This window comes from Hyperolius riggenbachi, chromosome 5 (assembly GCF_040937935.1).
Source record: "Hyperolius riggenbachi isolate aHypRig1 chromosome 5, aHypRig1.pri, whole genome shotgun sequence".
NCBI classification, from domain to species: Eukaryota; Metazoa; Chordata; class Amphibia; order Anura; family Hyperoliidae; genus Hyperolius; species Hyperolius riggenbachi.
In genome coordinates this window covers 269,557,692-269,695,765 of record NC_090650.1, presented here as the reverse complement: position 1 = coordinate 269,695,765, position 138,074 = coordinate 269,557,692, and the positions used below count along the sequence as shown (strand labels likewise).

The 138,074-nt window shown below is 43.8% G+C and overlaps 1 protein-coding gene across 1 annotated transcript; it reads left to right on the top strand.

Moving 5' to 3' along the window:
• Window positions 1-34,248: 34,248 nt before the first annotated feature.
• On the top strand, window positions 34,249-136,930 carry GFOD1 (Gfo/Idh/MocA-like oxidoreductase domain containing 1). Its single transcript, XM_068236916.1, has 2 exons — window positions 34,249-34,936; window positions 135,604-136,930. Exons 1-2 carry the CDS (start codon window positions 34,684-34,686, stop codon window positions 136,521-136,523), a joined length of 1,173 nt encoding a protein of 390 aa, XP_068093017.1. The 5' UTR covers window positions 34,249-34,683; the 3' UTR covers window positions 136,524-136,930.
• Window positions 136,931-138,074: the final 1,144 nt, after the last annotated feature.

The following is a 138,074-nucleotide window of genomic DNA, read 5'->3' as shown; positions in this document are numbered from 1 at the left end:
GGGCAGTGGGGAAGGGAGAATAGGTAGACCAGGGAGGGAAGGGAAAAGTAAGGTGGGAGGGGGAGGCGGCAGGATAAGATTGGGTAGGGAGGAGCAGAGAAAAACAAGAGGAAGACCTCACAAAAATATGTAATTTGAAAGTACAATATAGTGTCTTAATATACAGATGTAACTCTTACAATAAACAAGATTTTTATATGTACCAAGATTTCAGCAAGGCTTGGTGTACAGAGGCGCCAGAGTAGAATAAAAACGTTTAAAAACCGTCTAAAAGAGGGGGATGTTCAGGTGGACTTACCTCCCTCGAAAATATAAAACTTAATTGAGTCATGATATATCAATACAATTTTTTTTTACATTTAACTCCACGTAGTGCAACACGTTTCGCAGGTGTGGTCGTGCTTCATCAGGCAAACAGGAGTATAACTCAATAGGTCTAAATGCAGAAGTGAGCGCCTAAATGCGAGAGTGCAGGCGATAGCGGTTTTCAAGCCCATATGGTCGCCAGGCTAAGGTAGCTCAATGACAGAACAACAGTGATTGTCCAGCTGATCGAATTTGGTCTGTCCACAATGAAGCAACGACCTTATTATCTTTGGTGTGCCACCCCCCGAGACACTCATATAGCCGGCGGTCATTGCTTCATTGTGATACGCAAGCCCCTTCACCGCGGCAAGGTAACGATCACGAACCGGAATTGACACATGTACATGCCTTTTATTTTGTTGTTGCAGCCACAGTGCAGCCAGAAAAATTAGGCAAGCATGTACACGCACCAGAAAAATTATTATAGCGGCCGCTGCTAGCAGCCTTAAAAATTCAGGAGTCCTGGACCCTCTTGGTGGTGGCAGAGAAGGCAGTCAAGCGGCCTGCAGACAGAGATGCTGTGTGGGGAGCGACTTAGTCTTGGGGTAGGCAGTTACACGGCGTGCAGGCAAAGATGCTGTGTGTGAGGACTGACTTAGTCTTCGGGCAGGCTTGAAAAAATTTCCACACCGCTGAGCCCTGGGGTGATGGCACTTTGGTGGTCACTAAATAACTCTTTGGTGGTGGCGGCCGACTGAGAAAAGAAGCTGAGAAAGATGAGGTGTTCTGTGTTAAATAGTCAACTACGTCCTGACAATATTGGGGTTGATGGCACGTGCCTTCTCCTGAACACTGTACTTTGGTCGAGGGCCACACGAAATCACGACAGCGTGACCTTGAACAGACCTGCCAGGTGGCCTGCCTCTGGCTCTGCCTTATGCTTTGTCCACATTGGGGGGGGGGGGGGGGGGATGAAGTGAAAGATATGCACTGACTTGACTAATACATTGTATGGTTACACAGGTGCAGTGTACATGTATGCAGTGACTGCTGGTACAACAATGTGCGGTTACACAGGTGCAGTGAACAGGTTGCAGTGACTGGTATTACAAATGTGCAGCTGCCTGTCTCACACACACACACACACACACACACACACACACACACACACACACACACACACACACAGGTACCCTGAACAGGTGCAATGACTGGTGGTACTAACAATGCGTGCGCTCACGTAGGTATAGGTAGGTAGGTGCACTGAACAGTGAACAGATGCAGTGATTGGGATTACAAATGTGCAGCTGCCTGTCTCTCACACACACACACACACACACACACACACACACACACACACACACATGTACCCTGAACAGGTGCAATGACTGGTGGTACTAACAATGCGTGCGGTCACGTAGGTATAGGTAGGTAGGTGCACTGAACAGTGAACAGATGCAGTGATTGGGATTACAAATGTGCAGCTGCCTGTCACACACACACACAGGGATTGCAATGACAGGTGCAATGACTGGTGATATTAACAATGCGTGCGTTCACTTAGGTATAGGTAGGTAGGTGCACTGAACAGTGAACAGATGCAGTGATTGGGATTACAAATGTGCAGCTGGCTGTCACACACACACATGGACTGCAATGACAGGTGCAATGACTGGTGGTATTAACAATGTGTGTGCTCAAATGCCTTCCAAACGGAAATGCCTTCCAAACGGTTGAGTCGGAGTCGGAGTCGTGGAGTCGGAGTCGTGGAGTCGGGCAATTTTGGGTGCCTGGAGTCGGAGTCGGAGTCGGGAAAAAATGCACCGACTCCGACTCCGACTCCTAATGAATTTGTAACTGTAATTAAAATAGAAAATATGATAAAATGTTCTATTTCTCAGATAATAGTCATTAAAAATAATGTATATATACAGTATATATACAGTAATAGCTGTGCTTAGTCCACAAAAATGAAATAAACCAATCAAAATTAGTTACTTGTGCTGCTTCAATAAAGCAGTCCCCGTATTTTTAAGGTCAGATATACATATCTGATTGTGACTGTATATATGTGTACACAGGAATCTCTTATATATACTAAATAACATCTATGCTGTAAGAATAAAGCCTGATGTGTAGCCGGGTCACTAATAGAGATGGTCAACGAGATGGAAATAATTCTGCATTGATGCTGATTTATGCAAATGTATGCACTCCCTTTGCTGATGAAATCAAATAATTTGATATGTTGTTAAAATTTGGTTTGGTGACTACAAATTAAAGGGTACCTGAGACGGATGAAAAGTAAAGTTTTATACATACCTGGGGCTTCCTCCAGCCCCCTTCAGGCTAATCAGTCCCTCGCTGTCCTTCACCACCCGGATCTTCTGCTATGAGTCCTGGTAATTCAGCCAGTCAGCGCTGTCCGGCCGCATGCCGCTCCCACAGCCAGGAACATTCTGCACCTGCGCAATAGTGCTGCACAGGTGTAGTATGCTCCTGGCGGCGGAGTGTGTGCATGCGCACTACGCCTGACTGGCTCAAGTACCTGGACTCATAGCAGAAGATCCAGGTGGCGGAGGAGGACAACGAGGGACTGATTATCCTGAAGGCGGCTGGAGGAAGCCCCAGGTATGTATAAAACTTTAATTTCATCTGTCTCAGGTTTACTTTGTTACACAGTAGTACTATACTCTACATATGCACTCCCCACAGAGCTGCAGGGAATCCACTGAGAATGCTGTGCACATTGAACACAGAGGTGTTGTCTGTTTACAATCTCCTCATTCCCCTGCAGAGTACCTGCACATCATTCTTACATGTACCCACACTTACATTGCCTAGGGCCTGATAGATGTTCTTTGTTCCGGTTTGTACCTTTTACAAGTACTCTTACCAAGGACTAGTTTTAGTCTAAAGGGAATAAATATAGTAGTCTACATATCCTTCTCACTTCAGTTGTCTTGTACAATTCCTAAGCGTTGGCAGTTAAGAGACGAATTTCATGTTACATACTTTTAATCAACAAAATTGTAAAATGCAAATTAGAGGAGTCGGAGTCGTGGAGTCGGAGTCGGAGTCGGTGGAATCCTAAACTGAGGAGTCGGAGTCGGAGTCGGTGGATTTTTGGACCGACTCCACAGCCCAGATCGTGCAAGCTGTGGTCGCAGTCAATGCGCAGAAACCATTGGGAATTGGCCGCAGACAAACCAGAAGGGAGCCTGTGGGTTACGGAAATACACTTTACACACTATTTCAGGGTATATCTGCCACCACCACAGGTATGCGCCAGTGGTCCCTACCGACTGACTGACTGATCCTGCAAATAAAACGGTTAAAACACGCTGTATTCTGTCTAGATATAAATAATAGTAGCGACTCCTCAGAGACCTGAGTTCAGTTTCTGTGTATGGCTGTATAGCAGGTGTAGCGGAACAGTAAACAACTTTGATAAAGTCTTTATTTACGTGCAATATAAATAATTAATGTATACAGAAAATCGTTAAAATCAAAAATTATAGAGACAAATGATAACACAGTATAAAAGAAACTAAAAGGCATAAAAAATACTTAAGCCTCATCTACACGTGTAGATGAGGCTGCGATCCGGCAGCTCGATTAGCCGCCGGATCGCCTCTTCCGCATCCCCGCGCGTGCCCGCCGCGTCCCCGCTTGACGCACGTGCGATGCATTCGATTCCTCGCTCGTCCCTGCCGGCGCCGCTTATCTTCCGCTCAATTCCCTGCCATTGTCCCGGCGCGGGGAGCGAGCAGGGAATCGGCGGAAGCAAGATCCGTCCTGTCGGATCTTATCAATCGAGCCGCATTGTTCAAACAAGATGGTGTTTCAAGGTGGAGGACACTTGCGTTTCAGCCTGTCAATAGTTTTATCACCCATCGCTGCAGGGAGTGGCTATGACAGGCACAAGTCCAGCCTCGGGAGGATGGAGCAGGGGCTGTCCCATCCTTACAGACCCTCAGACTGGCAGAATACTAGTTCGGCCCGTCTTGGGGTGCACGTGGGGGCAGTTAAAACCTATACTGCATATTCACACTCAGCATAATTTTACGAATCCTAGGACATGAAATATGACAGGTCTATCATGAGAATTTACCCCCCGTCTCTTCAAACCCATATTGCTATGAGAGCTTAGGGGACAGAGTTCTGGGAACTTCACAGAACCAGCACCGGGACTCATGCTACACTTTCCCCACATTTGGCGAAGCTGCCATCTCAGGAACCCCAGAAATATGACAGATCTGGGAAGTTATGGATTATGCTATGAGCCTCAGGTCATTCAGGGTGTGTGCTGGCAGCTGGCTTCCCTTGGATCCTTACCAGGGAGCAAGGTGTCAAGACCTCCCAGGGATTCGTAGCCTGCCTGGCTGAATCTAGGCCTCCTTATCAGAGTGAAACAGCTGGCATATCCTCTGAGAGGGGCCATTAGCTCTCCAGCTTGTTACAGCTGTGTGCTAAACGCAATTAACTACCTTTCCCAGAACTGCCTATCTTAAAACCAAAGTATGTCATTCTGAGCCCTGCAATAGATGTGCAATCGATTGCGGTGTCAGAAACAACTGCTGGATCTGCGATTTCTATGCGTTTTGGACGACTGGGCGTCACCTGGCATCACACCTCCGCCTTCCTGAGCTCTGCTCAGGGAGGTGTCACCAGGACGCCTTCCGTAGCAGCCATTGGCGCTGTTGGGTCTAGTTCCCCCTGACACCAGGACAGCCCATCGGCGTTTGGTGTCGGCTGCCTGGCTGGCGGGTCTCGAGCTGCCGGTACAGTGGGAAAACCCATTGGAGCCTGCGGCTCAGTTCACCTGGACAGTTTGCTGTCCGCTACCCTCAGGTTTGACCTGACATGGACCGTTCTGGACAGGGCGTTTGCGCCACTGCGGTCGGATGTGGTGTCTGCCAGGACTGCTGACAACGCCAGTAGGTTGGTTAGGTCAACAGCCAGCCCACGCAGGGTTTCCCTGCTAAGTAGCTGTGGTCCTAAGGGAACCCCGCGGTAATCCCTGGACCTTCCCAGCTCCTGAAAGACGGCACATGCTTTGCAGTAGTTTGCTACATCCCTGTTCATCCTGGGCCAATAAAACTGTTTCCGAATACAGGCAAGTGCTGGTATCCACTTCAGCAGACACATCCAGCTCCCACAGTTGCTGGCTATCCCATCTGTACAAGTCCGTTACCAGGTCCTGTTGTTTCTTGTGGCCGACGTCAATGCCTCTCGCTTGGAAAAGATTTTGCAGGTCCGCCAGGCACATGTTCTTGTAGTTCCCAGACATTTCCATGCCAAATAAAATAAAACTTTTGGAGAGGGGTACTGGCTACACAGTCTCTCTGTATATATAAAAAATATATTGCATTCCAGCTACACCAACGCCTGCGCAGTAAAGCTACACAGTCTCTCTGTATATATAAAAAATATATTGCATTCCAGCTACACCAACGCCTGCCCAGTAAAGCCCGGAGGACGTCCGATGACGTCAGCGCGCCCGCGTGGGACGCAGAAGAGCCCGTCCTTGGAGCGCAGAAGAGCCCGACCTGGCAGCCGGCCTGGCCAGGTCGGGTCGGCCACCGAAGACGACCGGAAGCCTCTGGAGCGGCGGCGAGGGCACCTCCTACCTGCCACGGGCTGGAGGAAGCCCCAGGTAAGTGGATATGGATTTTTATTTTTTTAAAGGTTTCCCTGAACCTTCCCTTTAATGACAGTGACAGGTACCGACACATTTTCATTACAGACAGTTTGTACAGTAAACTCAGGTACAGTTACATCATCATCACAACAGACAGTTTGTACATCAACCTCAGGTGCCTTTGAAGCAGGCACTATTGAACCTGGTACCCTTGAACTGGGCACATTCAACCCACCTCCCCCTGGTGCCCCCCCCCAAGTGTGTAAAGTACCTGGTGGTGGGCGGAGAGTCCGTCTGCTTCCGTGAGCGACAAGGCGGTTGTGGCAGGTTCGTAGTAGGACACAAGCTTGCCCAGATCAGTCCCCAGCAACACAGGGACTGGGAGATCCTTCACAACCCCAACAACCCTTTCTTGGACCCCTACCCCCCAGTCGAGCTTCACTCTCGCATGGGCTATGTGTAAAAGGGTGCCCTCTACTCCAGTAAGGGCAAGGGATCGGCTGGAGCTAATGCTCTCCTCTGGCACAAGGTGTGAGTGAACTAACGTGATGTCAGCTCCGGTGTCTCGATATCCGGTGACAACCTTGTTGTTCACTTTAACAGGCTGCTGCTGGTCGGGTCGATTGCGGATTTCCTTTCCTGTCGGGCAAACAGAACAAAATCTGATGATCCAGGCTGTGGTTCGCTGGCTGGTTGCCTCTGCTGTGGGTGAGGTACAGGTGATACAGATAATCCAGGTGCTGGTGGTGTCTGCCTTCGCTCCAGACAGTCGAATTTCATGTGTCCGGGCTGGCGGCAGTAGTGACAGGTAACCTCCTCAGGGGCTGCAGGCCTGGGCGCAGCAGCTGCGCTGGGTGGCCTCTGTGGCTGACGGCTCACAGGGGCAGGAGAGTCTACCAGAGTATTGGGCTGACCTCCCCTCCAGCTGGATGGTGCAGTTCTGCGTGTGTCCGGCACCCGGGTAGTTGCAAAAGTTTCAGCAAGGTCTGCAGCGACAGTTGCTGACGCAGGCTTGCGCTCCAGCACAAACTGTCGTACATCAGCAGGGCAAATGTTCAGAAATTGTTCTAGGACTATCAAGTCCTCCAGGACATCATAAGACCCTTTGGTGAGGCCTAGAGTCCACTGGTGGAGTGTGGTGAGCAAGCTGTTGACCATATCTCGGTAAGAATCAGAAGACTTTTTCTGCCAGGACCTGAACTTTTTGCGATAGGCTTCTGGCGTCAGCTGGTATTTGGTAATGATAGCGTCTTTTATAGCGGCATAATCATTATCTTTCTCCGCAGGTAACTCTGCGAAAGCATCAAGCGCTTTGTAGCGCAGCAAAGGTGTCAGATGTCTGGCCCACTGGTCTTGGGACAGACGATACTGACGGCATGCTTTTTCAAAAGACCGCAAAAACAAGTCAATGTCAGTGTCTTTTTCAATATTAGCAAATTAAAATTTTGCACTTACGGGTGATGCTCCTTCAGCAGGGAGGCTGGACGGTGAACTCCGGCTGGCCTGTTGCACTTTTGCCATGTTTAGCTCATGCTGTCGTTGGAGCTCCCGTTCTGCAGCCTGGCACTCCTCTCGCTTTTGCTCCACCATGTACTGCATGTACTTTTCCAGGTCAGTGTCCATCAGCTTTCGTAATGCCAGCTGCATTACCGGGTCAGCACAAACGGACAGTCCAGTACTGGCCGGTTTCGGGCGAGTACTTTCAGAAACTCTGAGATCGGGGTTCACTCTGACAGTCTCCTGCGTAACTGTTGCCGTATTGCCCGCAGGTTGCTCAACCTCTGTACGCTCAGGATCTTCAGTCTCTGGTCCCCCTCGACGTGAGTCAGATGTGCTGGTATCCACTTCAGCAGACACATCCAGCTCCCACAGTTGCTGGCTATCCCATCTGTACAAGTCCGTTACCAGGTCCTGTTGTTTCTTGCGGCCGACGTCAATGCCTCTCGCTTGGAAAAGATTTTGCAGGTCCGCCAGGCACATGTTCTTGTAGTTCCCGGACATTTCCATGCCAAATAAAATAAAACTTTTGGGGAGGGGTACTGGCTACACAGTCTCTCTGTATATATAAAAAATATATTGCATTCCAGCTACACCAACACTTAAATACTTTCAGCACAACACAGATCCCAACCACTGCCAAACACTGTCACAGGAGCCCTGGTGGCTAGAACGCGAAATGCCTTCCAAACGGTTCCAGCGCACAGATCGTGCAAACTGTGGTCGCAGTCAATGCACAGAAACCGTGAGGAATTGGCTGCAGACAAATCAGAAGGGAGCCTGTGGGTTACGGAAATACACTTTACACACTATTTCAGGGTATATCTGCCACCACCACTGGTATGGGCCAGTGGTCCCTACCGACTGACTGACTGATCCTGCAAATAAAACGGTTAAAACACGCTGTATTCTGTCTAGATATCAATAATAGTAGCGACTCCTCAGAGACCTGAGTTCAGTTTCTGTGTATGGCTGTATAGCAGGTGTAGCGAAACAGTAAACGACTTTGATAAAGTCTTTATTTACGTGCAATATAAATAATTAATATATACAGAAAATCATTAAAATCAATTATAGAGACAAATAATAACACAGTATACAAGAAACTAAAAGGAATAAAAAATACTTAGATTTGTAGAAAGATGTCCTTTTGTGGGAAAAACTTGTAGAGTTCCTTTTGTTTCAGTTCAAAGTTCAGAGTTCAGACCAGGTGGATGCCAGCATATCCTCAAGCTGGCACAGATGTGATCAAGATGGTGTTTCAAGGTGGAGGACACTTGCGTTTCAACCTGTCAATAGTTTTATCACCCATTTTAGATAATGTTGACTTCGGCCCTGGGATTAGAGATGGCGGGGAGTGGCTATGACAGGCACAAGTCCAGCCTCGGGAGGATGGAGCAGGGGCTGTTCCATCCTTACAGACCCTTAGACTGGCAGAATTCTAGTTCGGCCCATCTTGGGGTGCACGTGGGGGCAGTAAAAAACCTATACTGCATATTCACACTCAGCATAATTTTACGAATCCTAGGACATGAAATATGACAGGTCTATCATGAGAATTTACCCCCCCGTCTCTTCAAACCCATATTGCTATGAGAGTTTAGGGGACAGAGTTCTGGGAACTTCACAGAACCAGCACCGGGACTCATGCTACACTTTCCCCACATTTGGCGAAGCTGCCATCTCAGGAACCCCAGAAATATGACAGATCTGGGAAGTTATGGATTATGCTGTGAGCCTCAGGTCATTCAGGGTGTGTGCTGGCAGCTGACTTCCCTTTGATCCTTACCAGGGAGCAAGGTGTCAAGACCTCCCAGGGATTCGTAGCCTGCCTGGCTGAATCTAGGCCTCCTTATCAGAGTGAAACAGCTGGCATATCCTCTGAGAGGGGCCATTAGCTCTCCAGGGGGCCGGGGAACCAGCTTGTTACAGCTGTGTGCTAAACGCAATTAACTACCTTTCCCAGAACTGTCTATCTTAAAACCAAAGTTTGTCATTCTGAGCCCTGCAATAGATGTGCGATCGATTGCGGTGATCAGAAACGACTGCTGGATCTGCGATTTCTATGCGTTTTGGACGACTGGGCGTCGCCTGGCGTCACAGGTGCACTGAACAGTGAACAGGTGCAGTGATTGGGTTTACAAATGTGCAGCTACCTGTCACACATACACACAGACTGTAATGACAGGTGCAATGACTGGTGGTATTAACAATGCGTGCGCTCATGTAGGTATAGGTAGGTAGGTGCACTGAACAGTGAACAGGTGCAGTGATTGGGATTACAAATGTGCAGCTGCCTGTCACACACACACACATACGGACTACAATGACAGGTGCAAAGACTGGTGGTATTAACAATGCGTGCGCTCACGTAGGTATAGGTAGGTAGGTGCACTGAACAGTGAACAGGTGCAGTGATTGGGATTGCAAATGTGCAGCTGCCTGTCACACACACAGGTAGTCACTGAATGTGCTGGGCCTGGCAGTGGCACAGTAGGAATTAAGGTGCCAAAGGCCAGCTGCGACTGACTGACAGGGCTGTATATAATGCAAGTGGGCCACACAGAAAAAAAAAATAGATCACAAGAACAACATTAGCTCTCAAAAGAGCTGTTGAGGGGTACTTTTTTAGCAATAAGAATCAGCAAGGAGCAAGCTAACAAGCCTAAAAGAGCCTAACTAAGCTTTCCCTATGTAAGTCTGCAGCAGCTCTCCCTTCTCTAATTACTGCAGCCACATGAGTGAGTGAAAAGGCTGACGCTGCCTGCCTTTTGTAAGGGGGGCTCCATGAGGGAGTGTAGCCTGATTGGCTACAATGTGCTTGCTGACTGTGATGTAGACGGTCAAAGTTGACCCTAATGATGCACTATGGGGGCGTACCGAACTTCCGCAAAAGTTTGCGGTTCTCCGCGATCGCGAACCTCGGAAGTTCGCCGGTTCCCGTTCGCCGGCGAACAGTTCAGGCCATCTCTAATCCCAGGGCCGAAGTCAACATTATCTAAAATGGGTGTGAGTGGGACAGGGATTGTAGAGAGTTTGTATCTGGTTATCAGTTTCTCCCACCTCTTCAGAACCTCAGCTGTCCAGAATTCTAGGGTGTCTAGTGGTGATTCATATGTTTAGAGGTTCACAGTAGTGCTCTCTAGTCCAAGGGTTTAGCGTTAGCCTTCAGGGAAACCCGTTGTATCTGGGCCCCCCTAGCACCAGAACCAACTGAGCAGCATCATAATATTTCTGCATTTGGGAGTCCTAGTCAACCGTCCTCTTTAGTCCTATGCAGGAGATTAATGTTTCAGCAACTGAATTCTGTCTTTTCTTTACTTTAAAGCTTTTCTCACTTATACTCTGATCTCATATATGAATACACCTATGATTGCTTTCTCTGTTTCTCCATTGACCTGCTTATGACTTAATTTATAGGGGTGTATGCACAAAACTGCTCTAAGCAAAATAATATGCGAAAAGTCTTATCGCATGATGAGCAGAACAGAATGCAATACATTACATGCTATGCATTATGCTCCACTCAAAATTATGCTTACCACAATTTAGTGCATACACCCCATAGACCCTAAAGTTGCCCATTTACGGTACAATTTTGCAGCCGATCCTTCTTTAAACCTACTCATTTTCAAATACCTACGACTTTATGCAATTGACTCTTAGGGTTCAATTTCCAGATGGACTACCTTTTAAAATCAGATACTTACCTAAAGAGAGGGAAGCCTCACAATAGTATTAAGGCTTTCCTCGGTTCCCCCTCCCCCCCTCCCCCAAAGATTAGGCATTGTTACTAATCCTATCGAGTCCGCGTGGCTCCTCTTCCACATTTATTTTCACGCAGCAGGCGCTCAAGCCCGCCCACACATGTGAGGTAGCATGAAGTCGCGGGCTCCTTGCTACTGCCCTTGCGCGGGCGGGCTCGGCCTTCTAATGTACGGTCATGAATGCGGAAGGGGAGCTGCGTGGCTCTGATGAAGAGGGAGGCTGTGCTCAGCAACGGGGGGGGGGGGGGGGGGGCTTCTGACAACTGAGGAAAGCCTCAATAGGATCCTGAGTCTTCCCTTTCTTCATGGTAAGCATCTGTTTTTTAACCCAAGCTTCGGCTCATGTTCACTTTAATGAAAAAGTTTACTTACAGCGGTATTGTCACCATAAAAATCAAATTTCAACAGCAACTGGTCTGAGTGTATTAAGTGATAAAGATGCTAATCCTGCATTCAAAACTTTTTTCTGCTGTTATGGTTTGGAGTTATTACATACTATAGGGGCACTGGCCCTAGTGCCAAACAGTGCCAAAAAGTTGAATGCTGGGAGTTCTTTTAAATGGTGGGAGTTCCTTTGAATGCTGGGAGTTCTTTTTATCTATAATATATTCCTCCTCTTCCATTTATTTCCCTGCCTAGCTGATCACTTGTGTTTACAAGCAAGGCTGAGGTGACTCAGTGATTGGATGTGTAAATAAAAAAAAGACTCTGGGAGGAGGGCAGCTAATGAATACACAATGAGCAAGAGAAGGGAGGGGGGAAACAAGAGTCAGGGAGGATATGATGTCAGCATTAGCTTGGCAGGATGGCCACTGTCTAGACTAGGATTTTCTGCTTTTCCTTTGTAAAATTCACAGGAATCATTACGTGGATAGCACAATATATCTGTTATGTAAGTAGAGGTAGTATTTATCTACTTATATATGTGGTTTTTATTTCTAGGTTAGCATGGGTGTCTCTTGTTCTTTAAAGAGAAAAAAAAGAAAGAGAACAGTGTGTATTCCTGAGAGAAAGCAAAGCATGCAGTCTGTGTGCAGTTTATCCTCCATCAGGAATCTGCTGTAACTCACAAGATAAGATTAGAAAGCAGCATCAGGCCAGCTATACTACATCTTAAAACAAAATGGCAACAGATTCCATTAATCTGATTGGATTAGTTAATGGTTATTCGGCAGTTAATGGGCACAACCGATCATGCCCGATTGATTACTGCAATCACAAACGATTGTTCCACTGTCAAATTATACTGTTAATGGGCACCTTTATACAATTCACTTTTTCTCCTAAGTTTTCTCCTAAGTGGTATTTTCACACCTTTTCAATAAAATGTCTTTTAAACCACCAGCAAGCAAGAAAATGTTCAGAATAATTTTGACACTACTTCACCTACTTTTTGGTACTTTTTCAGTTGCAGAGTACTGAAACGTTATTTTTAACACAAGTTAAAAATATATCTCCAAGTGAATTTTCCATGCATGCCTCCCGAGGTTGGATCATACACAAGGCAACCAAAGTACTTGTCTCAGGCCTTATGGGCCAACAGGTGATCAGGGTCTGGGTCTTGATGCAGAGCTGAGAGCAGAGCTTGTTGGAAGCAACTAACCTGTTCCACTCTCAAAAAACTAGCTGTTACTTTCTCTGGATTTTCCTCTCTTGTTCTCATAGACTTGCTTCTAACACAACCTCTTCCCTTTTCTAAGCCTTTATTACTAAATAACCACAGTCCCATTTATGCAACCTACGAAATCCTGTGTTACTGCATCTCTTAAGACTAGAGACTGTAACTGTAAGACTGAGACTGTAAGCTCAATTTGGTGGAATGGCATCTCCTGCTTCAGATTTTTTGGGGGGCACAAAGGGCACACAGTGGTGGTGCCCACTGGAGCAAAAGAAATGAAAAACTGTATACTAAGTAATCATCTCTATGAAAAGTGTATTCAGCAGATATTAAATGTAATGCACAGCATGGGCTTGAACGTGTGTGTGTGTGTGTGTGTGTGTGTGTGTGTGTGTGTGTGTGTGTGTGTGTGTGTGTGTGTGTGTGTGTGTGTGTGTGTGTGTGTTATTTCTGATGTAGGTGTAGTAACAGCTGCCCAGAATATTTAGGTGCTAAATGTGACTTGAAGATATAATGTTTATGCAGGATTTCTGTAAGGTTCACAGATTTCCAGCAGGAGGGTGCCTTCGGGCAAACAAGACATAGAAGGACCAGTATATAGTTACATAGTTGTCTGAGTTAAAAAAAGACGTGTCCATCAAGTTCAACCTTTTGAGCCTCAGTGCACTTCAATTCAGAAGAAAGAAAAGCCACACGGCATTAACTATCTCCCTGACTGGATCAAGGTATCACCTTTCTATAACTAGCAATCATAGCTGTGGATGCCTTTCAAAGTAAGGAAAGCATCCAAGCCATTTTAAATAGAGATGTCTCGAACCTCCGATTTTAGGTTCTCGAACCTCGAATGCGAACATGCGAAAAAGTTTGCAAACCTGCAAACTTTTCAAACCACCATAGACTTCAATGGGCAGGCGAACTTTCAAAACTACAAACACTAATTGTGGCCACAAAAGTGATGGAAAAGATATTTCCCGCGGAAAAAATCCAGATTTGACACACAGCAGGGTTTAAGGGCAGAAATCACATTTTATTGCTAAACTAGTAGACCCAAGCCTATTTAAAAACGGGCCTCCGCGGCTGCCAGTGCGCATCCGCCTCGTGCATGCCCTCCTCACGCGCAACCGGCGCGCAACCGACGCACGGTGAGTGCGCGCCCGCACCCGCCCACCTCGCTCGCCCGCCCGCACCCGCCCACCTCGCTCCCTGGTCCCAGTTGTCCGTTACTGCGCACATGCGCAGTAACAAAAAACCTGGGACACAGGGACAGCTGCTGGACGCAGTGGCACTTAGGTTTAATTAAATAGGATTGGAGGCCTAAAGTGCTTTAAAACATCTTGCATGTGTATACATCAATCAGGTAGTGTAACTAGTGTACTGCTTCACACTGATAGAATAAACTCACTGTGTAATGCACCGCAAACAGATGTTTGTGTAGTGATGGCCGTGCTGGACTGGTGGGCACCATGGCAAGAGTGCAGGCGATGGCGGTTTTCAAGCCCATATGGTCAGGCTGAGGTAGCTCAATGACAGAACAACAGTGACTGAGTGTCCAGCTGATCGAATTTGGTCTGTCCACAATGAAGCAATGACCTTATTATCTTCTTGGGTCAGGTGTGCCCTCCAACCCCAACACACTCATTTAGCCGGTCATTGCTTCATTGTGATACACAAGCCCCTTCACCGCGACAAGGTAACAATCATGAAAGGGAATTGACACATGTACATGCCTTTTGTTTTGTTGTTGCAGCCACAGTGCAGGCAGAAAAATTAGGCAGGCATGTACACGCACCAGAAAAATTATTATAGCGGCCGCTGCTAGCAGCGGCCTTAAAAATTCAGGAATTTACCTGGAGTCCAGGACCCTGTTGGTGGTGGCGGAGAAGGCAGTCAAGCAGCCTGCAGGCAGAGATGCTGTGTGGGAACTGACTTAGTCTTGGGGCAAGCAGTCACACGGCGTGCAGGCAGAGATGCTGTTTGTGGGGACTGTCTTCGGGCAGGCCTGACCATGTTTTGCAGACCAGGCATCCGTGGTCAGATGGACCCTTGACCCAACGCTGTGTGCCAGAGGTGACACCATTTGCCTTTCAACATCACGGTACAGTTTGGGTATTGCCTTTTTTGAGAAATAATTGCGGCCTGGTTTCTTACACTGCGGTGTGTGGCTTTGCTTTTGTGTGCTGCTTTTCCTCAGGTGGTCATCCCATTGCAGTTTGTGCTTTGTAATCATGTGCCTTCGTAAGGTAGTTGTCCCTACGCGGGTCTTGGTCTTTCCACGGCTCAATTTTCGGTGGCAGAGAGTACAGATGGCATTGCTCTCATCTAAGTCAGACACACAAAAAATGTCCACACCGCTGAGCCCTGGGATGATGGCACTTTGGTGATGGCTGCCAACGGAGTGTTAAGTGGGATGCCAGAATCAGAGCAGGAGGAGGAAGATATGTCACGCTTCCGTGCGGAAGCTGAGGAAGATGATGTGTTCTGTGTTAAATAGTCAACTACGTCCTGACAATATTGGGGGTTGATGGCACGTGCCTTCTTCTGAACACTGTCCTTTGGTCGAGGGCCGCACGAAATCACGACAGCATGACCTTGAACAGACCTGCCGGGTGGCCTGCCTGTTGTTTTGTCCATATTGGGGGAATGAAGTGAAAGGTATGCACTGACTTGACTAATACGATGTGCGGTTACACAGGTGCAGTGAAAAGGTTGCAGTGACTGCTGGTACAACAATGTGCAGTTACACAGATGCAGTGAAAAGGTGACTGCTGGTACAACAATGTGCGGTTACACAGGTGCAGTGAAAAGGTGACTGCTGGTACAACAATGTGCGGTTACACAGGTGCAGTGAAAAGGTGACTGCTGGTACAACAATGTGCGGTTACACAGGTGCTGTGAAACGGTAGCAGTGACTGTTGGTACAACAATGAGCCGTTACACAGGTGCAGTGAACTGGTATGCAGTCACTGGTATATAAAATTGCGTGCTGTTACACAGGTGCAGTGAAAGGTATGCACGGACTGATATTACAAATGTGCAGCCGTCACAAACACAGGTACAGTGAACAGGTATGCAGTGACAGGTATATAAAACTGCGTGCTGTTACACAGTCGCAATGAAAGGTATGCATGGTCTGGTATTGCAAATGTGCAGCTGTCACACACACAGGTACAGTGAACAGGTATGCAGTGACTGGTATATAAAACTGTGTGCTGTTACACAGGTGCAGTGAAAGGTATGCACGGAGTGCTATTACAAATGTGCAGCTGTCACAGACAGATGCAGTGAAAGGTACTGACTGCTTGTATACAGTGGCGTAGCTAAGGATCTGTGGGCCCTGATGCAAGTTTTACAATGGGGCCCCCCAAGCACTCTATACATTAAAAATTGGCACGGTGCACCAAAACCTGCCAATGGCAACTACAGTGTCAGAGGTGCAAGAAGGGGATGGGGAACAGTTTGTTAATGATAGTCACTATTCAAAGTATCTATAGAAGTGATTATTATGAGCACAGGACCAATAGAGAGCTAATACTGTAGTTGAGGAAGGGCCCTTCAAGGCCCCTCTGACCCAAGGGCCCCGATGCGGTCGCTACCTCTGCAACCCCTATTGCTCCGCCCCTGCTTGTATAATATGTGCAGTTACACACACAGGTGCAGTGAAAAGTTAGGCACTGAATGTGCTGGGCCTGGCACAGTATAGCAATTAGCAAGGGCCAGCTGCGACACACAGGGCTGTATAATGCAGTGTCAGTGGCACACACACACACACAAAACCACTTCACAAGAACATTAGCTCTGAAAAGAGCTCTTTTTTGTTTTCCTTTAAACAACAAATATCAGCTAGGAGCAAGCTACAAGAGCCTAACTAAGCTTTCCCTATCTCTGCAGCAGGTTCCTCTCCCTTCTCTCACTACTGCAGCGACACCGAGTGAAATCTGCTGCCTAATATAAAGTGGGGCTCCAGGAGGGAGTGCATCCTGATTGGCTGCCATGTGTCTGCTGACTGTGATGTAGAGGGTCAAAGTTTAGCTCAATGATGTAGGATAGGGGCAGGTCGAACTCGCCATAAAGTTCGCTTTTCAACGCGAACGCGAACCACCGATGTTCGCGCGAATACGTTTGGGGCCGAACCGTTCGAGACAACTCTAATTTTAAATGGATGTATAGAATTTACCATAACTACTTCCTATGTTAATATAATTTAAATTTTAGCCACTGTTACTGTGAAGAACCTCTTTCTACAGTTAGTAAAATCTCCTTTGCGCCATGTGTAAATAATGTCCTTTTGTCTTTTGTATAGACCTAGGGATAAAAGCTAATTTTCAAGACTTTAAAGCACACCTGAACTGGGTCAAAAAATGTGGACGTATACTTACCTGGGACTTCTTCCAGCCGCAGTCTTTGAGGCCCCTCAGTGTCTTTAGGGTTCCCTCTGGTGTGCAGCTGTCACCCTAAGCATTATCTTCGAACTGGTCATGGGCTAATGCGCATGTGCAGTCCCATGTGTGTGCCTCCATCAATGGGCAGAACGCTCCAGGCGATAGGAGCACGATTAATGGAGGTGCGTGGATGGGACTGCACATGCACAGTAGCCTGCAACCAAGTGGAATTAAAGATTTTTCTGAGGGGGACATTGGCACTACAGGAAGGGGGGGGGGGGCAAGCAGACATTGAGGGGCCTCAGAGACTATGGGTGCCTGGAAGAAACTCCAGGTAAGTAGAAGTCCACTTCAAGCATGCTTTAAAGTCCACCTTGGATATAGTTATATGTTAGTTAGGTCACTTCTGTGACATCTCTTTATGAAGTTAAATTAGCCCAGTTTGTCTACCCTTTTTTAGGGAGACCTTCTGACCTCTTTATTAAAACAAACCTGAACTAAAGATAAAGTTATGAGTTACTTAATTGTATTTACAGTATAATACTAATGGTAAATAAACTGCAGATCTAACATGATACTCCAGACTTTCAGGCCTTGCTCACCCTATAGGCATTTTTGTAAAATTTTAAGCGCGGGTGATTTTCAAAATCGGAAGCAGGAAATTTGGGCGCAAGAGGCAGGTGGACAAAAAGGGCGCCGCCATTCACTCCCATAATAAATATCGTTTAATGGGTGCCCAACAGGAAAAAAGTAAACATACATATATCCAGGCACATCGCCTCTAGTTAGGACATTAAATAAATTATTAGGGTAAGGGAGGTGCTGAAGGGGGTGTGGCTAGAAACAGCAAAAATCAATTAACCCTTCGCACACTCACATGCAAATGTTCAAACAAATGCATTCACAGATTTACTCATCCAGGCACAACTGTTATCCCTACAGCTAAATTAAAAGCCAGGGTTTTAGTTCACAGAAGAATGAATTCTTATGCTTAGTCACCTATACTGCGTAGAAGTACCCAGGTAAACATAGGTGTCCTAACTCTGGCCCTGTAACATGCATAGTGCAGACATGCAAACACATTCATTGCATCAAACCTATCAATGGATTAGGAGCACACATCCTAACTTCCTGTCCTGGGAAAGACAGTGTATCTTACCAATCGCACAAGGGAGCTAACGTTATGTGTCCATGTGCACCATGCGCATACACCAGCATAAGCTGTCTGCATGCTGACAAACATACAGGGGAAGGGGGGAGTGCACCGAATTGGACCCTAGCCACAGGGGTCAATGATAAGAATAAACATACATATATCCAGGCACATCGCCTCTAGTTAGGACATTAAATAAATTATTAGGGAAAGGGAGGTGCTGAAGGGGGTGTGGCTAGAAACAGCAAAAATCAATTAACCCTTCGCACACTCACATGCAAATGTTCAAACAAATGCATTCACAGATTTACTCATCCAGGCACAACTGTTATCCCTACAGCTAAATTAAAAGCCAGGGTTTTAGTTCACAGAAGAATGCATTCTTATGCTTAGTCACCTATACTGCGTAGAAGTACCCAGGTAAACATAGGTGTCCTAACTCTGGCCCTGTAACATGCATAGTGCAGACATGCAAACACATTCATTGCATCAAACCTATCAATGGATTAGGAGCACACATCCTAACTTCCTCTCCTGGGAAAGACAGTGCATCTTACCAATCGCACAAGGGAGCTAACGTTATGTGTCCATGTGCACCATGCGCATACACCAGCATAAGCTGTCTGCATGCTGACAAACATACAGGGGAAGGGGAGAGTGCACCGAATTGGACCCTAGCCACAGGGGTCAATGATAAGAATAAACATACAGTTAGGATGTGTGCTCCTAATCCATTGATAGGTTTGATGCAATGAATTGCATGTCTGCACTATGCATGTTACAGGGCCAGAGTTAGGACACCTATGTTTACCTGGGTACTTCTACGCAGTATAGGTGACTAAGCATAAGAATGCATTCTTCTGTGAACTAAAAGCCTGGCTTTTAATTTAGCTGTAGGGATAACAGTTGTGCCTGGATGAGTAAATCTGTGAATGCATTTGTTTGAACATTTGCATGTGAGTGTGCGAAGGGTTAATTGATTTTTGCTGTTTCTAGCCACACCCCCTTCAGCACCTCCCTTTCCCTAATAATTTATTTAATGTCCTAACTAGAGGCGATGTGCCTGGATATATGTATGTTTATTCTTATCATTGACCCCTGTGGCTAGCGTCCAATTCGGTGCACTCCCCCCTTCCCCTGTATGTTTCTCAGCATGCAGACAGCTTATGCTGGTGTATGCGCATGGTGCACATGGACACATAACGTTAGCTCCCTTGTGCGATTGGTAAGATGCACTGTCTTTCCCAGGAGAGGAAGTTAGGATGTGTGCTCCTAATCCATTGATAGGTTTGATGCAATGAATGTGTTTGCATGTCTGCACTATGCATGTTACAGGGCCAGAGTTAGGACACCTATGTTTACCTGGGTACTTCTACGCAGTATAGGTGACTAAGCATAAGAATGCATTCTTCTGTGAACTAAAACCTTGGCTTTTAATTTAGCTGTAGGGATAACAGTTGTGCCTGGATGAGTAAATCTGTGAATGCATTTGTTTGAACATTTGCATGTGAGTGTGCGAAGGGTTAATTGATTTCAACAGGAAAAAAGGGCGCCGGAGAAAAATAACGTTTTAAAAGCGGCGCCCGGAGACTTTTAATGTTTTATAACTGCTTCTCATGATTACCCATTATTTAATGATTTATAATTTTTTAAACATTATTTTTAAACGAAAACAGTACAATATTTTTTTAAAACATTACTTTTAAACGAAAAACCGTACAATTTTTTTTAAAAAAAACATTTTTAAACGAAGAACCGCACCATATTTTTTTTAAAACGTTATTAATGCTTATCACAGGGGGGTCTTAAGTTTAGGCATCACAAGGAGGGTCTTAGGTTTAGGCACCACCAGGGGGGTCTTAGGTTTAGGCACCACCAGGGGGGTCTTAGGTTTAGGCACCAACAGGGGGGTCTTAGGTTTAGGAACCAACAGGGGGGTCTTAGGTTTAGGCACCACCAGGGGGGTCTTAGGTTTAGGCACCAACAGGGGGGTCTTAGGTTTAGGAACCAACAGGGGGGTCTTAGGTTTAGGCACCAACAGGGGGGTCTTAGGTTTAGGAACCAACAGGGGGGTCTTAGGTTTAGGCACCAACAGGGGGGTCTTAGGTTTAGGCACCACCAGGGGGGTCTAGGGGTTAGGGATAGGTACAGGGAGGGTTCTGTGTGAGAGTAAGGTTAGGTATAGCTTTAGTAAAATTCTTATTAATGTTTTATAAAACGTTATTATAAATTTCACTTTTTAAACAGGGAAGATTAACGTATTTAAAATTGCCGATTTCATACACATTATTTAATGATTTATAACTTTATAAAACATTATTTTTAAACGAAATATAGCACAAATTTTTTTTAAACGTTATTCATGATTATCGTTTAAAACCCTGCACCCTTTTTTCCCGGCGCCCTTTTTTAACGTACGCTTCAAAATCGCCCTGAAAGCGCTTGTGCAATGATTCTCTATGAGAGAGTTCATATCAGAGCGGTTTGCTTGCGATCCGCTTTGAAAAGCGGTGCTTGGGCCATTTTTGAGGCGATTTGCCTAAATGGTAGGTAAGCGATTGCGTGAGTGCACGCTGCTTCCTTCTCGTGTTCTCGTGACGTCATTTGCGCACACCTCCGACATAGGGCGGAATCAGAGGTGTGCGTGCTGACGTCACGAGAACACGAGAAGGAAGCAGGAGAGACAGTGCGATGGCCCGCAGCTCTATTGTATCCGCGGTAGGAGCGTATGTACCCTCTGTTATCCTGCACAACTGTTTTATTAGTCTTGGATGCTGGTTTTTACACATTGAGATCCTCCTTGGCTGACTACATTAAGTGTGATTTGCTAACATTCAAGACGCGCTTCTGGTGAGTGCATTCACAAAGGGAGAGCAAAGTATCTTATCCCGAATATGGTGGAGGCACTACCCCCTGGAGTGCAGCACGCGGTGCTAATTGTAGTTTTTTTAAAAGCAATACTGTGCACTATGTGCATATTTTAATTGTTTTTATAGTGTCTGAGAAAGCGCAGTGAATCTTTTGTGACCATATTCAAGCACTGAATAAGTGCCCCCCCCCCCCCCAAACAAAAACTACATCCTATGAATTATTAATAGAAATTTCAGTAGACAAGTGCCACAAATACACTTTCTATTGGTAAGACACAGAACAAGGCAGCTCCTGAGTGGCACTGGCAAGTGATGGCACACAGAGTAGTCACTATGTAAGGATCATTTTTTTAAAGTGGGAAAATCTGTAATTAAACTATTACTATTACTGAGTATGTGAAGACTGTTATAAAAGCGCAGCTATAAACAAGGGAGAAGAAGTTCCGGCAGTGGAAACACTACCTCCTTAGCTCCAGTGTGATTGGGCAGAAGATTAGATAAATAATATAATTAAATACCGGGAAAAGAAGTTTCAGACTGCCAAAACTTTACTGTCAGATGAAGTTTGGGGAAATTTAGATATTACAAATCCATTGCTATGGTGGCTCATTGTTACTTCAATTACTCATTTACTTGTAATGTTTTTGTCTTAGTCGCCAACCTCTTCCTGAACCTATCCATTGCATGCTACCTGCCATGTCCGCTGCTTGAACCTGACCACTGATTGCCTGTCGCCTGCCTCAATCTGCCCCATCCCTACAACCAATTTCTGCTATTTGCCTCTACCTCTCCTTGAAGCTCACTACAGATTGCCTGCCAGCCAATGAGTTGTGCTTGATCCTGATTTCTGTTTGACTGTCATTTTTGCCTCTGCTTCAACCTGACTATTAATTGCCTACCACCTGCATTGGCCTGTTCTTAACCTCTTGAGGACTGCATGGCTAAACCCCCCTAGTGACCAGACCATTTTTAGTAAAAAAGGCCACTGCAGCTTTAAGGCCAAGCTGCAGGGCCGCACACCATAGCACACAAGTGATCCCCCCCCCCTTTTCTCCCCACCAACAGAGCTCTCTGTTGGTGGGGTCTGATCGCTCCCCCATGTTTATTTTTTTTTTAATAAATATTTTTGTTTGTGTTTAAAAAGAAAAAAAAAAAGACCTGTTCCTTTAAAACCCTTCCCTCCCTCCCTCCCCCCAGCCAGCCAATCATGGCGATCAGCTCTCATAGGCTTCACCCTATGAGAGCCGATCACTCTCTTGTCCCCAGTGCAGCGCTGCTGCTGATTGCAGCGCTGCACCATATAAATAGACGGCGTGATCGCCGTCTAACAGTCTCCCGAGCGGCAATAGCCGCTCGGAGACTGAAGGCGGGACGGAGCTCCGCCCCATCTTGGTTACCTTTGACCTCCTTGCTAATTGTGTATTCATTACCCGCCCTCCTCCCAGAGTCTTCAGACGCTCTCACTGAGGTCTATACTAGGAAGTGCACTGTTTTATGTCATTAGAAGGAGGGAGAACTAAAGGGAAGAGGAGTAATATATTATAGATAAAAAGACCCCCCAGCATGCAACTGTTCGGCAATGGCAATTAACCTTCCTGGCGGTAAGCCCGAACTGAGTTCGGGCTATGCCGCCGGAAGGCACCGCTCAGGCCCCGCTGGGCCGATTTGCATAATTTTTTTGCTGCACGCAGCTAGCACTTTGCTAGCTGCGTGCAGTGCCCGATCGCCGCCGCTACCCGCCGATCCGCCGCAATTCCTCTCGCCGCGGCCGCCCCCCCCCCCAGACCCCGTGCGCTGCCTGGCCAATCAGTGCCAGGCAGCGCTATGGGGCAGATCGGAGTCCCCTCTGACGTCACTCCAGGATCGGGAACGGGATCTCCGGATCTCCGATCGCCGGCGGCGATCGGAGGGGCTGGGGGGATGCCGCTGAGCAGCGGCTATCATGTAGCGAGACTTTGTCTCGCTACATGAAAAAAAAAAAAAAAATTTAAAAAAAAAGATTTGCTGCCCCCTGGCGATTTTTTTGCAAACCGCCAGGAGGGTTAAAGGACCAGGGCTCCTAAGGTATGTGATAACTCCAAACCATAACAGCAGAAAAAGTTTTGAACGTTTTGAATGCAGGATTAGCATCTTTATCACTTAATACAATCAGACCAGTTGCTGTTGAAATTTGATTTTTATGTTGGCAATCCCACTTTAAACCTCACTACTGCTTGCCACCCATCTGCCTTAACTTCTGCATGAATCTGACTACTGAATGCCTAACGCTTGCCTAAGAATCTACTTGAACATGACTACTAATTGCCTGCTGCCTGCCTTGACCTGTGCTCAGGGCCAGACTGGGCCACCGGAGGGACAGAAAATCCTCCGTGGGGCACCACCGATGCTGCACTGAAGATGCCTGAAACTGGGTACTGTCAATCAACTGTTCACAGGAGGGGTGCATGGCTTCTCTTCTCCCTGCCTCTCTTGGATCCCCCCTCCTGTGCTGTCTGCCCTCTGCAGAGCAGCATCGCAGCCGAAGCAAGAAGACTCTCTCACCTGATCCAGCCAGCTCGGGTCTCCCATCTGATCTGACCTCAGAAGCCGCCGCTCATCCTCTACTTCCTGCAGGAGAAGCAGGAAGTAGAGGATGGGCTGCAGTTATGGAGGGCAGATTGGGTGGGAGACCCATGCCAGCTGGATGAGGTGAGAGAGTCTTCTTGCTTCCACTGCCATGCTACTCTGCATGGGTGGGTCACTGCTGATCTGCAGGTCTGATATTGAGTAAAGAGACTCTGGGAAATGGGGGACACTTATGGGCAAGACTACCAATACTGAAGGACACCTTTAGCTGCCTTTGGGGTGGAGGCACTATTTAAAGCAGAACCCCTTTGGCTGCCTATGGGGATGGGGTCAATACCTATCTTGGGAAACACCTTTGGCTACCTGAGGGAGGCACTACCTATACTGAGAGACACCTTTGGCTGCCTATGGGGGGACTGCCTATACTGGGGAACACCTTTGTTCTACCTATGGGGGGCACTACCTATACTGGGTACTACCTATGGGTGTGGGAGTACCAATACTGGGGGACACAGCTTAGGCTACCTATGGGTGGGGGGCTACCTATACTGAGGTAAGACACCTTTGGCTACCTTCTACTGGGGGACACCTTTGGCTACCGAGACTTGGGGAACTACCTATACTCAGGGAACCATCTTTGGCTACCTACACTGCTGGGGCTACCTATACTGGAGGGGACATCTTTGGCTACCAATACTGGGGGGCTACCTATAATTGGGGGACATGTTTGGTTACCTATAACCTATGTAAGGTAATGTTTGCTGTATTTCATATGTAGGGTAATGTTTGCTGCATTTCATACGTAGGGTAATGTTTGCTGCATTTCATATGTAGGGTAATGCTTGCTGCATTTCACATTTAGGGTAATATTTGCCACATTTCCAATGGGGTGTAATGTTTGCTGCATTTCATATATGGGATAATGTTTGCCACATTTTATATGTGAGGAAACATCTGCCACATTTCACATGGGGTGTAATGTTTGCTGCATTTTATATATGGGGTAATGTTTGCCACATTTCTTATATGGGGTAATGTTTGCTGCATTTCATATTTGGTGTCATATTTGTTGTATTTCATATGGAGCGTAAAGTTTACTGTTTTTCATATAGGGTGTAAAGTTAACTGCATTTCATATAGGGCCTTTGTCATGATCGCTGCTGCAGCAGGTATTGCTGGAAGTAGTAGTGCTGCAGCTCAGGCAGTTCTGATCTCTTTCCATGCAAGCTGCATAGCTTTGTCTGCCTTTCCCTGCTGTCAGCTTGTGACTGATTATCATTCACCTGTGTGGGAATCTGCATGTCTGCTCCCATTGGATGACCTCAGTATAAAGATCTGCTTCCTGCAGGACTCCTCGGGTTTTCATAGCTTCAGTTTAAGCCTGTCTTGCTGTCGCTTCAGCCCCCGATCGTGTTTCTTGTTCTAAAGATACTTTGCTGGTTTTGCATCATATATTGGTTCATTGCCCATATATATGCATACCAGCACGTTTATTATTTTCCTTGTATTCGTGTTACGTTGATACATCAGTGACGCAGATATATACGTACACGAACTGTTTATATCCTGTGTTCAGTTAGTCAGTTCCAGCACGTTTTGGTGGTTGCGCGTATCGTGATCACCCGTGCTGAGCTAGTTATCCTGTTCCTGGTTCTGTTTGTGGATTGCGTTCATCTCTGCGAGGAGATAACGAATCCTTCTGAATCCTGTCCTGTTACCGTTTGTGGATTGCGTTCATCTCTGCGAAGAGATAACGAATCCTTCTGAATCCTGTTCTGTTACTGTTTGTGGATTGCGTTCATCTCTGCGAAGAGATAGCGAATCCTTCTGAGTCCTGTTCCCTGTATCGTTCCAGTCCTAAGTCAGTGTTCCTGCTTATGTCATATATCGGTTCATTGCCGATATATACATATGTTAGTCAGACGTTACAAATAGTTTCATTGATAGCTGTAATTGTAATACGCTAGGAAAACATACTTATTGTATATTTATCTGTGTTACGTTCATCTATCTTGATCCTGCTAATTCCTGACTATCCTGTCCTGTCTTTGTGAGGCACGCCATCGCCGCTACGCTTTGGCTGCCTCATTCCAGTCTGTCTTGTTGTGGACGCTTGCTGTCACTGAGTAGCGGCTAGCTAGCAAGCGTTCATTCTGTCTACCTGTCCTGATCTCCTCAGTTCTGGTTTATGCGCTCAGCGCTACTTTGCGCTGAGACGTTATAGCGAAAGCATTGTTTGTGGCTGTCGGATCTGCACCGGCTCTGTGCGCCACAATCTCCTTTTGGAGTCAGTCCTCCCCTCCACTATACTAGGGATAGCCTGTTTCCTTGTGCTAGTGTGTGTACCTCCTCCACGTCAGCTCATGCGTTGCATGCTGACTGTGGAGAATACACCACCAAGCCTTACAGCCTTATGTTTGATGTATTTCTCATGGAGCATAATGCTTGCTGCATTTCGTATGGGGTGCAATTTTGCTGCATTTCTTGGTCATAATAGCTGCATATGATATTTTGAGGCTATTGTTGCAGCGTTTGCCATTTGGGGGCTCAGGATTACTAAATTGTATGCTAATACATAAACCAACAGAAACACAATGACCAGAAAACTGAATTATTTTGCTAGCCACTGTATAAGGTAATTCTTGCTAGAACTGAGTTGCCATCAGAACGGCCTTAATTCTTCATGGCCTCAGAGATTTTAGGTCCATATTGACATGATAGCATCATGCAGTTTCTGCAAAATTATTGGTTGCACATCCATGATGGGAAGAACCCATTCCACCACATCTTATGTGTCTGTGTGTTTTTTGTGTGTTTTTTTTTTGGGGGGGGGGGCTGGGGTGTGTGGAGAGGGAACACTCGTGTGTGTGTGTTTTTTTGGGGGGGGCTTTGTCTACTTATGTTTACGGTTACTTTGCCTGTGTTTCATGAGGAAACTCGAGCCAACCGCTTTCTGATACATTACAATTTTTGTCTCCGCTTATACCATGTTTCTCCAGATGCCCTGCCATATTATTATGTGTTTAAGTAGCACTTTTGCTACTTTTGCAGTACTTTACGGAGTATATAGGTATGTGAGCTCCAAAACATTGGCTCGTGGACCCCAGGCTGAAATTTCTTTGGTGAGCCCTCAGTTCCCCAATCTGACCCTGCCTGTGAGAAACTGACTACTAATTGCCCTCTACCTGCCTTGACTTCTGCTTTGGCTTCCGTTTGCCTACCACCTGATACAACATCTTATTGAACTTGAATATCAATTGCCTGCAGTGCTGTCTGCCTCAATCTCTGACTGAAACCAACTACAAACAGCCTGTCACCTGTTTTTACCTTAGCTTGAACCCAACAACCAATTTCCTACTGTTGTCCATTACCTCAGCCTGCACTGTAGCACTGACTTTGTCACTATCTGCTGTCTCCACATTAAAGATTCTAGTATCCTGCTACCTCTGGTGGGGTAAACCTGAGAATTGTGCCCTGTTTTCCCGCAGAAAAGTAGTCTGGTGGTCACTAGGGTTACTTGCAGGGTCGGACTGGGACACTAAGGGCCCACCGAGGAAGTTTCAGCCTGGGGCCCACGCCGCAGCAAAAATAAATGGGTGTCACCACGCACTGGAACATCGGTGTGGTCATGATGAGTCATGGGCAGACTTAAAAAAATAAAAAAAAAACACAAAATAAGTAGCGGTGTTATTCACAGAGATTAGGTCTGACCAGATACATTTCAGATAAAATAATCAAGTAGTTGCATGCCTCATGATAACTCATCAAGTAGTCAAATGGCAGCAGATTTTCCAACAAAATGCAATCAGATTGGTGGCAGATTCCCCACAAAATTCAATCAAATTGGTAGCAGATAGCCCCACAAAATGCAAATAGATTGGCGGCAGATATCCCCACAAAATGCAATCAAATTGGCGGCAGATTTCCCAACAAAATACAATCAGATTGGTGGCAGATATCCCCACAAAATGCAATTAGATTGGCGCAGATATCCCCACAAAATGCAATTAGATTGGCGGCAGATATCCCCACAAAATGCAATCAAATTGGCAGCAGATATCCCCATGAAATGCAAATAGATTGGCGGCAGATATCCTCACAAAATACAATCAAATTGGCTGCAGATTTCCCAACAAAATACAATCAGATTAGTGGCAGATATCCCCACAAAATGCAATTAGATTGGCGGCAGATATCCCCACAAAATGCGATTAGATTGGCGGCAGATACCCCCACAAAATGCAAATAGATTGGCGGCAGATATCCCCACAAAATGCAAATAGATTGGCGGCAGATATCCCCACAAAATGCAATCAAATTGGCGGCAGATTTCCAAACAAAATACAATCAGATTGGTGGCAGATATCCCCACAAAATGCAATTAGATTGGTGGCAGATATCCACACAAAATGCAATTCGATTGGCAGCAGATATCCCCACAAAATACAATCCGTTTGGCAGCAGATATGCCCACAAAATACAATTAGATTGGCGGCAGATATCCCCACAAAGGCAGGTCCCCAGTTAGGGGGGCCCCCCTGCTGGAAGGGGGTGCAGTGGGCACAGAGGGACCCCTGTCCCTCACCTAGATAGACAGGTCACAGGTGTCCCCAGTTAGGTAGGCAGCCAGGTCTAAGTCCCCCCCAGCTTGGAAGGGGGGGGGGGGGGGGCAGTGGGCACACAGAGCGGCGGGGAGGGGGGGAAGCTTCCCCCCACCTCCCTCACCTAGGGGCCCCTCCTTCCAGCGCTCCCCCTTCCGCACTCTCCCTCCCTGCAAAATTGCAGCCAGTGGCAGCCAGCGGGGAATAGCTTACTGGCATGATGAGATGCGATCCATCACTCTGCGTGCCGCTGGCTGGTCTGGTCTGGTCTCCTGCAATGCACTGTGTCCAATCACGCTCTCACAGGAAGTACTGTGAGAGCGTGATTGGACGCAGTGCATTGCAGGAGACCAGACCAGCCAGCGGCACGCAGAGCGATGGATCTCATCTCATCATGCCGGTAAAGCTATTCCCCCCTCGCCCCTAGGTGAGGGAGGGGATGAAGCTTCCCCCCCTCCCCGCCGCTCTGTGCCCAATTTCCCCCCTTCCTGCGCTGTGCCTGCTCTGGGGCCCCCAGGAGGTGGGGCCCACCGATGGAAATGTCGGCAGTTTGGTGGGTCAGTACGAGCCTGGTTACTAGCCCATCATCCCTTGGGCACTTTATTAAAGGTCAAGGTTCCACTTAGATTCTTTACATCAAGCTAGCCCAGTGATCTGCAAACTTGGATCTCCAGCTGTTAAGGAACTGCAAATCCCACAATGCATTGCAGGAGTCTGACAGCCACAGTCATGATTCATAAAGGCAAATGCATTGTGGGACTTGTGGTTCCTTAACAGCTGGAGAGCCAAGTTTGCAGATCACTGAGCTAGCCCATGTCATCACCTTAGGTGAGTCCCTTGGCATCTTTTTGCATTGCAAATTATATGTTCTTAACATTATGCATAAGGTTACTTCCACACTATGCGTGTTGTGCATCTGCACAGCCTGAAAAATAGAATCGCAATGGTCTTCAAAAGTCGTGTCGTGCACCCATAGGTGTAGCTGTGTTAGATGGGTTCTGCTCTTGTCTAACTCCGGTGACACCCACAACCTCCATCAATACACATGAACCAGCAGTATAATGCTAAGCAATTTTATTGGATCCGGGGACCCAGTAATAAAGATGAAATTAACAATTTACATCCTAGCAATATGGTCTAACAGATAGGTCATAGCATCTGAACTCACAGTTATGGAAATAAAGGAATACCAACAGTTGCTTGCAGAGGAATGCAATACAAAATGACACCTTCAACGACTCTGGAAAGGGTATGGCCCAAAGAAGCACCAGAAAATCTAGAGATATCATATACCACAATCACAGTAAATTATTAAAGGAGAACTGTAGCGAAAGGTATATGGAGGCTGCCATATTGATTTCCTTTTAAGCAATACCAGTTGCCTGGCAACCCTGCTGAGCTATCTGCCTGCAGTATTGACCGAATCACACCAGAAACAAGCATGCAGCTAATCTTGTCAGATCTGACAAAAATGTCAGAAACACCTGATCTGCTGCATGCTTGTTCAGGGTCTATGGCTAAAGGTATTAGAGACTGAGGATCAGCAGGGCAGCAAGTCAACTGGAATTGCTTAATAGGAAATAAATATGGCAGCCTCCATATACCTCTCACTACAGTTCTCCTTTCAGTGTACTTTAAATGACACATTTATAAACAGTCTGCGATAATCAAACTCAGATAAACATTTAAGCTATTTTCCCTAAACACTGGCCAATGTTAATCTAAGTAGTAGGCCGGCAGTTGGAACTCATATATAAAACAGTATTTGTAATCCACAAGGTGCTTCACTCAGGAGAGCAGCAGCAGGAAGATGACACAAGTTGGATTATTAGATATAGATGAATGATCCTCTTCTGGTAGGCCTAGACACCCCAGAGCAGATTGTTAAGCCAATATGACAGTTTTTGTCTCTAGTTCCAACAGGAATCACTCACTCAACGCTGGTTCTGTGAATCTGCAGGGAGTTGCTATGCAGGCAGATAAACATACCAATAAACTGGATTCACCATCAGCCGGTCACTGTAGTAATAAAGTAGCTTGCTTACAGTTCCTTCAGATAAGACAGAATGAAGCAGCCATGTGAAGTAGTCTGTCACACTCCTTCAGAAAGGATGCAGTCACAGGACACTGTGGAGAAAGGATTTCACCTCCAGATAGCTCTGCAGCTCTGAGTAAAGCTCTCCTCTTCAGAGCTCTATCAGTTCTTTCTCTCCTATTTCTCCAGACAGTTCAGTTCTCTGTGTTCAGTTCAGTTCTCTTGCGAACACTAAGTAATCCTTCAGATCCCACTCCAGCCTCCTCTACTCCCAGCTCACTCTGCTGCAGGCTCACTCAACCCATTTTTCAGCAAATTCTCTGTTCTCTCAGCTAAGACTTTCTCTCATTGGCTACAAAATCTATTGGTGAGAGGAATTCTCCACCTAGATCAGTGATGGCTAACCTTGGCACTCCAGCTGTGGTGGAACAACAAGTCCCATGAGGCATTGTAATACTCTGACAGCTCTAAGCATATCTCGGAGAGGCAGAGGCATGATGGGATTTGTAGTTTTGTCACAGCTGGAGTGCCAAGGTTAGCCATCACTGACCTAGATGTAGGAGGGAAATCTGTAAGCACTGCAAACTATTAACTGTTTCAGAGCTGATATCATAAAACTACAAATCCCAGATATGATTACACAGATTACACTTTGCACAGGTACTGAATAGCAATGCTGGCAGGATGGCTACACTCGATTTCCATGTTATGAGTGGGATGTGATGCATACAGTGAAGCATTCAGTACATAAAAGTATGCTTCACTGCAACTGTAAATGTGCATGTCATCCAGTAAACGCAAAACATGCTTCATGTTGTTCCGGCAGAATTTACTGATGCGTTAATGTGAAAATAACATTACAATATAGCTGCATTGTGTTCTGATGATATTGTCTGCAATATTGTATATTATTATTATTATTATTATTATTATTTAGTATTTACATATTACGCAGCGCTGTACAGTGTATATATATATATATATATATATATATATATATATATATATATATATATATATATATATATATATATATATTGTCTTGTCACTAACTGTCCCTCAAAGGAGCTCACAATCTAATCCCTACCATTGCCATATGTCTATATTATGTAGTGTAAGTACTGTAGTCTAGGGCCAATGTTTTTTTTTTAGGGGGGAGCCAATTAACTTATCCGTATGTTTTTGAAATGTGGGAGGAAACCGGAGTGCCCGGAGGAAACCCATGCAGACACGGAGAGAACATACAAACTCTTTGCAGATAGTGCCCTGGCTGGTATTCGAACCAGGGACCCAGCGCTGCAAGGCGAGAGAGCTAACCACTACGCCACCGTGCTGCCCACGTATATTGCAGTGGAGTGCAACGTATCCAGTGTGAAAGGACCAGTGAGAACCAGTTCACACTGGCAACAAAAACACTTCATTTAGCAGACTGTAACAGACCGGATCCTAACTGATGTCAAAGCATCCTATAATCAATAGGATTCATTCATTTTGTTCTTATGTAATGGATCCGTTTGGCCTTTTCCATTGAACGGACCACTAGTTTGGAGAAGGAGCAATTTTTTCCAGATCACTGGATGCATCACATTTAGGGCTGAAACCCACTAAAAGTCTTTTCTAAGGGCCCGTTTCCACTACAGCGAATCTGCATGCGTTTTATGCATGCAGATTTGCACAAGCAGTAGAAGTGGATGGGCCTGTTTCCACTTCTGCATGATTCTGTGCGGTTTATCGTGCAGAAAAAATCTGCACGACAGACCCATCAGAATTCGCACGCTGCACACCCGCACGCGATTCGTCGGTAGTGTAACTAAATAGGAAAACCGCAAGCGTTTTAGTCTTGTGGTTTTCCCGGTGTTTCCGCGTGCGTTTTTGTTTAAAAACCCATGTCACTGCATGCCGGCATTGACATGGTTAAAATCGCGTTGTGACAACCGTGAGTGATTCCGCGTGAAAATCTGCATAGAAACGGCAACGAAACCACAACTGCATGCGGATTCGTTGCCGCGATTTTCCCATCGAAATCGCGCCGCACAAGTGGAAACAGGCCCTAAACGTTAGTGATTTGAAAAAGCTCTCGCTAATGCAATGCTATGGGGGATTTTTTTCTATAAAATCACATTGCTCAAGTGGCATCACACCCATAGCATTACATTAGCAAGAGCTTTTCAAATCACAACTGCTCAGAAAAGAGCTTTTAGTGGGTTCCAGTGCGCTTACGGAATGGAGGGTCATGGATCAACAACCGATGCCCAATAAAAATGGATCCATTTCACAGATCAGTTTTTACACCGATCAGTTTTTGATCCATGCAGTGTCAACCGGCCTTAAAGAGACTCTTTAACATCAGAAACATCCCCTGGGGGGTACTCACCTCGGGTGGGGGAAGCCTCCGGATCCAAATGAGGCTTCCCACGCCGTCCTCTGTCCCACGAGGGTCTCGCTGCAGCCCTCCGAACAGCCGGTGACAGACCCGACTGTAAATTCAATATTTACCTTTGCTGGCTCCAGCGGGGGCGCTGTGGCTGCTCTCGGCTCCGAAGTAGACGGAAATACCCGATCTCAGTCGGGTTCGCTCTACTGCGCAGGCGCCGGGAACTTGCGCCTGTGCAGTAGAGCAGACCCGACGTCGATCGGGTATTTCCGCCTACTTTGGAGCCGACAGCCGTCAGAGCGCCTGCGCAGGAGCCGGGAAGGTAAATAATGACGTCATTTTGCACGGAGGGCTGCAGCGAGACCCCTGAGGGACGGAGGACGGCGTGGGAAGCCTCATTAGGATCCGGAGGCTTCCCCCACCCGAGGTGAGTACTCCCCAGGGGACGTTTTGACGCTACAGATCCTCTTTAAGGAACACAGACCTCAACTAGGGCTTTAAAGGGAACCTAAAATAAGAAGGGTATGGATTTTTCCTTTTAATATAATACCAGTTGCCTGACTCTCCTGCTCATCCTGTGTCTCCAATACTTCTAGCCACAGCCCCTCAACAAGCATGCAGATCAGGTACTCTGACTGAATTCTGACTGGATTAGCTGCATGCTTGTTTCAGGTGTGTGATTCAACTACTACTGCAGCCAAAGAGATCAGCAGGGCTGCCAAGCAACTGGTATTGTTTAAAAGGAAACATACATATCCCTTCCCTTTAAATAACCTTCCCCTTCACATCTCTTTCACAATGCAAGGTGGTAAAGTTAGCAAGAGGGCCCATGGTGCTCTTTATTATTGAGTGTACATGCATAATGCCTAGCAATACTTATGGCCTCTTGTATGACCTATTCAGAAGTATGTTATAGTGGAATAGAAAACAAAGGGACACATTATAAAGGGCGGATCACTGATGCACCAGGTTTTGTTTCAATGCCTTTCTGGTTTTCCTTATCAACCTTCGCCACTATCAGGTGTAACTGGTTCTTTTTATGTTCTCTACTACTGTAAATAATAGTAGTGGAGGAGGGCTGTGTTGACTGTTTTCTTCACCACTAGTTTACAGACACGCCCGACCCTGAGTATCTGAATGAACCTTTGTGTTCCAATCTGCTTTTGTTATGTAAATCGGTGAACCCGCATGATGCAAACTTAAACTGAAGTATAGCCAGTTTATTATTTACTATTGGCTATCCCTCAGAAGACGAGCGTCTGGCGGCACCTGCACCAACATCATCCTGGACCACTTCTCAGGTCAGGTTCTGCATCCAGCCAATCCTACCCTCATCGCGCTTGCTCTGGGGGCAAGCAATGGTTAAACATTCCCTTAGCAATAGCCAATAGCGGATGGAGCTCCGGAGAGGGCGTTGCAGGAAAAGCCACACACATTAGGTGACAGCAGCTGCCTCCACCCACTCCCTGTATCACAGGCAGCAATGAAGAGGGGACGCCTGCTGTGATCATGGCAGAACAGGACTAGCGCTTCCAGATCAGTTCTCTGGCTCCAGCCCAGGCATCACACTAGAGGTCAGGGCTTTCCCTGTATGACTATTATTATCTGCCTGCAGCTAGCAGCTCCCACCTCGCTGCCCTCTCCTGGGATTGCCATTGTCCTTCCTCTAGACACATTGAGGAGTGCAGATTGTCTCGGGGAGCCTGGCATGAGCTGGGCATGGAGGGAAGAGCTCGGCCCCTCCAGCCTGAGAGGTGAGGGGGGCATACTGAACCAAGCCTAGAGCCATTGACCCCATGAAAGGGTGGACGCCTCAGTGTGCTATTCTGCATGCAAGCTTCCTGCTGCACCTTGTCATTGTGCTCTGATCAGCCATGCTGCCGGGAGTCGGGGTATTCGGCACCAGCCTGACGTCCAGGGTGATCATCCCTCTGCTGAAGGATGAAGGTTTCGCTGTCAAGGCTCTGTGGGGCAGGACGCAAGAGGAGGCTGAGGAGCTGGCCAAGGAAATGAATGTCCCCTTCTATACCAACCGCATAGACGACGTGTTATTGCACCAAGATGTGGACCTAGTGTGCATCAACCTGCCGCCTCCTCTCACCAAACAGATCGCCGTGAAAACCTTGGGTGAGTCTATCTCTGCAGATCTGTCCACACACCATCAACAGGTCTGGGCTGCTGTGTCCTTGTGTGCTATTCCCAGAGCTGCTGTCACTAGTTCTGACTGCTGGGCAACGTGCATTATTTACAGGAGGGTGCAATCTAGCCATGCTCCCAGGAGGAGCTCAGCAATCTGATGCTGCTGGCTGGGAACCCTGCTGACTGGGTTCCAATGTGTTGGCAGCATCCTATCTCTTATGCACATGGATCATTACCAATGAATGGCCTTTCAATCCTCATTATATTATATAAATTATTATTATGTATTTATACAGTGTTGAAACCTTTTTTTCCAGAACTTTTATTGAGTCTATTAAACATGTCATGTCAGTAATTGTCTCAGAGGAGCTTACAATCTGTCCCTACTGTAGTTACAGTTGACAGGGCTAGCCACTTGGCACACAGTAGTAAAAACTAGTGTGTTAGTTGTTGCTTTACTACTCTACTCATGTCTGTGTAGGCGAGTCTGCTATATCAGCAGCAGACTACAACAGTATTGCTTTTTTTGACATTAATTAAATAGCAGTAATCCTGTTGTTACATAATTTACCATTCTTCCATTTGCAAAGCCATTAGCGTTATAGAGCTGTCTGTCACAGTTCGGATCTTTTGGCCAAGTGCAGTTTAATATCCATGTTAATCCGCAGTTTTTAGTGAAATGGATATTGCACTTATATTTGTCCCTTGTTCTGTTTATGGTATTGCACTTACATTTGTTCCTCCCTTTGTTCTGTTTACGGGAAAATGGAAACTTAATTTTCCCCGATAGGTGACTGACATGCAGGTGAATGACATTCATATGCTTACTCAGCATTCAGTGAAAAGAGTGTGCATGACTTAAATTAGTGAGCTGACACATTTTTTGTTACCATTTGGACAGCTCGTTTTTGCGGCAGGTGGGTGTAGAGGACTTGCAGTCACAATTCCAACAATTAATAAACTTTCCAGTAAACCTCACTATGGTCTGAAATGAACCAGGTGGGGGCTGTGAATGCATGCCAATTGTGGTATAAAAATATAATATGGGCCCCTCAGCAAACGTTTGAGCAAGTTTCCACCTGTTCCATTGATTCCGTCGATTGATAATTTTCGCATGATTGCTGCCAATAATATGCTCACTTATAGGTTTACATTTGTTCTGCAGAAGATCTCAGTTCTGATTCTCATACAATTGGATTATTTGATCAGATTGTCAGATCGGAAGTGAATATCATGTTTGTGAGCTAGGCCTCAGTAAATCAGGCCCATGCTGTAATGAAGAAATCAGTGACATGTAGTACTTAAGCCAAACTTGTTTTATATTAGTTTTGAAGAGAAGAGTTATCAACTATTTTAAACTGGTATTGCTGCTTTGGTTCCAGTTCAGTATATAACTTCCTGTCCCAAGAACTGGAACTGAAAGGGAACCTGAGGCAAGAGGTTCACAGAGCAGAGGCTGCTATATTTGTTTCTGTTTAAACAATACTATTTGCCTGGCAGTCCTGCTGATCTCTTTGGCTGCAGTAGTGTCTGAATCACACACCTGAAACAAGCATGCAGCTAATCTTGTCAGATTTGTGCCAGAAAAATCTGATTGGGATGCTTGTTCAGGGTCTATGACTAAAAGTATGAGAGGCAGAGGATCAACAGGATGCCAGGCAACTGGTATTGTTTACAAAGAAATAAGTATGGCAGCCTCCATAACCCTCTCACTTGAGGTGTCCTTGAAGTGAAATTTCTCTAGTGGAGAAACAAATGGCAGTAAAATGCAATATTTTTGTAGTGTGGGAAAAAGTTAATCAGAAAATCGGCAATGTTTTTATTTCTGTTTGTTTACCATATGTAATGGTTGGGAATTCCTCACCTAACGATTGTTGTTTTTAACTGGTGTAGGTAAAAAATGTTTGCTGATTTTTTCCATTTCTCCTCCATACAGTGGCGTAAGTAAGGAGCTTGGGGCCCCGGTGCGAGTTTTACATGGTGCCCCAAGCATTCTATTGATATGGAGCCCCAAAACCTACCAAGGACAGTTTCAGTGTCAGAGAGGTATAATCAGAGTAAGGATTACCACTATTCAATGCACATATAGAGGTGTTCATTACCAGCATAGCACCAATGAAAAGCTAATAAGATGGATGAAGTAGGGCTTTGTGTGGGCCCCTCTGGTCCAGGGGCCCTGATGTGGTAGCTACCTCTGCACCCCCTATCGCTACGCCACTACCTCCATAGCATGAAATGACACAAACATGCACCTTTGGCCAATACCAGTGTGTTTCCATCTCCTAACTGTCTGGGATAAGAAAGAGGAACAGCTTGCAGGTCTTGTTTATATTTTTACTAAACACCTCCTACGGTTTTTGGTGTCACATTTATCTAGTGATTAAGCTATGAGTTTATGAACCACTTGGCAAAGATAGTTCAATTCTTAAGGCTCGTACACTCGGACAACAATCAGGTGAGCGACTAATAACAAGCAGTTTGCCTGATCGATCCGGCAGATCAACTCACATGACTGTTGGGTTGATATTGTGCGGTTGGCCACGTGTGTAGAAGTTGTTTGAGTGACGTGCGCTTGTTTAGAATGCGGCCATATCGTGCAGTCCGTCGCTACGTTTGTTTAGCACAGTATGCAAATGAGTTGGTAGTTTAGTTGGTTAATCCACGGAAAATACAAGTCGTGTAAATGTTTTGTCCTGGGGATGGTCACGTCATGGAGTTGGCCGTGCACTTATGTGGACGTATGTACGAGCTTTTAAAAAGACCATAGGCTTTTTTTTTGGGCGTGTAAATATTTGCACAAAAATACCTTCTGACACCCATCTAATCCTTCCCTCCAGTCACAGATTAGGAAGAAAGAATTGTTGAGAAAAAATATGTATGATTATTTTTTCAAATGACGCTGGTCCTTACTTTTTACCACTACATAATTTAGCTTTTGAATATAAAGCAAAAACTTTGAATATGCTTCAATTCAATTCACTTTATTGTCATTGTGTAACACAACGAAATTACTTTTTATGACAACCCCATGGTGCATATAGGGAACATAGTGATAGTAACAAGGAAGAGAAGAAATTATACACATATGCCAGGTATTACAGATATTTAAACAATTTGTACACAGTGTTAATTATTTCAGAGAGGATTCAGAGTTCATCAAGTTTATGGCAGATGGGAAAAAGCTGTCTTTCAGTCTGTTTGTGTGTGTGCGGATTGATCTAAAACGTTTACCTGATGGAAGGAGCTCAAACAAGGCATTTCCAGGGTGAGTGTTATCCTTGATAATGTTTTTGGCCCTTCTCACGCTGCGAGTATTATACAAAAGTTCCAGTGATGGTAGTTCAGTGCCAATAATGGCCTCTGCTGTTTTAACAACTCGCTGCAGGGCTTCTCTAGTAGCCTTCGTGCAGCTGTTGTACCAGGCCATCATGCAATTGGTCAGAACGCTTTCTATAGTGCATCTGTAGAAATTAACCAGCAGCTTCTGTGGGAGGTTAGCGCTCCCTAGTTTTCTCAGAAAGTAGAGGCGTTGTTGTGCTTTGCCAGTTAGAGCTAAAGCATTGTCAGCCCAGGACAGGTTCTCTGCGATGGTGACTCCCAAAAATTTGAAGCTAGAAACTCTCTCCACAGCCTCTTCATTGATCATTAGCGGTAGGTGAGTGGTCTTTTTGGTGGTCCTAAAGTCCAGAATAATTTCTTTGGTCTTCTTTGTATTTAATAACAGGTTGTTAATGTCGCACCATGCAGTCAGGTTCCTAACTTCTTCTCTGTATGCAGCTTCCTCATTGTCTGATATAAGCCCAATGACAGTCGTATCATCTGCAAACTTAACAATTACGTTTGAGGTATGGCTAGGCTGGCAGTCATGGGTGAAAAGTGCATAGAGGAGAGGGCTTAATACACAGCCCTGTGGCACGCCAGTGCTCAGGGTAAGGGTGGAGGATGTCTGTTTTCCTAGTCTGACAGTTTGAGGGCGATTAGTAAGGAAGTCCAATAACCAAGTACATATGGAGGGAGCAAGACCTAGTGCATGGAGTTTGTTGGTCAGCTGGCTAGGTACAATGGTGTTAAATGCTGAGCTGTAGTCAACAAAGAGCATCCTAACATAGGAGTTGGAACTCAAAAGGGACAAAAAAAGAGAGATATGGGGGGCTTGGTTCCAAAAGGTGGTCTCTTGATTTATCTTAATGATCTTAAAGTGGACCTGAAACCTTGCTTAGGACAGAAGGAAAACAGAGAATTGCACCCTGTATGTATTTACAGAGTTTAGCCTGTCTAATTTCTCCCATCTGTGTTTAATCACCACTGTAATTTGATCTCTCAGCTGTGTCAGCTCAGAAATCTGCTATGCCGTGGCAGAGCAGCTAATTTTTAAACACAGGATGTTAACAATATGTCTGCTTTCATCAGCTGTAACAAAGAAATGTTTTTATTTAAAGGTTATTAAGCTGTTGCATATCTTTTAGAGCAGAGAGGCAGTTCTGAGTTCAGAATACATTATACAATAAGTCAGGTAGATTTTGCACCTTCAGATGTCAGTGGAAATCTTGTCTATTATGGATAGCACTGCCTGCAGATGCAGAGCAAAGCTATGAGAACCCTGCATGCATAATGTTGCAGTCCATGCCCACCGCTTTCCTGCTAAGTTCTGTTGCTCAAGAAATAGACATTCCCGATCAAAGCTGTATTAATATTTGGAACAGATAGCAATTAGTAATATCGATTTTTTGTCACATATAATGTTTATCTGGAATGTAACATCTAAGCTATTATGCCCTGTGAAATACTGTATACATAGCTTTACACACTTAGACTCAACATAAATTAACTTCTTAATACATTTATTTAAAAGTATCCTTAGATATGGTATTCACGGGTAACTCTCATATTCTCCCAGCCACCAGCCATACTGACATGTACATTTCTGCCCAGTGCTTTTTGTTATGTAGATGAAATACCCCTGCTTGTTCTTCATTCCTTTGTATTGTGGTCATTTGACCATTATTCCCATAGGGGTGTGGCCCTCACTCTTTGATTTGGAGGTGTTACTGGGGCCCACAAGCACATGACTCCTCCACCAGAGCCTGTATGAGGTGATAGAGGAAGCAGCCCCAGAGGTCATCGGACCAATACTTTAGAGTGGAATTTTGTAGTGATTTTTGTTTTTAAAGTGTACCTGTAAACCTGGAAAAAATAGCAAAAGATAGATACTTACCTCGATATAAGTAAGCTTCTGAATAATGCAGAAGCTTCCCCCATCCTCCTTGCCTTCACCAGTCCAGCCCTGGTACCTTTGGAACGTATTAAACAAGAGCTTATCGAATGCAAAGCTTTCCAGTGTTTAGACTTTCGTTGGTTCATGCTGACTTTTATGTGGACAAGTGTGGCCTGTCCCTGAAGGTTATTATTAAAGTTCCTGTTACAGAGATAGTCCACTTTCCTGATGCTGGGAACATGATAAGAAGTCATCACTACAACAGGGAAACAGGTAGCAATAAAAGTCACACTGAAGTTCAACTCTTTCCCACAGTTATTAAAGCTTTGAGTCCTACAGGAAAAAAGCATTTTAGAAATTTTAACTAATTTCATAGTTCATTTCAAAGCTGTATTCATACTGCTGAATGTGTCTCACATGGAGACATTCCCTCACATCTATCTACGGTTTATAAGAGAATGTGAGAAGAATCTCTTCAACTGAGCACACCAGATATAGCTAAATCAGGGCAGTGTGCTTCATCAGCCTGCTCATCTCTATTCTTACTGAAGATTTTCTTAAAGTGGAGCATAATGAACTATACAGTATATTTTTTTAACCCCTTCTCTTCTCCAGAACATATCCGACTAGAGTACCATGATTAACAGTTGATACAGACTTAAATGCCTTTATTTTGCTCATACAGCAGACATTCACACTGCAGTGTGTAGGAATATTCCCTGCTCCACCCTTCCTCTTTGTGGCAAGGTGCAGTGTCCCTTAGGGCCTTTTCACACAGATGGCATATTGATAACGTTGCCAACTACAGCAACTAGTCAATTACCCATGTGACGTGGCCCTTAGACTACCATAAAGCCTGTGGAAGCAAGGTGTATTCTGGGCTGTCACACCAAAGCTCTGTGGGAGGGAAGCATGGTGTGGCCTTAGCAAGGTAGAGTATGGCCTAGACAGAAAGTCATGCAAGGTGGAAACTGGCTGTCTGTGCATGTGAAAGAGGCCAGCCTGAGATCTCATGACCATGGACTGTGAGCTTCACCAGAAGAGTCAAGCCCATGAACACACAACCATAGATTGTATACTTTAGTGAAATAGACCAACACACGATCAAGTGACTATGGACTAGGCCTGAAAGATAAATCGAATTTAAACCGAAATCGCGATCACCAAGATGACAATTTCGGAACCGTCAAAGTGGCAATTATCGTGATCACGTCATTTCCACATGGGAACGTTTGAAGAAGTGGCTTCAAACTTCCCCAAAGTCCCGGCGTGTGCATCCCGCAGCGTTGGACATACCAACGCTGTCCATCCTCTTTCGCCGTCTGCCGGCTCTCGTGCTTGGCAAATCTTCGGGTTCCTGTATGTCACATGACATAGAGGAAGTATTCCGTGCATTAGAGCCTGCAGGAGGCGAAGTGGATAGACAGGCATCACTGGACTTGTGCTTGAAACTATGTCCAGAACTGATACAGCTTGGGGGACAGAGGAGGCACAGAGAGAGACACAGAGATAAAAAGCAGGCACAGAGACACAAAGGGGGTGAGAGAGACCCAGAGGAGGCAAAGGGGGCACAAAGAGACAGGGGGACAGAGGGGGAACAAACAGGCACTGAGGGGGAACAAAGCTTGATTTGAAGGAAATCGTGAATTGAATCGAAATCTCAATTTCAGACAGAAATCGCTCAATTCAATTTTTTCATAAAATCGTTCAGGCTTACTATGGACTGCATGATTCATCATGGACAGCTATGCGCAATCTTTTTACTGCATCTGCAGAAGAGCCTGACAGTTCTGTCCCGTCACTTCACCATACCCCCTATATAGCTGCTCCCCCGACCTCACATAGATGTAGAGGGCAGCACATAATGTCCAGGATAGCCTTTAACTTGTCCCCAGTGTAATGTAATACAAACGTGGAAAAGAATTGGGAGGATTTTTTTTCGCTCTGTCTATCAGTGATACAATCTTGCTTTTACCATCTTACCAAGCAAGAAGGTTAAACTGAGTAAATATGCTTTGATTGGATGCTTTAGGTAGCCCCTCATATTACATAGTAGTGGATTGTACAGTCCAGATTGTATCATTAATGGGCATCTTTACAGTGAATGGCTAGATTACACTGTAAGATATTTTCAGTACATTAGGTGTTCAATGTGATGAAAGCATCCATTCATAGGAAAATATGCTAAAAACCTGGGCAATCTTGACCAAAATGTTGATTGAGGGTCCTTTTCCACTGCAAAACGCAAAACTTGACCAATTTTGATGTGCAATTTTTTATGCGTTTGCGTTTTTCTGATTGGCAAGTGTTGTGTTGATTTTTGAAAATAGATACTAGTGGTTAAATCAAAGCAAAACGCAAAGTGTTTTTCATGTGTTCCTATACTTTACATTGAAACGCAAAACGCATCATAATCGCACAGATATGCGTTTGCGTGTTTTAAAAAATCGGAACGCAGCAGTGGAAAAGGCCACCCAGGATTATTATTTTAAACAGGCTGCACTTATGAATCAGCAAACGCATGCGTTTTGGTTTTTTGGCAAAAACGCAGCTAGCGGAAAAGGGCCCTGAACTTTGATTGTGAATGGTTGTTTTAATCGGATTCAGGCTCCTTTTCCACCAGTTGCGTTTTTGCCAAAAATGCAAAACGCATGCGTTTGCTGATTCTGAAGTGCAGCCTGTTTAAAATAAGAATCTTGGGTGGCCTTTTCCACTGCTGCGTTCCGATTTTTTAAAAACGCAAATGCCTGTGCGTTTATGATGCGTTTTGCGTTTTAATGTAAAGTATAGGAACGCATGAAAGACGCATAGATTTTTTTTGTGTTTTGTATTCATTTAACCACTAGTATCTAGTTTCAAGAAAACACTTTCCACTTGCCAATGAGAGAAACGGAAAATGCAAACGCATAAAAAACGCACATCAAAATTGCGAAAAACTTTGCAGTTGCGTTTTGCAGTGGAAAAGGGCCCTGAAGCTGGGAGTGAACGGCACATAATTGAGTGCATAGTTTTCTACTGTATCAAGCAGTACAAACCTAGTAATGGCACAATCAATATTCAGTTATATTTCCTCTGAAGTCAATATGGAGTCAGCGGGGTGCCCCTTAAAGTGTACCTGAAGGCAAATTTGGGGAAAGAGTTAGATACTTACCTCAGTAGAGTGAAACATTTGGATAATCCAGAGGCTTCGTTCTGGGAAGTATCTAGCTTTTTTATTGTTTATAATCTCAGGTTTGCTTTAAAGTCTGGTACACACGTTTGAGGCATGTCGCCCGGCAGGGTTCGGGACTTGATCCCTCGGGCTACATTCCAGTGCTGACTCTGTACAGACATATCACAAGCCTGTTCTGTTGCTATGCGGGTTGAAGGAGGCTAGATTGATCTTTACACGAGTGAATTCACATGGCAGGAGGGGTGAACGAAGAGAACACAATGCGCTCGGCCAAATGGATCTGCCGAGCTGATCTTTGGTTGAGGCGTTGAGGGGGCATCGGGCCACTGTACACATTCTAGCTTCTCGACAGAGACAGTCGTTATTGGCCACCTCCTCTAGCATGTGTACGACGCTTGTTCAATAACGGTTTTAGGAAAGTTTGTTGTATGGACTTGGAGTTTGCCAATAGCTAAGCAGCTTTTTACATTCTATGCAGAATGGATGACAAGTGAATGGATTTTTCACTGGTAACAAGACTGTGCACATCTGTCATTTAGCTGTCCACCATAGCAAATCACTAAACAACACTGAGAGCTGTACATGGTTGAATTTTGCACAAGACAATCACAAATAATTTTCTCTACAAAGCTTGAACCAGTTGTTTCTTGCATTTTGTTACATTGTCTATTCAGGAATGAAAGTAAAATAAATTATTTTGACGTAAATGTTAACTTTTGTATCTGCGCTAAACAAACAGAAATATTTTGAAAGTTTCCTATTTAGCTATTGTTAAAGAGGACCTGAACTCAGAATTTCCTCTCTGCTCTAAAAAATAAGCAAGAGCATGATAACCTTTAAAGAAAAACATTACTATGTTACAGCTGATACAAATCCTGCAATAAATCTGCAGTGTGCCTACTTCCTGCTTTCATGGAAGAAGACATATTGTTAATGTCATGTGCTTACAATTTAGCTGCTCTGCAGAGGCAGTGAGCTGATTCAGCTGAGAGATCAAATTACAGTTGTGATTAGTCACAGATGAGAGGGAATTAGACAGGCTAAACTCTCTACATTTTTTAAATTTATTTTTGCTTTTTACTTCCTGCAGTGAGGGTGTGTATGTGGTGACTGCATGATTGGTGGCTTTGATATTAACTACCTAACGACCGTCTCACGCCAATGGGCGTGACCGTGGCGGCAGCCCCAGGACCACCTAACGCCAATTGGTGTAAAGTCCTGGAGCTGTGGTTTTGCCAGGGAACGGCCAAGCGCATGTGCAATCGTTCCCTGCCAGTCCATGGAGTTCCGCTCCGTGATCAGCCTGCTACCTGCCGATCACGGCCAACCAGCTCTTTGTAAACGAAAGGGGAAAGAAATCCTCTTTGTTTACATCCATACAGCGCTGCGGTCTCCAGCAGCGCTGTACAAGATCGGCAATCCCCGGCCTCTGATTGGCCGTGGATCGCCGTCATCTCATAGGCTGGTGCCTGTGACAGGCGGAGAACAGGATGGATCGCCGTCCTGTTCATTTCTGTAGGTTGAGGGGAGGGAGGAAGGAGAGGGAGGGGGACGGAGGGAGAAAGAGCCTCTATGAGGCAGAAAAAAAAAGTGACAGCAGCGATCGGACACCTCCGGCAGCATGTCCCCTTGGGGCCAAAAAAAGGGGGGGGAGTTCGATCGCCATGCTTTTTAGCTGGGCTGAGCACTAGGCTGAAAAGCCTGCGCAGCCCAATGTAGCAAGAAATGGCCTGGTCTTTAGGGGGTTTAACACTGCGGTCCTCAAGTGGTTAAAGTGAATAGCAACCGCATTTTTTAAAAAATGAAGCAAATACTTACCTAAGGAGAGGGAAGGCTCTGGGTTGTATAGAGCCTTCCGTCTCCTCTCTCGGTGCTCTCTATCCTGTGCTGGCTCCCCCCCGTTTCAATCCTCCACCGAAAGGGTATTTGGAAGTCTTTGGGAGCAGTGTCCTCCCGAAGGCGTGTGGCTCCATACTGCACAAACGTGAGCGTGCAAGAGAGCGTGCTTGCGCAGGTGCAGTACAGGGCCGCCATTCTTCAGGAGCACTCGGGCTCCCTGAAAACTTCTGAAGCCTCCTTCGGTCGGGTAAAGCAGTATTTGACTAAATTAGTCAAATACTGCTACCGGGTGAGCCAGCACCGGAACGACGGGACCAGGAGAGGAACGGGAAGGCTCTTTAGGACCCAGAGCCTTCCGTCTCCTTGGGTAAGTATCTGTCTCATTTTTTTAAATGCGGTTCCCATTCACTTTAAGGGGGAAGGTACTGAAAAGTGTAGAACCAGTGTTTTATGTCATTTTGAATTCTAATAAAAGTTTAATACTTTTATTTATTTTTTGCTATTTGAGTATTGGGGATATACTTTTATCCACACAGCAGCTACAACTTAGGTGCATTCGCAATTTGTAGTAGACTCTCTAAATACATACAGGGTGCATTTCTCTATGTTTTTCCTTCTCTCCTGTGCAAAAGTTCAGGTCCACTTTAACATACATTTTGCATTTATTCACTTGTGGTCTAGTAGCCCATAGTCTCTATGGGACATTGGATCACTAGAATACATGCAGAAACGTGTGAGCGGCTGTAACCATTCCCTTCGCTATAGCAATATATTATCTAGGCTCTGATGATTGACTCCTCTGGTGATGACAGAACAGCCTTCATGTGTAGCATCTTACTTACATGCATAGCAGAGGCGGGAAATGAAAGAGCAGGCCATGACAGCACTTTTTATCTGCTTTTCATATGCTCTCTGGAAGAGAATATTGTAAACTCTCTGAAACATAAGCATGTGAGATACCCTATAAATAGAACAAGATGAATTTGTCGAGTATGATAGCGTACTGCTGTTTAGCCTCAGTTTAGTAGGCTGTGCTAGGCACATGATTTAAAATTGTAAAGGGAGAGCATGACTGGATAAGCGGTGCACAACAAGCAAACTGTACAAGCTAAAAGGAACTGCGGTGACAGGAAATGCGCTGCAAATTCTTACTGACAATGTGTGCGCTGCCTTACTTGTCATGTAGTGCAGTGAGTAATTCTATGCTCATCAGGCACTGCAGTTTGACACACATACAGAATATGAATGCTGCTCATATAAGCATCTTAGGCCATTGAGAGCTGCATCTCACATTGGAAAAAAACAAGCTAATTTGCTGGAATCTCTAGGGATTTTAAATAAAACGCACAGAGGTAAAAAAGGCGGCCAGGCCCATAAAAAGTGCCACACTCAGTCTCAGTCCAACTTCAGGGACCCAGGTCCATTCAAGGAAAAGAACTTTCCAGCGATCTCCAGTGAGGTTTACTGTAAATCAGAGGCTGAAAGTAGCAGAAGTTACCATGTCCCTAGTCAGAGATGCAGTAACACCCCAGCAGTGAACCCAGTCGCCATTGCTAAACCCCATGCAGTCACCGCATTGCTCTGCAATGCCCGCTCTATAAACAATAAGACAGCCATTATTGCGGACCTTATTCAGACATGCGATTTTTCATGCATCACTGAAACCTGGATTGATGCCAATGCGGGCCCCACACTGGAAGCAACCATCCCATACAATTACTCAGTCCTAAGTGAGGGAAGACGAGACCGCAGAGGAGGGGGTGTAGCAATTTGTGGCAAAACAACTCTGCAGCTCAGGGCCCTGAATGTTGGCTCAACAAAGTCCTTTGAATGTATAGGTGCCCAGATCTCAGCTGGTAAAGGCTTCAAAATTTTAGTGGTTTATCGTCACCCCGGAGATGCTGACCCTTTCCTACAGGAATTCCCAGAACTTCTGGCCATGCTAACTCTGTCTTATCCGAGATGGATCATCCTTGGTGACTTCAATGTCCGGGCTGATAACACTCAATCACAAGATGCAAATGAACTAATAAATCTCATGGGTGGACTAGGCTTCACACAAGTTGTAAAATCAGCTACCCACAGAGGAGGGCATACGCTAGACTTACTGTTCCACCTTGGAATGGACATTAGTAACATAACAGTAACCCCAGTGGTGTGGTCAGACCATCACATAATACAGTTTACTATTGAACATCACCCTATCAAGCAGCTCCCTAAAGAAACAATCAAAACCCGTCCCCTGAGTAAATTAACACCGGAGAGGATAACTGCCAACCTGGATTTTACAAATCTGCTCCACAGCCAAATGGACCCAAACACTCTAGTAACCCAGTACAACACCACGATATATGAAACACTTGACAGTATTGCCCCATGGCGCACCAAATCAGCAACCAAAAAGCAGAAAGCTAATTGGTTTGACAAAACCATCATGGATCTAAAAAAGAAAGGGCGCAGACTAGAAAGACAGTGGCGTAAATCAGGGACTGAGGAGCACAAATCTAGCCTAGTTCAACACCTCAGACAATACCAACAAGCAATAACCAAGAAAAAATCAGACTTTATCTCGCACAAAATATCTACAGCCAACAACAGAGCTGCTCAACTCTTCCACACAGTGGAATCACTCTGCAATCCTTCCTGCCTAAAAGCCCCAACCACATACTCCAGGGAAAGGTGTGAAGAATTCTCTGCCTTCTTCACAAACAAGGTGTCTACCATCCGTGCCAGCATTACACCAACTACATCAATTGACCACTGGACGTTGCATATGCCTACTACCGTACCACCATGGCAAGTCTTTGACACTCTGAGTGTAGAAGATTTTGGAATTCTCATTCAAAGTCTCCGCCCCTCCGATCCTTAATGCAGTGCCCAGAGCTGATCAGGCCAGCACTTCACAAAATCACTCAGTGCTCCTTGCAAAGTGGTCTTTTCCCAGAAGAACTAAAGAAAGCAATCATAAAACCCCTCCTGAAGAAACCATCACTAGATCCTGATTCTGTAACCAACTACAGACCGGTGGCGAACTTACCATTCCTATCAAAAGTTATCGAGAAAGCAGTCGCCAACCAGCTAGAAGCCAGGCTTACAGATAACAACATCTTTGATACTTTTCAGTCAGGATTCAGGAAAAGGCACAGCACTGAAACAGCATTAGTCCGAGTAATGAATGATCTACTTACTGCAAGGGACAAGGGTGATTGCTCAATTCTGATTCTTCTTGACTTGTCAGCAGCATTTGATACTGTGGATCATGAAATTCTTATCCAGCGACTGAAGAATTACTGTGGCCTAAGGGGTACTGTTCTTAGATGGTTTCAGACCTTCCTATCTGGCAGGACACAGCAAGTATGTCTGGGCACACACTACTCTAATCCAGTGCCACTTGCCTATGGAGTTCCACAGGGTTCTGTACTATCACCATTACTCTTTGCAGCCTATATGCTCCCACTGGGCAAAATAATCCAGAACTATGGCCTAGGATACCATTGTTATGCAGATGACACACAACTGTATCTGTCCTTCAAGCCTGGCACCCAAGACCCATCAGCATCCATAAATGCGTGTCTAGTGGATTTACAAAATTGGATGAACACCAGCTGGCTGAGGCTGAACTCTGACAAAACAGAGGTGTTGGTGGTAGGTGGTCCACACATGATGGATAAAGTTCAAAACGCTCACCACCTCAAACTAGCAATTGGGGGAGATACTGTACAGTATAAAGACTCTGTGCGAAACCTTGGGGTGATCCTGGATGGAAATCTAAAACTCAGACAGCAGGTATCAGCTGTCGTCAAGTCTTCCTTCTTCCATCTAAGAAATATAGCGAAAATCAAACACCTTATCCCAGCTGAAGACCTACCTGCCCTCGTTCACGCACTTGTATCCTCCCGCCTAGACTACTGCAACGCCCTGTTCATCGGATCTACAGATAAGGCTCTGCGCCCCTTACAGCTAGTACAGAATGCTGCAGCCAGACTCCTAGCCAATGCCCCCTACAGCTCACACATCACCCCAGTACTGCAAACTCTTCACTGGTTGCCAGTAAAATGGAGAATCAATTTTAAGATCTGCCTGCTGACATTCAAGGCTCTACACCACATGGGACCCAAATACATAGCGGATCTATTGGAACTTTATGCCCCTTCACGCACCCTCCGCTCTGCCAACAAGATGAAGCTGGTTATTCCCAGGATACACTTAACATTTGGTGCTCGGGCCTTTTCCTACGCAGCCCCTACTCTATGGAACTCACTTCCACAATCAGTACGAGAGGCTCCTTCTCTGGACAACTTTAAAAAAAGGCTAAAAACTCACCTCTTTTCCCGAGCCTTTGAGACTGCATAATGCAGGGTCACAGCGCTTTGAGTCCCCAGGGAGAAAAGCGCTATATAAATATTATTGTTATTGTTATTGTTGTTATCTTTACTTGAGAAATGATGGATTTCTAGCGAGTTCACGCAGGGTTGACAATAGCATAATTACCAATGCTTTTAAAATGATTCAGGCTTTAATATGGATCTTTATAAGTTTTTATTCATTCAAACTTGAACAGAGGAGAATTGAATAGATATTAGAGAGCACAGAAAATACAAATGCATAGAAAGCATGTTTTGTTTTGTTTAAATTATGACTATTTTGCATTGACTTATCTTCCATAATGCTCTAAAGAGGGTGTTGAAGAAGTCCCATCACTAAGGCTTCATACACACACTAGATAGTTCTTGCCTGAGGCGACTGGTTGGGGGCCATCTCTTCTGAGAAACTAGTTTGTGTACAGCAGCCCGGATGCATCTGCGAGATCATTTTGCTCAAGCACAGGCCAAGGCTATTGTTCTCTTCCTTACCTCTTCCACTCCATTGTGCACTGTGCTGTCATCCATCTGTCCCTACTCATAGCAACAAAATGCACCGCTAGCCTATAGACTAGCAACATGTCTGTACAGCATTCGACCCCACCTGTCGCCAAAGGGATTGAATCTCAATCTCTGCCAGACAGACACAGTCCTCGTGTGTGTACACAGACCCCTGACCTCAGTACAGCTGCCTTATTAAAGGGAACCTTAACTGAACGGGGGGTAAAGAGTTTTACTTACCTGGGGCTATTACCAGCCCCCTGCAGCAGTCCTGTGCCCTCGGCGCAGCTCTGGAATCCTCTGGTCCCCCGCTGTCACTTAGTTTCGTTTTTGACGACTCACCAGTCGCCGGCCGCCATGCGTATTATTGGACGCATTCACCAATGCAATTAGCGCTATTGCGGACCGAAACGCGTACAAAAATACGCGTTGCCGCATATCTACGCGTGCGGAATGCGGCAACGCGTATTTTTGTACGTGTTGCGGTCCGCAATAGCGCTAATTGCATTGGTGAATGCGTCCAATAATACGCATGGCGGCCGGCGACTGGTGAGTCGTCAAAAACGAAACTAAGTGACAGCGGGGGACCAGAGGATTCCAGAACTGCTCCGAGGGCCCAGGACTGCTGCAGGGGGCTGGTAATAGCCCCAGGTAAGTAAAACTCTTTACCCCCGTTCAGTTAAGGTTCCCTTTAACATTAGTTCAGTGTTGTCCAACTGAAGTTACAAGTCACTTGCTTAGTTTCTCTAGCGGAACACAGGCCTTTTGCTTGATTTTGTGCACAGGCTGAAGCCAGATTATGACCTGAGCTGAAAACTCTGTATACTCTAGCCCTAATGACCTTCAGTGGGGCCTACAATCTGATGTCCCACAGTCACGGGACAATTTTTGAGGAATGCCAGTTAACCTACCAGTATGTTTTTGGGAAGTTCCAGGAAACCTACACTAACAAACAGAGAACTAATCCCATGCTGAGAGTGTCCTGGTCAGGATTTGAACCTGGGATCTCAGCACTTTAAGAGGAGAGTGGTAACCAAAGTCAGTAAACTTGTATTCATTTTCCGAATGTGCAATCTACTGATAGCAGATTACCTAGACCAGTGATGGCTAACTTTGACACGCCAGCTGTCACAAAACTACAAATCCCATCATACCTCTGCCTCCCCGAGTTATGCTTAGAGCTGTCAGAGTATTGCAATGCCTCATGGAACTTGTAGTTCCACCACAGCTGGAGTGCCAAGGTTAGCCATCACTGACCTAGACTGTGTACAGGTAGAAGAAATACCATAAAATATTTTGTTTATTTTACTTATCTGGTATGCCTAGGCCCCCCCCCCCCTACAGACACTGTGACCAAAAAGCGGCACTAGGGGCCCTTTGTTGCAGCCAAATTTACCTCCTTGGCCCCTCAGCCGGCTGCTGACCCTCCTTCTCAATCACCTCCCAACTTAACTGTGCTCCCTAGGGCCCTTGCAGAGTCTTAGGCAGTGTTGTGTCTCACTTGCCTGCCAGCACAAGTGAGATGCTACTCTGCCAAACACTCTGTAGAGGCCCCGGGAAGCAACAGTTAAGATGAGGGGAAGACACCTTGGGGGCCCTGCAGGCTCTGGGGCCCTGGGGCAATTGCCCCTGTGCCTCTATGGTAGCGCCAGCCCTGCTTTTATTGTGGCCAGGCTGAAATCTAATAGCCTGTTCACTCACTAGAAATGGTTTTCAAAGAAATGGTTTTCATTGATCCCTGCAACTGTAGATCACACACCACTCTACCCATATTCAGTTTTCTACTCTCTCACTCTGATTCTTGAACTAAATGTTTATGTCTGGTAACTGAGAGGTTATATCTGATCACATTTATACAGTTACTGTACCTTCTGAATGAGCGCAAGTAAAAAGCAATCATTCAGAAGACAGTGGGAACGATTGTCAGATTCAAGAAAGCTGACGACCCTTCCAAACAGTTGTGTTGCTCTGCATGGAATATGTTGCAGTATTTGCACAACCTGTGCATTTTTCTCAGTTATATATGATATTTTTAGTGCAGGGTAGAGAAGGAGCAGATTGAGAAAAGGTTTGGAAGACTGTACATAAACGTTAAAGTACAACTGTTGTGAAAAGGATGAAGTAAGTCTGCCATATTTATTTCCTCTTAAACAATACCAGTTGCCTGGCAGCCACAATACCAGTTGCCTGGCAGCCTTGCTGATCTATTTGGCTGCAGTAGTGTCTGAATAATACCAGAAACAAGCATGCAAGCTAATCTTGTCAGATCTGACAATAATGTCAGAAACACCTGATTTGCATATGCCTGTTCAGGGTCTATTGCTAAAAGTATTAGAGGCAGAGGTGCAGCAGGACTGCTAGGTATTGCTTATAAGGAAATAAATATGGCAGCCTCCATGTACCTCTCGTTTAAGTTGTCTTTTAAGATTCTAGGTTTGGTTTGATTATAATAATTATATACTGTAATTTAATATTTGTAAAATAATTGCAAAAATGATCAGACTTTGAACAGCTGCCATTTACAGTGTAATCCAAAGCATCCGAGGCAAGTAAAGATTCATACTTGTCACCCCTATTACTATTTACTGCTTATGAACTTTCATAAAATCAATAGACACCTGTGATGGGCTGGGAATGATTTAGAATTGCTCATGGAGCTGTCATGTATGGAGTCACTGGGCAAACACTTTTTCAAGAACTGTATGTGGTCTCCTGCCACAGGTCCCACATTTACACACACACTACAGGAACATTTTTTTATTTTAGTCTTAAAGTGGACAACCAGCTTAAAGTGCACTTATTCTCATTTTGCTAACTTCCACAAAATAAAATAATTAAAACAAATAAAATGGAGTTTAATTCACTTCCCATAGTAAGGACATGGGCTGGTTGGCAGCATAAGATGATTTAATAATAGACACTTGACCTTTTCTTTTTGATGTTCCTGAATACTGCACCAGATTGCTTTCAGCTTGCCCTCCTTTTTGTTTCAGAGGTTTCCTATAGTCCTGCAATAGTAAGTGGAATGGGGGATTTCCAGACCTTATTGTGATTTTTTTAGTGGTCAGTTTTCTGCTGTGTTTTTTTTAACAAATAATGTTTTGAACATTGCATAGTGCTGTATATATGTCAACTTTTAAGACTCTGGCTTGAATTAGACTTCAGAATATAAGGTATCTACAGGAATACTCAGCCAGCATCATAATGTACTGTCTGTGACTGGTATCCACCTTAACATACAAACTCAGATGACCACACTCTTGTCTAGTAATTAGTAAAATGCCACATGGGGGAGCGGGTCCCTGCCACACACAACCAGAAACACATATGTGACAGCTGGAGTTCTGCCAGTTGTATATTCCAGTGAACACCTCATAATTGTAAGATGATCACTTAATGGGTCATTGCAAACGTATCTGGCATAAGGCAACCTTACTACTTCAGCTGCACTGGTTGCTGTTACAAATGGGGCTCTACTAAGCCTCACTGAGTCCCCCATATTTGGATCTGAATTTAGATAAGGGCAAGTTTAATTGCTTCAGTACCGGCACAGAGGCTAGGCGATTACATCACTAGTGGTCAAAGAGGAAAATGGCATGCGTGGGAGAGGTATGGCACGGGTGGGCAGAGGAATGGAATAGGCATGACATAAATAGAAAGGGACACCAACAGGAAGACCAGCCAAACATGAGAAGACCGTAGAGACTTACGAGTGGCTGCTGGCTGTAAAGTATAGCATAGTATACTTTACTGTCTTTTAGTATGGTATGCTTTACTTTACTTTTCAGTGTTCTTCAAGACTGCTTTAATTTGAAGTCAAATTCACTTTAAGTCCTTTTTTAAGTTTTTGGAGGTATTTAGTTTATACATTTCTTTCAATCAGATGCCCTGATAGCGCAAACACCTACATTTGCTCATTAAAAATACAGTTTGTGAATTCACTGTGATGAGTATAGTTCAGGTTTAAGAAAAGGTCTGACAACTGGTCAAGCAGAGGAAGAACACTTATACAAGGCCGGATTTATTGAAAGTACAGACCACATATTCATGCCTTCATGTTAATGTCAGGCATGCACGATAACATATATTTGTACTTGAGGGATTGTGAATGATAACAAGCAGACAAGCTTAAGGTGCACACACATTACTTGATTTGTGCTAATGGTATCCAGCACATTTATTCAGAATGATCGAATTTGCCAGAGACCAATGCCACAAGGTGGCTGCCCAGTCTTTATATTTATACATTTCTAGCTGAAATTGATAGAAACTATCAATCTAGCACGCTAGAAAGATTTTGTTGCAAAGAGCTTAGTCGGGTTCACAGTGGTAGCGATGTTTGATTTCCTGATGACCGTCGGCCTTCTGCCCAGTCTCTCCCTATATAAAATGTGTACCTTCGGGCTGTGCAGTTTCACCCGTCTGGCAGTGTGCGTCCTCTTATGTCCCGTGTCTTTTTCTATTGCCACCTGAGGCACCTGTACCCCGCGATGTCACGTACAGTACAGGCGTGATGGAAGAAGACACAGGAGGCAGGCCGGAGGACAGGTGAGCCTGGAGCACTGTACAGCCTGGGGTACACATTTTACATGGGGTAGACCAGCTGGGGGGGTCCATCGGACATCGGGAGATCAAGCGATGCTACCGCAGTGCACCCTTCCAAGCCCTTCCGAGCGAGATCTTTTTAGCATGCTAGATTGATAGTTTCAATCGATTTTGAATTGAAATCAATAAAAATTACGATGGGGCAGATTAGTTGCAGCGGCATTATGATCGAATATGTTGGATATCGATTTTGCGAATTAAGCAATTTATAGGTACCTTAATAGATTCCTCTCTGATCAGATGGTCAAATCTGGGGGCCTTCTGCCAATGTGTGGCCAACTTAAGGAGAAACCCTCTACTTACCTAACTTGTGCAGCAGTAAAATGTTGCAGTGAAAAGTCGTAGTAGGGTTAAAGATTTCAGTAACAAGGGAAAGATCTTGTAAGAACAATATTGAAAACTAGGCTTCAAAGTTTGGAGATAGAAGAATAAAGTAGCATATTGTTATACAGTTAGAAATATGATAAATGGTGTATTTGTACATTTTGTAATTTTCAGGGATGTAATTTGCAAGTTGCACACAAGTGCAGATGAAGATTATTGATAAAAACAGCACTATTTGCTTGCCGCGTGTAAGGATAAATCATTTATTTACTATTTCTATTAGTGATATGTGCATTTACTACTTGTGTTTCCTAATAAATATTTAAAGGTGAAAGATAAATGTTGAAGGTCAGCTGTGATGTGCATCACCTGCGAACACTTCACAGGAACAATCCGGAGGCACAGTGTATCTCAATCTGCAGGATCACTTCCAGACGTGACCGAAATAGACAATTGCCAAAGTCCTTGCCATTGAAAATAGGTCAGCTTCTCAAGAACTCGCAGAGTGTTATACAATAGAGTTTTAATCATCTGAGAGAACAGGAAGGAAAACAACAGGGAACTTTGGTAGCACTGAGAAATGACTACCTGTTATTAGCTTTTCCCTAAAAGGATATTGCTTCTAGTGACAAGGAATGCAAGCCCCAGTACATATTAGAAGATATAGAAGGTGATTGGGTGTATTGGCACAGTCTGACAGCCCTTGTGGGTTTCTGCTGACAAACCCATAAGCTAGGGCTGGAGAGTCCCAGTCAGGACCTGAATATAAAAGAGATGAATAAATATAACTGCTTCATAGGAAATTATCCAGCTTATGCAGAATAGCTGATATGGTGAAGGGAATGATCAAATTACTCTGTGTACTGTGAGCTTTAGTGTGCCCGTAAACAGGCCTGGGGCCCAGTGGAGCTGTTTCAGAAGCAGTTTGTGCTTTCTAGGAATTGCCGGCGCTAGGCTAATAAAACCCTATGGCAGCCATTCCACAGAAGTGATTGCAATTTGCTGAAATCGCAGCATTTTCTGAGTAATTTTATTCAGGGAATGTACAGTATTGGTCAAAATCACATTCCCTGAAATCGCTCTGGAAATCGATGTTTTATGTAGCAAAATCACTTTAACTTCTCTAATGGGCCCCACCCAGCCCTACCAGCCCTTGTGATGCTTGCTTGTAATAGCATTTGGCAAATATATAATTGTCTTACAGGTCTCCTAGAAACTTGAACAGCACATAAAGACATTCTGAGGAAAGCCTCATACACACATACAAGGACTGTCACCTGGGAGGGATCGGGACTCAATCCCTCAGGCTAGAGTTCTAGACTGAGGTTGTACAGATGTGTTGTTACACACGCACACTACTAAGGCTGGATTCACATTGATCAATTGCATATTACAGGTGCTATAAGGATGTGAGCTGCAATGGAGACTGGACAGAGTCTTTAATACAAGCCTTGAATGCAGCAAGTTAGAATAACGTGATCTGTAGCAAGCAGTATTGTGAACAGGCCCATAGAATTGTATGGGCAGTGAGTTGACATGCAGAGTCTTTCTGCAACACAACTAAGAACTGTGAACTAGCCCTACCAGGACCTTTTTTGGGGGGAATTTGGCAAAACTCATAAAAAAGTATTTTCCACATCCATTGTTTATTAACATTATGATAATGTAGAGATAGGAATCACTGATTACTTTGATGTATGTCTATGGGGCGCTCATTTACTCATTACTAGTGTTAGTTTAGTTTGAAGAACTGTCATGAAAGAGAAGTGGCTGACATTATGAGGAAAAGGCAGGAAGGAAGCTGCATGCAAAGACGCACCCAGTAAACTTCAGTGCTCATATGTGTTCTGACTGCTAATAGAAGACCTGTCACCTACTAACATTCTGTCACTCTCAAAATAGTATAATGCTCAGCTCTGTGTGTTACATTCTTCTCAGTTATATTACCACTCCTAGTTTTACTTATCTGCAAGAGGCAATATAAAGATTCAGGAGACCATGCAAGCGTCAGAGTGTGCTCTGTATATGTCAGAGACGTTGGCCCTGTATGGGTCTATAACATCATGCCATAGGGCTGAGAACTGTCTGATGCAGTTCAAATTACAAATGGAACTCTAGGTTAAATTGTATTATGTCAAGCCCTCTTTAGACATCTGGACTTCAAAACACCTCAGTGATAAGCAGCATTCTTTAGGAAGAAAGAAAGACTGATACTAAAGGAGTTCCAGTACTATATTCTTCTTTGCAAAATGCCTGTGGTGCTGATAGTAAATACTATAGTTAGATTGTTGTGTCATATGATATAACATTATTTTTTACCTTGTTGTTGTGCTTTAAAGCGGTGTTCCCCAACCCTGTCCTCAGGGCCCACCAACGGTACATGTTTTGTAGAAATCCAGAGGTACATAATTGGCTGCAGTGAGACACCAATTACCTCACCTGTGAATGTGTGTGGTCCTGCAAAACATGTACTGTTGGTGGGCCTTGAGGACAGGGTTGGGGAACTCTGCTTTAAAGGATACCCAAGGTGACATGTGACATGATGAGATAGACATGTGCATGTACAGTGCCTAGCACACAAATAACTATGCAGTGCTCCTTTTTTCTTTCTCTGCCTGAAAAAGTTAAAAATCAGGCATGCAAGTGACAGTTTCTGTCCGAGTCGGGACTGGGTCAGACTATAGCATATAGCATAACCCTCACTGATAAGTAATTACAGCCATAATATACTTTTCTGTCAGTAAATGGCTTCTGAGAGCAGAAAAGAGATCAAAAGGATCAATAGTTCATACAATTGAGCTCTGACATAGTTCAATGAAGGTGTCATTGAGCCGAGACAATGAAACAGTAAAAACTAGATTTAAATATAAAATAGAACTGCGGGATATCTTAAAATGTCATTTTAGGAGAAGGAGGATAGATACAATAGTTTTTCTCATCAGTTTATTTTCACCTCAAATGTTCTTTAACTGACTCGCTGCTGCTTTGTGCACAAGACAAAGATAATATACAGTATAGTATTTCTCATTAAAAGTAATTCATTAATATGTGTTGAAATTCTGCTTTTACATAGTCTGTAATGGCATATTGTTAATTTTAATAGTATAGTTCTGTAGAAAGTTAATTGAAATATATAATAAGCACCCTGTATAATCCAGTCACTTGTAATATACTGCGTTTCTTTCCATTAATGCGGTAGGGTTTACACCACAGAGCAGGGGTGTTTATTTATGTATTCAGCTGCAGTCTGTAAAGATGGCCGAGTCTACATTTCTTAAGGCTCGTACCCACCTAACAATCTTCACAACGGTTCGGATCTTAAAGATCCCTGACATCTTCCGTACAAAGTGCTGCGATTGTTTGAACTCTCGTGAGACAAGCGTGTTCCCTCAGGCAGAAAGATGAATTGGGGAACACTCGTCGTAGGAGGATGTTGCTGTGATCCATCTTCCTGCCTCTTCAGTTGAGTATTTAGCTTAAGGACTTCGCTGAGCATATGGATACTAGTACACATGTGCTTTACGTTTGTAGTAATGGAAATATGTTGCATGTAAAATGTCTGTGGAATCCAAGTTTCTTTCATTTTAGGCGTATAAAGTGCAGCTATTGAAAATACCCTTCTCAAGTCTCTAACATCCACTCAAAGTCCCCCAGTACCCTCCCCCACATTCACTTCAGGAGCCTTGTGGTTGCAAACACTACTGCTCCATCCAGTCTTATGTCAAGTCAGGTAATGGCCATATAATGTCTGTTTGAGCCTCTGCTCGTTAATGAAAGCAGCCATTTCCTGAATTGTTTCTTTATACTAGCTCTGGAGAAGAGAGTCTAAGCTTGTCCTTGGATTTTGTAAGAGGCAGGCAATAGCTGTTTGTATTAGAGGTGTTCTGCTTCATATTAGAGTCCGTTTACTACAAGTCCATAAAGATTCCTAAATGAATTAGGGCTCAGGAACTGGAAATGTGTTTAGAAGCTGCCTGTCACCAGACATAATTGTATGACAGACCACTTGAATTAAATACGGCAGAGTCACCAGCAAATAAGTTCTTAGTGTGTTCCACATCAGCTGTGTTTATATGGGTGTCAGTGCGTAACCTGTGGTATAAGGCTGCGCAAGCACAAAGAGGGGTAAATGACGAACAGAAGAACAGCGCATTTTTGAAAACGTAGAAAGGACTTCCTTTTATGGCACTTTGCTACAGATCAGTGTTACAATAGTAAAAAGTCAGGCATTAGCCTAAGCTTGTGGCAGGTTCCTTGGCGGTCGCATTGTTTGAAATCCCTTGCAGTTAAGTGTGAAGTTACCACCAGAAATTCAGGCTTTTCCACATTGCTTGAAGGTGTGCGTGCCTCCTGACCTAATGCAGCATTCTCACAACTGTTTTCTTTTTTCTATGTCCTCTATGTGGCTATGTATACCAGCCAAAGATTGCTTTAGCCAGTCATTCACGGATTAAGCATTTTCAGGCAGGTTCTAGCCCAAACTCAAAATCCTATTTTCCATGGAGTTAAGTTAGATACCACTCTCATTATCTAATTTATAAATGCAAGCACTCTTTATAAAATACATTTTATTTTTTTTATCAATGGAAATAGTGATTGGGGGTGGCTATATGTTTGGATGAGTTGGTGCATGCTTTTGGGGTGCATTGAGCAGGAAAATAGCTAGCGGAACTTTAATGGCATCATTCCTGGCATGTATCCTCAATTACTTGCCGTTATCTCTTCTGTAGATGTTTCACTCTATGCATATCCAATACCTGAAAGCCATATAGATAGGTGAGCATGTGTAGTGACAGCACTATGGAGGATGGGTATTACAAGATACACAGATATGTGCAGTGTTCATCATTTGGTATTCATAAAGGCTTGGACTAATAACATGAAGCAATGCTATCTCATAGTTCACCTTATCTTGTGTGTGTGATGACCATATGCTGCATGAAAGTTACCTCTGGCATTGAAGAGATCTGTACATCTATATTTACACATAAAGCTACAGGTCTCATGCATTAAAACTAGCGTGCAGCTGTATTAACCTAAACAACAAGTGTTGTTCATTCTAAAGCATGACTCTAGTCGGGGCCAGGTGGAGGCGCCAGCCTTGGGTGCAGCAGTAAGGAAAGGTGGGTGGGATGCATTAGTGCACAGCTGACACACTTGTTGCCAACTGCAGCCCAACCGCTCTGTCATTTCCTGCTGTCATTATGCTGAGCAGAACAATGGTTGGGTCTGATGGGCGGCGTCTGTGCTGAGCCACAACTATCCACACCACAGAAGGGCTTGGACCCACCATCTGTGTTAAAGTGTATGGTTAGTTTCAAAGATCATTTAGACACCTACTCCTCTTTCTCTTATAGTTGGCAAATAATGAGTCTAACTTATTCGAACTAAAATGCTAAATACTAAACCCCAAAATACCAATCTTGGGACCTTTGGCCAGGTTTTCTAATCTAGTCTTTAAAAGCCCTATAGGAGTATCTGTTTTATGCCTTGTGTACACATAGGCACTTCTGACACCCACTGGGATTAGTACTCCATCCCTTGGCCAATGGCCAACAGTGTTGTGTCGATGCTGTACAGATGGCTCACCCTGGCTACTGACGCATCAGTTGCTATGGAAAGGGGCAGAGGGAAAACAAGCACCAAGTGGATTCCCGGTGGGGAGGGGGTGGGTGGGGCAAGAACAATGTGATTGTTGCTTGTTCGACATCAGGGGCTTGACACATGCTGGTTTCTTTCACGATTATTGTCCGCCAAACCTGCCAGTGGTATGTAACTTAACAGCTAGCAGGATGCCCTCTCTTTTCCATAAAACATCTGTTGTAACTCACCTAACCCCCAGCCTTCTATGTCACTACACTGTGTGGGTCCCGCTCAGGGGCTCAGAGGAGGTGAAAGCAAGCTCAGCTCAGGGAGTTCTGTACATACAAGCAGATACGATAAAGGTCGCCTTGTATTCCACTGATCTTATGAAGGGCAGTTATGGTCAGAGACTCTCAGAGTTTGCTAACAGCAAGTTTCCGAAACGTATTGCTATTTGTAATGAAAATTTGTTACATCAACAACGTATTTGATTGCAGACTCAAAACATAGAAAGTAATAATAATCAGAACATTTCTATAGTGCCTTTCTCCTGTTGGACTCAAAGCGCACAAGAGCTGCAGCAACTGGGATGCGCTCAAGATACTACACTGTAGTGTTAGGGAGCCCTTGAACTCCTTACTGAATAGGTACTGACCCCAGCCAGGACTCAAACCCTGGTCTCCCATGTCAAAGGCAGTGCCCTTAACCAGTACACTTTCCAGCCACTCCTGTACACTTTAGCCATTCATTATCACCTTGACTTCTACAAGTGCCCATAAGTACTAGTGCTCATCTGCTCGGCAAGCACTCTGGTTATCCATATTTCATCTGCCAGCTCTGCTAGGTGTTGCCCCTTTCTAGAGCTCACTAGCCACCTGCTTATTGTTTCTACTGCAGTTCATGTCATAGGACTTCCTGTGACAGTTTACTGTCCCGATTGTTCTGCCAAGTCATTTCATCATGAGATCGGCAGGGACCCAATAGAAACGCCTCATCCACATCTAACTGCCAAGCACTTTCTGCATACCCTGATGCAATCTTCCCTCCGTTGGGACCCCTGTGCACAAGGTATTTTATCTGCCTGTGTAGCCTCTTCTGCACCTGAACACAGCAGTCCAGCTCCAAGGGAAGCATTTACCGGTGCACTCAGGATCATCCATTTAAACAAGACAATTCCTAGGCTGACTCCTTTCTAGCCCTAGCCTGTCATTCTTGTTTCCTTTAAATATTAACAAGCGTTGTCAAACACTTCATTTTCATTTTCTCTGTGAACACACTCTCCACCTTGTACAAGAAAAATGGAAAGATCTATTTTGGACAAAGTTCAGTTTGTCTTATTGATTCTTTGCATTGGAATGATGATGATGTTATGATTGGACCCTTGAGTTCTGCTGCCTATTAGTAAAATTGATAGGAGGAGAAGAATGGTTGCATAATAACGATCCTTCTGTGAATATACACATTACCTGGGAGGGTTTAACTGTTATGAAGAAGATAAACAGTAAGCCTATAATAATAAGTAAAGGAGTTTTTTTTTATGTAATCGGTTAAAGAGCTTGGTCTTTTAGGATCCTGCAAAATAAACAAATAAATAAATAATATAAAAAATGTTTTTCTACTTTTGGGTTTCCCTAAGGGCCAGTTTAGGGACTTTTTTTTATCCTACACTCTGCGCAAAAGGAGAACATAATGTTAAAAATATGATCTGCTTCCACTTGTTAAAAAAAGTGGATCCGCTTGTTGCGCTGCAATAAGAGGAGCTCAGACTCCGAACTGTGCACATTTTACCGGTCTTTCCATTAAAATGTATGCAATGAAAACCTATGAGAATGGTCAGTGCCTTTTCTCACTAGGCTAGTCGCCACGTCTGATTCATTTGTCGCCGTGATATAAAAAAAGGTCCGTTCTCCACTCAAGTGGGTACAAGGCCTCACTCTTTGCTCATGATCATTTTGTTAACAGCTATTGTTGCTAATTGTAGCTGCAATTAAATAGTACAGGAAAGACTAAATTACTGAAATTGTCCCCAACAGAATCATTGTAAAGACTAGAGATAAATGTGTACGGAAGCTAGGTCAACATCCGAAGAGGTTAACTTACCTATGGTGCTGCCTCTAGCTGATGTGCTGCATGCCACTCTCCATCTTCACAACACTTCAGCCTTCACAAATGGAAGTGTGGCTTTGACAGCGGAAGTGTCAGGAAAATGGAGAGAAGTGTGCAGCACAGCAGGGAGAGGTGACGGCATAGGTAAGTTAACCCCTTTTACCATGGGCGCTCCATACTGTTCCTGCTTATCCCTGGTAAAGGCCAAAGAGGAGGAATGATTAGATCAGATATGTACAGTACAGTGCTGCATTGATTAAGAATCTGTAAGTAGATATCAGGTGCAACTTTTGTGCCTGTTTTTGCATTATCTATTCACATTATTTTTTACTATATAGTTAATAGGTGTTATTTTGAACGGTAAGACTTCACGTACATATACCTTTACTTAGGCACGTAAATGTTTACTTTCATAAAATGTTATGCATAAATCAATGCACTACAACATAATGCTGCCTTTGTCCTATTTATTGATACTCCTTTATTATGTTTGCTGAAAATTGCCTATCTGCAGCACACCAGAGCACTCTATGAGATTTGTCTTTTGAACTTAAGTCAATTTCAGGTGCAAGTTGCAGTTTCTTGTTGAACTTGATAAATGGGATCATGGGTCTAAGCCTATTGTGTACAAGCACTATTCAACAAAAGGCCAGCCATGGAATTCCAGTTTGCTTAACTGTACAATGAATCTGAAAACATTGCTGTGTCAGTTGAAACGGGCAGACATCCAAAATAGATGTGAGCCAGACTGCAGAGAATGCTGTGTGATTGCCCTAGTTCTGCAGCTGCATGGCAGGCTTTACTGGGCATTTCCTCTAATAGAGCCTGTTTTCCGAACATTTCCTGCTCATTGTCGAGGCCTGTCCACAGTACAGTCTTTGGGAAGGAGTACAGTTGTATAGACCGATTTATAGACATCCTTTCTGAAGGCTTTCTAAGCTTTTAGAGGAGAATGGAAGAAATGGTGACTTCACTTAATGACATTTCAAAGACAATTTTAAAAATCCAGTGTTTAACTGTGAAGCGAACATTACACATTACAGGTTTTTACACTTTTTGTGCGATATAAAACTTAATTTCGTGGCTAAGGGCTTGTGTACACGGCCTGTTCAGGTGTCTTTTCGCTGTGTTTGCATTGCTTTGTGGTCCTCCTAATCCAGCACGTTCTATTCAACTGTCTTTGGACTTTTTCACCCAGAGTGGTAATCATGAAGAAGATGTGAATACAGTGTTCATGTATCTCCCTGAATTCCATGTATACAAGCTCTAAGACTTGCTATAGGCATGTGTGCAGAAAGACACACACAGATGCACTGAAGCATCTAAAGCGGTATACAACTCTGACATAATATTCAATAAAAATGTGTTTTCCTACTTTTTATAATCCATACAGTTATCATATTTGTTTTGATGCACAAGTATTATTCATTTAGAAATTATAAGTTCCCAAAGTTCAGTTTATTTACTCTGAACGCTGCATTTTTGTCATAACTAGTGTATTTATATTGTAATGTACCCAGTAATGATTTCAGAGCAGTTCAGGACTCATTAGCAAAAGTTTCTGCACAGTCAGAGAAGTGTTTACATTCTTCACTTGCTACAATTAAGTCAACAATGATAAGCTTATCACCAGTTCCAATGCGGATCTCCCTGCAGGAGAAAAGGTAATGCTGGGAATACATGATGAGATTTTCAGCAGATTTACTGTCCAATTGATTTTCCGATCGTTTTTCCAATCAATTTTCTGATCGTTTTTGTAATCGATTTCCTTTCACTTCTATGAGAAATCGATCAGAAAAACAATCTAAAATAAGATTGGACCTGTCGGAAATTATCTATCGAACCATCTATCTGACAAAAAATCTCATGGTGTATTCTCAGCTTTAGTCTTGTGATTTAACCCTTTGAATGCTGTTCTACTATGGAAAAAAAAATCGAGTTAGTAATATATTATATGCTGTAAATAATATTTTAGAGCAAAGAAGAAATGCTGGGTTTCATACCGCTTTAAGTGGACTTAGATCTCAGTGTGATTGTAAAATTGAAAAGATCAACATTTTTAAGTGAGAAAAGGCCTCCCACACTTTTCAGTGGTTCCTGAACTGGTGGGCGTGCTATTGAACTTTGCTCTGTAATTTTTCCACAAAAGCAAAATGCACTTAAAGGGTACTTGTAGTCTGCGCAGGCACTGCTGGGGCACTTATTCAACAATATCACTGCACACTTCAGCGCATTGATCGTCTTAGACTGCGCGTGTGCGCAAGTCTCTTAGCCTCAATAGGTGCCCCCAGCAGTGCCTGCGCAGACGAGACTCTGAAGGTCCTTTCCGCAGGCTTCCACTGTCTAATGTGGTGACGTCACCTGTTAATATGACAGGCGCTCCCGATGAGTGTACGAGCTGCTGTTTCAGGGCTCGTGTGGAGCTGCCGATCAAGGCAGTGGTCAGAGCAGTTTACCTACTTTGAAACTGCCGTTTGTACACCCCTATCCAGGTTAGTTTGTCCCACAATGCCGTCGCCAATACAGGGGGGGATTGAATGAATAATGTAAGTTTTTATTACTCATGCTGCACATTATAAAAAAATAAATGCTGGTTACCTCTAATCTTATTACAACAGCACTTAAGGTAACTATTTGAAAAAATAACCATTCGTGACACTGCCACACTGGTCCTTTAAAAAAGTAGATTTTTTTGTTTTGTATATACTCAATGACACAGTCTGTCTAGCGTCTCAGAGAACTAAAATATATGAACTGTTGACGTTTTTTAATCTTCTTTACCTGGGAAGTATTTTATGGCTGTAATTCCTTTTCAGTGAGGTCTGCTATAGTCCCACTGGGTCCCGACTGGAGAAAGACTGTCAGTTGCATAGCTGAATATTATCTCTTTCAGTCAGAAAAAGATTAAAAGCAACACAGCATATTTATTTGTGTGCAAGGCACTGTACATACACATGTCTAGCTCATCATGTTTTATGTCCCTTTAAGGACAGTTCTGGCCACCAAACTTTTGTACTATTTTTTGTTGTGCTGCACAGGTATGGAAGCCATAGGAAGTGGTTCTTGTAGTGGATGACAAGTTTTTGCTGTGACCACATATTGTAAAAATGTATTGTAAGTGGTTAGATGCGGTGGCTATTACATGGCACAGTAGTGGAGGATGGATGACCACGTCCTTAAACTGGAAAAAAAAACAACTCCTGAATATGATTGGGAATTATAAGTCCTGAAATGAGCAATATCACCACCCTCATGACCCAGGCTCAGAATGGTATATTCATTTTCTTTTTTCTCCAGGCAATATTCTCTTGCAAGTTGAATAACAGGTTAGATCTCTAAAGAATAAGCTTACTTGACCTTTCTGTATACAACCCATAGCATGAAACAAGCAACTTGTCAAATGATTATAGTATAGTGCTGGATAGCACCTCCTTCGAGTATGAGCCAGGATGATTTTGAGTTTGTTTGTGTGGGTTTCCTCCAGGCACTCTGGTTTCTTCACGCATCCCCAAAACACAATAGGTTAATTGTGCCCCCTTTTCCCCATCCCTGACACACACACACAAATGAAAAATGGCCTTAGACAATGCTAAGGAAACTAGACTATGACTTTGGCAGGGATTTGATTGTGAGCTCCTCTGAAGACAGTTAGGCTTTGTTCACATCTAAAATCGAAATCGCTGATGCCAGCGTTGCGTGATTTTTTTAGCGCCTCCTGCCGCTTACCTGCATGCTGTGATTTTTTTTATAAAGCGTTTTTGCAGAGCGATTCTGTTTTTTCACTTCCAGACGTCAGTCAGGAAGTGAACTATTTCACCCTGAAATGAATAAATACAATGTATTTATTCATGAAAGAGCTGGGGAAATCGCTATACAAAGGGTTTTTTCAAGCGCTTTGCGATTTCCCCATACCTTCCATTGAGGCAAACCGCCCCAAAAATGGTACAGGCAGCGCTTTGGTGATCGGATCGGAATCAGATCGCTCGTATGTGAACACTCATAGGGAATCATTTCTCAATCGCTTTTAGGGTGATTTTTAAAATTGCCTGCACTTGAAAAAAGGCGAAAATGCTCTAGGTGTGAACAAGCCCTCAGTGTATGTACTCTGCTGCTTTTCTTTTCTGTATCTCTTGCTCACATAGACCTGGAAGATTGCAAATATGTTTTGTGTCAAGAAGAAAAAGAGTGTTTAGTACTTTATATCAGTAAAAATTGAAATAAACCTTTTATTGGCTCATTGTACATTTATTTGGTGGTAAAGCTGCATAATGTGCAGACGTCCCATCTCAGTGTTACTGGCTTTTGTTATTACCTGAGCCATAACAGGTCTCTAATGTTGTCTGCACTCTTTCATACAATAGTCCAAACAAGCCCTCCAGCCCTGCCATGCACCTACCACCCCATCCACACCCCTAAGTGCCATGCTAGCTCTAACCCCTTCTGGAGATACGAATGCCCCATCCTGCCAACCCACTTCATCAAAGACTGGTCTATGTAGCAGTACTCAGGCCAGGAAAGATGTGCCAGGTAATTGAGTCCAGATCTTTCAAGGACACCCTGCCCATTGGAAGCTGCTCCATTATGCATTATGCCAGTGTCCATCCTTCCTCTCCCATTGCAACAGTACACACTCTGCTATGGCAGAGCTGCGGGTGGTTATTCCTAATAGCAATGCCCGTAGGATCAAGCCTCATCCTGACAAATCAAACTCAAGATGCTCATACATCTAGCGATTTTGTCGGGCGATCAACCAATAGACAGGTCTCTATCTGATCGAATCTGATCTGAGAGAGATCTGTTGGCCTTCATAAATCACAGGCCGATTCCCAACCAATTTCAGCATGACATTAATACAATACCTTTCCACTCCCTGCTGTACTCTCCTCCCAGATTCGCTCCCCACATGGTTGCCGCGGTGCAACCACGTGGTTCCTGGGGCGCTGGCAACCTTGTGGTTGGCAGAACCCGGAAGAGGAGTCTGGCAGACGGTGTAGAGGTAATGTATTAATGCAGGAGCATGGGGTATATTTACATTAGGGGGGCAATGGCAAGGGGTTTCCGTCGCATTAGGTTTTTAGCAATTATCATGCGATGTTGCCACCGCAAACCCGATTAAGCATGTCTGATCCAACTTCGGCCCAAAATTGGTTGAATCTTTAATCGGGCATGCTTTTGGCATCACCAATTGTCATCCGATTTAAATCGGATGCTTGATTGACTGCCAAATTGATAGATGTATGGGCACCTTAATTGTATGTGGCTGGATAGTGTAATCGTTAAGGGCTCTCTGCCTCTGACATAGGAGACCTGGGTTTAAATCTCTGCTCTTCCTATTTCAGTAAGCCAGCATCTGTTCAGTAAGGAGTTCTTGGGCGAGACTCCCTAACACTGGTACTGCCTACTGAGTGCGCTCTAGTGGCTGCCTGTGAGTCCAACAGGAGAAAAACGCTATACAAATACTGGAATTATTATTATTTGCTTCTTTATAGAACCCTAACAAATTAAAGCTTGGGTTTCCAGGCTATAGCTATGCCAGTCTGGCTTCATTTTTTGTTCATTAAAGAAATTAATACGCTTTTAGCTTATAGTTTAAACAAAAGACAACATTTAAAAATGTAATCTCAGGTAAAAATCTATTAGGAGTCGGAGTTGGTACATTTTTACTGACTGGGGTAAGCTGAGAATTGCTTCTGACTCTTGTCTCCATGACACCCATTCCACAGCGCTGTGATCAGTCCCCTGAGGTTGCCATGTCGCAGTTCTAGCTTCATGTCTCCTCCCATCAAATCTACCACCATACCTCCATTGTGCTACCCACAAATTAGCCTCTTGACCATCCTGAAAGCACGACGTTATGCTTCGCACACTTGACAGCTCTACTGTTTATTGTATCTGTTAGTAGGCTATGCAGACTACCATCATAACCACCACCTAAAACCTAGGTTCCTAACATGTATTAACGTATTAACGATAACAATAACATTTCTATCGCGCTTTTCTCCCATGTTGCTGAGGTAAGGAGTTCCATAGCGTAGGAGCAGCATGGCAAGGCCCTGGAACCAAAAGTTTCCAGGTGGACTCTGGGTATGACTAGATTATTAGAACCCATGGATCTGAGAATGCGGGGATTGCTACGCAGCTGCAATATTTCTTTCATGTATCCAGGGCCCAGATTATGTAGTGATTTAAATGTCAATGGGCCGATCTTGAATAGACCCTCCATTTTATAGGTAGCCAGTGAAGGGAGTGCAGGAATGGTGTTATGTGGCAGTGACGGGGGTTGGTTGGTCAACAGTCTGGCAGCAGTATTCTGTATCAACTGTAGGCGGTACAAGTCCTTTTTCGGAAGGCAGATGTGGAGAGCATTACAGTAGTCCCCCATGTGTCTGCCTCTGTCCTCCTTGTGACCTCCTCTATGCCCCTTTGTGTACCCTGGTGTCCTCTATTTGTCCCGTGTCCTCATTTTGTCCCTGTGTCCTCCTCTGCATGGGCACAGTACAGGGAGTCCCTGACATTGCGGTGGGTTGGAGGTTCGTATTAGCAGGCGTTCACAAGTCAGGCACTACCTGCATTTGGACTATAAGACGCAGTGACTTTTCCCCCACTTTTGGGGGAGAAAAAGTCAGTCGTATACTCCAAAAAATACAATATTTATTCGACCCATCTATCTGACGGGAAATTGCATGGTGTGTACCAGACATTAGCGTGGCATCTTATTCCAGGTTAGTGTGCTGACACTACTTTCTGTGACTGAATTCTAAAAATAGGTGAAAAAATGTATAATACAAATGTTAATGTCATAATTAATGCCTTAATGGCTTTTGTAAGAGTAGGTAAATGTTAAACATACAATACGCTTAGGGGTGGTCGGTTTTGTTTCTGTTGTTTTTTGACATTTTGCTTTCAGCGGCAGTGAACGATTGACCAATATTTGTTCATTAGTTCAAATAGCCTGCTGGTAGAGAAAGCTACTTTGATCAGCATTTGTTGGTAGCACAAAAGCCTTGGTCCGACATCAGTATAAATAACCGGAGCAGGAATATTGCATAAAGGAGCAGGTTTTCACTATGAGGCCATTTATTCCGCCGTGCGACCTTCAGCATGGGGCAATCAATCAGGGGCTGCTTGGAAGTACAGTCAATAATGCTGTTTCGCTGTGGATAGTCGTAGAAGATAAATGCCATAAACAAATGTGTCTCTTTTGCAATAACAGCACTATGTTTATGTCCTGACAAACTTAGATTAAAGCAACTCAACCCCCATTTGCATACATTTTTGTGATTTTATTGTTAAAATGTGTGGAACTGAAGAATCACTAAAAAAAAAAGTGTTTCATATACCTGGGAATTCCCCAAGCCCCCTGCAGCCGTCCTGTCCCGTGCCAGTCCTCCATTCTCCTGCCGCGGTGCAGTTTCATTACCGCCAACTTGTAAGTCCGCGGGAAGTGCGCCTTCGCAGCCGTGGCCACGCGTATCTTTATTCGCATTCCCATCCTGCAGGACGCTTGAAATGATCAGAAAATCGATCTGAAAGTAAATCTGCCAAAAAAACTCATTGTGTATTCCCAGCACAAGAAATAGGACATTAGTAGCAAAGAAAAGAGTCTCATATTATTCTCCAGTACAGGAAGAGTTAAAAAAAACCCTGTCAGTTGTTATCTATGCAAAAGAGTTTCTCTGAGCTATTTGACCCAACTTGGGTCAAATACAGTTCTTTTTTCTGAAGCACTTATACATCAGAGAACCAGTGAGAGACAGCTTGATATAAGGTTTTACTGAAGGAAATTTCAAAAGGTCATTATTTCTGCTTTGAATTATAGCTTAAAAGACAGAGTGTGGCTTCTAAATTACAAATATGACAGAACAACAGTGCAGTATTATAAAAAAAGCTGTATAATTGAAAATAAAAATGGAGACTCTTTTCTTTGCTACTAATGTACCCATTATCCGTACTACACATACAATTCATTATATCATAAGGTTTTTTCCACATCAGGTTTGCTTTAAATGGTCAGAAATTATCCAATGTAAAAAGTATGCTGGGGGAAAACAAGAATGGTGTGCCACAGACAAAGTTAACTCAAAGAGAAAGTGGATGGTTTATGAGATGCAAATTATTCTGAGTTGGTGCAGTATTGCTAATTGTATGCAAATGTATGCAGCTTAAATACAGACACATTGGGCTTGATTCACAAAGCCGTGCAAACTGTTTAGCAAATTGCGCGCGCAAAAGTCCGCGAACGGCACTTCATGTGCTAACTGTTTAGCACACCCGTGCTAAACAGTTTGCACGGCTTTGTGAATCAAGCCCATTGTATGCTCCTGCTGCAGCACTGGATAGGTCAGTTTTCAAGCTGCATAGGTTGCATAAAATTAGCATAAATCTTTGCATCAACTCCAAATTATTTGCATCCCATTGACTATCTCTAAAAGAGAAGGAAAGTGTAACGATTGGTGTCAGCAACCAGAGAGAGAATCTGATCCTTGGCGATCCGCAGTATCCCCAAGAATACAGATATACCCGATTATTGAGGATCTGCGGAGTCGTCAATAATCAGATATGTCTAACCTCTAGACACCTGAGAGAGTGTAAGTGTTTGGTGCAACAGTAACAACTCTGAGTAAAGACCACCAGAGGAGCTGGCAGCCTAAGACTCCTGAGGAATTCACCCCTGAGCGGTGGGTGATATTCCTGTAGCCTGTGAACCCCTGAGCGAGGGACCAAGGCTGGGTTGCAGGAAGCCCTGCTGCTACTATGTAAGGTTTTGCCCTGAACTGGGCTAACGTAACACAGTAATAACACAATCCTAGTCTGGGGTGTGAGGTCCATATTCACAACACCCTGGAACTAGTCTGGAGCATAACATAAATGATAATACAATTCCCTAGTCTTGGGTGTGAGTTCCGTGATCATCAACACCCTGGAACTAGTCTGGAGTATAACATAAATGATAATACAGTTCCCTAGTCTTGGATGTGAGGGCCTTGATCTCAACACCCTGGAACTATGCTAGAGAATACACAGAAGATACACAGTATTCCTAGTCTGGGGTATGAGGGCCTTGATCTCAACACCCTGGAACTGGTCTAACAAATAATACAATTCAATTAGTACTTTAAGCTATCAAGAATCTCACTCAGTGTGGATTCCCAGCTCCAGCCGGTTCTGGCACACTGTCGGGACTAGCTAAGGTCTGAGTGCCTTCACGCAAGTGTTAGCAATGGCAGACAACCAGCAACTGACAAGCAGCAGAATATATAGTTGCTGGACTCTGCCGCCCCGCCCGAGCCATTCAGCCAATCATGAGTCCTGCAGGAATCAGCTGATCTTCCTGATCAGCTGACACTTCCCCTGCTGGTATAAAGGTCCTGAGTACAGGCCCGCGCGCAGCTCTCCATCTGCCTATGTGCACTAACAGACCCAGCCACACCAAGCGCATGCTGCTGCATGCAAACCGCCGCGTTGGACGCGGAGACAGCTGCTTTGCTGTCAGGACATGCGGCGGCTTTTCCGCATTCCACCATACTACCAGACGCGTGTCTATGCGTGCAAACCGTCGCTTTGGACGCGGAGTCAGCCGCCTTGCTCTTGGCATATGCGGCGGCTTTTCCGCGTTTTCTCACAGAAAGCCAAGTTTGTAAATATATATCAGTCCGGAAAAGGGTTACAAACAGATTACTAAATCTCTGAGACTGCTGAGTAACAGTGAGAGACATAACTCCAGAGGTGTCAAGCCTGCCAAAATTAGTCAAAGAGTGCAGTGAATAGCCACCCAGAAAGACATAAAACATCCCAGATAAACATCTAAAGAGCTGCAGGTCTCTTAAGGTAGCTATACACTGGTCCATTTGCCATTAGATCGACCAGCTGACAGATCCCTATCTGATCGAATGGCTGCCTTTACTGCAAACAGATTGTGAATCGGTTTCAGCCTGAAACCGATCACAATCTGTTGAGCTGCTCCTGCCGCCTGTCCCCCCCCCCCCTCCGTATACATTACCTAAAGCTGGCTCCGGGTCCTCTTGCGCTGCACACCGCACCGCATCCCAGCGTACACTGTGTCACTCCGTGACCAGGAAGTTCAAATAGAGCGCCCTCTATTTGAACTTCCTGGTCACTGCAGTGACACAGGAAGTTAATGTACGCCAAGATGGAAGCAGGAACAGAGCGGTGCGGTGCAGCGCGGAGAGGATGCCCGGGAGCCAGCGTCAGGTAATGTATACCTGATCGGATCGGCCGCTGCTAGCGACACGCTCCCTACCCGCGGGCGACCAACGGTATTTTTCCGCATGCCGCGATCGACGGACCGATCCGATTTCGGGAGTAAATCGGATCGGCGGGTGCGTTTAGCGCGAACGATTGGCAGCAGATTCGATCCCAGTGATTGAATCCGCTGTCGAAACGGCCGCAAATCGGGCCAGTGCATGGCCAGCTAGCCTCAGCTATGAGCGGTGTTCACTCCTCCAGATATTATAGGATTCATGAGACAGTAGTAAGGCAGAAACTACTGCTACCAGATTATGTTAATACTGGTATCAAATTTGCAATAAAACACCCAAATGATCTTCAGATGTTTTGGGAAAACATACAGTGGACAGATGCATGAGTAGCAGAACAGTTTGGACAACTAATGCTGGGCATACTTGAGTCGACCTAGCGGCTTGATCAGCCACCGGATCGACTCCCGCCGCGTCCCCGCTCATCCCCGCCGCCGTCCAGATCGATTCCCGCTCATCCCCCGGGCACTCCTTATCTTCCGCTCAATTACCTGCTATCGTCCGGCCACGGGGATCAAGCGGGGATTCGATCCGGCGGGTCATCGGACCAGTTGGAAATGATCAAACGATCCATCAGCGGCTAGATAGATTGATAAGGAATAATCCTACCGTGTATGCCCAGCATAAGATCCAAATGTTTATGTTGTTTGTATGTACTGTAACGTGTGGAGAAGCATTTGATCAGGTGATAGATTATGGAAGGCTCTGATTGTCTGCTTATAATCATGTCCTGAGTAATTTTCCCGGATATGGTTGCGATCCCATTCATTTATAAAGAAAGAAATGGCATTGCACTCACGCAAAAATGCTTGCAACCGTGCATTGCGAATTGATTGTCAGTGTACATCTTTACATGCGCATACCCAGATAACATACCTATGCACATACATATGCATATACTCTAACACACCACACACATTTTATTAAGGCTCTATTTACACTTAATGAGTTTTGTTGCGTCATCATTTTGGCAAATGGGATACAATTCAACGCAACACATGGTGTAGGTAGGTCTTTAGGCTTTAGATATTAGTACTTTATTTCAACATACCTCACTAATTGCCAGACACAAACCCAATCGCAATCTCAGATCTGCACATGATCTTCTGTTGTCCTCCTCTAGAATTACCTCCTCACATTCATGTTTACAAGATTTTGCACGCGCTTCACCCGTCTTCTGGAATGCCCTCCCACAACACATCCGTCACACTCGCCAACCTTTGTTACCTTTAAACGCTCTCTAAAAATGTATCTGTTCCGACAAGCATATGCGCTACCTAAGGCCACTTCCCTTTGTCCTAAGACTAAATTTCACTCCTACTAGGTATCCTAAAACACACTGCCTCTATAATATATTTGTTGTATACTACCCCCCCTCTTGTCCCCTCACCCCCCCCCCCCCCTTTTCCCTTTAGATTTTAAGCTCACAAGGGCAGGGCTCTCTCCTCCTTTTATGTCTTGGAAATCATTATACATTTTATTTATCATGTTACTTTTATCACTGTCATTACCAATTCTGTATTTTGTATCATTTTTGTATTTTGTCACTAATTATGTATCTTGTATTTTGGTGTACACCATTGTCTGTATTATTATGTACCCCATGTTTGTTTCGTACTTTGTACAGCGCCATCGAATATGTTGGCGATTTATAAATCAATAATTATAATAATAATAACATTCAAGACTGACGCCAGACATTCTGTTCTTAATAAGTTTTAGGGTGTTAGAATGTGTTAAATTGTTAAGTAACACCATTGGCAGTTGTGCTTGTGTGTAAAACTGATGTAGATGGGCAATGACTCAATAACTTGTGCTTCTGAGCATTATCCTTGCCTGTTCCATCTGTGTTGTGGGCGACGTCCTCTTGGATCCCGGCTCTATTGCTGGTTAGGTTTGTAGATTAACTCATCCTTGTCACTTTACATTGCTTAATTATAAAGCACTATTTATTTTACAGCGCAGCTGTTGTGTAATTGCAGCTTATCACTACATAATGTAACTTGCTTCAGTGTTTGGGGGAAATAATTCTGCTGTAATTTTTTTTACAGTTTTGCCTTTTGCCACAGGGATGTTTCTGCTTTTGTGTGTAAAGCTGTTCATAGACATGAGAGGACTGCTGGATGTGCAGTTGTTCTGGCAGACATGATCTGACCACCTGAAGATGTCTTGCACAAAAATAATTTGGGATTTTTGTGTTTTCATCTCATTCCATAGAAGATGTCTTTTATAAGGAGAGTTTAGGCCCCGAGCATTTAAATATGAGATTTTTATCGGCATGGTAATAAAAATATAGCTTTGGTTAATGGAGAACCTTCACAAGAAATCATATCTGCATTAGTCTTATTCATGACATAACATTTCCACTTGTAGCTATAAAGAAACTGCATTTTCATTTGAGAAACATAACTTGTTAGTAAAGTTAGACTGATAAGATAGGTCAAAAAACATATATAAACCAGTAGAAGCTGAAAAACAGCTGGTAAGTGACTAATCATATGGGACAAAGTTTTAAGTCCACACATCTTAGTGGGGCAAAATAACCTCAGGGTTTTTAAGGAAAGCAGGCATTGTGATGAGAATCAGTGATGCAAACAACAATATAAGTTAGGCCCCGTTCACACTTGCGTTTTGCCATGCAAACAGACCGGATCCTGATCGGATCAGGACCTGATCCAGATCGGAACCGTACGGTTCCGATCAAGATCCGATCCGGATCTGGTCCGTTTGCATCAGGCATGCATCAGGCTGCCATCCGGATCTGTGGGCAAAAAATAGCGAAATTTTAAGAAAAAAATGTTGGGGTCAGCAGAAGGTGCACCTGGTGCACCTGTAGAATCAGGTTCCTCCGCTGTAGGCCTCACCTCCACCTCCGACATTCTGCCAAACAGCTCCAGCACGTCTGTCACTGCTGCTCCACTCCAGACATGCTTGGCCCATGTGTCCCCATCCGGAATGGCCGCTTGGATACGCTTAGGAAGTGGGGTAGAACGTCAGGTTTTTGTAGGCAGTGTGTTCTGTGCCTTCCGTTTCCCATTGGTTTCTGTGTTCCGGATGGTGCTGTCAGGCTCAGGTCCGGCTCCGGTCCAGGTGCGTGGGCCGGAGATCCGAACCCAAAAAATAGGGCATGTTGGAAAAGAGTCCGGATCCGATCCGGCTCCGGTACGTACGGAACGGACGCGTGTGAACGTCCACATAGACTTTACATTGCTGTGCGTAACGTATGTTCCGTTTGTACAGTATGCGGTCCGGATCAGATCCGGAAAATCCGGATAGCGAACGCTAATGTGAACCGGGCCTTAGCGTTTTCCTTGTTTCTGCCAGTCTTGAGAAAGCTTGTGAAATCTGGAGATAGATGCAGTGGTCGGAGGAACTTGGTAGGTTTGGATCTGGAGCTGTTTGAACAATTTATATCCCGCATCCGATGAGGTGATTGCATAATGTCTATTTTGGTAGGAAAATAGGAGTTTTGTGGGAATCCCTACTTGTATGGGATTTGTGGGTTTAGCAAAGCTTTGGTAAAGGGTTGAAGATCTCGGCGTAAATTCAAAGTGTTGACTGATAGATCAGCATATAGGTGTAATTCTTTATATGGGTCTGGCAAGGAACCCGCTTTACGAGCTGCGTTCAAAAGGCCCTCTTTCACGTGATAGAATAGAAATCTAGCCAGCATGTCTCTAGGGACAGAATCAGCAAGGTGGGGAGGTTTAGGGAGGCAGTGAGCTCGAGCGATCATTAGCTCTATCTCCGCAGTGTCAGGGAGGACTGACTTAGTAAGATTTTGCAAATAGTGCTTAAGTTCAGTTGTTTGTACCTGTTCTGGGATGCCTCTGAATTTAACATTATTACGGTGACTTCTGTCTTCCAAGTCAACTGCTTTTGCCTTTAGCCACTGTACGTCTGAGGTGTTAGCAATAGAAGTGTCCACCATAGTGTTATGCTCTTTAATCACTTCCCCTACTTTATCTTCCACTAGGTTGACTCTATTCCCCAGTTAGGCTATCTCTGTGTGTATGCCTGCTGTTAGGGAAGATAATTCTGCCATGAGAGAGGCCCGGAAGGATAGAAGGATATCTTTAATGAAGGCCTGCGTAGCAGCGGATTCAGAAGCCGGAAAGGCCTCTATGGAGAGAAGCGTGTCCCCTGCCTGGGAGGCTGCTTGTGTAGGTTCGCTTACCCCGTCACTGGAGTCTCGCCTGGGTCTGGATTTAGCAGGGCTACCACTGGGAGAGAAATTGACAGAGAGCTGATCCTCCTGCTCAACCCCAGGAGCACAAGCTGTGTTTCTAGCGTGCGCTGGAGCTGCCTGCGCAGCGTTATCAGCCTTGGCGCCATCTTGGATCATCTCAGCCTGGCGTGGTCGGAAGAAGTCCGTCACCTTCTGAGGTTGCGGTATGGCCTGTTTTCTTTTTTTTAGAGATCTCCGTCTCCAGTATCATCTCCTCTTCTTGTGGCATGTTAGGTATTGCTGTAATGTGGTCGCGTTGGGCCGCTCTATCTGCTTTCCACGGGAGTACAGCTAGGCTGCGTCTGTCTCCTCCAGCGCGGAAGCCACGCCCCCACCTGAAGATGTCTTAAGGTGGCCACTAACAGTCCAATTTCTAGTGAAAATCGTTTGAGCCATAAGACAATTATGATTGGATTGATTGTAACTAATCTCAGCTGATGGGCACAATCGACTACAAATGATTATAAAAACAGTCGTTTGAATTTGGATTTTCTTGTCAGTTGTGATAGTCAAGCAAAGATTAATTTGTCGATGGTGAAGTTAACGTCTTCACTTCCGAACAGAATTATCTGATCGCTTGAATTATTTTTTTTGCTAGAAATATGACCGTCTGGGCCCGTTTCCACTATTGCGTTGCGGAATCGCCGGCGAATCACCGCAGGCAAATTGCATGCGGGTGCGATTCCGCATGCGTTTTTTGCCGCGATTTCGCATGCGATTTCGCATAGGTTAGGGTGATGCGATTTTAACCATGTCACTGCCTGTGTGAATTAACATGGGTACCTATGCGAAATTGCATGCGAATTCGCGGCAAAACACGCATGGGGAAAACGCATGCGATAGCCCTATTAAATACATTGCGTGCAATTCGCCTGCATTCCACACGCAGGCAAATTCTGAGGGCTGTGCTGTGCAGAAAAATCCTGCACAGAAAAACGCACAGCAAAACTGACAAGTGGAAACAGGCCCATCCACTTGCATCGGCTGTGCGAATCCGCATGCGGGCAACGCATGCGGATTCGCGATAGTGGAAACGGGCCCTTAGTGGACACCTTTAGGGCCCCGTTTTCACTGTGGCTGTTTGTGCCCGATTTCATGAGCACTACTAGATCTGAAATCTCAGCCTATTAAAATCAATAGGCTGCTTCTGAATTTTTGCGTGTGAGAAAATTCTGAAGCACTGCTGCTGATGGTTGTTAGTTCCACTAGTTATCTTCCGCCTTTGGGTACCTTTAGGCCCCTTTCACAACAAGACGTTGCATTTTAGGGGACGTTAAGGTCGCATAACGTGCCCCTAACGCAACGCATGGTGGTGTTGAAGTTGGACGTCAGATTGAGCCGCATTATGAGGCTCTTGGTGCTATCCTGGGAAGTCTGGAACTTTTCAATGATTTGAATGATTCGAATCGGATCATTGAAAAGATCCGGATCTTTGAATCGAATCTTTGAATCATTTTACTAGGGAAGCAGGGGTGCAGCAGAGTGAGAGGTGCAGGAGAATGAGGGCACCTTGAGGCTGGATTCACAGTGGTCAGTTGCATAAGGCATGTGTTAGGCCTCTTGCACACTGCAAGCAATTCAGATTCAGATTCCGCTTTTTAATCAGTTTTTACCTCCGATTCAGATTCAGATTTGCAGTGTGCAAGGAGTAAACTGCAAATCTGAATCTGAATCGGAAGTAAAAACAGATTAAAAAGCGGAATCTGAATCTGAATTGCTTGCAGTGTGCAAGAGGCCTTAAAATGTGTGTGAACTGCAACTGAGACTGGACATAGACTTGAATGCAAAGCCTACATGCAGCGAGTTAGAATAACGCGATCCATTACTGTGAACAGGCCCATAGAATTGTATGGGCAGTAAGTTGACATGCAGAATTTTTCTGCAACGCAACTGAGCACTGTGAACCTAGCCTTAGGGTGCTAATGGGGAAGGGAGAGATGCAGCAGGAAGATTGTGCTTGTGCACAGAAGCTGCAGTTCCTGTTTCTTCCAGACATCCACTGTGAACCGAATCCTTCATTGTGATGATCCGGATGATTCAACTCACAAAAAAGATCAAAGATCCGAATTGTTCATGATGTTGACAACACTACAGTGCAGTGAATATTAATTAGCCATGTGGCTAGGAACAATAGCGGACTCTCCCCTTACTGAACATGTGCAAACAGTCTAACGCAGCTAAAACCACATATAACGCACGGCATGCTGCACATTCTTTGAACGTGCAGCGTTACACTGTAACGCAACGTGGGCACTGTGAACAGCCCATTGATTTTTCATTACTGTGAGTTGGGCTGCGTTACAGGCTGCTCTAACGTGCGCCTGTAACGTCCCACTGTGAAAGCAGCCTAAAGCTGAACAAAAATTTCCAAATAAAAAATTGCCTTAAGGTAGTTAATCCCCGGTAAAATGAGACTAAAAATAATTCCACTTACATTTTGTAGTGGAGGTTCTTTTCCCAGGACTATATTACATCTACAGTAGCTGTAAATGAAACTTATCTGGAAAAAGACAAAGTAGAGGGGCAGTAGAGTCTACAGTTTTATTAGTAGCTTCATAGAGATATCATGGGAGAAGAGTCAGTGGCGAAGCTAGCGATCATGGGGCCCCGTAGCAAAACTTTCATGGGGCCCTCAGATGTAGGCACTCTTAAGCAATGCCACCCGCCCCTACCCTATGGATATGAGTTACTTAGGCAATTCACATTCTCATGCAATTAACACTGCACATAGTTCATGGGCACTGAGACAAAGTCAGAGGCAGTAGAAACACAAGAAAGTTAATGGTGAATACACTATAAGTACAACCTGGGCCCCCTATTCTCCAGAGCCCCATAGCAGCTGCTATGGGCACTATTGCTATTGTTACGCCCCTGAGAAGAGTAGAAGCCTAGCTGTATCAGTGATTACTGTTGTGTGCCATACAAGAAGGCTGTGAGCCAGGTCACAAGTGAGGTGCAGGTTTAGGTACTGGAGGAGGGGCCAATGACTGTACTTTCATTTACAATTGCTATATAAAAATATTGGACTTTAAACATCAGTGTATGTATGAAAACTTGTGATCGATATCCTCTGACAAGAAGATATCCTCTTCTGTCCCTACAAATGGTGGGACAGAAGAGCCTGTGTGTTTAGGAATTGATTTGTCATTCCCTTCCAACTTATTACCAACTGGAAAATCAGTTACAATGATTGACTTCCTGAAAGGTTGTCCAGGGAGCTGCTCATTTATTCAAGGCCAGAGATAACAGGGCCCATATGCAATTCACTTTTTCACCTGAGTTTTCTCCTAGGAGATAATTTTTCATCTTCGATTTAAAATAACTTTGCAGTTCCTTTTAACTAAAAAAGTACGAAAAAGTAGGTGAAAAAGTACTATCAAAAATTATATTGAGTATTGTCTTGCTTTCTGGTGGCTTAAAAGGCATTTTATTGACAAGTTTAAAATTATCACCTAGGAGAAAACTCAGGTGAAATACTGAATTGCATATGGGCCCAGGTGTTTCTATATCTGCCTAAACAAAAAGTCAAAATTCCCATTTCTCTAACAACCATCCCATGTCATCTAGAAAGTCTCAGTTGAATCAAATTAACGTTTAGATTTTTTTTCCTACATAAAAAACATATTTTAACCTAAGGAATGCACTTCTGTGCGTTTCTCTGGTGTCTATGACGCCTTAATGCCTCTCAGAGTTCCAAGCTGTGAACAAAGGTTTCTTCCCTGTATGATTACTCTAATGTCTTAGAACAGCGGTCTTCAAACTATGGCCTGCGGGCCGAATGCGGCCCTCCGATGCATTTTTACTGGCCCCCAAACACAAAATGTATAACTTATAGAAGTGGCCCACTGCACCTCTAAATATCGGCGGCCCACATATAGAATAGCAGTGCTGGCACCACCAATCCACATACTGTAGAAGCCAGCGAGCAGTCTATTGCTGGCTTCCAGCAGTCATTTGGTCACCTGGGTATGCTTCACTGTCTGGTGCACAAAGATGTTGTTCAGGTGCGCATGACTGAATGGCTGCTGCTGGGAGTTCTCCTCCGGGCATGATTGCGGGGAATCAATACCTAGATTCAATGTAATGTTTTCAACATCATTTTATGTATGCTCCGGCCCCCACGCAATGTGAAGTGTGTTGACCCGGCCTTTGACCGAAAAAGTTTGGGGACCCATGTCTTAGAATGTCTTCTTCTACTGTCTCAGTGAATAATTCCCCGTGTTTAGAACATAACTAAGACTCTCACATGTATGATTTATAAAGGGGTACATACAAATAAAATGTTCTGAAACACTGGTCTACAGCACATTTCATGAAAACTGAAGTGTCTTGCATGTTTCTGCAAAAATTTGGTATAGGCAAAAATGTGCTTTTCACTGAGAATGTGGTAATTTTGGATTGAATGAATTATTATTTACTATAGATACTTTACGTCTGTTACTTTGCTGTTAGTTGACTTACTGGGCTTAAATGGGCCACATTGATTTCTTCCATTTATTTGTGTTTAAATATTAATTCATGAATAAAATCAAATCATTATACGTCTTGTTTGCTGTAATGTTAAGGTCAGTGACCAATAAAAATACCTTCAGCGGAGTGGTGTAAAAGCATAAAAGCCTTACTGTATGTGTCTTACTATAGAGGATATAATATTTTTGCGCTAATGGTATTTATGGTGTTTGGGTGGAATTGTTTCACTTCCTCTGCTCTCTGTATAGTTTCCTGTCATGTCCATTTATGTGCTTTTTGAACCCGTATCACTAGTTTGGGCCTTCCTGTCTTCAGCTCATGTCTCTCTCTGCAGTTTATTTCAGGATCTGGGGATTTCTTCTGTTTTGGGGCAAGCAAACTTAGTAGGCTACGTACAGAGCACAGTGTGATGCACATGAGCAGCACTTGTATCACAATGCTGCTGCTGCTGATTCAGTGTATTCTCCCTATAAATCTATGCTGCTGCTGACTAGTCGTTACCTCAGCTGCACTTACTGACTACAGTATGTGCCTCCAGGGTGGTTACAGAAAATGTATTATAGAAAGCCAGTAATCCTTTGGGGTTCTTGTGTGTTTTAATGGGATGGCAGCTTTCTGCTTATTAACTGTTTTGAACCTTGTGTCCTTGGACTGAGGATTTGCTGTATGGCTGTTAAATATCATTTAGCTCGTATAAAGAAAGCGTCTCAGCTACACATAAAAAGCCCACTTAAAGAGACACTGAAGCGAAAAAAAATTATGATATAATGAATTGGTTGTGTAGTACAGATAATTACTAGAACATTTGTAGCAAAGAAAATATTCTCATATTTTTATTTTCAGTTATGTAGTGTTTTTGATAACATTGCATCACTCTCTAATATTTGCAGTGTACACACTACTCAGCATTCTAAATGATTTTACAGAGCAGGATAGTGAATGTTTGAACCCTTCTCTGTAGAGAAAAAGAAAATACAGTCACAGACAGCTGAGATAACAAGCTTCAGAAGACAGAGCTCTCTGCGACTTTGAAAGTCGTGGAGCTCAATGGCTCTTTTGCATACATAACAACTGGAGTTTCTTAACTCTCCCTGTACTGAAAACAATATAAGACTTATGTCTCTGCTCCTAATGTCTTATTTTTTAGCTGTACTACACTTACAAATCATTATATCATCATTTTTTTCAGTTCAGTGTCTCTTTAAGCCATGCTAGAGAAAAGATGGTTATTCTGCAAGGTCATGGCCTATGACGTCATTTAGCAATCTGCCACGGGGAATCACAACGGGCCCATTCAATTAGCGATTTTTGCCAGCGTTTTGCGGGAGTCATTTTCCTGAGATTTCACGCGGAAAAATCACTGGACACTGCGGCAATTTTCCCGCGATCACGTTTAGTGCTTCTATAGCACTGAAACGCAATAGCCGGGAAATCGCCTGAAAATGGTGCAGGCGACGCATTTGCGTTTTGCGATTTTGGCCAATTTGCGGCGATTAGCGCAAATCGCCCAAGTAAGAACGGGCCCATAGGGTTTTATTACACTCGCGCTTTTTAAAAGCACTAGCGTTTGAGCGTTTTGCCGAAATCGCTGCAAAACGCTCTTGTGTGAATGGGCCCTAAGGGATGGATGGGCGGATTGCCTTTTTCATTTATCTGTGCTGCAGGACAACACCCGCTGGTGTACCTTTGGTAGAACACTTTTAAAGGAGAAGAACAGTGCAGTGTAAATTTTAACTTGGACTTGCAATTTGCTCTACTCTATGCACTTTGCTCTATACATTTATGAGAAAAACAGAGCCTGCTTTCAATAAAGGACAACTGAATCAACAGGTATATGGAGGCTGCCACATTTATTTCCTTTTAGGCAATACCAGTTGCCTGGCTATCTTGCTGATCCTCTGCCTCTAATACTTTTAGCCATAGACCCTGAACAAGCATGCAGCATATCTGGTGTTTCTTCTGACATTATTGTCAGCTGCATGCTTGTTTCTGGTGTGATTCAGACACCACTGCAGCCAAATAGATCAGCAGTGATGCCAGGCAACTGGTATTGTGTAAAAGGAAATAAATATGGCAGCCTCTATATTCTTCTCTCTTCAGCTGTCCTTAAACATCTCTGTCTATTTCTGTCTACAAGCGATACTTGCCAGCCTGTAATGCTGAGATTCTGGCTACAGCATTTTAGGGGTTAGAGATGGGTTACTGAGGTCTGTATTTTTTTTTCTTGAGTGGTTGTGTTTGGGCTGATCAGACATGTCCAGGAATTTTTGCTATATATGATTCACTAAGGATTTTTTTTTAAATGAGAAACTGGTCTGAGCACTGCTGTACTTTTTAGTTTTTATACTGTGTATTGCCATAGTTTATTAAGCAGTGCAGTCCTGATCTACTAGGAATACTAAAATATATATATGTATTTTTAGAAATCACTAATTTGCATGCATTTTCCAGGTCGGTGACTGAGAAAGGCCCGGTTTACATCTGCTTTTTTTTGCGGAGCCGGACGTACGGATCCGCCATCAGGATCATGTAAAAACTATCAGTTTTTACAGCCAGTGTGCTGTAAACTGTCAGTTTTCTATTTGTTCCTATGTAGCTGCAAAACCTTACGTTTCCGTTCCGCTGAGTGAAACGGCCTGGAAAATTGGGTCCTGCTGCATTTTTTTGTCCGTTCAGCGGGAAGGACAATGGAACCTTATGGCCGGTTCCATTGCCAAACGCTAATGTGAACCTCAGTGTTATAGCCAGAGGAACTGTATGACAGCCAAATAGCACTTCCAGAAATGGCAGACTCCATATTTCTTTCCTGTCAAGTTTGCTTTGATAATGAGCTCTGTAAAACAGTTGTCTGAAACTGAAAAGCAATCTGGTGGTGCAAAATACAGAACTAATACATTGCCTCCGAAAGAAGCCTCTGCATAGTTCTGAATAATGTACAGTAAATACCAAATGTCTGTGGAGCCATGTCACTTATTCTGAAGCCACAACTTGCTTCAGAGCAGTATGATGGCTATTTGTTTCTGTGTGATCTGTTTTACACGCACTGATCTCATTTGGGAGTTAGTTAGTTACTTAGTTAGTGGTTTTGATCACTAGGGAAACACTGTGAAAATATCGGAATAAACCACAAGAAGTGGTTGTGATGTGGATTGCCTGTTTGCATTCATTTGATTGGAGCCTACATTTACACTGGCAAAGACACAGGTCTTATTATTCTCAACAGCTTCCTCTATCTTACAGTGGGCCAATCACACCTTTCTTTATGTCTCTCTATTTGGCTTTATTGTAATGCAGTATGGAAGGAAAAGTTCCACTTGCTGCGTTTTGGCAAGTTGTTGCCACACATCAATGCTCTGACTACTGAACGGAACAGGCAGTTCATTGCATTATCTCCTGTCATGTGGCACAATCCCGTGCAAGAGATCATCTCTGTGTGTGGAAACCTGGCTTATCAGTAGTTGCAGTTTCTAAACAAATAAACAACTATTGTGTCTAATTCTATCTAAAAGTAGCAAGAGCTCGGTATATTTTTATAATAATAAAGGTCATACGTTGTGAATTCTCACATATATATATGTACACGTGTCCTTAGTAATCTGCTGTCTCTTACACATATCTTCCACCCATCTGTGGTTTGCTGTGTGAGAAAGACAGGTACAAGCCTGTGTGTTTCGGTCTTGTGTCATACAGTCGTTTCTCTGGTGCAATGCAGGGTGAAACTTCCTTTATGACTGAGAATGAAATACATTGCATCGAGTGTCAACAGCAATTTTTCCCTTTTTATTTTCTTACATAGGGAATTTAAAGGGCAAGTATGCACAGTGCTGTGTAGTGGGGGGAGTGGTATGGGGGTGGAGGAAGCAGTGAGGTATGGGGAAGATTTCAGGTGTTACTCATCACAGAGCCTGATCAGAGAGGCACGCTCTGCAAATAGTTTTTAATAGATTTTATATGATGCTTCAATAAAAGAGCTTTTCTATTTTTGGAAGTGCCAGCCTCCATCGTCCTTTTTTGCATCCTGTTGGGATCCAAAGGTGTGAGGGATCCACTGAGGCTTGGGCACCCTTATCCCCATTCTATATGAGTGCTACTCTTCTTTCCATTGAACACAGTAGTCACATGATGCACATGCTGCCGGGTCATGGGGAATGGAAACAGGACACAAGAGGGACAGCTGCCAGCACTCTGCAGGGCTCCAGGGGAGCACTATTTTACATGGGGGACGAGTTTTGGGGGTCCATTAGTCAGCAATCAATCTACTGCCACACTCTGACCAGCCCCCTTTCAAGTGAGATCTTTCCACCTGGAAATTGATAGAAATTGCAATAAGGCTGCCATATTGGAGCTTCGAACACCGGCAGATTTCATCACAGTTATCAAATCTGCCAGGTAAAATTGATTAGTGTATGGACACTTACAGTCTCTGCTGCAAACAGCAGTTGAAGCGTATGTATTACTACGTCACCAGTCAGCTGGGCGCAGGTTGAGCCGAATGACGGCTCACCCTGCTGCAGCTCAAATTCCCATCGGCGTTAATGCTACTCCCCCTCTAAGTCTGATCACTGGAAGCCCAAATTACCCTTAAGCGCCCCACACACTATTGCATTACTGTTCTAGCGGCACCTAGTTTTGGCGCTGTAACCACCTGCTTTGCAGGATACCCCTTCCCTTACTCCCCCCTTTCCATAGATCAGAATGGGCTGCTTGGTACAGAGCTCACTTTCAAAATAATCTAGAAAAAAAGACTTTGGGCTTGATTCACAAAGCCGTGATAACTGTTATCAAGGCTGTGAAAAAGTGCTTTGTGCGCTTCTTAGCGCTTTCACACGAAAAATGGTTATCGCCCGCAAAAAAATCTCGTTTGTGAATTTATTGCGCGTTAACCTTCGCGTTCATGCGAAAACACAAATTTATCACACAAACCCAGAACGTTAACGCGCGAAAAATCTGAATTATCGCGCGAACGTGAATTTTTGCACGCGATAGCCATTTTCACGCTAAAACTCGCTCAAAGCACTTTTCACAGCGTGATAACAGTTATCACGCTTTTGTAAATCGAGCCCTTCGTGTGAAATAAGATGCTTTCTGTAAAAATTACCAGAGGCAAAGAAGGTGTGTGTTTAACGTTGTATGTTGCTTGCAGGGAGTCCAGCTCTTTGGGTGTGTTTAGCTACAATGCTCAGGGGGTCATCAACTCTAAATACCGCCCTGCCTATAATTCAACTGCTCTATGGAGCTAGTTAGCAATTTGCTGACTTGTTATACACTCTGCCAGAGGCTGAATGACAGCTGAAGGTACACCCTGACGTCCTGTTCATAAGAAACAAAGCTCGGTGGCTACAAGTGTAACTGACTGGAATGATCAGCTGTATGTTGTCCAAGCTGTAAACACTCCTATGTACTTAATCAGGGGGAATTACAGTATAACATTAATCCAGACTCAACAGATTGGTTAAAAATGTTACACTATCTGATTTGTGCACTCTCTGTGTTAATTCATAGGTTTCTCTAAAGCTGGTTTTAAGCTTGTTTTTTTGCAGTGCTATGCGATGCTCCTGCCATAACGCAAAACACTACAATTCTATGACCCTGCAGCAGAGTGCACAAACAGGGTCCTATGCATAGCAGCACAACCCCCCCCCCCTCTCCCCCATGACCTACTGCCTGCTTACCCCAAGCACGGTGCATTAAGCGGTAACAGGCTGTGCGTTGGGATAGCGGTATATTGGATACTTCCAGCACATCCCGATGCAACACCATAGGTGCAAATTGCCACGTTCACTTGCTTTGGCGTTGCGTCACTCTGCGTTAAAACAGGGTAACGCAATGCAAACTTGCAATGTAAGTGTAAAAGGGGCCTAAACATGCCATAATGGTACAGTTCCTAGTGAAAGATCATATTTTATTCTATTGCACGAAAACAGAGAAGCTGATAGGCCCAATCGGTCCGGAACGGTTGCATGATCAATCTTCTTTTACTTAACTACTTAAAGGGACCCTGAGCTCAGGCTCAAAACGGAATTTGGACTTACCCTGAGCTTCCCCCAGCCCCCTATAGCCCGCGAGATCCCCCGGCGTCCTCCTGGCTCCGGTCCCGCTGGCGGTTCCGTTAAATGGTGACTTCGACCTGAAGTCGCCTGTGTGCGCTGGCTACCCTGAGAGTCCTTCGTGTGCGCAGTTCAGTCTCGTGGGCTACAGGGGATGGAGGAAGCATCCCCAGGTACTGTATATTCCTGCGTATAAGACTACTTTTTAACACTTGAAAATCTTCTGAAAAGTTGGGGGTCGTCTTATACGCCGGGCGTCATTGAGGACTGTAGTGAAGCAGTGAAGGCGCACATACGCGAGATCTGAGAGGCAAAGAAGTAGGTAAATAGGATACAAGGGTGCGCCAGACAGGTGAAAGAGGCGTGTTTTATGGGCACAGCGCGATCTATTCTTCCATACCGCTCTAATAAACAGGGAGAGCTGACTAATCCGCTTAGGGAGAGGGAGAGTTTACCAATCCAACCAGTCAATTGACTATATACTGTTATATACTGGGTAACACATACAGTACAGCACCAGTATATGTTCATATATAGCACCAGTATATGATGTTTTTTTAATTTTAATGTGGTGTGCATTGGAAAGAGGGGTAGTCTTATACGGCGAGTATATCCCAAACTCTATATTTTAACTGTAAAAGTTGGGATGTCGTCTTATACGCCCAGTCGTCTTATACGCCGGAATATACGGTAACTCCAAATTCCGATTTGAGTCTGAACTCAGGGTCTCTTTAAGATTTTTTGAGGTGAGTCTCACGTCCTATTTGGCCACCCTGACTCACGTCCTGCATTAAAAGTAGCAGCTGTGCACTTGTGCCCCCACCGTTGCCGCATGTGCATCCCTTTAATGAATGATTGCTGCTATTTGCTATAGCAGAAATCCTTCACTTTTTAGGGCCCATTCACACTAGAAGCGCTTTTTTGAACGGTTTGTGATTGATTAGCGTTTTTTAAAATCCCTCCCATTCACTTTCATTAAAATTGCAGTAAAAATCTCAATTTTTCTGCGATTTTTACCGCAATTTTAATGAACTTGAATGGGAGCGATTTTAAAAACCGCTAATCAATCGCAAAACGCTCAGAAAAGCGCTTCTGGTGTGAATGGGCCCTTCAGGTTTAATAAAGAAAAGTAAAAAAAAGTTTTAAAATATGGTGTCAGAGTAAATAATAAAAAAGTATTTTGTTTTTTTAATTGAAGTGTTAACCCCTTCCTAGCCTACGTGTCACCTATACTAAAGTCTTAAAGTGGTATTGTCACCATAAAAATCAAATTTCAACAACAACTGGTCTGAGTGGTTTAAGTGATAAAGATGCTAATCCTGCATTCAAAACTTTCAAAACTTTTTCTGCTGTTATGATTTGGAGCTATCACATACTTAAAGAGACTCTGAAGTCTCCTGAAAATGAGGTTTCTATTTTGAAAACCTCATTACCATTATTGTTCCTCTTAAAACGCCGCAGAACCGCGGCTGAAAACCCCCTCAATCACCCCAAACTCACGGGGGTACATCGCGGGCTCCTTCCGCAGCGCAGCTTTGCCTCTATGCACGTCAATCAGATCCCCGCCTCTCCCACGCCCCTCTCAGTCTTCCTTCACTAAGAGGGGCAGGGGAGAGGCGGAAATATGCACTGATTGACGCACATAAAGTTGTGTACCCCCGTGAGTTTGGGGTGATTGAGGGGGTTTTCAGCTGCGGTTCTGCGGCGATTTAAGAGGGACAATAATGTTAATGAGGTTTTTAAAATAAAAGCCTCATTTTCAGGAGACTTCAGAGTCTCTTTAAGGAGCACTGGCCCTCTAGTAGTCAATGCCAAACAGTTGCATGCTGGGGGTTCTTTTTATCTATAATATATTCCTCCACTTCCCTTTATTTCCCTGCCTGGCTACTTATCTGAAACCTTGTTTTTACAAGCAAGGCTGAGGGAACTCAGCGATTGGAGGAGAAAAGAAAAAAAAGTTAAGGGAACAATGACATCACTATTTAGCCTCAGCTGTGGGCAAAAGACATGGCCCCTCCAGGAACAGAATTCTCTTCCTTTACTGTATAAAATTCACTGAAATCAAAACGTGGACAGTACAATACATGTGCTATGTAAGTAGGTAAATACATGATCTACTTACATATGTGTTTTTTTTACCTGGCATAGTATGGCTAATCCTACTGTGTGCAAACCTCTAATGACTGCCGCTTACATCGATCAAACGTCATAGCCAAGGGGACATTTCAGGGCCCCAGTGCTTTGCAGATGAATGGCTCTGCTGTTGCCCAGCAATGCAGTATCAGGGTCCCTCTGGATTGTCATGCTACTACAGACAGGCAGTTTGGGATAATGGTCTGCTACATGCCCAACTTAAATCCATTTACTAGAAGGATAACCTTGCTAAATGCTGTATATTGTGAATGGATTTTTTAGGCAGCCAGGCGTATTTACATAGATGTGGTAAGATTGTACATTCAAGATTGTATCGTCAATGGGCACGTTATTAAATGTTACAAAGTAGTCAAACCTTAAGTAAATAAAAAAATCCTAATAAGGACAGTGGAAGAAACTTAGTATTAATTTCCTGTAACGTTGCTGTAACTTCAAAGGCAATTATTATAATTTTGTTGTCTCTCTTAACAATGACATTATTGTTCACTTTAGAGTCACCATCGAGGAAATCAGAACATCATTATTAGTTATGTGTGAAAACATCTAGCAGATACACAGCATGGTGGCATAGTGGTTAGCACTCTTGCCTTGCAGCGATAGGTATCTGGTTCAAATTACTATCTGCACAGTTTGTATGTTCTCTTTGTGTCTGCATGTTTCCTCCAAGCACTCTTCCCACATCCCAAAAACATACAGATAAGTTAATTATCTTCCCCCTAAAAATTGGCCCAAGACTATGATACATACTCTATAGGATACATACATAGACATGTGTGTGGAATCAGATTTTGAGCCCCTTTGAGGGACAGTTAAGTGACAAGACAATATACTCTGTACAGCGCTGCAGAAGATGTTCACTATATACTAAATAATAATACCGATAATAAGAATCCTTAGAGATTTCTGATATAAAATAATAAAAACTGACACATGCAAATATCACATAACACTCGTTATTTAATGGCCTTTAAACTCTCTGGTAAATCCTAATGGACGTCACTTCCCCAGCATGCACTTCTTTTTGTAAGGCTTGGTGGTGTATTCTCCACAGTCAGCATGCAACGCATGAGCTGGCGTGGAGGAGGTACACACACTAGCACAAGGAAACAGGCTATCCCTAGTATAGTGGAGGGGAGGACTGACTCCAATAGGAGATTGTGGCGCACAGAGCCGGTGCAGATCTGACAGCCACAAACAATGCTTTCGTTATAACGTCTCAGCGCAAAGTAGCGCTGAGCGCATAAACCAGAACTGAGGAGATCAGGACAGGTAGACAGAATGAACACTTGCTAGCTAGCGGCTACTTAGCGACAGCAAGCGTCCAAAACAAGACAGACTGGAATGAGGCAGCCAATGCGATTGCAGCGATGGCGTGCCTCACAAAGACAGGACAGGATAGTCAGGAAATAGCAGGATCAAGATAGATGAACGTAACACAGACAAATATACAACAAGTATTGTTTTCCTAGCGTATTACAATTACAGCTATCAATGAAACTATTTGTAACGTCTGATTAACATATGTATATATCGGCAATGAACCGATATATGACATAAGCAGGAACGCTGACTAGGACTGGAGTAATACAGGGAACAGGACTCAGAAGGATTCGCTATCTCTTCGCAGAGATGAACGCAATCCACAAACGGTAGCAGAACAGGATTCAGAAGGATTCGTTATCTCTTCGCAGAGATGAACGCAATCCACAAACAGTAACAGAACAGGATTCAGAAGGATTCGTTATCTCTTCGCAGAGATGAACGCAATCCACAAACGGTAACAGGACAGGATTCAGAAGGATTCGTTAGCTCCTCGCAGAGATGAACGCAATCCACGAACAGGACCAGGAGCAGGATACTAGCTCAGCACGGGTGCTCACGATAGGCGCAAACTACCAAAACGTGCTGGAAAGCTGACTAACTGCACACAGGATATAAACAGTTCGTGTACGTATACATCAGCGACACTGATGTATCAACGTAACACGAATACAAGGAAAATAATAAACGTGCTGGTATGCATATATATGGGCAATGAACCAATATATGATGCAAAACCAGCAAAGTATCTTTTAGAACAAGAAACACGATCGGGGGCTGAAGCGACAGCAAGACAGGCTTAAACTGAAGCTATGAAAACCCGAGGAGTCCTGCAGGAAGCAGATCTTTATACTGAGGTCATCCAATGGGAGCAGACATGCAGATTCCCACACAGGTGAATGATAATCAGTCACAAGCTGACAGCAGGGAAAGGCAGACAAAGCTATGCAGCTTGCATGGAAAGAGATCAGAACTGCCTGAGCTGCAGCACTACTACTTCCAGCAACACCTGCTGCAGCAGCGATCATTACAGTACCCCCGCCCTTAAAAGCGGATTCCAGACGCTTTTCAAAACTGAAATTCCCAACAAAACAGTCTGACTGATAATTCATGATGACCGGGACAGCCCGGCAAGACCGAATTCCAGAATCAGTCCCCACAAGACTGGACCCATCAGAACCAGAACCTACAGAACCATGCCCATCAGTACTACAAGCCCCAGTGTGACACCCATCAGAACCATGATTTCCAGAAGAAAGCCCTCCGAAACTCCCTGAGCGATACCCACCGCCTTCCAAGAACCGTTCAAAAACGCCAAAGCCTTTGCAATGCCCACCGGGACTGTCTTTACCAACACAAAACCCACTGTTGAACCAGTCCAAGGCACCAGGACAAGTTTTCTCAGAGACCTCCCAGAACACCTTGAAGCTCCAAAGAGATCCCCATAGGTCAGAACGCCCCTTAGGCTCACATGGAGAACTATCAAGAACCCCTATGGAACCTAGGGCAATTCCCGAGTCAGGGCCACAAGGACAAACATCAAGATCAGGGCTTTCAGGGACCAGAACCATCTCTGGGCATGCAGGCAGACTGGCAACATCAGAACATGTTCCCACTAAGGAAGCATCAGAGCACGCTAACACCTTAGACACACTTGGGCATTCTGGCACACAAACAACATCTGGGCACACTGGCACAAGAGAAACCTCTGGGCATGTCAAGGAACTGTGAGCCTCAGGGTCAGCCAAGACAGAACCAAAACCAGGACTGGCCAAAAAAAAATCATCATGACTAGACTTCGCAACTACTGGACTTTTACACGAGAATGCAGGATCAGACTTAGATGTCGCTGATTCCAGCAAAGTCAGTAACAAATCAGATTCAGGGGCACTAACAAGACAGGACAAATCTTCTGATGTATGCACTGAACCAGATAGGGACTCCACAACTACCTCTGGACTGGACAGAGACTCATCTAATACACTGGATTGGAGCTCATGAGGCGCTGCAGAACAAGTCAGTATTGCAGCAGCCCCCACTGGACTAGGCAAAACTGAGGAATTCCCTGGACAGGAAGGGGACTCTGGAACCTCTGCCACAGCGGCCAGAGAACCAGAATCTTTCAGGATACAGGGCTGGGTTTCAGGAACACTCATCAGACCGGACTGAAATTCTGAGATTTCTATTATTTTGACCAGAGAATCAGAATTATCCATGTTACAGGGCAAGACTTCTGAAACATTCAGAGGACAGGGCTGGAGTCCCTCGGCTGTTACAACACAGGAGAGGGACTCAACAACATTGGTTAAATCAGACTGTGTACAGGGCAAGGTATCTAACACACTTGCTGACGAGGACAATATTTCAATGGCTTCTGCTTTGCTGGGCAGAAATTCATCAAGTTTTATTAGAGCAGACTGTAATTCCAAAACAGCTGCTAGACAAGTGAATATTACTGCAACACCAACTGAGGTAAGCAGTGCCTCAGACTCCTCTGCTAGAGGGTTTGAAGTATCCAAAGTACTGGGTGAAGCATAAGACTCTGCGACCACAGCTTCACTGGACAGGATCACTGAACAGTCCATATTGCAGGGCAAAACCATGGAAGCACCTGCTGGACAGCATAATGATTCTGTGACCTGAGTTTCATTTGAGAGATCTACTGCACAATTCATGGTACAGGGCAATTTTACTGGAACATTTTCTGAACAAGGTAATAATTCTGCGATTTCAGGTTCACATAGCAGATGCTCTGAGCTATTCACGAAACTAGAGCGAGGTGTAGAAACAGGAAGATCAAGACACAATGTTTGCGCATCTGAATCACCATTCATTTGTACAATTGGAAAATTCAGATGCTGGGGTTCTGAGGTTTCTAGACAGGATTGCTGGGACTCGGAAACTGATGTAGTGCATCTATTGGCATCTGCTGGATCAGACAGGAGTTGAACTTTATTAACACAGGTAATTTCTGCAGAAGTGTTTGCAGAGGCAGGCAAGATTTTTCTGGTGTCTGTTTCACTGAACAAAGAGTCATGAGTACTGGCTAGGCTGGACTCGGAAGTCAGCAGGACCTCTGGATTCTCTGCTGAGAAATTTGCGCAGGGCAAGGTTAAGAATGTATCAGTGGCTTCTGTTTTACTGGTAAGTAACACTGAGTTATCCATGGTACAGGGTGGAATTGCAGGAACTTCAATTTCACACAAAAAGAGCTCCGAATCACCTGCTGAATCAGCCAAAGGTGCTGAAGCAGGCGGGTCAGAACGCCAAATTTGCGAATTCGGAGTCACATAAAAATCATCCAAAATCAGTTCCCACACATCAATCAATGGAGCCACAAAGTCATACCCACACACACCAGTTTTTATTAGGTTATAGGCAGACTTAATGCATGCATTCAATACTAATTCACTTTTTGCACTGTAAAGTTGACAAAATGAACTTGAATCATTCTTCCATTCATTGACCAGAGCTTCCATCTCTCCTTTCTCAAATGGAGGATTCCAAGCATACTTAACAGGCAGATCATGGTTTGCAGATATGATTGTAGCAGGGACATATATTGGGTTAATTAGCAGGTGATTGGCAGATTCCTTATTCCTAAGAATCTCCAATACCTGTAGCAAGTGCTGAACTGTAGTGTATGCAAACTTTCCTTGCTTCACAAATAAGTTGATTTGTTCAATACTCTGTAATATCTCCTCATAATCATACTCAGATAATTCTTTTAAACAAAAATCTTTATTTTCCCTAGCCAGGGAGGAAAGTTCATTAGTAGTTTCATAAGTCCATTTAACTCCCCTGAAAGACAATTGCATTTCATTATCTGTTAATGGCAGAATCTCATTATAGGTCTCAGTCGCTAAGGATAACGACTCTGCAGATCGGACACGTTTCTTAGAACGTTTGCGTTTTGCCTTAGACCCTGCTGTTTTTGGTGATTTATTCAAGGCTGCAGGAAAATTATCAGTAACACTTTCTGCTTGCTGAACATTTTTGCAAGCAATTGAAGGAGAAGCTGATTGGCCTGCTGCCAGGAGTTCATTAAGAGGAAAAGGCAATGGATCTATGCGCAACCAGTTATGGATCACAAACGCTAGAAATTCCAGCGGTCTCTCTTTCAAATCGGAATGATTGAGAACATCAAATGCCCACTGGAATAATTCCCCTTTAAACAAAATATAACTTAGTTGGAGTGCCCAGGTTGAAACAGGAGTCGCTTGGAGATCGGGATTGGCCAGGAACCTGGCACATTCAGAGAAAAACTCATTTTCTGTTTCAGAGTTAAGTTCTTCAAATTTCTTAAAGGAACAGGAACCATAATTAACAGTGTCATACTTTCTGGGAATCCCCCCCCACAATGGGGATTGGTAATGGGGTTTTCATAATGTAAGGCTTGGTGGTGTATTCTCCACAGTCAGCATGCAACGCATGAGCTGGCGTGGAGGAGGTACACACACTAGCACAAGGAAACAGGCTATCCCTAGTATAGTGGAGGGGAGGACTGACTCCAATAGGAGATTGTGGCGCACAGAGCCGGTGCAGATCTGACAGCCACAAACAATGCTTTCGTTATAACGTCTCAGCGCAAAGTAGCGCTGAGCGCATAAACCAGAACTGAGGAGATCAGGACAGGTAGACAGAATGAACGCTTGCTAGCTAGCGGCTACTTAGCGACAGCAAGCGTCCAAAACAAGACAGACTGGAATGAGGCAGCCAATGCGATTGCAGCGATGGCGTGCCTCACAAAGACAGGACAGGATAGTCAGGAAATAGCAGGTTCAAGATAGATGAACGTAACACAGACAAATATACAATAAGTATGTTTTCCTAGCATATTACAATTACAGCTATCAATGAAACTATTTGTAACGTCTGACTAACATATGTATATATCGGCAATGAACCGATATATGACATAAGCAGGAACGCTGACTAGGACTGGAGTAATACAGGGAACAGGACTCAGAAGGATTCGCTATCTCTTCGCAGAGATGAACGCAATCCACAAACGGTAACAGAACAGGATTCAGAAGGATTCGTTATCTCTTCGCAGAGATGAACGCAATCCACAAACAGTAACAGAACAGGATTCAGAAGGATTCGTTATCTCTTCGCAGAGATGAACGCAATCCACAAACGGTAACAGGACAGGATTCAGAAGGATTCGTTATCTCCTCGCAGAGATGAACGCAATCCACGAACAGGACCAGGAGCAGGATACTAGCTCAGCACGGGTGCTCACGATAGGCGCAAACTACCAAAACGTGCTGGAAAGCTGACTAACTGCACACAGGATATAAACAGTTCGTGTACGTATACATCAGCGACACTGATGTATCAACGTAACACGAATACAAGGAAAATAATAAACGTGCTGGTATGCATATATATGGGCAATGAACCAATATATGATGCAAAACCAGCAAAGTATCTTTTAGAACAAGAAACACGATCGGGGCCTCAAGCGACAGCAAGACAGGCTTAAACTGAAGCTATGAAAACCCGAGGAGTCCTGCAGGAAGCAGATCTTTATACTGAGGTCATCCAATGGGAGCAGACATGCAGATTCCCACACAGGTGAATGATAATCAGTCACAAGCTGACAGCAGGGAAAGGCAGACAAAGCTATGCAGCTTGCATGGAAAGAGATCAGAACTGCCTGAGCTGCAGCACTACTACTTCCAGCAACACCTGCTGCAGCAGCGATCATTACACTTTTGAATACTTCTCCTTCTTGTTCATGTCACATTGTTGTGGATTTCTATAGCACGCGGTGCCTTTTACATATATGTAGTAACTTGGGCTTCATGTATACGTGCTTAATATTGATAGCATAGGGTTGATCTGATGTGTGATTGGATGAATAACTTGCTTTCCCTCAGTAATCATGTTTTCTGAGCAAGACAGACAAGGGTAGATCAGCATGTGCGTCATTCACTCTCACACTCTTTGAAGAGTAAAAGCACAGCCACACATTAATATTCATTGCAAGCTGCGAGCTTTGGTCTCGGTTCTGTACTGCAGATACCCACAGACTGCTAGCTTTAATAAGCTGCACCAGCAGCATGTGCCTTCAGTGCATGGATCAAAGAGGATGAATCACACTATTGATTGCACTTTCTTTTAGGACCTAAAATGATGACACCCTGACAAGTTAGACAATTGTATCTATAGAAATAATGTTGAATGGGACTTTTCTGGAATCACACGTGTTTATTTTGGTCTTAAAGAGGGTCTACAAGTGCGTTGTTTACTCAACACTAGGTTGTATTAATGTGCCTGATACTTGTATATTGGTTTCTCCAGCCGCCCAGGCTTGTAGCCTTCCCTGTACGCTGATCTGACCAAAGTGAACGCTACAAAATGTGCTGCCTGATAGCAGAAACTTCTTTAAAGAAAGCCCAAGGTGGGCTCATAAAATGGCTGCTAGAGGGTTAAAAACCCAATTCAGGTTTGCTGGATCATTTATACTCTCAAGCGTTCTCCAGCTTTTGTGGGTCAAAGTACATGCATTACTGATCAAGGCATATTTTGGAAGCATTTTTTTAAAGAGGAACTGTATTAAAAAGAAAACAATATTTACGATATTCATTTATAAATCATTTAGTCAGTGCTTGCCCATTGTAAAATCATGGGTGACAACATCTTTAGTCCTGTCAGGTGCATCTCTGTGGGAATGTTTGTTTACTGAGAACTCCAAAGCCAGTGAAAATAATGCCTGGTCTCCCAGAGTGCTCTAGGTGAAGAATTTTGCGTAGCTAAACAGCCTAGGCTAAACATCACTGGGAGGGTATGATTAGATACCAATATACAGCAATATATAGATACAGGAAGTGATTCTGATGCTGAATTCAGGTTAAATTACCGTAAAAGTGGATATCCTGAATACTTTACTACATTCTACCATATGTCACTACAGTGTCTTGTTAAGAAAATTGAAACCATCCACACATGCTAGAGGGTTTTGGGGTGATTTGGTCGGGACGTATTGTTCTCCTCCTTGCCCCTACTGATGTAAAACTTTCCATTGTACATCACACATCACCAATCCTCCTCTCTCCATAGCAACAGAACAAGACACATCTGTTCAGCACTCCGTCCAGAACTGTTACCCCAATTATGCATGTCTGTGCACCTTTAAAATTAAAGGACCACTGTCTTAAAAATCTTAACACTTAAAATATATGTAAATACAAACAAATAAAAAGTATGTTTCTTCCAGAGTAAAATGGGCCATAACTTACTTTTGTCCTATGTTGCTGTCACTTACAGTAAGTAGTAGAAATCTGTCAGAACCGACAGGTTTTGGACTAGCCAATCTCCTCATGGGGGATTCTCATGGTTTTCTTTATTTACAAAAGCACTTAGTGAATGGCAGTTGCTCCGTCCAACTGCCAAAAGTATATAGTGAGTAGGGAGGCTGGTCAGCTTCTTTGTATAAATCTTTTTCAGGAGTATCTTTATAAAGAATAAAGGCCATGCTGAGAATCCCCAATGGAGAGATGGACTAGCCCAAAATGTCAGATTTCTACTACCTACTGTAAGTGACAGCAACATAGGAGAAACATAGTTTATGGCTCATTTTACTCTGGAAGAAACAAACATAGTTCCTATGTGTATGTGTTTACATTTTAAGATTTTCGTGACAGTGGTCCTTTAAACTTACACATTGTCATGTAACTTTTCCTATCATGTACCAGATATGATTTATGGAAAACTGACTTGAAGTTTAAAGTGGACCTGAACTCTTGCACAGGACAGAAGGAAAACATAAATAAGGGCATCCTGTAGTTAGAAAGTTTAGTCTGTCTAATTCCCCCTTATCTGTGACTAAACACCAGTGTAATTTGATCTCTCAGCTGTGTCAGCTGGCTGCCACAGCAGAACAGCTAATTGGTAAACACAGGATGTTAACCCTATTTATGCTTCCATGAAAGCAGGAAGTAAACACACTGCTGATTTATTACAGGATTTGTATCAGCTGTACAAAGACATGGGGGAAGAGGGGAAATTCTGAGTTCAGTTCCACTTTAATTTGAATGACAAATAACAAAATGTAGTCACTAAACCAGATTGTGTGTTGGCTGGTGGGACTTTTCTTGCTGCATTGCCTAGACTTTAGCTAAAGCCAGACAGCAATTTCATTTTTAGCCTGTCGTTTATCCAGAGCAAATAACTGAAATTGCTTGTGTAATTGCCAGCACAGACACAGCACAGCTCTGCAAATAGTTTAATCAGTATAATGCACCCACTCTCAGTCAAGGTCGAACATAAGTCCTCACTTTAAAAGTAATAGGATAACAGGTATGACTCTCACAGGAAAATATTCCATTGATCTTTGAAATTAAAATGAAGTACAGCTAAGCCTGCTCTCCCTTAGCAACAATAAAAGATTTTTCATACTTTTAGTATATAGAAAAATAATGTAAAATGTACACATTAATAATTATTAAACAATTCATATGACACAGAGCATGTCTGTAGTAATATAAAATACATTATGGGCTTGATTCACAAAGCGGTGCTAACTGTTAGCACGCCTGTGAAAACCCCCTTAGCACGTCTAAACAAGCTTTTCGCGCATAAAACTTTACGCGCGCAAAACTTTATGCGTGTAAAACTTTACGCGCACACTGCACAGAGCGCAGGGCGCTCCGCGCGAAGTGCCCATTAAAGCTTATGGGACTTAGCGCGCGTAGAACTTTGCGTGCGTAAAACTTTGCGCGCGCAAAGTTAGCGCGCGATCTGATTGAGAAATCCGGTGCTAACCTACTTAGCACCCTGGTTAGCGCGTCTAAAGACTTTAGACGTGCTAAGTAGGTTAGCACCGCTTTGTGAATCAAGCCCTACGTAGGCAGAAGAGGAGAATGAAGGGAAATTGCTACAAATGTGTATGAATAAAATCGTCTCTAGGCAAGCATTAGGAATTTAATCTATAGAATTACAGATTTGTACACTTCCTAAACATATGGTCAGGGCTGTGGAGTCGGCACGGTACAAAAATCATCCGACTCCTCAGTTTATGAAACCACAGACTCCGACTCCAGGTACCCTAAAATTACTCCGACTCCACGGCCCTTGCAGGGCTATGAAGTGAGTACAAAGATCATCCAACACCGACTCCTCAGTTTATGTAACCACCGACTCCGATTCTGACCCCAGTTACCCAAAAAATTGCTCCCACTCCTCGACTCTGACTTTGACTGCACAGCCCTGCATAAAGTAACTTAAAGAGACACTGAAGCCACTTTAAAAACTTGTTTTTATCTGTTATATATGGCTAGTGTTAAAATGCCGCGTTCACGCAGCAGAATGAGGGTTTATAACCCCGAAATCCCTGGGGGAAAAAACAGGAGCACTTCCTTGTAGAGGCAGAGCTTAGCGCTGTAGCTCTGCCTCTACTCACGTCAATCCCCCCTGAACGCCTCCTCTCCCCGCCCCTCTCAGTCTTCTTTCACTGAGAGAGGCGGGGAGAGGCGGAGATCAGCGGAGGATTGACGTTAATGGAAGCAGAGCTACAGCGCTAAGCTCTGCCTCCCCGGGCAGCAAAATGAATGACTTTGAAAGTCGTGGATTTATGCCCCAGGATTTGGGCGTTATAAAACCCTTGTTCTGCCTGCGGGAATGCGCTGTTTTAGCACTGCCCATATATCTTAACCTAAATACCAGGTAAAAACAAGTTTTAAATTGGCTTCAGTGTCTCTTTAACACAATTTATTTGAACACTTTTTTTCCTGGCATACTTAACAACAGATTGAGGTTGGCTCACTGAACTTGCTTATTGGCTTTATTAAGTGTTTTATATTTTATCTCATAATTTAAGGTTTACAGTAAGCTTACTTCACTTTATCTCATGATTCCCTTGCATTATATATACCTAAAAAAAATGTTTGCATTGATTTCACGCGTAAATTAGCAAATCTACTTTTGTGAAAGGCCACACAGGCCCGTACCATGGCGACTTCTGTCCAAGTGGGCAACTGAACATGAAAGAAGGGTTGCTGCATATGGAAGAAGAGGCTCCAATAAAGGGTGCTACACATGGAAGATGGGGGATGTACATGAAAGAGAGGGGCTGCTGTACAATAGATGATACACATGAAAGAGAGGGCTGCACATGAAATGGGGAGACAGTCTGATGCATATTGAAGGGGAGCCAAAAGAGAGTTGGCCTGGGGGTGGAAAAAACGTATAAACCCATCCTTGTGTGTTGCACAGGGATGCTTGGCAAATTGTAAAACACTGTTATATTGCTATTTTATAAATAGGCCCTTAAAATGTGAAGAAGCAGAATCCTGCCTTAAAGAGAACCCAAAGGTGGGATTTTTGTAAAAAAAAAAAGTGCTACCTGATCTGAGAGGCTAGCCGGACCAGTTAGCATCAATTACCGTTGCTCCCCGCCACTTCTGCATCCCGCAATCAATTTATATAAAAAACCACATAAACATGGCCACGACCGCTAGGGTCATGATGCTACAGCTCTGTGCTCAGTGTGTTTCATCACAGAGCAGGGAGGTGGGGGAGAGGCAGAGCTGCCCATTAAGAGCTGGGGAAGGGGCATTAGCAAAGCCCCCAATGGGCTTTTTGCAGGAGTGCCTCTCCTGCAAGGGACGCCCCTTCCCCTCGAGATTGACGAAAAGCTGCGTGTCTGCAATTTTCAGGGGGGTGACAGCGGGGTGCAAGAGCGGCTGAGAGCAGCACATACAGGACACGGGCATCTCATGGACAAGGGAACATGTCTCTGTTTTCCATATGCCCCTCCTTCCCCCCACGCCGCCTCGGGTACAAGTTAACATTCCTCTTGTTAGAGCCCCAGAATGCAGCAGCTCAGGCTGCAAAAGTCCAGACATATTTTCTGTGTAATTTTTTTTTAACAAATTCCACACAAAACGACAGCTTCGTTTTTTTCATTTTAAATGAGCATTGCAAAATGGTCATAAACATTAAAATGTAGTAGAACCGGCAGATAGCATTCATAATGCTGATTCAAGAAGCCTTTTTTATGTTTGTCTACCATGTGGATGACCATTTTATGGGTATTTGGTTTATTAAAGTGAACATCCGGACTAAAAACTGACTCAACAGCACTGAAAAGGCTTTGTGTTTCTTTCAGGCTAAGTTCACAGTGGGACGTTAAAGTCTCGCGTTAAAACAACATTTTAATCAATGCGCTGTTCACAGTGCACACGTTGCATTGGTGTCTAACGCTGCACGTTAAGTAAAAGTACTGCATGCAGTGCGTTATACACGTAATTAGCTGCGTTGGACTGTTTGCACATGCTCAGTAATGACTTGGAAGCATACTTTTCATTGCCTGTATTTTTTACTGTATCTGCTGTATGCGACGGTAACGCTGCGTTGCTACTTTTTGGGCGCGTTGCGTTGTAAGCTTGCGGTGCAACTTTAACGTGGCATCAAAATGCAACGTCCCACTGTGAATCTAGCCTAACAGTTTCACAGCATCAGAACTTTGTTTCTCTTATACAAACCTCATTTTTAGCTGCACACCAGAAAACTGCCCGGGCTTTTTTTCCCCTGATGCTGTGCAAAGCATGATGGGATTTCTGATTTTGTTGTTCTCTCTCTGCTGTTTTGGTGCAATTTTTTTTTTTTTTTTTTACATTTTGAACTTGACATTTGAAGCCTACCGTGTGCAGCTGGGAGGGTTAATCAGGACAAAGGATAGTTGGAACTGTGTCTCCTGCTCCTTGTCACCTCCTTTCAACCAAAAAGATGGCTGCCCCCAGGACAAAGATGGCAGCCCCCATGAATCACAAACATTTGCCTGTTCTTTTAAAACAGGGTGGGTAAAAGATTATAATACCTATCTATTCTAATTAACATAACTAATTTAACCACCTTAGCGGTATGGACGAGCTCAGCTCGTCCATTACCGCCAGAGGGTGCCGCTCAGGCCCTGCTGGGCCGATTTACATGAAATAAAGAGCAGCACACGCAGCCGGCACTTTGCCAGCCGCGTGTGCTGCCCGATCGCCGCCGCTCTGCGGCGATCCGCCGCGAGCAGCGGCGAAAGAGGGTCCCCCCAGCCGCCTGAGCCCTGCGCAGCCGGAACAAATAGTTCCGGCCAGCGCTAAGGGCTGGATCGGAGGCGGCAGACGTCAGGACGTCGGCTGACGTCCATGACGTCACTCCGCTCGTCGCTATGGCGACGATCTAAGCAAAACAAGGAAGGCCGCTCATTGCGGCCTTCCTTGTTTATTCCGGGCGCCGGAGGCGATCAGAAGAACGCCTCCGGAGCGCCATCTAGTGGGCTTTCATGCAGCCAACTTTCAGTTGGCTGCATGAAATATTTTTTTTTTTATTTAAAAAAAACCCTCATGCAGCTGCCCTGGCGATCTTAATAGAACGCCAGGGTGGTTAACTTGATGACAGTATGTTTGTTTAGGCCGAAGTTCCCCTTTAACCTGCCTATTAGCACTTAACGTCACCTCAATAGTAGCTGCACCAGGCACCTCCTGGACTAATAAATAGAATTACGCATGCATTTCCCTTCTGCCAACTGTTACTTATCTGTTTCTATTTATATCTAGTGGTTTCCTCCAAAACTTTTTCAGAGGGTCATATGTCAGATTTATTACACATCCAGCATTTGGGCAGTCAGAAGTAAATATAGAGAGAGAGTGGTTTAAGTGGTTCATTAACACGTCAAACATCCTGACAGTATGCAATACGTTCCTAGGTAATTTGCATTCTTATTCAAATTTAGTTTAATTATCTAAAACTCATTGATGATCAAATTGCTTAATTATTTAGTTAAAATCAATGCTTTTAGAGGAAAGGATTAGAAAATATTTATTTTATTGGACAATAAATAACAACACATTTCGTGGGCTTTACCTGCCTCTTCATGTCAAAATGTCATGTCAAAAAAATTGCAGTGCCTTTAAATGGAGGACTTCAGACTTGGAGCACCTTGTTGAAGGCGAAAGCCCCACCTCATTTTATGAACCACACTCACACATGTACTCATGCTATAAACATTTCACACAAGAATTTAAATTTAATGTAAAGGACCACCATAGTTTAAAAAGTAAGCAGTTAAAATCTGACAGAACCAACAGGTTTTGAACTAGTCCATCTCCTTATGGGGGATTCTCTGGGTTTTCTTTGTTTTCAAAAGCATTTACTGATAGGGAGTTGCTCAGTCCAATTGACAAAATCCCCATGAGGAGATGAACTAGTAACCTGTTGGTTCTGTCAGATTTTTTAACTTAATTTTTTCACTGTAGTGGCCCTGCACAATTTCACTAATATTTTGGTAATATACCCAAGGAGTGGTAAATCTTGAGTTGAGACAGATAGGGAGAGAGACTTCATAACTTGCCTTTTGTGAATCAATCCCATACTGAGCTAATGGTCCTTTATTACTGTGGCAAAAGATTTCTTCATCATTCAGTTAAAAAAAAAAAAAAATGCAGTAAATGTGGATTTTCTTTTTACTGTAAAAGAAAAAAAACTTTTCTAGATTTAGTAAACCATCTATTTGATGCTACAATACACTTATTTGCAAGTGCATACTTACCGGTAGTTTTGTTTATATAGGATTTTATAATAATGCTAACAATTCTACGTTTTTTTTCTCCTGTCGGGCTGAACGCGCTTGAGAGCTGCAGCCACTAGGGGCGCTCAGTAAGCCATTCTTCAGTGTTAGAGGTGGTGCCTCAGAACCCTGAGCACTAATTAAAAATGAAATTGGGACTTACCAGGGGCTTCCTCCAGCCCACCGTAGGCCACAAGATCCCCCGGCGTCCTCCTGGCTCCTCTCCCGGTCCTGGCTGGCGGCTCCATTACTTGACAACTTTAGTCTGAAGTTGTCAGGGCTGCTTCCCGCTTTGACTATATGCGTAATCACACCGGCCGGCTATGCGTCATCAAACCAGCTGCGTGAGAGTCCTGCGCATGTGCGGTTCTCATAATATTGAACTGCGCATGACTCTCATGCGGGCGGCGTGAACTATATTACAGAAAACCTTTTGTAGGGGATTCCCGGGAATAAAACATTGCATTGTGCTGGACATACTTGGCCAGATCTGTGGTCAGACACTTGAAGCTATCAGACATTGGCCTGTTCTTCCTCATGTGAAAAAAAGTATACGATGCTAACATATTTTAAAAAGAAACTGAAACATTTCAGCACTGGTGATGACTGTACAGCCCTTATGCACATAGTGTGATCTTTTTTCCATCATGACACGCATTTTGCAATCCCTGCACAAAAGGGTGTGTGTACCCCACAGCATAACAAAACAAGAATTTCTGGAATAGCTGGTCTAGTACAACACACCGAGCTTTCTGTCAGTGCAATTTGCATCTAAAGAAAATGCTCTTTTATATTCCAAAAATATTCAGTTTCATTACAGCTATACAAAATACCCATCAACAACAGTGTTTTTTTAAAACACATAGCAGTGCTAGGGGCTTAATGCTCTGGGAAAGCTTCTTGCATAGAAAAGGTTTATTCCCATGCACCAGTACAGAGATGGTCCATTTATTTTACACACATTTTTCTTGAAGAGAATTCTTAGAGATGTGTGTGCTCTATTTGTAACTTTCTGATTGTGTGGCCTACACAAGAAGCAGGAGTGTGATATGACTGGAGCAAGCCAATTGGAGACTAAGGCCTCGTTCACATCTGCTGCGCTGAAAAACGTGTTAAAGCGCATGGTAAAAAACGCATGCGCTTGTGCGCGCTTTAGTCTGCGTTTCTATGTGTTGCGCTGCACTTCTTTAAAGCACGTTTTGCTTACTGTAGCAGCAGCAGTTGTCAATAAAACTTTGTTTTTGTATGTAAATGTATTTTTTTCTCCAATTAGGGGTAAAAAACGCATGCGCTTCTATGCGCTTGTACGCGCTTCTATGCGCTAAAAAAGCGGACCCATTCACTTGCATTGCTGTGCACTTTACAGCTCAGCGCACAGAAATGCATGCAACCCTACGTTTCTGTAACGCTGCTCAGCGCAGCGCATAGATGTGAACCAGCTACATTTAGTTACATGGGAAAATTAATACCTTGCTGATTGCACAGGGCAGTGCGCTGTGGAAAGCGCACAGAAACGGCCCTGATGTGAACGAGGCCTTACAAAAGAAAGCAATCCTGACGTGAATTTATGAAAAGTTCCTTTCCTCAGTAGTGGTAAGCCTGTGGATAGTCCAGAGGCTCTCTGCATCCTTCTACATGTCACAGATCTAGCTTTGGATCCTGCTATACCTATTCCACTCTGCATTGGGTCCCCTCTGCAGTATTAGGGAGTCTAGCCCAAGGACTCCGTACTGAATAGGTACTTGTTTCTGTGTCAGAGGCGGTGCCATTAACCAGTACTCTATCCAGATTTATTATTTCTATAACATGTAACCTGTTATAATTAGTTGACTTTGCCAAGAATCGGTACACCAAAAGGGTGTGCTCACACTATGCACGTTGTGGTTCCCTGCAAAGTAAAGCCCATCCTTTGCATAGTCTGTGTTGCTGTGCATTGGGATATGCTTTGTGATGCACCAGTGTTGAATTCAGCTGTAATTTGTCGTGTTGTTGCCCTTCTGGTGCTGCGGACTATGTGTACTACTCGCCTTTCACCTCTCTCCTTCATCAGCCTTTTAGTCCAGAGGCTCCCTGGATCCTTCTACATACATTGGATCCCCCTATAACTATTCAACCCTGCGGTGGGTCCTCTCGTGCACAAGTGTTTCTCTCTACTGGGCATGTGCAGACTGTACTTGTGCATGCCCAGTGCCGCTGTGCTTGTCCACAACTGCACATGCAGCCTGAAAATGTTACTCCATGGTTTCTCTTCAAGAAGAAATAAATCCTGATTTACTAAACCAGCAATCTCCAAACTCCTCCAGTGTTGTACCAAAGCGATTTAGCAAACCTGCACTGGATTAAATATTGATTATCACCCGTTAAGTTTTTCTACCCTAAGCTAACTCATGTCAGACTGTAGGGAGGATGGCTGAGAAGTATGTGAGTTAATGCCTTTGTGATTGCAGTTGTGTGCATCACCACAGCAAGATTTTTTGTTTTTATTAACGTTTTTACTTCAAATAAATCCAGGACAGTCTGTATACAGGTAAAGCTCTCTGCTGTATCGTACTGAACACTAAGCCATAATTATTGATTGTATTTGAAAAATCTGAAAGATGTACCACACAATTCCCCAATTATAAAAAAAAATGATTAAAAGCTATGAGAAAATTGCTTGGGTGTATATGTTAATAAATTGACAATCTACCACACACCATTAAATTTTCATAAAAATTGATCACAAAAATCCACCACTCCTGATCGACTTGTATAGAATAAAAATGGGAAATCCCCTGCTGACCAATTTGTGAAAAGGTAAAGATTTCTCATGGGTAAGGGGGTACCAGCTACTGTTTAGGATGAAGTCCAATTCTTAGTTATGCTTTCTCTAAGGGCTAATTCACACGGCCGCTTGGCGGTTTGTCGAAAGCCATGTGGTCCTGTGACGTCTCATTCGGGGGACGGCGGTATGGCGTTCGTCGGCTTCCCGTTGTGATCAGCGTTTGTCATCCCCGCAAGGCGACATGAAGACGTGGTGGCTAAGCGACCCCAGAAGCCGCATGCGGCTTCCAGGGCCGGCTGAATCGAAGCGTTAAATCGCGATCGGAACGCCGAATTGCGCAATCGACGGTAATCGCCAGTAACCGCTCAATGCTAAACGCTCCCATTCACTTGAATGGGAGCGTTTAGCGGACGCCGGACGAGTCCTGAACGCTTGGTGGTAGAGACCGCCAAGCGTCCGTGTGAACCAGCCCTAAGAGAGTGGTGCATATTTACTGTGCCTGTCAGGGTTTTTTCTGTCAGTGTTTGAGTGAGAAGATTATACCTTGTTTCCATGTCCAGGTGATTGGGGTTAACTTGACAGGAAATCAGAAGAAATCATTCTACTGGGAATGCAGACAGCAATAGAGACCCGGAACCAGCTAAAATTCTCCCCATGTAATGCGGGATCCACAGCATACAATTTTTTTTGGCAGATTTACCTGCCAGATTGATTATTTCCAGTATGTCCGATCTGAGGATCGATTGATTTTTTTGAGCGATTTTCTGATCGATTTCCATAGAAACGAACAGAAATTGATCAGAAAATCACTCAAAAAAATCGATCGATCCTCAGATCGGACATGCTGGAAATAATCGATCTGGCAGGTAAATTTGTCAAAAAATTGTATGGTGTGGATCCATCATAACACACGCACAATAGAAAATGGCCTTTAGCTGCCCTTAATGAAGATTGTGTAAACAAAACGAATGCTAATTTTCATGACTCAGTGTGAAAGAAGACCAGGCTTTGTTCATAGCAGAATAAAGCAAGAGCATTATCTAAATCCACCATAGTTAATGAGGAGAAGAAGGAATTGTTTGCTGCGGTATTACATAACCACATAATAAGAGGGATTTCGTTGCGAGCTGTGTGACCACGAAAGTCACAAAGCTGATATAGACAACCTGAGCTGTTATCATTACTATCTACCATAAAAACCATTTATAGAAGACAAACGTGGCAAATATTATGCTATTGCCAAAGAAATTACACATTTGTTTTCCCTGTGCAATGTGCAGTAAACAAGTACCAATTAGAATGGTAACTGGTTAATATGAAACATTTGAACCCAGCACAGTGGTATGGAAGAGAATGAAGAAGTGAGAGATGAAGAGATGCGTAGCACAGAAAGACTGACATGCAAGGTGTGCTACTAAGCAGATCAGCATTCTGTCTGAAGCAATGACCAGGCTTTTTAGACTTCCTTTGATGCATCAGTGCTGAAGTCTGTAATTTTGTATAGACTGCTTATGTGTGACAAGAACAGCTCAGAGTATCCCTGAATTCAGCATATCCCACTGCTTACACATGTAAATGGCTGTTTCATGCATTCCTCTGCTGCAGTGACATATAGCAGAATTCAGGATACCCACTTTTACAGTAAAATTCCTTGGTTTCAGCACCAGAAACACTTCCTATATCTTTATATTGCTATATTTGGTATGTAGCCCTGCCCTTCCAGTGATGATTAGCCTAGGCTGAATGCAGAATATCCTCCCCCCCCCCCCTTCCCCTCCCCAAGCATTCTAGGAGATGAGGTATATTTTGTACTGGCGTCAGAATGCTCAGTAGCCAAACATTCTGTAGAGATCATCTGACAGGACTAAAGATGTCACCACCTGTGATAAACAACAGAACTTATTTATTTTTTATTTATTTACAGAATGTGAGTCAGGGTAAGGAAAGATGACTCAATGGGCAAACACTGTCTAACTACTTTATCAGTTAATATTGTAAAAAAATAAGCAATTTTCTCAATAAAGTTATTTTCACTACAGTTTCTCTTTAAAGCCATTGTTACCCGTCCTAAAAAACCAAAGTCAGATACTCACCTAAGTAGAGGGAAAGCTCTGAGTCCTAATGAGACTTCCCTCTCCTCTCCCAGTGCCCTCCATGCAGCTCAGGATCCTCCGTTCAAATCCCCCCCCCCCCCCCGCGGGGGACTTCGGAAGTCTTCGGGAGCCGAGTCCTCCCGAAGACCGACGGCTTCATACTGCGCATGCGTGATTACGCAATAGAGGGCGCTCGCGCATGCGCAGTATGGAGCGGCCAGTCTTCCAGAGCCCGAGTGCTCCCAAAGACTTCCGAAACTTCCCTACGGTGGCGGAAGTGGCAGTATTTGACCGAATTGGTCGAATGCTGCTACGGGGGATCCTGAGCGGGCACCGGGAGAGGAGAGGGAAGTCTCATTAGGACTCAGAGCCTTCCCTCTCCTTAGGTGAGTATCTGACTTTTGTTTTTTTAGGACGGGTAACATTGACTTTAACCACTTTACCCCCGCCCGTACGAATTTCTCAGTCCCTTTTTCCATCCTTTCACCCCCAGGGATGGATAAATCCGTATTTTCCGCGCTCCCGCCACTGCCCGCGCTCGATCTAGCGCGCACTCCCGCTCGTAAACACGCCACTGGCCGCTCGCCCGGAGATCAATGAACGGGAAAATCCATTCCCGTTCATTGGTCTAAGCCCCGCAATGATCCGCTGCTCCTCCGCTAAGCAGCGCGATCATTGTGAAAAAAAAAACCACTTTCCCAGCCTCCTAGTACTTCCTCCAAGCGTCCGGAAGGACGCTTGGAGGTCGCATTAAACAAAAAGTTACTGTTGCCATCTTGTGGCCAAATAGTAAAACTACACCCTAAAGCATTTTTCACATACAAATACATTACTTATACACAAAAAAAATTAACTCATTACCTCCCACACTCCAATTTTTTTTTTTTTTTATTAAAAAAAAAAAATAAAAAATTTACAATTAAAAAAAATACATAAATAGTTACCTTAGGGACTGAACTTTTTAAATATTTATGTCAGGAGGGTACAACACTGTTACTTTATAAACTATGGGCTTGTAATTAGGGATGGACGCAAAACTGAAAAAAATGCACCTTTATTTCCAAATAAAATATTGGCGCCAAACATTGTGATAGGGACATAATTTCAACGGTTTTATAACCGGGACAAATGGGCAAATACATTTCATGGGTTTTAATTACAGTAGCATGCATTATTTAAAAACTATAATGGCCGAAAACTGAAAAATAATGAATTTTTTCCCACATTTTTCCTATTTTTCCATTAACCACCCTGGCGTTCTATTGAGATCGCCAGGGCGGCTGCGGGAGGGTTTTTTTTAAATAAAAAAAAACCTATTTCATGCAGCCAACTGAAAGTTGGCTGCATTAAAAAGCCCACTAGAGGGCGCTCCTGGAGCATAATTCCGATCGCCTCCGGCGATCAGAATTAACAAGGAAGGCTGCAATGAGCAGCCTTCCTTGTTTGGCTTTCCTCGTCGCCATGGCGACGAGCGGAGTGACGTCATGGACGTCAGCCGACGTCCTGACGTCAGCTGTCTCCGATCCAGCCCTTAGCGCTGGCCGGAACTATTTGTTCTGGCTGCGCAGGGCTCGGGCGGCTGGGGGGACCCTCTTTTGCCGCTGCTCGCGGCGGATCGCTGCAGAGCGGCGGCGATCGGGCAGCACACGCGGCTGGCAAAGTGCCGGCTGCGTGTGCTGCTTTTTATTTGATTCAAATCGGCCCAGCAGGGCCTGAGCGGCACCCTCTGGCGGTAATGGACGAGCTGAGCTCGTCCATACCGCTAAGGTGGTTAAAGCATATTTAGAATAAAATAATTCTTGGCATAATGTCACACCTAAAGAAAGCCTAATTGGTGGCAGAAAAAACAAGATATAGTTCATTTCATTGCGATAAGTAATAATTATGTTATAGACGAATGAATGGAAGGAGCGCTGAAAGGTGAAAATTGCTCTGGTGCTCAAGGGGTAAAACCCCTCAGTGGTGAAGTGGTTAAAGGAAACATGAAGTAGGAGGTATGGGTATATGGAGGCTGCCATATTTGTTCCCTTTTAAACAATACTGGTTGCCTGCCAGTCCTGCTTCTCATTCTGGCATCAGTAGTGCCTGTATCACACACCTGAAACAAGCATGCAGCTGTCAGAAACCTCTGATCTGCATGCTTGATCAAGGTCTATGGCTAACAGTGTTATGCTGGGAATACATGATGAGTTTTTTGGCAGATGGCTCAACAGATAATTTCCAAATTGTCCAATCTGATTTCAATAGTGTTTCTGATCGATTTTATCATAGAAGTGAATGGAAATCGATCAGAAAAATGATTGCAAAATCAATCGAAAAAATGAAAATTGATTGGCCAGTAGATCTGCCCAACAAAAACTCATTGTGCATTTCCAGCATCAGAGGCAAGGGATCAGCAGGACTGCCAGGCAACTGGTATTGTTTAAAAGGAAATAAATATACTTCTCCCTTCAGGTTTATCTTTAAAGGATACCCAAAGTGACGTTTGACATGATGAGATAGACATGGGTATGTACAGTGCCAAGCAGACTAATAACAATGCTCTGTTCCTTTTTTTCTTTCTCTGCCTGAAAGAATTAAATATCAGGTATGTACGTGGCTGAATCAGTTCTGACTCAGACAGGAAGTGACTACAGTAGGACCCTCACTGATAAGAAATTCCAACTATAAAACACTTTCCTAGCAGAAAATGGCTTCAGAGAGCAGGAAAGACATAAAAGAGGTCAATGGTTCATAGATTTTAGCTCTGGCATGCTTCAATGAATGTGTCATTGAGCAAAAGCAATAAAACTGTTAAAACTTAAAAAGTAGATTTAAACATAAAATAAAACTGTGGAATATCTTAAAAAGTCATTTTTAGGAGAAGGAAGATAGCTACAATCCTTTTTTTCATTAGTTTATTTTCACTTCGGGTGTCCTTTAAGGTACCCATTAACAGTATAATATTTTCCTCAGATGTGATTATTGGATCTCTTGCAGGAAGGTAATTATCGATTGTTCCCATAACTGGATCGATTAGGGCACTTTCCCTCTTTAGATACGTTCGTAAAATCTAACATTCTGATCAACAGTGATCTGATTGCTGCGATTAAAAAGTAGACTCCCCAAAATTGTAAGTTGCTTATTCTTTTAGCAACCGATATCTTGGTAACCACTGATCTTTATGACGTGCCAGTTTCACATTAAGGCATTCTTTCATCATATGCTGAGACTGGATTACTTGGATTTGTGTCTGCTGCACTTTAATATTGCACTTTACTTGCAAAAGTAAAAATTAAAAAACAAATGGTAGTTTACAGGTGTAAGAAAGTGGAAGTTCAGCTTGCTTTTGCTGCAGTAAGCAGACATGCACTCTGTGTAGAAAGCCTGTTCACCTGATAATTCATAGGGATGCAAAGTATCCTAAAAATAGTGTTATCAGCATGCTGTGTAAGATCTCTGAAGCTCCAGCCAGCAGGTTCCTGTCAGGTAGAGGAGGAAATACCCAGACACATGTAACCAATAGGTGAATAGTGTGAATGCTAGAGGAAAAAGGAAACAGTTCTAAGAGCCCGTTCTCACTCGGGCCAAAGCGATCGCGGTTTTTAAAGCACTAGTGCAATACAAACTAATGGCAGTGATCTCACTGCTGTGAAAGCATCGCGATCAGTGGCATTCACAAAACGTGGTGCACGTACCATTTTACAGCGATTCTGGAGCAATTGCGATACATTGCTTAAAAAGTGCTCCTTGTGATTGCTCGGGAATCGCGAGAGTGTACAGTGATTTTACCACACTAAGCGCTAGCATTTTGCGGCTTCAAGTGAGAACAGGGCCCTAAAGCCCCATATCAGGAATTTTTTTTCCTGAAAAACATTCACTAGCAATGTAGATTTATTGTATTTCTGTTCAAAATGTTTTAGTTAATAGGATTCTAGATTTTGTATTAGAAAATGTGATATATCTGGTGGGGCAGTTCATTGGGGCTGTTCTTTGTACCTTTGTGCTGCAGACGCTCAGGCTCCTCCTACTCACTTCCGCATTCCCAGCTCAGCCCCTGGAATGATGTTAGCTATGCCTCCCTAGTGATAGCCTATGAAATTGCTTTCCTATGTACTGGGCAAAAAAAGCCAGATTTTATTGCTGATATATGTTTTCACAAAGATCCGCCAATGTATGGACAGATCGACCAAGAGACAAACTTCTCTCTCTCTCGTTTCTGAGTGGAGAGAGATTTGTTGCCTGCCCATACACGGCAGGCCGATTACCGGTAGATTTTAAGAATTGGCTTAGCGACACCACCTCTGCAGCCTGCCTGGTCACCCCCTAAGTGTAATTGTGCTCCCCCCAGTGCCCATGCAGTAGATCTGACCTGTTTCGCTACGACTCCTGGCCTGGCTGTATGACAGCACGCACTAGCCATGTTATACATGCGCCATGTGATGGCACTAGGGGGTGATAGCCGAGGAGGCCAGGAGTCATGGAAGCAGAACAGGTGAGATCTTACACTGCACAGGCACCGGGGGAGGACAATTACACTCAGTGGGTAGCCAGACAGGCTGTGGTGGCGCTAAGCCAATTCTTGAAATCTACCGGTGCCACATGGTGCCACCATGCCCAGTGCCACATGGGGGTGACAGCAGTTGAGGCCAGGAGAATTTACACTGCATAGGCAAAGGGGGAGGGGGGAGGGGAAGAGGACAGTGGCCAGGGATCCGTCATGTTCGTTGCAATATCGAATGTTGTTAACGTCGTGTACCCAGGCACTTTCAACAGAGATCTTTCCAGCATGTCCGATCGACGCATTGTCACCAAGTCATTGATCAGGCGGACATATTGTAGCACTAATTTTCATTGAATGGGATGATCAGTTGGGCCGCAAATTCGATGTATGCAGTGGCGTAGCTAAGGAGCTCTGGGCCCCGATGCAAGTTTTACAATGGGGCCCCCCCAAGCACTCTATACATAACAACTGACATGGCGCACCAAAACCTGCCAATGACAACTACAGTGTCAGAGATGCAAGAAGGGGATGGGGGACAGTTTGTTAATGATTACCACTAATCTAAGTATCCTATAGAAGTGATTATTATGAGCATAGGACCAACAGAGTGCTAATACTGCAGTTGAGGGAGGGCCCCTCGGGGCCCTTCTGGCCCAAGGGCCCCGATGCGGTCGCAAACCTCTGCACCCCCTATTGCTACGCCCCTGGATGTATGGGTGAAGATGTATGGGTGTGTATACACATGCAATTTTGATTGGCCAACCAAAATTGGATATGTGTACCAGGTTTAAACAATCCACTCTGACTTGTCTTTTTAGGCACTCTAAAGCAATAGTAATGATACCAGAGGTTTACTTTCAATATGTGTGTTTCCATTAATGGAATGAATTCTTGAAGCAGAAATGCTTTGTGCTTGTTTTCTGTAAATACAATGTGCTAATTGTTTCTTAGTGTCTATTCATGTGTAGGCTTTTTTTAATTAGTCACTGCCTTGTTTTACTATTTAATTTCTGCTGTTTGTAAGAGCCCTGGGAGTCATAGCAATCTCCTCTGACATTGGCTTGTGACCTATATTGCAGATCAAGCAACACGGTAGGAAAGGCTTGAGGATTTTATTAATTGAAGGAGACTGGAGCAGTATTTTTTGCTTCACTGCCAGTTGTTTGCGGCACTCTGTAATCTAGCCCAGGGTGCAGACAGGGCAGCAGTGCGTCTTTTTTTTACTGGCAATTTGTTCTCCTTTACAAATTATGGTCAAATCAATGGAAAGCAACCAGAAGAAAGTGGAAATAGTTACTTGGCCTGAACAAAGCAGCATCCTGAAGGCAATCAAGGCCGGAAGAATGTTCCTTTCTACTTTTGTTTTCATAGACTAATGGCTTTCCATCGCCCGCATTTTTATGTGACCCTGTTCTGGATGAAGGTAAAGATGATGTTTAGCAAAGCCTGCATTTATTTTACCTTCATTTATATTCAGAATGGCACACACTCAAATTTATAAGTTAAGTTTCATATTAATAAATATGTATTGATAAAACAAAACTGTTATAAACTATTTTAATTAAAATAGGTAGTTGAATGTTAGCTATGGTCGTATTATCATCGTAAGTAGGGCTGGAGAGTTGGATTCGAGGAGTTGGAACAATTTTGGATAGCTGGAGTTGGAGTCGGTGGTTTCATAAACTTAGGTGTCGGAGTCAGATGATTTTTGTATCAACTCCACAGCCCTGATAGTAAGTCAGCCCTCGGGTGTGCACACCTTTTCATGCTTTCTCAACTGGCAAATATATACGGTAAGGTGAGCAATGAGGCTGATAGCGGACAACTTAGTTCTGAAGCCAATAGCTGCAGTTAGGCCTGGTATAGAGTTTAGAGGTTGGTTGAACACACAGGCATGATTCAGTCTCTCTCAGGACCATGCAGGACAATGGGGAAACAATTGTGAACAGCCCTGACATTCACTTCTGGATGAGTGCTGTTGAGTGGAGAAATAAGACAGTTGTCCAACTGTAACTGGTGGGACTGGGTGACAGTCTTCTGCTCTTTTTGCGTAGCAGTGTAAAAGAACTTTGAATCTTTTGAAACTTGAATTTGGATCATTGTTCTGAATTCACCCAAACACCTTACTCCTGTATCATTCAGCACTGAACCGGGAGACTTGCGTTTCACTGTGGGTTTCACATGACTCCGATATTTCCAGCTTTGGAAGGAGAAAGTATGGAGTCACGTGAAACGCGCAAGTGAACTCCTTCTGACTCTGCCCACAGGTTCAGTGCAGAATGGTGCTGAAGTGTGATGCTCGGGTGAATTTAGAATGATGTTCTGAATTTGAACACCAACACTATGAGTTAATTCTTTACCCAATAAATGGAAGGTTACACTCATTTAATTAGCATACTGCACTTGTGGTCCAGTGCACATGTTTTGATGAAGGAAACATTATACATATTTGGACCTCATGGAAAGATGCTTTATTTTAAATGGAACATCTTGGCTGCATGTTTTCACACAGGAATGTTGGCAGGACAGGCCTGAGCTCATCAAGGAAGCCTGGAAGGGCTTTTAAGTACTGATAAACTTAACATTGTTTACTCAGTCCCATTGTTTTTATGCTGCCTAGACAAGGGTTCATTTTTTATTCTATCTTGAAGCTTTTATGTCTGTCTTCATTATTTTAGCGCATTATTCCGTGCACCAAAATCAGAGTTAAGAAATTGTCTCCATTGTCTGTATGTTGTACGAAGCAGTATAGACCAACATTTGTTACCCCTTAGTAAGCTTGTTGTTTCCATATCAATGACTTTCTAAATATAAGCATACAACAGCATATTCCAGTAGAGTCGGGGACAGGAAGTCTGGGAGATGTCAGGTATGCCTACAGGTGCAGGTGTATCGTTGTCATGGTGGGATTGGGTGACAGCCATTTAATATCATTAAGCAGTTTTAGGATACAGCAGGAATTCTTTGTGAAGACATGGTTCTAGAGCCTACATGTCAAACTCTGGCTCACGGGCCAACTCGGGCACCCAGAGCCATCAAATTTGGCCCACAAATGGTTTCCCTACTTTGCATTATGTTTGTCAATTTGGAGAGTGTAGGTTCTACTGGCACTATGAGATATACAGTCCTATCACTGGAGGCAGGGGATAACAAACTTCCAGACACCACCTTGATTAGAGAAACTGCGTGCTCATGATGCTATTAGCGGATGTATATAACATGGATCATTGGAGAAAAGAAACAAGTTCCATCAGGCACTGCAGTTGATTCGTATTTATTTGTTATTTGGGTGTGATATGAATCACAGCATGTGAAATTCTTATAATCAAAAGGCAGGCGCATAAGTCATAAGCAAACAACTTGTGCTGTGATGACAGAGTTAATATTACGTATGAGATAGATGTCCTACCATATCAGAGGGTGGTGGTGGTGGGTGCAGGGCAAAAACGATAGCCTAACTGCCATTTCACACGGCGGTGCTTCTTCCAAGGCTGATCCTTGGAAGAAGCACCGCCGTGCGAAACGACTGTTAGGCTACCGTTTTTGCCCTGCACCCACCACCACCACCCTCTGATATGGTAGGACATCTATCTCATTCGTAATATTAACTCTGTCATCACAGCACATGTTGTTTGCTTATGACTTATGCACCTGCCTTTTGAATATAAGAATTTCACATGCTGTGATTGATCTCATACCCAAATTACAAATAAATACGAATCAACTGCAGTGCCTGATGGAACTTGCTTCTTTTCTCCAATGATCTTTGCATTATGTTTGGCCCACTCTAGACCACCAGGGAAGCTATACTGGAGGTGAAGCCATAGATGACCAGGGAAGACATATGGGGGAGAGAGGGGAAAAGCTCTAGACAGCAGATAACTATATAGGGGAGGGAGGTCACCAGACACCAGAGAACTGTAAAGGGGAGGGGAGGCACTAGACACCGGGGAACTGTATAGGGGAGGGAGTACCACTTAAAACCAGGGAATTGTATTGGGGAGGGAAGACCACTAGACATCTGGGAACTGCATAGGGGAGGGAGGAGGCATTAGACATCAGATAACTGTATAGGGGAGTTAGTCCACTAGACACCAGGGAACTGTTTAGGGGAAAGGGGGGGGGGGGGTCCTCTAGACACCAGGAAACTGTAAAGGGGAGGAGGGTCATTAGACACTACAGAACTTTATAATGGAGGGAGGTGACCACTAGACATTGAGGTTGCCCATGACTTAGTCCCAGTGTTCAATTTTGGCCCACTTTGTATTTTGACACCCCTGTTATAGAGCAAAATCAGAGCTGCTACAAAGAGCTTTCAGCTTTTTCTTGGATAGAACTAAAATTCTGATTGGTTGATGTAAGTTTTCTTTGTGCTCATCTTGATAAATTAGTCTCAGTGATCATTTTTTGAAGATGTTGGCATTTGCATGCATAATAAAACAAAACAAAACAATGCAGTCAAGTAAAACATGAAAACATACACAGCCATTGTTTCTATAGATTGTCTTCATAAATAGTTGAATTGGTAGAAGCAGGATGTAAACAGAAGTCATTATATGAAATATGCAGCAAGTGTCAATAGGCATCTTGGAGAGATGATACCGAAGTTCTCTTGGAGCATTAAAGGGAAGGTCCAAGCAAAAAAAAAAAATGAGTTTAACTTACCTGGGGCTTCTACCAGCCCCATGTAGCCATCCTGTGCCCTCGTAGTCACTCACTGCTGCTCCAGTCCCTTGCTGGCAGCTTTCTGACCTCGGAGGTCAGGGCTGCATTGCATACATTTTTACGCATTCCAGCTAGTGCAGGAACAAAAATGTATGCGTTGCACCACTAACGCGTAAAAATGTATATGTTAATGTTCCTGCACTAGCGGGAATGCGTAAAAATGTACGCAATGCGGCCCTGACCTCCGAGGTCAGAAAGCTGCCAGCGGGGGACTGGAGCAGCAGTGAGTGACTATGAGGGCACAGGATGGCTACATGGGGCTGGTAGAAGCCCCAGGTAAGTTAAACTAATTTTTTTTTTTTTGCTTGGACCTTCCCTTTAATGTAAATGGAACCCCATTCACCAGATTTTGCTAAATCATCATACTAATTGAATGCAGAGGAATTTTCTGCCATTGTTGGATTCTTTTGCTCTTCTAGCAGCAGGTCCCTAAGCAGCAGTTCATTACCTAGAACCTCTTCATAATTCTCTGCAACAGCAAAGTTTGGCTTCTTATGGATAAAAATGCAGAACTTGTAATTTTCTGATATTCTGATGATTATCCGAACACCAGGGCCCGTATGCAATTAACCTTTTCTCCTGAGTTTTCTCCTAGGTGATATTTTCACAACTTGTCATAAAATGCTTTTTAAAACCACCAGCAAGCAAGAAAATATTCAAGATAATTTCAATAGCACTTTGCCACCAACTTTTAGGTACTTTTTCATTTGTAAAGCGCTTAAAACTTATTTTAAAGAGATCATGAAAATGATCTCCTAGGAGATAACTCAGGAGAAACATTTAATTGCATATGGGCCCATGGGCCATATGCAATTGACTTTTTCACCTGAGTTTTCTCCAAGGAGATAATTTTTCATCTTCGATTTTAAATAACTTTCCAGCACTTTTCAACTAAAAAAAGTACCAAAAAGTAGGTGAAAAGGTACTATCAGAATTATTTTGAGTGTTTTCTTGCTTTCTGGTGACTTAAAAGGAATTTTATTGACAAGTTTAAAAATATCACCTAGGAGAAAGCTCAGGTGAAAAAGTGAATTGCATATGGCCCCATGTCTTTTATAATCCTTGTTTTTATTTTCTTTAAGAGAACACATGTTATCTACAAGAATGGTATGCTTGAATTGATAACCATTGTGTAAAGTATATGAATCTCTACACACCTGAACTCTTTGGGTTTTATGCAATTGTAGGTTATAGGAAATTTGCGGTGTAAGAGTGTCTTATTACCTGAGTTTGCTTAGGAGTTGTTGGCAAGCTAATTTCCCTCCTTTATCTGGGCGATGTCTGACTGAGAAGAGCATCTTTCAGGCAAATGACAGTCATTGGCCTGAGCATTGCTCGTAGCTGCCAGATGATTTTCCAGAGAGGCTTTGTGCTGTGGAGCTGTCTTTTAGCACTACAACACTGCTACCTCACACTTGTTTAAACCATTGTACCTCACAGCACTATTGCCAGTAGTCTTTCTCGTTAGATCATAAAGGACAGATTGTGGTTGTGAATGACAGGCTACTTCAGTAATCCCCACCAAAAGATTTGCTTCTTCAAAGCATTGGCACTAGGAATGGGGAAAGAGATACTAGTAATTCCTGCTTGCATGTAAATGTAATGCTAATTATGTGCAGCTTGTAAAAGCTCATGCTGTGCACGTGTGGGCTGTCCTTGCGCTTGCGTAGTACAGCTGGACTCGTACACGGGCGGAGGCGCAGCCACGTGGACATATTAGGCAACTTCTTGTTGAATATGTTCACAGGGTCCCAGAGCTTGATTGGTGGGGTGAAGAAGGATGGGGAAAGCCTCTGGACAATCCAGAAGCCTCGCTCTACCAAGGTAAATATCTACCGTATTTTTCGGACCATAAGACGCACTTTTTCTTCCCCAAAAGTGGGGGGGGGGGGGGGAAAGTGAGTGCGTCTTATGGTCCGAATGCTACAATTTGAACCACCGCCTAGCGTGCTAAGTGCCCCCCAATTATTCCAACAGTTCTAGCCTGCGATAATTTAAGTCCCACCAGTCACAGCTACCAGTTTAACTAAAGAGGGCTGAGATGGCTGTGCTGGGGGGCAGCTCTTCTTCCCCACGGCCAGTTCAAACACTTTTGGCAGAACGCTGGGCCAATCACGCTGCTGCGGATGGTCTCAGAGGCGGGTTCAAGGCAGCGTCATTTGGCCAATCACTGCACTCACCCAGTAGAAGTCAGTGCAGTGATTGGTTAAATGATACTGCCATGGTCCCGCCTCCGAGACCATCGGGAGCAGCATGATTGGACCAGCGTTCTGCCGAAAGGCTTTGAAGTGGCCGCGGGGAGAAGAGCTGTGAGCCTGCTGCGAGACCATCGGGAGCAGCGTGATTGGCCCAGCGTTCTGCCGAAAGTCTTTGAAGTGGCCGCGGGGAGAAGAGCTGTGAGCCTGCTGCGAGACCATCGGGAGCAGCGTGATTGGCCCAGCGTTCTGCCGAAAGGCTTTGAAGTGGCCGCGGGGAGAAGAGCTGTGAGCCTGCTGCGAGACCATCGGGAGCAGCGTGATTGGCCCAGCGTTCTGCCGAAAGGCTTTGAAGTGGCCGCGGGGAGAAGAGCTGTGAGCCTGCTGCGAGACCATCGGGAGCAGCGTGATTGGCCCAGCGTTCTGCCGAAAGGCTTTGAAGTGGCCGCGGGGAGAAGAGCTGTGAGCCGTGCTGCGAGACCATCGGGAGCAGCGGGAGTGGCCCAGCGTTCTGCCGAAAGTCTTTGAAGTGGCCGCGGGGAGAAGAGCTGTGAGCCGTGCTGCAGGTGACTTCCAGAACAGTCATCTCCACCCTTGTCAAGCCACGTGCAAGAGGCTGAACTGCAGAGTACATGGTGAAATGCCAGCGCAGGAGCTGGAGTCACGTGGGTGAGAGCAGTCAAATGGACACCTCTTGCTGCTGTGCTGTGACCTGTAACCCCACGCTGGCTATTCTCCTGTACCAGGCACTCCCAGAAATCTGCAGAGGACTCGCATCCCTGTCACCTCTCGCTGCTGTGACACTTAACCCTGGGCTGGCACTCCTCCTGCATCAGCTGCTTCCTGGCACCTTTACAAGATCGCTGGCACTACATGTGTTTGCAGGTGGGTGGTGCAAGGGGTGCATGGCTGCTGCTTTAAAAATGCAGTGGAATCCATTATTCTGTTTAAATTAAGTGTGTGTATGCATATACTGTAATATTCACATATCAGACCAGGTAAATGGTGGGTGGGTGCTTGGGAAAAGGAAGCCTTAGTGTGAACTTAATGCACACAGAATAAATTATTGCAAGCATTGCCAGCTTTCCATCTATTCCTTCATTTCAAAATACTGTGTACAGATTGTCATTGGTGAAGTTGATTGATATTCTGCCCTTTATCTATGAAGTATGTTACCTTAGCTTAGCTTCACCTAGTAACCATCTCCCTTTATTGATTCAGAGCGTGTGTGGGGGAGAATGCTGTAACTGGGAGAAGCTCCACAAGACGCCCCTGCACCAAGGACGCACCAGGTTTAGTATAATTTTTTTTCCTGGTTTTTGTCCTCTAAAACTAGGTGCGTCTTATGGTCCGGAGCGTCTTATGGTCCGAAAAATACGGTACTTCTAGAATTATTTTTCTCACAGGTACACTTTAAGTGTTTGGGTCCTGATGCAAAAAAGAATTTTCTCCTGCAACCCAGCAAGTTATTTTATGACAATCCAGCCCATAATATACTGTAAATCAGGAGTAGCCATGTATCTTAACCAAAGAGATGCATTGTATTATCTATAGGTGGTGTTTACATCACTTTGTCATATTTGTATCTGCTTAACGTCTTTCCAGTAAGCTCTTGTAGGTCCTTTAATACACTATATGTCTCATTTTCATGCATGACAGACAATAGATTCCCAACTAACAGAGACTCTGTCTATGAAAAATTGTCTGATGGAGTATAGCAAATTCCATTCATTCTTAAAACTACGGTAATTGACTTTCCTCTATTGGAACAGGTTCTTGTGTGTTACTTTAGAAACTCTGTATATTTTCTATAGATAACAGTTAAGGTATATGGATAGTATATCTGATAGTGAGAGTCAGAGTATAAACCACTCTCACCTCACGTTTACTTTAATAAAAACAATTTTTAATACCAATAGGCTATCACGTTTCATCAGGGTCAAATGGAAAGTGATAATTGTCCTTTTTCTGTCACCTGAGATACACTTTAAATAGCTTACTAGGCATGTAGCTTTTGTTGATCAGGCCCACCAATGGTCTCCACAACTTCTGGATTATACCAGCCTCCCTGTGGCAATGGGTGAGAGAAGCTTGCTGAACAGAACCACAATAATTTTTTTTTCTAGAAATTTCTAATTAAAAAAAATAATTTGTGTTTTATAAACATTTTCCCTAACAAATATGTCTGGGAAAGTATTCAAAACATCCTTACCTGCTATAGAACAGGGTGCACTGTCCCTGCAGGTGGCCCGGATTTAGTGAATCTCCCTGTACCTGTATTATTTTCTGAGGTTATTTGACTGTTTAGTGTTTAATTTTTTAAACTTAATATATTTTAAATGTAAACTACAAATATTTCATATTTACAAACTAGAGCCACCAGGTGGAGTTTTAAATTACACAGAAAGCCATAAAAATTCTTGATTTTACACAAGATTAACATATACCGGTAAATGTCGTATTTATTTCACTATAACAGTGGGTGCCTCCATGGATGGTGATCAGCTTTCCTAATAAAGTCCAAATGGGTATCTTATTTATAAGGCAGCACAGCCTAAAGTACTGATATAAAAGCATTAAGATTACCTTACACCCCAAACCAGAGCTATCATACTATACATGTATTGTCACACAGTCAGTCAATGTTTTTTTACATGAATCAGGCTACGGGCAGTGTCTAGGGACTGGTATGCAGATGGTCAGTCCACTGTTGGACCTTGCTTTTATATCATCTATAGACTAACGTTTCATGTCTGTCACTACAGAATTGCTGTGAAGAACATAGAATTATTCTTCTTGCTTCAAGCATCCAATCGAGAAAATAAGTTTACAGTTTTTACATTTTGGTGCACTTGATTGTGATTGGAGGTTTGGGGGGAGCAGAGATAAAAGGTGATTTGCTGTTCTGTGTTCATTTCTTTGTAAACCAATCGTACTGTAGGCTTCATAGCAAAGAGGCAAGAAAACTATAACGCAGCAAGGCTGTACTGTTTGTAAATATTTCATAAGCAACGTCACACGTTCTAGTGTGCTAAGAGGATTTCTATAACTTTGTCTTGCACTCTTGAAGATGATGGCAACACTGTATTTTAATATTTTGCCACATTTTAGTATACAAGTAGTATATACAGAACTAGATAGGTCTGCCAGACCTGGCATCTGTACAGTGCTGCTTATAATTCTTTTATTCTAAGGGTTTCCTGAGCTCAGTAGAAATGTCAGGAATGTTTATTACAACGCTCACAATGTGTCCAGCAAAGTCTATGATGACAGCACCGGTCAGAGATTATATACTGTACCTTACATGGACTGGACTCATTTCAGCTGAAAACTATCCCTGAATCTTATAAAACATACAGTAATACTGCTAAACTCGACATCATAAAGCACAGCTCCTACTACAGCGATTGAATTACCTTTTGCATAATATTAGTAAAACTTTCTGAATATATCTAGAAGTGCTAAAATCTTGTGGGTGTTTTTGATGGCTGTATACATTTAAGCAGTTAGGAGAAACCGGTACATTTTCCAAGTAATCTAAAAGATCTTGCAAGATTAGCAAGCTCTATTTAGCTGACATAACTTTAGGTCTCTGGTGTAAACTTTTTCTTTACATGTTCTAATGACAGAAATCTTACATTTAAAAACCCTTAAGAGATCCTCATTTACTGATTGTTATTGTTGAAGCCAGTGTTTCTCAACATTTTTGCAGCATAGTTACATAGTTATTTGGGTTGAAAAAAGACATCCATCCATCGAGTTCAACCAGAAAATATGGCACAACACTAGTTTCCCCCTTCACATATCCCTGTTGATCCAGAGGAAAGGGAAAAACCCTTACAAGGCATGGTCCAATTAGACCCAAAAGAGAAACAAAATCCTTCCCGACTTCCTGGATCAACACCACCGGGAGTTACCTAGTAATTATAGCCATGGAATTCTTTAAACACAAGGAAAGCATCTAAGCCCTCCTCCAAAATGCAGATATAGAATTTGCCATAACTATTTCCAGTGGTAATACATTCCACATTTTAATCATACTGAAAACAACCCTTCCTAAATAAATGGCTAAAATATTTTCCTCCATGGGCAGTTCATGTCCCTCAGTCCTTTGCATAAGCCTAGGGATAAAAAGCTTATCTGCCAAGCTTTTATATTGCCCTGATGTCTTTATACATGTTAATTAGTTGATAATTCTGCACAACTTTGTATCTGCAAAAATTGCAACATTATTTTCTGTTTCATCTATTAGGCCATTCATAAATAAATGTAAGAGCACTGGACCCAGTACCGACTACTGTGGTACCCCACTGCTAAAAGTTACCCATTTTGAATATGATCCATTGACCACAACTCTTTGCTTTCTGACCATTAGCCAGTTCCATTTTATTAGCATGTACCCCCTTATTACTGACTTTTTTGTCCAAGTATCCCCTGTTTTGTGTAATACCATCTCTAGTACTCCTTGAGGCATACATATTGCTTTGGAGTACTTCACAATTGTGTATAAATGCTTTTCAGACATTCATTGATGCTTTTAATTAATTATAAAGACTTAGGGTAATTTACTGTATATATGGTTTATCATTCTTTTCCAGTCTCAAAAACTTAGACTATTGGTTGACAAATTGAGACCTACTAAAGTACACCCTTGGGTAGGTGTACCATGTGTTGAGAAGCTAGAGTTTAAGTCATGTAGCCAGAATACTTTTGTCTTTGCCCGATTAGTATTAAAGTCCAACTTTGGCTCAGTTGTTTTCCTAGTCCTGCATATGCACTAAGTGTCAGATATTAAATATATTGGTTTACAAAAGCTTGAGCTAAAGTCTATTGGTTAAGCTTCAAGTCAGGACTCCCTACATCAGCCATTTCCCGCACAACAGACCTCCATAGCTGTAGGCTTCAGTCTTCTCTGAGAGTGCAGTCTGTGCTCAGCCTCCTTCCAATTTGAACAGCTCAATGATTTGGAGCCAAACAGCCCCTGTCCCACCAACAAAGCCTGCTATTGATTGCTTATCCATTTCATGGCAAATGTAAACAACTTCCTAGATTTAGGATTATAAGGCCATTAGCCATGGAAAATATACTATACTGTAGAGGCCCAGTACTTTTTTAATGGTCTAAAGGTGGCCATACACTGGTCCATTTGCCATCAGATCGACCAACAGATAGATCCCTCTCCACTGCCGCCGCCCCCCCCCCCTCATACATTACCTGATCCGGCCGGCGCGAGTCCCCCGGTCTCCGCTGTCCTCTTCTCCGCGCTCGGCTCCCCGGACTTCACGTCCGGGGAAGTTTAAAAAGTAGATGGTGCTCTACTGTTTAAACTTCCTGTTGGGACAGGAAGAAGTGAAGCCTGCCACAACTCAGCGGAGAAGGAGCAGCGGAGACAGCGGGGATACGCGCCGGCCGGATCAGGTAAAGTATTGCCGCTAGCGCCGGTCGTTAGACATTCGAACGCCGTTACTGACCCGCCGGCGACCGAGCGAAATCTTCCGCATGGACGGGTCGACGGGAACGATCGATTTCGGACGGAAATCGATAGTTCGGTCAGCGTTTGCGCAACAATTTCACAGCAAATTCGATCACAGTGATCGAATCTGCTGTATATCAGCGGGAAAATCGTTAGGTGTATGGGCCCCTTTAGGTGGAATAGTACATTTGGAGCCAATTAGCTGTTGCCATTGAACAGCTTAAGGTTCTGTCTTTTTCAGATTTCTTTGAGAACCATCTTATTCTTGTCTTTTTCCCATGGCCATAATGTTTCAGTCATGTTATCATTCTGTCATTTTAGTACCAAGAAAGGTTAATTCTGTAGCTAATATATGAAAATTCCCAGGATGGTATTAAAATATACATAAACAAAGTATAATCTCTTGGAAGGTTTTTACAGTTATTAGCTGTGATAGAGAAGTAGTTTATGTCTTTGCTTTGAAAGATTAAACTATATTCACATGATTGATTTTCCTGCCAACAAGATCTGAACTAAGCATTTGTGTAGTCTATGAATGAATTTCACAAATATTCCCATGCTATGTTTTGTCTTTGCCTTATTTTAGAATGTTCACTAAAATATAAAAGTTACAGTCTATGCGTCAAGTAAATGTCAATCAGTTTCAAGACCTCCCTTGCTTAAAGCAAACCTTACCTCTTGCTCAGGACAGAAGAAAACCTAGAGAAATGCACCCTATATGTATTTAGAGAGTTTAGCCTGTCTAATCCCCCTTCATCTGTGATTAATCACCACTGTAATTTGAACTGTTCAGCTATGTCAGCTCAGGTATCTCCTCTGCCATGGCAGAGCAGCTAATTTGTAAACACAGGATGCTAACAATATGTCCGCTTCCATGCAAGCAGGAAGTAGACACACTGCAGATATATTGCAGGATTTGTATCAGCTGTAACAAAGAAAAGTTTTTCTTTAAAGGTTATTATGCTGTTGCACATCTTTTAGAGCAGAGAGGAAGTTCAGAGCTCAGGTCTGCTTTAAAGGATACCTAGTCGTAATCAAAGTGTCTTTTTACTTACCTGGGGTTTCTTCTAGCCCCTATAGTCTTGTTTTTCCCTTGCGGTCCTCCCGATCCCCTTCCGTGATCCGCTGTGCAGCTGGGTATAGTCCGCTACTTAGTTAGATACACTATAGCGCATGCGCAAACCTAGTGGCGCCCCTTCTTGAGTGCACTATTGTTGCCAGGAGCATTCTATGCATGCGTGGCTATAAGTCTTATTGAACTGCACATGTGAAGGATGCTCCTGGCCATGGGAGCTCAATCAAGGAGATTAACCACTGTGTCTGTGCTTGCCCTGTAGTGTGCAACTTAGCTAAGTCACTGACTTTACCGCGCCGCACAGCGGATCAAGGAAGAGGACCGGGAGGACAGCAAGGGACTTACGAGACTATGTGGACTGGAAGAAGCCCAGGTAAGTAAAGTGTTAGTAGTAGGTAGGGGGGAGGGTTTATGTGAGAGGAAGGTTAGGCACAGCAATAGTAGAATATCGGGAAAATAATTGATATTCTACTATCAATATTAGCCAGCGCCCAATAGTAGAACATTGGTAATATTGCCAATATCCGACTAGTGGCTTCTCCCGGTGCACTTTTCTTCACGCCTTATTGCATGTACAGTATGCGCTTCACTTTTTCTGTTAACACGCTCATTTTCTGGTACCACACTGCATGCAGTGCGTTGCAATAGCACAACCAGTTATATCGCAATGCTCCCGCCGCACTGTGAATAGGTGGTGCATCGGTGGTGCACTGCATTGCAGCATGCTACATTACAAATCGGCCGTTACACCCCACCAATGTGAAGGTGGCCTAAATACTCCGAAAGGACCCTGCACTGTCCAATCAATGAGGCTCAATCCATTTTACTAGTAAAGCCTTCTTTCAATAAGACTTCATATAATATTTTATCTAATAACAAAATTCATAAAAAAAAATCTTAAAATAATAAAATTAAAATGATAAATGTTCTGTAGCGTAAGTTGAGGTACTATCCTTTAGACAGCTCAGATTGTTGCCTGATTTTGCTGCCTGACTGGCTGTAACTGAAGCATTTATAAATCGCTGCTAAGAGCCGAGCATTAATGAGGCTGCATTTACAATTGCCTGCTTCAGAAGTCTGCCGGAAGTCAGTGACTGGGATTATCTATATTAATCAGCGCAAAAATAGAACTGTTTGATATGCACTAGAAGCACAATCTAAAATGAGACTGCCTGCTGTTAATGGGAAAATAAATGATTGCTTTTGGCCTGAGAATGGTGAGTGACTAAGAGTGGCCATAAAGAAAGCAAAATCAGCAAGTAGTGCTGATGACTTGGTACTTTCAAATAATGTTTTCGACCCTGATCTGAGAACATAAAAACATATTGGCAAGAACATATTTTAAATGCTTAAAGAGGAACTCCAGCCTAAACAAACATACTGTCATTAAGTTACATTAGTTATGTTAATTAAAATAGATAGGTAGTATAATCTCTTACCCACACTGTTTTAAAAGAACAGGCAAATGTTTGATATCATGATGGCAGCCATTTTTTTGGTTGAAAGGAGGTGACAGGGAGCATGACACACAGTTCCAACTGTTCTGTGTCTTGAGCACCTCTCCCAGTTGCTAGGCAACATGAATAACAACATAGGAAATCCCATCATGCCCTGCACAGCATCAGGGGAAAAAAGTCCGGGCTTTTTTTCTTTGATGGGTGGAGCTTAGCTAACAATGCAGCAAAAAATGATGCTTTGGTAAGAAAAACAAAGTTCTGATGCTGTTAAACTGTTAAAGAAACACCAAGCCTTTTCAGTTCTGCTGAGTAGATTTTTAGTCCGGAGGTTCACTTTAACTCCAGGCATATGTTGCAAAAGGTAATTCAACCCATTAATGTAGTCAACAAAAAATGATAGGCAGAGACAGAGGTTTTCCCCCTGGTCTGATATTTACTTCAGTAAATGAGCGTTATCTGAGGCTTAGGGACACAGGACGAGTGTGCGGCTCACCTAACAGACTTAAATTGCAGTCTCCATTTATGTGTTTAAATGGCCACCCAATGTTACATCCTAGCTACACTTCTGGCCTCCCTTACCTTCTCTTGGTCTGGCCCGTCCCTGGAGTCCTGATAGAGCCAGATAGTGGCATCTAACAAATTACTGTGGGTTAATTACTGTGAGCCATCAAATACATTTACTGTATTTGATGGCTCACAGCCATTTACTGGTTGAACTCGATGGACGTATGTCTTTTTTCAACCATAATAACTATGTAACTATGTAACACTAGCAACAGAGAAGATGAGGACATACCAAACCCAAGAGGAAAAGATGGGGTAGGTGGGGATGGAAATGGAGAGTAGAGGACAGACTGGTTTTTAAGATGGTACCAAGTAAAGGGAATTTCAGAAGCCATTACTATGGTATTAAATATTAATCACCTGACCAACAGTACTACCTCAGAGGATAGATCCCACAAAGAATAGGAATCAAAACCTCACCAGCATGGTTCCCTGTCACTTCCCATTAAGGCTCTAGACAGCATCCCAAATCATTCCTTATGTTTAAACCATGGGGCCCCAATTCTTCAGAAATAGTAATTAGTCTGCTTTTCGTTTGCAATGAGGGTTTCTCTCTGTTCCCCCTCTTGATATGAGGGAAACGCTCAGGAGACCAGAACCTTTAATGGACAAGGCATCCCCTACATTTTCAGCCCTGAAATGTTCAGCAGTGAATCTAGGCAAACTGTTGCCTATTCCTAAAGGGACACTGTAGCGATAGGAATATGAAGGCTGCCTTTACCCTCCTCCCCTCCTTCTTTTGATTAAATTGTGAGTTCCTCTGATTAGACTGTGAGCTTCTCTGAGGGACAGTTAGTGACAAGACTATATATACTCTGTAAGGCACTGTGGAAGATGTTGACGCTATATTAATACAAAATAGTAGTAATACTACATTCAAGTAGTAAAATTGATCAATCATTGGCCTGTCAAAATTGGACATGTGTACCAGGCTTTATCTGAAAAGGTACCAAAAAGTAGGTAATAGTTCTGTCAAAAGTTTTTTTTCTTGTTTGTTGGTGGCTTCAAAGGCATTTTACTGTATTGATAAGGTGTAAAAATATCATATAGGAGGAATATTGAATTGAATAATGGCCAAAGTGTCTTTGCACTCATCCTCAAACTCCCCAACCTAAGGGCTAGTTCACAGTGGTCAGTTGCATTGCAGAATAACTCTGCATGTCAACTCACTGCCCATACAATTCTATGAGCCCCATAGAATTGTAATTCATTTCATTGTAACAGATCGTGTTATTCTAACTCACTGCATGCATGCTCTGAATGAATGTCTATGTCTAGTCTCCATTGCAGTTCACACATGTTTGTACCACTGTGAATGCAGCTCAATGGTTCCTACTTTGATCATGTAAGCACAGACTGAGCAATGGCCATAAGGGAAGGAGTCACATATCTAGCATTTATACAGCCAACTGTGTGTAGTTTTTTTTTTGTGTATACATTATTCATTATATATTACTAAATCCTCAATGGCGACACACTTTCTAAGATAAATGAATAGAGGATGTTAAGGTTTATCAACCACTCCTGTTTCATTCTCATCAAGATGCCATTGCCTACCTATGACTCTCCTGATGGTAACATATCTATTGATTGTTTAATGATATTTCTTGACAGATTGCTAAAAGATGTCTTGGAAGAGCTTCACAGATGCTTGATTTTTGCAAGAGACAATCAAAAACGATTGTCTCCAGTGGCACAAGGATAATTGGATATATAGCATCTGTATGTAGCTTACCTATGTGCAAGGGAAGCAATCGTGCTGTGAGCTTAATATTTAACTATAAGGGTGTGATAATATCAACAAACCAGCTGTGTGGTTTCAGTAACTGATAATATGATAAACACATTGGAAAATGGCCCTAAAAGGAAAAAAAATCTAGCAGCTGTCTAGATCAAAAATTTTGATTTAGTGAAAGGTACACGGTCAGTTATGACACCAATATGTGGGCATGTTTACACATATCTAATGGAGTTTTCCTATGAAATACCCCTATGCCTGTGTAATGTAGTAGGTTTAAATCCTGTCCACTACTAATATTCTGAAAGGCTGAGATTAATGGAAAGCGAAGCTATGGATTAGTAAAGCCATATAGTATAACTAACCCCAAAAAAACAAAACAGATGCTGGAAAGGTCCAGCCAATCACTGTGCTACTAGACATTTTTTGACAACTCTGAACTTTGTTCCATGTAAAACTGAACAATGGTTCCTCCAGTTTAGCATAGATAGTCTGAATTAAGTCTCTGATGAGTAAATACATCTACAGTAAAACATTGGATTTCGAGTAATTTGGTTTAAGAGCACCTTGCAAGACAAGCAAAAAAGTTTATGACATTTTGACTTGATATTTATGCAATGTCTTGATATAGAAGCGAAGTATGTGTACGTGCATCACGTCATCAAACTAAGCTAATGGCTCTTTTCCCTTTGATGCTACAGGATAGTACTTTATTGTACTTAATTGTACTTGATCTAAGTTTAGGGACGGTACAATGTCACATTTTCATGAAGTTCTCAAAAGTAGGCAAAAGTAAGATGTCATTGAATATAAGTACTTTGTTAAAGCCATACAAAAAAAAAGTTCGGGTTGAGTCAACAGATAGCAGTGAGTCAAGGGCCAATTTCTGAAAGGCAACAAAAGCCGGGGCCTTGGGCGGCTGTAGCCCAAGAGGGCCCCTGCACATTAAAAAGGAGTTGCTCATATATAAGTGTAGGCAGAAAATGGTGAGCAATGCATGAAAAGCAGAAACTAATACTCAAGGGAGCTGTACATAAAAGAGCAGGTTTGCTGTACATGAATGATACACATGGAAGAGGGGGCTGCACATGTAATGGGAGGGGCGCTGCTGCACAAGAAACAAGAGCCTCAACATACTTGCCCTAGGGACACAAAAAGTATAAATCCTGCCTTGAATGAGCCTGTTAGTTATAGTTCAAATCTTTTTTTTTACATTTGTATTTTATATAGTACAGCACCCACATAACAACCAGCTAACGCCGATAGGCGGCGGCTGGTCGTTTGTGGGTTTCCATAGAAACGGCCGCTCGTTCGAGCCGTTCCATGTCAGTTCATGTCAGTGAGCCTCCGATCGCGTCTCGCAGGCTAAATGTAAACACGCGGGGAAGAAATCCCCTGTGTTTACATCCATATGGCGCTGCATAAAGGAGATCGGCGTTCCCTGGCCTCTGATTGGCCGGGGATCGCCGGCATCTGATAGGCTGAAGCCTATCAGAGGCGGCGCAGGACGCATCACCGTCCTGTGCCGCCCAGGGGAAGGAGGGGAGGAAGGGAAAGGGAGCGAGGCGGAAGATCGCTGCGCAAGGGGGCTTTGAGGAGCCCCCCCCCCCGTTCGGCCACACAGAGCGGCGGCGATCAGACCCCCCCAGCAGGACATCCCCCTAGTGGGGAAAAAAGAGGGGGAAGTCTGATCGCCCTGCCTCAAAGCTGATCTGTGCTGCGGGCTGGAGAGCCCACGCAGCACAGATCACAGAAACCAGCCCCGGTCTTTAAGTGGTTAATATTAAATATTTTTCTATAGATGTTTTTGGATTGTGGAACAAATCATCTGAGTTTCCATTAATCCTTATGGGGATATTTACTTTGATAGAAGAGTGATTTGGATTACAAGCATGTTTCTGGAATATATTATACTCACAAACAAAGGGTTCTACTGTATTAAAAGCCCGCAACTCTCTGGAAGTACTGTAGATGCAAATGTCCTGCGTGTGTGCAGCATGTAATCTGATTTCTATTTCCTTCTTTTATGTGTTGTGAGAGGCTAAATATTTATTATTATGTTTTTGGAACAATGTAGAACAACAAGCTTCAGAGAGGACCAACAATACCTGAAGTGTCTCTAATTACTGTATCACTGCTTTGTAGAATTGCTGCTCCTTAGAGAGCAAGATATTTATAGTATAATCTTTCCTTTGCCTCACAGCGTACTGTTGGTATTAGTGACTTGCATCGTCCTGGAAATATGACTGTACACACATAGATTGCCACCCATTGAGGCAAAATCATCAATCCGTTTGTGATCAGAGAGGGATTGATAACTACCACACACAGTTTATTGGTTTTCGATAGATTTCAGCTAGATTACATTTACAAATGCAAGTTTACACTACCCCATGAGATCCCTTTCAAAATTCAAATGTTAAGATCAGTTAAGGCTGGCCACACACATACATATTTTTTTGTTTTGATTCCTGGCCTATTCGATCACTTAATACAATAATACAATACAATAACATTTCTATAGCGCTTTTCTCCCCTAGGACTCAAAGCGCTTAGGCTCTCTCAGATTCAGTAATTGCTAGTAGGATGAAGTATTCATACAACAAAAGTTATATTTCTGCAAATGCCAAACTGAACAGGTGGGTTTTCAGTGTGGATTTAAACACGTCCAGGGATGGAGCTGTCCTGATCTGTTGAGGTAAGGAGTTCCAAAACGTAGGGGCAGCATGACAGAAGGCTCTGGGACCAAAAGTTTCCAAGTGGACTCTGGGTATGACTAGATTATTAGAACCTGTGGATCTGAGAATGCGGGGATTGCTATGTAGCTGCAACATATCTTTCATGTATCCAGGGCCTAGATTATTCAGGGATTTAAATGTCAGTAGGCCGATCTTGAATAGGACCCTCCATTCTATAGGTAGCCAGTGAAGGGAGTGCAGGACTGGCGTTATGTGGCAGTGACGGGGTTTGTTGGTTAGCAGTCTGGCAGCAGTATTCTCTATCTGCTGTACCAAACCTTTTTTTGGAAGGCCAGTCGGGAGGTAATGAAGGCATGGACTAAGGTTGGCAGATCTTCTGGGGGATGAGGTGCTTGATTTTTGCAATGTTCTTCAGGTGAACATAGGATGATTTCACCACAGCAGAGATTTGAGTTCTAAAGTTTAAATCCCCATCAATTAGAACTCCCAGGCTTCGCACATGATCAGAGCTGCGTAGATCCGTGCCTCCTATTCCCAGTGGTGAAGACTGCAAGTTAAGTTGTTTTGTTATCATGCTCTGCCCTCCAATCAGAAGGACTTCAGTTTTGTCTGCATTTAGTTTCTGCCTGTCCTCTTTTGTCCCAAAATATCAGATTAATTCCCTTTTGGATGATTCTATGCAGTTTATTGATCAAAAATCTGATCAGGGATGTTGGTAACTTTTTGTAAGGGCAGGCGGGAAAGGAGTGGTGGATGGATCAATAGCAACATAGCATTGCACTGCACTGAGCAGAACTAGTCAGTTTAACCGGTGTTCTATAGAACTGTGCTGAAACCTACCAAATCTATAAAGACTGAGCGCACCATGTAGTTTGGGGATTTATTTGGCATTTGGGGCCATAATGTATTTGTATATTGCTAGCTTAAAGGAATACTGATGTGAAAATAAACTGATGGGATAAACATGTGTATGTACAGTGCCAAGCATACAAATAACTAGGCTGTGTTCCTTTTTTTCTTTGTCTGCCTGAAAGAGTTAACATTCAGGTATGCAAGTGACAGTTCCTCTCAAGACTGCATTTAGAAATGATTTTGAGAAGTAAAATACAGTGTGTACACTAGCCCTTACACCAGGGGTCCCTAAACGTTTTGGGTCGAGGGCCGGGTCAACATACTTAAGACTGTTGGGGGGCCGGAGTATACATAAAATGATGTAAAAGTCTTTTCGGGCCAGACAGGGAAGCATACCCAGGTGACAACCTGCAGTCCAATTGGACAGCAGTGTCACCTAATGTGGAATTTGTTTGGAAACCAGCAAATGGCTGCTTTCTGGCTTCTATGTGGATAGGTGGTGCCAGCACTGCTATTCTATATGCGGACCACCAATATTTAAAGATGTAGCTTACTGCACACCTATAAGTAATACATTTTGTGTGGGGGACCGGTAAAAAAGCCTCAGGGGGCCACATTCGGCCCGCGGGCCTTAGTTTGAGGACCACGGCTTTACACCTATAATGTTGAATGTAGTTCATACATAAACAGGCTGCATTCAAAATGTTAATATACTGTATGGTTTTGTACACATGTCGGTATCTAATTATATTTTTTCTTTCTGTCCGACAGGAATCGGTAAGAATGTCATCTGTGATAGAACAGCCACGCCTCTTGATGCTTTCCGGATGATGTCCGCAGCCCATTATTACCCCAAATTGATGAGCATTATGGGGAATGTGTTACGATTTCTACCTGCATTTGTAAAGATGAAACAGCTGATTCAAGAAGGATATGTGGGGGATCTCCAAGTGTGTGAAGTCCAGGTCCATAGTGGTAGCCTCTTAGGAAAGAAGTATAACTGGAGCTGTGATGACCTGATGGGTGGAGGTGGCCTGCATTCTGTGGGCAGCTACATCATTGATCTGTTGACTTTCTTAACCAGCCAGAAAGCAGTGAAGGTCCATGGGCTCCTGAAAACTTTTGTGAAGCAGACTGATTATATTAAAGGAATACGACAGATCACCAGTGATGACTTCTGTACATTTCAGATGGTTCTGGAAGGTGGTGTTTGTTGTACGGTTACGCTAAACTTCAATGTCCCTGGGGAGTTTAAACAAGACATTATAGTTGTTGGATCAGCTGGAAGGTTAATGGTGACGGGGATCGACCTCTATGGACAAAGTAACACCTCACTGGAGAAAGAGCTACTTTTGAAAGACTGCACTCCCGTCAGCAACTCCCTGCTGCCTGAAAAGGCCTTTAGCGATATTCCTTCCCCTTACCTAAGGGGGACTATAAAAATGGTACAGGCTGTACGACAAGCATTTCAAGATCAGGACGATAGGAGAACATGGGATGGTAGGCCTCTTACAATGGCGGCCACCTTTGATGACTGTCTGTATGCTTTGTGTGTAGTGGACACTATAAAAAAATCTAACCAGACTGGTGAATGGCAGAACATAGTCATAATGACAGAGGAGCCTGAGTTAAGCCCAGCTTACTTGATTAGTGAAGCTATGCGCAGAAGTCGTATGTCTTTGTACTGCTAGCAACCATAACAGGTGGCCAGATCTGCAATGGTTATCATTTCTAATTACTGGCAGCCATTCACGTACCAAGGGTCGTGGTACAGTCTACATTGTAACTTATGCATATTTGTATAACTGCTGTAGCTGGAAAGTAGCTGACTATTCACTTTCCATTGCAGACAAGCTGTGAACATTTATCGGAATGTATTTTACTGTTGGGTATTTAGCCACAAATGCATAACTTTATTTGCCTTTGAGCTCTAGACATGGGTCATCACTGCAGATGTGTTCATTTCTAAAGGATTGTTTTATTCTTAGAAAATGTGAATGTCAGTCCTTTCTAAATTGCTTAGCATCACCCCATATGCAGAAGGGACTTCTGCTTTTAGCATGAATGATGCATATTCTCCAAAACAGATGGGGGGGGGGGGGGGGATTAATCAAGTCATTTAGTACCAGAAAGTGGTGCTAATCCATTGCAAATTAGCTGCATTTAAACTGATCAGCCGAAACATTAAAATCATCTTTAATGTTGTTTAGGTCTCTCATGTGCCATCAAAATCGCTCTGACCTATCAAAGTATGGAATCCACCAGACCTCTGAGGTGCCCTGTGATATCTGGCACCAAGACATTAGCAGCAGATCATTTAAAGAGACTCTGTAACAAAATGTTGAGCCTTATTTCTTCTATCCTATAAGTTCCTATACCTGTTCTAATGTGCTCTGGCATACTGCAGTCTTTTCTAGTTGCACTGTCTCTGTAATACATCTTATCTTCTCTCCTCTGTCGGGCTCAGGCTGGAATGTGTGGAATGTGCAGCACTGCTTGTCATTGGCAGAAGCTATACACACCCTCTCCAAGCTCTGCATGAGTCACACACTGAGCTGTTCTCACTCTCGTTAGAAGCCATGTTTTTTGTTTGTAAACACTGCATAAAAATGGCAATTACAAGCCAGGATTGCAGCAGGGAGTGGCAGAAACAGCACAGAGGAACCCAGGAGAACATAAGGAATAGAATGGTATGCTTTTTATTGTAAGAATTTTAGAGTACAGATTCTCTTTAAGTCCTTTATGCTTCAAGCTGGGACTTGGGTCATGCTTCCTCATTTGCATTCAGATGTGAAAAGTATGGAAGCCAAAGAAAGTGTGATTCATCAGGTCACACTTTTCCTTCGCTCCCTGGTCTAGTTCAGGGAAGTTTTTAGGCTACATAGTTCCCAGGGCGAGGGTGTAAAAATTGTGCACCATTGATTCGACCACATTGTTGCGATTTGATCGCCACAGGTGCCCCCCAGTATTAGGTAGCCCCAGTACAGGTACCCAGCGGTAGCCAAAGAGTTCCCCAGTATAGGTCGCTAGACCCCCAACCTCCAGCATAGATAAATATAATATAAAAGATAAATACATTTATATTTCTCCTGTCGGACTCAAAGTGGTTGAGAGGCAGCCACAGGGGGCACACTCAGTAGGCAGCATGTAAGGGAGTCTTGCACAAGGACTCCTTACCAAATAGTTGCTGGCTTACTAAATAGGAAGAGCTGAGATAGGAACCCTGGTATCCTATGTCAGAG

Bases quoted from the DNA above. Each gene is read 5' to 3' on its own strand.
- GFOD1 (XM_068236916.1), top strand. From the start codon at position 34,684: ATGCTGCCGGGAGTCGGGGTATTCGGCACCAGCCTGACGTCCAGGGTG. The intron at 34,937-135,603 runs GTGAGTCTATCT...TCTGTCCGACAG, and splicing joins GATCGCCGTGAAAACCTTGG to GAATCGGTAAGAATGTCATC.